General features: G+C 32.5%; 12 protein-coding genes and 1 long non-coding RNA gene across 17 annotated transcripts; 6 read left to right on the top strand and 7 right to left on the bottom strand.

Annotated features, from left to right (window-relative positions):
• Nucleotides 1-23,016: 23,016 nt before the first annotated feature.
• On the bottom strand, nt 23,017-45,466 carry LOC111424368 (protein big brother-like). Its single transcript, XM_023057872.2, has 4 exons — nt 45,074-45,466; nt 38,980-39,168; nt 23,270-23,500; nt 23,017-23,200 (listed from the first exon to the last, which is right to left on the bottom strand). Exons 1-4 carry the CDS (start codon nt 45,251-45,253, stop codon nt 23,171-23,173), a joined length of 630 nt encoding a protein of 209 aa, XP_022913640.1. The 5' UTR covers nt 45,254-45,466; the 3' UTR covers nt 23,017-23,170.
• Nucleotides 45,467-49,193: 3,727 nt separating this feature from the next.
• LOC111424358 (uncharacterized) lies at nt 49,194-50,617 on the bottom strand. The gene is made up of 2 exons (XM_023057864.2): nt 49,841-50,617; nt 49,194-49,783 (listed from the first exon to the last, which is right to left on the bottom strand). Exons 1-2 carry the CDS (start codon nt 50,010-50,012, stop codon nt 49,356-49,358), a joined length of 600 nt encoding a protein of 199 aa, XP_022913632.1. The 5' UTR covers nt 50,013-50,617; the 3' UTR covers nt 49,194-49,355.
• Nucleotides 50,482-52,279, top strand: LOC111424357 (Dihydrouridine synthase 2). Its single transcript, XM_023057861.2, has 5 exons — nt 50,482-50,732; nt 50,835-51,306; nt 51,363-51,650; nt 51,703-52,032; nt 52,083-52,279. The coding sequence occupies exons 1-5, from the start codon at nt 50,573-50,575 to the stop codon at nt 52,189-52,191; spliced, it is 1,359 nt and encodes a 452-aa protein (XP_022913629.2). The 5' UTR covers nt 50,482-50,572; the 3' UTR covers nt 52,192-52,279.
• A 941-nt stretch (nt 52,280-53,220) lies between these two features.
• Nucleotides 53,221-60,698, top strand: LOC111424279 (run domain Beclin-1-interacting and cysteine-rich domain-containing protein rubicon). 3 transcript variants are annotated; one of them, XM_023057775.2, is made up of 7 exons: nt 53,221-53,321; nt 53,440-53,817; nt 53,874-54,808; nt 54,866-55,432; nt 57,883-58,056; nt 58,114-58,633; nt 60,377-60,698. In XM_023057775.2, the coding sequence occupies exons 2-7, from the start codon at nt 53,632-53,634 to the stop codon at nt 60,566-60,568; spliced, it is 2,574 nt and encodes an 857-aa protein (XP_022913543.2). In that variant the 5' UTR covers nt 53,221-53,321; nt 53,440-53,631; the 3' UTR covers nt 60,569-60,698. The 3 variants fall into 3 exon arrangements, with proteins under 3 accessions (XP_022913543.2, XP_022913542.2, XP_022913541.2); XM_023057774.2 differs by having other exon boundaries at nt 53,221-53,386; XM_023057773.2 differs by having other exon boundaries at nt 53,221-53,817.
• Nucleotides 60,641-68,501, bottom strand: LOC111424280 (cyclin B3). Of its 2 annotated transcripts, XM_071197008.1 has the most exons (7): nt 68,379-68,501; nt 68,196-68,286; nt 62,354-62,899; nt 62,067-62,298; nt 61,625-62,011; nt 61,401-61,575; nt 60,641-61,344 (listed from the first exon to the last, which is right to left on the bottom strand). In XM_071197008.1, exons 3-7 carry the CDS (start codon nt 62,866-62,868, stop codon nt 61,181-61,183), a joined length of 1,473 nt encoding a protein of 490 aa, XP_071053109.1. In that variant the 5' UTR covers nt 62,869-62,899; nt 68,196-68,286; nt 68,379-68,501; the 3' UTR covers nt 60,641-61,180. The 2 variants fall into 2 exon arrangements, with proteins under 2 accessions (XP_071053109.1, XP_022913544.2); XM_023057776.2 differs by lacking the exon at nt 68,196-68,286 and having other exon boundaries at nt 68,379-68,500.
• An 82-nt stretch (nt 68,502-68,583) lies between these two features.
• Nucleotides 68,584-102,970, top strand: LOC111424340 (peroxin 1). Of its 2 annotated transcripts, XM_023057845.2 has the most exons (12): nt 68,584-68,789; nt 68,861-69,082; nt 69,229-69,343; nt 72,767-74,009; nt 74,066-74,382; nt 74,649-74,818; nt 74,876-75,075; nt 75,153-75,212; nt 77,546-77,732; nt 77,831-78,001; nt 102,647-102,759; nt 102,821-102,970. In XM_023057845.2, exons 1-12 carry the CDS (start codon nt 68,697-68,699, stop codon nt 102,891-102,893), a joined length of 2,964 nt encoding a protein of 987 aa, XP_022913613.2. In that variant the 5' UTR covers nt 68,584-68,696; the 3' UTR covers nt 102,894-102,970. The 2 variants fall into 2 exon arrangements, with proteins under 2 accessions (XP_022913613.2, XP_071053108.1); XM_071197007.1 differs by lacking the exons at nt 68,584-68,789; nt 68,861-69,082; nt 69,229-69,343 and adding an exon at nt 71,327-71,575.
• Nucleotides 78,013-81,093, top strand: LOC139430274 (protein starmaker-like). The gene is made up of 4 exons (XM_071197010.1): nt 78,013-79,823; nt 79,882-80,022; nt 80,077-80,193; nt 80,243-81,093. The coding sequence occupies exons 1-4, from the start codon at nt 79,730-79,732 to the stop codon at nt 81,037-81,039; spliced, it is 1,149 nt and encodes a 382-aa protein (XP_071053111.1). The 5' UTR covers nt 78,013-79,729; the 3' UTR covers nt 81,040-81,093.
• LOC139430030 (myb-like protein A) lies at nt 81,127-88,387 on the top strand. The gene is made up of 4 exons (XM_071196608.1): nt 81,127-81,462; nt 81,515-82,482; nt 82,541-82,609; nt 82,665-88,387. Exons 2-4 carry the CDS (start codon nt 82,287-82,289, stop codon nt 86,642-86,644), a joined length of 4,245 nt encoding a protein of 1,414 aa, XP_071052709.1. The 5' UTR covers nt 81,127-81,462; nt 81,515-82,286; the 3' UTR covers nt 86,645-88,387.
• On the top strand, nt 89,062-91,895 carry LOC111424346 (uncharacterized). The gene is made up of 3 exons (XR_011640599.1): nt 89,062-89,218; nt 89,272-91,516; nt 91,588-91,895. It is a non-coding gene; the product is annotated as an uncharacterized lncRNA (long non-coding RNA).
• LOC111424342 (protein suex-1-like) lies at nt 90,469-91,111 on the bottom strand. Its single transcript, XM_023057849.2, has 2 exons — nt 90,945-91,111; nt 90,469-90,883 (listed from the first exon to the last, which is right to left on the bottom strand). The coding sequence occupies exons 1-2, from the start codon at nt 91,045-91,047 to the stop codon at nt 90,570-90,572; spliced, it is 417 nt and encodes a 138-aa protein (XP_022913617.2). The 5' UTR covers nt 91,048-91,111; the 3' UTR covers nt 90,469-90,569.
• On the bottom strand, nt 92,344-92,852 carry LOC111424345 (uncharacterized). The gene is made up of 3 exons (XM_023057852.2): nt 92,759-92,852; nt 92,650-92,706; nt 92,344-92,592 (listed from the first exon to the last, which is right to left on the bottom strand). The coding sequence occupies exons 1-3, from the start codon at nt 92,811-92,813 to the stop codon at nt 92,396-92,398; spliced, it is 309 nt and encodes a 102-aa protein (XP_022913620.2). The 5' UTR covers nt 92,814-92,852; the 3' UTR covers nt 92,344-92,395.
• LOC111424341 (uncharacterized protein DDB_G0287625-like) lies at nt 97,612-101,874 on the bottom strand. The gene is made up of 9 exons (XM_023057846.2): nt 101,783-101,874; nt 101,660-101,725; nt 101,469-101,606; nt 100,275-100,439; nt 99,981-100,124; nt 99,796-99,930; nt 98,973-99,137; nt 97,925-98,074; nt 97,612-97,838 (listed from the first exon to the last, which is right to left on the bottom strand). Exons 1-9 carry the CDS (start codon nt 101,838-101,840, stop codon nt 97,735-97,737), a joined length of 1,125 nt encoding a protein of 374 aa, XP_022913614.2. The 5' UTR covers nt 101,841-101,874; the 3' UTR covers nt 97,612-97,734.
• Nucleotides 102,971-128,358: 25,388 nt separating the features above from the next.
• LOC111424415 (transcription factor Sox-14) lies at nt 128,359-136,871 on the bottom strand. Its single transcript, XM_023057934.2, has 2 exons — nt 135,785-136,871; nt 128,359-129,275 (listed from the first exon to the last, which is right to left on the bottom strand). Exons 1-2 carry the CDS (start codon nt 135,994-135,996, stop codon nt 128,786-128,788), a joined length of 702 nt encoding a protein of 233 aa, XP_022913702.1. The 5' UTR covers nt 135,997-136,871; the 3' UTR covers nt 128,359-128,785.
• Nucleotides 136,872-141,624: the final 4,753 nt, after the last annotated feature.

Genomic DNA, 141,624 nt, shown 5'->3' with positions numbered 1-141,624 from the left:
AATTTTGAAAATTATCGATGAAAATTGCAACATCGAAAATTTTATCAAAACTTCAAATATTGGTTTTTCAAAAACTAAAAGCTATTTTTGAAAACGGGTTGGTTCATTGAAAAGAAGACACTTTTATTAACACTTTGGGAAATTTTCATACTCATATTCCAAGAAATGGATTTTATACGAATTTTTAAAACTTAATCGGCGAAAATTGCAAGATTCAAAAAAAATTGTCGATTACTTTAAAAATTTATTTCTCAAGAACTAAAAGTGATTTTTCAAAACGGCTTTTTACATTAAAAAGAGGATACTTTAATTAGTAATCGGAAGTCATAACGGCGACAGTTCTGTTAGTAATGAATTTGATGATGAATTACAAGCGAAGAGAAGAAAACTAGACGAAACTGCAACAAGAGATTTTATATATATATCGTATTGGGATTGTTACAATGAGGTTGGTAACGATAAACCTGATATAAATAAAGTTGTATTCATTGAAAAAAGTCCTCTACAAGAGGGAACTCTACAAGAAACTTCTAAAGTTTCTCCGTTGGACGCTATGAGTTCCTCAATATCATTCAAGGTGTAACGCCCAGATCTGAAGGCGAATGTGAATTCAAATGTTGCATAACCACCAATATGTCATATAACATTCTGTTATTTTTAGCATGTATATGTTCCCTTATCAGCACCTTCAAGAGCTTACATTTGAACCTCCTACAGAAAATTGTCTTCATTTAAGCAGTTGTTAATAATATTTATAGAAAGGTCTCCTTGTTTCTCTCAACACTGGCTATCAATACCTACTTTGGAGTATAGTTCAATCCTACTCAGTACACACAATCTTGCACTACATCTAATTCACAACATGCAGGGTTTTCATACTTTTTGGTGTTAGTAATATCGTATCTGCTTCCTAACAGTCTCTTTGGAGATATGGATCAGATCGAGATAGGGACGGACTCACCAGAGAAGGTTTCAAATTCTTCCTGCATAATACTTGTATAACAGAAAATGATCCAGTTTCAAACAAACATCGGAGTTGTACGGGGATCATGGCATGAATAAATTTATAAAAGGAAAGTCTATAGGATGCGGTGTTTAACATATTATCAAAGTGGTGATAGTGGCTTTAGTATACGAGAAAAATTATGCTTAAACTATGTATCTAAATAATGCACTAAATATACGGATTTATTCTTCAATTCATAAAAACTGCAGCATATTGTATTGGCCCAATAGGTTAACGTGATGGATCAATACAAGGTTTAACGAATAATTGACAAAGCGATTGACATTGCATATTCTGCAGTATCATTATCTCCATTGGCAGTATCTTGAATATTCAATGCAAATATTAAATGAAATTAGAAGACAGCAAATTCAATAAATCAATAGATTTTTTTATAAAAAGAATAAAATTTAAAGGTGATGTATCAAAACGGTTACATAAAATATATTTATACAAAACACCACAATGCAAATCGAAAAATATTTTCTATTTATTTGCATGTTTACATATCGGCTCTTACCTGCCCCATTATCATCATTATAACTGAATGGCATATTCAAATTTGAAGAGTTCTTCTAACACGTCATCTACTCGTTGAAGTGTTTTGATGTGAGCAGTAACCCGACACTCGGTGTCTAGTCCGAGTGTGTCCCATACCGTGTTACATAATGAAGATGATGGGCGAACGTATGCTAAAGAGTTGAACTGGTTGAAAAAAGGGGGTTTAGTAGAGACCCAGCTGGCAACCCTATACCCTTTTTCAGTTCCATCCGAAGCTAATTACTGCAGAATAACGACAACGATGACGGCGCGGCGCGTTTATTCTCTTCGATACGTTCTATTTACGGTTTCTGTAAAGATATATTCTTATCTTGGTGTCTTCTAACGATTGCTTCCTGTTTCGTTGTGAAAATGATGATCTGGCAAGTTAGAAACGGTACTAGTGTTGACATAAGGGTGGCGCTAGACGGCGCCTCTGTAAATGTCTAAGGTTTATGGATCGTTTTAAAAAAGGCCGGTGTAACATTTCTTGGTTTTATGATCCAAGACGTTTGAACTTCATTGAACCGACGAAGATTAATGTTGGATATTAAGAACCACAAGATACTCTTTTTTTCGGTTACAAACATTTTCGTTAGTAAAAATTATTTTAAATATATGTAACAACTAACACGTTGTATTGAATTTCCTCGAGGTGTAGCGGTTTTTATTTTTTACGACTCGTTCAAGTTTACATTGTTGTGTGGTTTACAGTTGATTTCCACATTTTTGCGGTAAAATAAAATACGTAAAATTGGTTGCATATAAATAAACCTTTTATTTTTCACGCGAATTAATAATTTTTCTCGAAATATCTTTCGGCATTATGGAATAGCGGCGCACATAAATTTTATTACGGTGCACATCAATCGGAAAATTATTTGTTTTAATTGCTTGGAAGCAATTAGTTATCGTTAGATGTGCAGAAAATAAAACTGCTCTTCTACTAAATGAAGATATTACGTTGGATTGATGTTTTTAGATTTTAATAGAGACACCAAAATGAGGAAATTGCAAAGCTGTAAAAGCTGAGAAGACAGAATTCGAATTAAAAGCGGTTTCTTCGCGCATCCAAACCGAGTAATACTATATGACTTTAATCGTGAATAAATACATAATCGAGATACTTTCTTGAATCCTGAGAAATTTATGTGTGATGATACTTAAATAAGTATGCAGAAATAAGTAAAGTGTCAAATGACTTTCTAGTTAACACTTAAATCAAGGAGTAAATAACTTTTCTGTTTTATACGGAGAATTTATTAGTTTTTAGTAACACTAATTTATTAGTAACACTAATCCAGCGTTTATTAAAAAAAGGCGACGATGATGCGTCAATTTCATCGAATATAAAAAATGATCGATTGGGTACGCTCACTCGATTATCAAAAAGGATTATCGCTTGTAGTTTTTTTTACCCTTCCGTTCTTGTGTAAAAAAAGGGAAGTTTTGTTATGTTAAGCTGTTTTCCAGGGGCGTACGCCTACAACACCACGTGTCCTGATAACTTTTATCGGCCCAAAAAAAAAAGAAAGGAGGACCTTTATCTAATAGTGATTAATGTTCCCCTAAATCAAAAAAAAAACGGGTGTATCAAAATCATTACCAGCAAGATTTTTACTAAAATGATCTAATATGAAGTTAAAAATAAGATATATATCGGACAACGACATTACTTCACGTACTTCCAAGAGAAAATATAAACCCGATGTCGCGTTTCGAATCCGCAGATCAAAAACAGTAGCATTTCGTGACGGTTGTTAAAATTTTATGAGTAAAATTGTTCGGTGAACTGAGGGTTAAAAAAAGATAACCCAAAATTCATCGAAACACAATAACAACAATAATAAAGAAAATGATAATTTGAAATGTATCTCTTATTGCTCAAAAATTATTCAATTTGTAACGATACCGACACGAGCGATGATTTACAAGCGTGTCATTTAACATAATTTTTTAAAAAGGGCGCAACACGTCCGAAATGAAATACGGTCGTCTCGTAAACGTCCCGGAATAAGTTGCTTTTTGAATCGAGAGCGGGCGTCTCATCGGTCGACCCTCATTATGTATTCATTGGTGTGAAAACGGCCACGCGTTTTGGACCTTTCGGCCCCTCTCCTTCTTTTTTCGGTCGTCCGTCGTCCGTAGTACGCGGAATCGAAATATTCGCAATTCGACACGGGTAACCCTTTCGAATTACAGTGTGAGAAAGCTACCAGGTCACGTTTCGTGTTCTCATAAAATTCACAACAACGATTCAGTTCTTCAGATTTTCAATTCACTATAATACAGCTTGATAATAAGAAATTATTTCAATTGAAACTTTTTTTTTTAAACATTTTCAAAAGAATACATTTCACAAAAAGTTATTCAAAAGTTGTTGTCCATAATTATTGTAGCGCTTTATCCAAAAACTGCCTCAACTACAATTTCTCTCGGTTACCAAAGATAAAATATATAATAAATAACTTGGTAGAGATTTGAAATGGGATCACCACATACAGTATATATGTAGAAAAGCTCAAAAAGCTGTTCAAGCTATGCATAGGGTCATGGGATCGACATATGGATCCAAGATCGAGAAAAGAAAGGAGATTGGAGCGGTGATATGCTGCACAAATATGGTATGCTTGCAAAACGTGGCATAGGGCTTTGGAAAAAAAAGAAACTTAATAGGTACCTAACAAGAATACAGAGACAAATGCTAATACGCATAATCAGTACATACCGGTCCATTCACTGTCCATGGATTTTATGGTTAAGAAAAGGAAAGCTCGGAATGATGGAAGAAAGATACTGGAAAGGCGAGCTGGACTAAAAGATTGATGCCCGAAATAAAATCATAAAAGTTCTTGAGTCTACATGGGTGTTTTAAAGCCTATCAGCACCTACATAAAAGAGCAGAAAATGACCAGTGCCTGTATTTTGGGTAGAGGGACGATGTGGAGCATACATTTTATCACTGTCCAAGATGGATAAACATGACGAGGGAAATGAATTCCAAACTGAGGAGGGAATTAACTCCACAAAATACCATAGACGATATGCTCCAAAGCGAGGAAAAATGGGAAACTGTAGAGTTATATGTGAGAAGTGTAATTCAGACGAAGGAGTGTGAGGACAAAAAAGCGGGGGTGAAAAACGTCCGGAACAGTGAGAAGAGGAGACTGTTAATAGATTATGATGGCGGAAGAGAGGATGAATAAGACAAGACATCCTATGTCTTTTGTAGGAAAAAAAAAAGAAAGAAGGAAAAAAGCTCAAAAATGTTTTTTAGAGGGTGAGAGTCTCTCGCTCTGGTATTGAGCCAGGTCGGCTGCTGGAGCTTTTTCCTCCTGTATAAAGCAAAAAAAAAGGTTGGGTTCTGTTGGGATGGGTTGGGTTGGATTGGATTAGGTTGGGTTGCTTTTCGTATCTGGCAGACAGAAATATATAATATGCAGTGCGAAGTCCCGCAGGAATCGGTCATTTTCGGGACCCTATGGAATATCATCTATGATAAAATATTTGTATGGTTTTGTATGGTTATTGGTTACTTATGGACGACTTGGCGGTGGTGATCAAAAAAAGAGACGTTAACAAGATAGTAGACAAAACCCAGTTCTGCCTGAAGAAAATCTGGGAAAGGATAAAAGAAATTTATTTGCGGCTGTCAAAATTAAAAGAAATAGAAATAATGATGAGAAAACAAAAATTAAAAAGTTTCCTATTTGAATACATAAGAAGGGTAACAGAAAAGGGTTTTTTTAAGTATCATGCAGAAAAGCTTAGCTAGGACGTAACCACGTAAACTCAGAGTTTCCGTTATAAGATCTATAACGCTATATGCAGCAAACGAAAGCAATCGATGTGCTGTCGAGGTTCCGGCCGATGAATCTGCTAGCGAAAGAGAAAAGTAACAATTAGAGAAGTAGAGGCCAAGAAAAATGAAAAAATAGAGACATAATGTATGCAAGATGGCAGAAGAGATAAGATGCATACACAGTTTAACAATGAGGCATTTTATCTCCGTTAACATTTAACCATTTCCTGAAAACCTTCTCTATTTTCACCCTATAATGAAGGGATTACGAGACAACGTAGCTCCAATTGTGATGAATGGAGAAAGAAGTTGTAACCAATGCATCATACATACATTAACGTGATTATTCATGAGCAATTAGCATAGCGAAATATAGCATAAAGATATAGGCTTTTACTGGTGAAGTAAAGTAACAAAAGTAGACGAATAAGAAAGACAACCTAAGAGGATTCAAGGTTTGATTTAGGAAACGGTCATGCCAAAAAAAGATACCACATGGCCCGTCGGTAAGAATGGTAATTCTGGAGAAACACAAAAATGTTATTTTTATTTTTATGGCAAAATATAGTTTCAAACATATTTTCATATCTCTGTGAAACAGCGAATATCCAACACAATATGACATGACACGACTGATTATTACTCATGTTGTTTTTTCTTTCGGTTGTGTAGCGTATAATTAAGATGATAAATGTCAAAAATGTCCATAAAGAATAAATTCTTTCTTATTTGAATATGTTAATCATATATGCCAACTTTTTTTTTGTGTTTCTGATATTATAAAACATCTGGTGCAAAATCTATGTAGAAAACATTCTCAAAATGGTAACTGAGGAAGAGATAGACACTCCCGGATTATGAAAAATGTATATAAAGAAACTTGTAACTTAAGGAGTATTCTTGTGAAATTGTAAAGAGGAACCTTTTGAGAATCTTTAACTATCACTTGATATATCTAGTAAGTTGGGGTAATATGGCAACTTGTTTTTTGGTCGTTTATAACTTCATAGCCTGTACATGCTGTGATAAAACAATGTTTACAAGCCATTCTTTAGGCTGTTAGGCCAATGCAGTAGATCATCTCTCCAGGCTAAATTGACTGTAGATTCAATAGGAATGAAATTAACAGGAAAAGTCAAATTGCTATATTCCCCTTGCAGTTGGGTAATATGGCAACATATGTTGGGGAATAGGATTCTTGTTGAAATAAAACTATGTGTTTCAATATATTCTTTATATACTTTGGCATATCCCTATTCAAATTAGAACAAAAAGATTTAGAACTGCTTTCATCGTGCTTGCCACCTGACACTAACGTTTTGGTGCTAACACCAACATCTAGTGTCGATTTAGACGAAACTTATTCAACTGCGGCGTATTACCCAGCGCGGCATATTTCCCCACTTTACTCTACATATTACACCTGTCTTAGCTTGAAATTCGAAATTTCGCCGAGGGCGCTTGCGGGCGAGGCGCTAGATTTGATGTAGGTATCAACACTAAATCGTCTATAATCAACTATAATAAGCAACTCTTCCAATAAAACGTAGTAATCAATCAATGTTGCCCAAGAACAACTTTACTGTATACGATTTCTTCTTTGTGCAGATGGTTGTTCAGAACAGACATTAAGTCTTAAAGTACATAAGTTGTCCTAAATAACTCCTAACATAATAAAAACAGTCACCATTATGTATCCTGTAGTGGAATACTTTTGTACTCTTGTACAAAATACCATCAAATTTCTTACAAAAAGGTTAAACCACCAAGAATTTTAATACGATAAAGAAAATTTTGGCAAATAAAAAGTAGATCGCTACAAGAACGGCGCAAAACTTCAACACTTTTTGTGTTCAGTTGATTCTGTGTGTACTCATTACGAAAAAATTGCGTGTAATTGACCTTAATATTTACCATAACCTAATATTAACTACCACAATTTTTGTTATATTTTGCAATATTAGCTTTATTTATATTGGTACAAATTAAAATTGGTTAATTTTTATTATATTTAAATACTCGATAGAATAAGTAAAGTTTATAAACATCATAAAGATGAAGTAATAGAAGAATTATTTTATGATTTGCAATGATAGCTGGATCTGATGCGATTAGATTCGACCTTGCCGTCAGCAATTTTCTACCGAGAACCACTGCTGAGCGCGGTTTTTTCAGGTGCAGCAGCAAACATACCAAGACACGGTCCGTCGGGCATCCTTTGTTTAAAGGAAATGGATCGAAAGCCGTCTTATGCCGTTCCAGTATTCCACTTTATGACCACCACCGCCTCTCTTAGTACTTACTCTTTTTTTGACTAAACACTTTCCGCCGTTCTTGCCACAGTTGCATGCCGTTCACGGTCACCGCAACGACGAGGCGATTGTGTTTACTGTCTCGGACTTTGCCAGGCTATATCTTCGGGATTATTACCGAATTATGATATACTGTACGTTGACCGCAAGCCTATTTCACTTTCAATTTCGAGTTGCGGTTTTTGGAATAATTACGAGAACCATTCGGCACAACGTTGTACATCTGCTTAAAAACGTAACACAAAACGGAAATTTTCGTTTAACCGTATATAATTTAAAATCTAAATCATAATTTATTCATATTCAATAAATTACATCTTGTTAATACCTCCTATATGATAAAAATCAATTTGCGTCCTATGCAAATATCTGCTAACCGGAAGGGTTAAACGCGTATCCAAACAGCTCTTTGTCCCCTTTAGGTATTGATTCCACTCCCCGCATAACTAATCACATCTGCATAAATCCGAGCTAGCCCCGAGCTGCTGACGGCTTTATTTCAAAATCTGACTACGGGATCATGATTAACTACCGTTATCCGATATGGTTCATTTGAATTTATTGGGGATTATTTTTTTTTAGATACACCTGCTCAAATAAATTTCTATAAAATCTTTAAATATAAAAATTTTAACTTAATTTATATACAATTAAAACTATAAAAAATGTGTTATTATAGAATTTCGTTTATTCTACTTTAGATAGCGTAAAATAAACATAACTAAATGCAAATCGTTCGAAACGTATGCAAATCACGTAATCGGGATATAATTATCGTGTCATAAGGGGAGTTTTTTTCTATTCAATCCACACGAAGTCGCCAACAAGTGAAGTTTGCATATTAAAAAGCGTTCCGTATATACACGACTATTGACTGATTTAACTACTTTGGGACACTTGTTCGGGCGCGCGTGATCTAACACCCCAGCAGATGGTTGAGTCGAAGGATTAATTACCATTCACGAACGGCGTAGGTAGTTTATATCGGCGGCGGCATTCGTTACACATAAAGCATCGCCCCCGTTTATAAACTCTTTCTGTTCGGCGTTTTAATGCTACATAATTTTACTCTTCCGCCTTTTAAAAAAGTATATATAATAAAATAGGAGACCAGGCACCAATTATACAGAACATTACTTTAAATGCTCGGGTTATAAACTACACGGTTCGTGAGCATTTCTTGTTTATGAGATTAGCAATTTTAATTTATCTTCCAGAGTAATTTAAAAATTTAAAATTATAATAAATTTATTAACGTTGCAATGAAATTTATTGATACAGAGATATTACAAAAAGGTTTGACATAAATTATTGAGAATAGTAATAAAAATATTGGTCTAAAATTATTTTTATCAATTAAGAAATAGGGCGAAGGAAAAACGTTGCTTCATAAATTAGTTCCAAAAAATCTTTTTGTTTTTAAATGTTACATAATTATAGTTAGTGCAAAGTGATGGAACTTAATTCTCCTATTGAATTTATTTTCCTGACAATAGCTATGATATATAGAATGCATTGTACAAATGTCGACGATTTATTTTGGAAAAATTTTAAATTATATCTAAAGTGAGCAGGTCATTTCCATTCTACCGGAAGTGGTGTACAATTTACTTACATTACATGAAATACAAAGATAATACCTTGTATTTTCCTTTCAGGATTTAATTTAGTAGATAAGTATAACAAAACAAGTCTCACAATCTTATTGCAAATAGAGTTTCTCAACAACTATTCGTGTAAGTAATTTAGAAATAAACAAGATTATTTGTTTATTTTGATTAGGTATATCAGTATATGTTATTTAGAGTAGCGCAAAATTGCAAAGCACTTTTCTCATTTTTCATTCCAAAATTATTGAGAAATTTAAGCGCAGATACAAATTTAAGTAGTGTTGGCAGAAATTGCTATCTAAGAAATCACAAACGGAAGTAATCAAAAATGTTGGTTCCTAATTTCAGCAATTCAGCAAAATAATGCCTTTAAGAAAAAGATTTCTTATTACATAATAGATAACCAGTGAAAATAATGATTCTGTAACAAACATTTCTGTCAAGGTCTTATCTTGAAGTATTTGTGACACTTTTCAGCATACTAAGTTCATCGTTTCCCGTGGATCTGTCATTATTTGTATTGAGGAGTAGAATGTATGCTAGAATAATAGCTTTAGAATGCAGTAACATTTTATATTTTATTCGTTTCCTGTAAATACAATAAACTGTGAATACATCATACTGTAGTATATGAAAATAATAATCTGCACTATTTTCACAACATTTTTAAAAGATCTTCTGGTTATGTTGCCATCATTCATTTGCTTTATCACATTAACCAACAATCCTATCTGTTTTTTTTTAATCGGTGTTGTATAGAAGGTATTTTAATCTATGTAGGTATTTTAGCTTGAAAAGGGCAAACGCTTAAAGGATTCATAAGTGAAGAGACATTTTCGAAACGAGTAATATGGTGATCTTGTTGTACATACTTCCATCCACTATTATAAACATGAATTCGTGTTTACCTGACAACAATGTATAACTCAACAAGTTCTGATACAATAAAATTAACGATTCTATCAGATAACATTTTCAGAATGATCGATGGCTAATTACATCAAAAGCAGCGTGATACACAATGAATATTCATCGCTGTATTCTACGTTTTTCTGTTTTTGCTAGTATCGATACTGCGATTTGAAGAAAATAATATCATATTTGGCAAAAAGAGAATTTCAACTTATATTATACCTAGCTTTAAGCAAAATATCCATAGAAACTTTATTAAATGGTTTGGCACAAACTTTTCAGCAATTATAAGTATTCTATAATCAGGTATTTCCTTTCCACGATGTTGTTTGAAGGAATACCTATTGTGGTAACCAGTACTACGTCCTCAACAAACTCTATAATACTTCATATACCAATAATATATAATACTTTCATTGAGCCTGAGACATAATAATATTACCTGGAGATATACTAACCTTAATAAATATAACTGACCGTTCTTAATCTTCTTAGGCCCACTTTTACCACCTCTTGATAAATTTATCCGATAGATAATTACCATGGTTACAGCGGTTTTAAGCGCTCTCATTGGCTAAGAGTGTCAATTTATCTATCGGTTAAATTTATCAAGAGGTGGTAAAAGTGAGCCTTAGTAATGCACAAGAAATAACCATACTCAACAATTCGACCCGAAATTCATTAACTTTAGCAAACATAACCTACCTTTTCCTCTATTTAGTATTTCTGGAATCTAACATAAAAAATAAACATTTTTGGAACAAGACCTTAAAAACACTCCAAATTTATGAGAAAGAGGGAAATAAATACTTTTAAATACGCTAGGTGAGGCGAATATTTCAAAGTTAAAGGACACTCAAACCAAAATATTTGTTTGTATAAGATTGGTATTAGGAGAGAAATATTTTTTGTTGTTATGTTACTACATAGATGTGCAAAATAGCTGTGATATCCCCAAAAAATTTGGTATATCTATTGATCTAATAATTTTTAAGTGGTGTTGTTAAGCAATACATACTGATTTTTTGACCTCGATTTAAATTCCACCATTTTTAAGAAGAAAACTCAACGATTTGGCAACGTCGCTTGCTTTGCTTCTCTCAAGAGCTTTTCTCTTCTTAAATATGGCGTCGCCGCACACACACAGTTTTGGTGGGGTGCCCTCAGTGTCATTTCTTGTGATTTTGTGCTTCTGGTTCTTATTTTTGGGTTTGTTTAGAAGAAGAACAATGCAGCTCTCGGATTTTAGGTTGAAAGTGAGCTTTAGTTAATTTAAACAACAATCTTAATACGAAGCATTATCTGGCAAACATAAATTGTTTGCAAATATTTTCTAAAAAAAAACAGCAAATTTTCTTATACCACTTGATTTATAACACATCATATTGAAGAACACAATAGAATTTTTGAATTCATTTTCTGTACGATGTTTACTTTTTCCCGTATTTTTTAGTTCTGTGATAAAGTAACTTGATTCAACCTCTACCTTGGTTACAAGTATCTACTTTTCCATTGGTAGTATAGAATCTTCTGCCAGCTATTTTGTGCTCGCAAACAAAAAGTAACATAAATGTTGAATTAAAACTAGCACCATCACTAGATTAACAGTAGACCTCTAAAACTGGAAACTTTCGGGTTAAGCCATGTTGACGTTTCGGATGCCATGTTGCAATCATCTTCAGAAACAAGATTAAAGTAACTAAAAAGGAAGGATTTAGGTATCATGATATCGTCACACCTGAACTTACGGTGTTTTCTCTGTGCTTGCGTTGCTTGGTGGATATCCCTTACAGTGTAGCTACACTTCTAGAGAACATCTTCTAGAAATCCTTCTTTTTTTTTAATTCATTTCGTCGCATATCCTTTCTGCTCGCTGCAATTAGGATTTGGATCACCGACATCTTCTGTTGTAAATGGTACGAATCTGTAAATACCTATTTGTATGTGTGTTCTTCTAATACACGCCCAGTTCCATGCTCTCATCTATCTTCCTAGTCACTAAAACATCAGGTTTTTTATGTCTAACTATAACCTGAATGATACTACTCTTAAATCTATTTTGTGAATTTAATTTTTTTTGTCCAAAAATTATGAAGGACCACCAAAGTAAATTATTAATTTACTTTGGTGGTGAATTTTTTAATTTAACTTTTTTTTTAATGTAAATTGTGGTTCATTTGAATGATTTAAATCTTTTATACTATATTCGGATGGTATTGAGCTGTTTTATTGATACTTTGTCATTTTATTGAAATATTTCTAATAAAAAAGGAAGCGGATTAGATGCCGTTAACTGGATAATTTTTCTTGGACCGTGAAACTGTTACCCGATAGACCGCTTATTAACAGATCTGGATCGGATAAAAAATATAAAAAGAATGCAATAATTGCTTTAAATGACGGTCCTTCACACTTTCATATCAAAATAAAATTTTTAACTAAGTTAATCCATATCATGTGTTTATAAATCTTCATTTATTCCATCTTAATTTAATCCATATTTATTTACACCATCTTCATTTTTATTTTTCAGCTCGATATCTTAATGCTTCATATGTGATCGATTTAGACATCTTTAAGCATGATTGCTCACCCTCTCCCAGTATTCTTTTTATAATCGAAGGGATTATCCAGCGCTGGTGCCCAATTAACCCAGGATTAGATCGACGCGTGCACGTGCCACCGTGGGTGGTCACGTGTTTCAATACAAAGCACATCTCATTCAGTATTCATGGATATACGCGTATTTTTCACCCAAGTAAATGGGCACCTTCTGCAACTGATAAAGTGCGCGCTATAAATGCGGAAACGTTACCTCGATTTATTCGTCGTTGTAGGCGATATAACGTGATGGGACAAGTGAACGTGAGCCGCCGGTTCATATAGTTTAGAGTTTAGAATGTCAGGTGTGGTCGGTTTTCACGACCGAACGGATTGGATTTCACCTCAGACGATCATTGTTTCTTGGTTCAATGAGCAATAGGGAGATCATTTTTAGTGAGGTATTAAAAGCTTCCCTTTTAATTAGCATTTTTATTGATTTTTGAAACCAAAATAAAGAGTTGATCGAATTTAGATCTTTTAATTTCCCCATATTGAATTCCTTTATAACCCTTTAGGATTTATTTGAGCCTAACAGTAAAAAGGGAATAGTTTTCAATCCCTTTTAAAAATAAAATTCAAGTTTTTCCTTGACAATATGATACTGGATTTCGTTTCCTTTTCATATCATAACTGCAAAGAAGGCGACAAAGTGGTGTTTATATAACTCCAAACGCTACCGTATGACACTTGGTCGTTGGTGCTATTGTCACCCTATCTAGAGATCTATTCAAGTCCCATGTTGACAATAAGACAGGTAAGCTTTTTCGTAACATTACCCTGAAACCGGGCTAAGTAGTGACACGTTTATAAAGTAGAATAGACCTTTTTTTTTTCAAAAACGGAAGAGGGATTCTAAAGGTTGCACAATTCCGATTGACACTCCCTCGAGGTATTATATCAAAGGTTCGAAAAATCCTTGAAATTAATATGTTTAAAGGCCGTCTAAATAAATCTGTTAGAAAATAAAATGGAGAGACCCCTATTAAATTAAATGGTTTTTGTATTTTACCGACAAAAGAAATAACATTTTCAAGAGATAAATAAAATTAAAAACATCTATAATCTTAAGAATTAATTTGGTACTAAATTGAAAAGGCACAAACAACATCATTAGTAGTAATAAAAAAAGGAAGGAAGGGATGCACCCTTATTTATTTTCTTAACGCGGGGACAATCCCTGTAATCCTACAAAAATGCCGACGGGACGCACAAAAAAAGGAGCGGATTGTTTATGTAACCCCCATTAAAATGCGCCGACTGAACACTACTAAAAAGATCTCGAAAAGAAAACGATCCCGATAAAGCATTGAAAAAAGAAAGCCGAAAGAAAACGATTTTCAAGTTTATTTCGATACATTTTGTCATCCTCTTGGATTAGGATTTTTTGATGCGTGTAATAGGCAAATAGAGAAAAAATCTTAAGAAGTTTCCTTTAAAACTACAGTAAATACTCGATATAACGGATTAATACGTTTGAAGACGCACAGCAACCTGAAACTTTCTAGTTCTAGACCTAGAACTTTAGTTTTAATTCAATGAAAAATATACAATAATCTAACTGTCAGCTAAAACTAGAATTAACACTAGTATTAGAACTAACACTAGATAGAGAACTAGAAACATTCCGGTTTAGCCATGCGTCTCTTAAGACAGCTAAACCCCAATATTACTTGTTCTAGGTGTAGTGTTAGTTCTACTTTTAGTTCAATAAAAATATTCAACGACCTAAAGCTGAATAACAATTAAAACTAGAACTGTTACTATGTAGAACTAACACTATACCCAGAACTAGAATTACATATTTGGGTTTAGCTGCACGTCTCTAAAGATGGCTAACCCCGAATGTTTCTAGTTCTAGGTCTAGTGTTAGTTCTAGTTTTACACTAGCACTGTTACTATGTAGAACTAACACTATACCCAGAACTAGAATCATTTGGGCTAGTTTTACACTAGCACTGTTACTATGTAGAACTAACACTATACCCAGAACTAGAATCATTTGGGTTTAGCCGTCTTTAGAGACGTGCAGCTAAACCCAAATGATTCTAGTTCTTCGCCTAGCACTGCAGAGCAATTAAAACTAGAACTAACACTATACCTAGAACTAGAATCATTTGGGTTTAGCCGCACGTTTCTAAAGACGGCTAAACCTGAATGATTCTAGTTCTTGGTATAGTGTTAGTTCTAGTTTTACATTTGCACTGTCACTAAAACTACAATCATTCGTGTTTAGCCGTCTTTAGAGACGTGCTGCTAAATCCAAATGATTCTAGTTCTTCGCCAAGCGCTGCACAACAACTGACTTAAAAATATTTTCTATTCTAACAAGTTCTGTTTTATCGAGATTTTACTGTATTAAAATTCTTCGTTTCTCATTTCTCTTTTTATCTGTTCGTTCAATTGCAATTAAGTCTGAAGGCAAAGCTTTTTCCTTTTAACGAAAAAGGGGGCGCTAGGGTGGGCCTATGGAATTGGCGGAAGCTCTCGGCGCTCTCCCCATTATTGCGAGTTGCCCTTTAATTTGCAAGGGTCGCGCCCCTGCGCTCGCCCACCCTCGTCGCTTGTTAGTGATCGCTCACTGCTCTCTGTTGGACAACAAAAAACTGTCAGGAGTGTTTTATGCATACACCGTAGAAACCCATTGTTCGCGATCGCGGAGATATTCGTTCGTTCCTACTCTCTTTCTACCATCACATCTGACCTTATTTCTTTCCTTCCTTTCCCTTTATTATTACTTTTTTAACGCAAATAACAAATGTGGATAGAAAAAGAACTGCTGGTTGTCGACAACTTTTTGCCTTTTTGTGTAAATTTCTTTTGATATGTTGATTTTGCTGCCAAAGAGAAGTAGCTATTATGCATTTTCGAAAGGTTCGTTGAAGAGGGTTCCTTTGTGAACGGATGTTTGCACGAATGTTACGGTGAATTGTAGAATTCCCTGTTGGAGATGGATTTAATATCATAATGGTACACCAACGATTCTTGATGATTTATGGAAAAGCTTTTGTAACGTACTATTTAAACTCACCCTTATATCTATATCAATAAACAATATTTAGACGTTTAGATTATATTTACGACTCTGTGTTCAATGTAGTGTTAATAATATAATTACAATTAAAACAAGAAGTGAATTTTAAAATTTAACAAACCGATTTTTTTATACAATCTTCTTTCCTTCAAAGTGACTTCAATGAATACCTCGTTGATTTTAAATAGCATCGCTTTCAACATTACATGTAATTTGCGTCCATTACTGTAATAGTATAGTGATTCAAGAAATAATACGATGAAATAATACAAGAAGTGATAAGAAATTTATTAGTATTTCAACATCATTATTCTGGGCAAGACTTAATTTTTTCATATATAATAAATTCTTGAAAGAAAGGACCCAGATGAAAAAAGAATTTCGGTATAACGACTTAATTCATTATAATGAATGACAATGGGTAAGATAGCATAGATATAATACTTTTTTTAAACAATCACTTATCGTTCTTGTTCCTGAGTCATTTTATCCAAGGAATTTGTGTAACAAGGAGACGTTCTCTTCTGAATCATTAATACATTTACTGCTAGTGCTGCGTATAAGAGACATCTTACTTCATTTATTTAGTTTATAGCAATATCATGGATTCATTTTTTGCCGAAACGGTTGAAAAAGTCACAATCATGCCAGATATTTTCGTATCTGATCTAAGAATCGGAGAGAAACCAAAAGATTGAGAGTGTGTACAAAAGTAAAACGATATTATGTAAACTTATAGAAGAAGAGAAGGAAGGACACAGAGCTTTTGGAAAAAACAGCTGAAAATGAATCCCTGGGCACAATTATTCCTCATTTGATAATAGATGCAACTACTTTAACACTTAAAAAGGATAACATTTATGACGAGATAATAAAGAAATAATATGAAGAGTTACATCTTGAGTAATAACTGCATTCATTGTCTATTTAATGCAGGGTCGTTGTTGTTTTGCAAAAGAATGTAGACGCATTTGATAATTTATGCTGTTATGACTTGCTTTCAAAATAGGATGCTATCTCTCTCCAGTTGTTTCAAAAGTTACTTCCAATAACATCTAGCTTTCGATAATTCAGTATTATGTGAACTGGTATCTGGTGCTGTCTGAATGAGCAAAGCATAGCAGATCAAAGCACGATAAAGATTTAACAAGTGTCTAAGAGAGGTCACGTGTGCGTATCTAATAATGTCAGGCACCTCAAAGATGCTATTTTGTATATACTGTTATTTAATGTAATATGCGATGATGTACTTTCGCCATAATTTGAACGCACTTGAAGATTATTCGACAAATTAAAAGATACATTGTGTTAATTGAGTGGGGAATGGAATGAACTGAACCCCAGAAGTCCTCGATTTCTACCAGAACATGCCTGACCATCATAAACACCAGAAACACGCCTTCGCTTGGAAATGTAAGATAAATTTTATTAACAGTGACCAATAACAAATAAGATTCCAAATCACGGATCACAAGCTACTACTCAACACACACACTCAAGATATTCGTTATGTCTTTCGTTTGGGTCTCTGGCATGCTACCCGAGTTTCTCAAAAGAAAGTGAACTTAAAATATTCGGCCTATTTTGGTTCAAGGATTCTGTAGTTCTGAACAGTTCTGAAATTTTCTGCACATACATATTGCATATAACCGCGGGAAGGTTCAGAATTGTTCTATAATGTACTGGTGGACGCCATAAATCGAAGGAAACTGACTAAGATTAGAGGACGCAGCCGTCAAAATTTCAAGCTAAGTATTTTTTTTACAGCTTCGTTGTCAGCGGCGAGGGTTAAAAATCATAATTGTTAGGTTGGGTTGGGTTGGGTTTGTAGTTTCCCTAGTAACTTTTGACATCGAGACCACTTTAAACACGAGGTGGAAAGAAATTCTGCAAGTTTTGGAATGAGATCCTTATGAAAGTATCCTCATTTACAACATTAGAATACTAGTAGCAGGATGATGACGTAGAGTGCGATGCAGGAGTCTGTACATGGTTCCAAATATGGTAGGGCTGCTTCTATTTTAGTCCAAGATCTACCATTCGTTATAGTTAAATTAAATCGACAATTGTTGCAAATTCTGATGATGTTCACGTGACAAGTCATGAGTAGCTAAGTGGGCTAATTATTCTATATATATTATGATCAAAAAGAGCTGTATCATCAACAGAAAAACAAGTTAGTCTTTAGAGTTCCAAACATCGCATTTCGAAACGAAGAAAACTTTGGGATGAAATAATTCTTTATAGTTAATTATCTTGATTGAGATTCTTTTTCTTAAATTTCTATTTAAAACGATATCTCCTGTTTCACTTAACTTTGACACACAGGAAGAGATATCGTTAATAAATTATCAACTTCCGAAAACGTCACCATTAGGGTAAGATTTATTTCTGACACTTGTCCCCTGAGGGAAAGTGTCAAAGCGTGTAACGTTTACTACTAGATTTCCAGTTTTAAAAATAGATTTAGAGGGAAACAAATTCGTTCGATGAAAGATAAGCCGTCTTCGTGTTACGCGCACCCGCCGTTATTTCGTTATTGGTAAGCTTCCTTTCGGATTTCGTTGCATTTGCCCGACGGCGTTCCGCACCAATGGGTTCTCTCTCGGTTCCCTTTTTTTTTCTACACGTGCATTGACGGATCATTGACCATCGGTATCTTCGGTTACCGTAGACCGGTCAACAATATCCGATATGATTAACATCGTTCGTCACGTGATCCACTTCTTTGAATAACGAAAGCAACAAAGATTTAAGAGAGGGAAAAAAGTCTTACAACACTTTTGAAATATCTTTCGGAAACCTTACAATTTTTTCATTTATAAAAGTTTAAAACTTGAAAGAAAATATTGTTGTATGAAATTTTTGTCCAGTCACTAACAACGTATTAATAATAAATAAGCACAAGAAGGTTGTCGTATTGAGGGGCTGTATTTAAATCGTACGCCCTTATTAGACGCCCCGAGGGGGGTTTTCGAAAGTAAGAGAAAAAAAGGGGGATTCATAAAAAGGGGCAGTAGTAGCAGCCCCTGGTAGGATTGCGTCGACAATATTGAGCACGACGGGACGTGCATTGACGCTAGAAAAGGTGCCGAAGTGAAAAATCAAAGAGGGGCTTCGTATCTGTGTTTATGATGCCCCCCGGGGACTCGTCGAGTTTGGCTACGTTTTTGTTACAAAGTACATTTCATGACGGGCATATGCCTATATAGGCCTTCGAAGCATCATAATAAGCCTTCGGTTCTCGGCCTGTTACCTTTGTAATAGAATTTGACGGTCGGAGAATTTTTTTCGACAACAATCGAAATGTAAATAGGTAAAGAAACTCCGGGAGTCTAGTCCTCAACATCTATAAAAAAATTTAGATGACTGGCCTTGTTAGAGATAAAGAAATTCCTGGAATTGAAATTTTTTTTAGATTTATTTAAAGAAAATATGGTGCACGTACAGAATTTTTAGTTCTTTTTTTTTGATTATTTTACTTAAGGCAATTATCAATTTATATACAAATTAACCATCACTTATTTCCCACCGATTATACGTCGATATCGTTAAGTAGACGCTATAATTATACACTTTCTATCGTCATACGTAATTTACCTTTACGACCGTGTTCCTTTACGAACTTCGATTGCTACTGATGCCGCGATCTCGGCCGGGTTTAATGTTATTTTCTATTCATAAAGCCTTTCGCGGTGATCCAACTTTAACTTTGATGTATCTATTAGAATTAATATGACAGGGGAGCAAAATGTGTTATTAGAAAGGAAGAAAATTACCTAAAAAGATTTAATCGAGTTACTAAATTCAAAATTTTTGTAAAAGCATTTCGTAATTTATATCAAATTTAATACATTTTTATTAAAATTATCACGAAAATTCCTGCTGCTTACTTATGATCATAAAATTAAACATAAACAATGAAATAATCGTCTTCCCTCTTTCTTGACAAGTTCTTCAACAATGATAATCAACCTTTCTTTATCTATATCTTTGTCAATGATAAGTTTATAAATTTCAATTGATAAAATTCTTAACATACATCTTAAGGCTTGTTGTAAATGTTAAGTTAATGTAACATTACTTTTTGCCCAGTTGTGCAGAATATTTCCCGAATCGCTAACATCAGCAATCATTGAGCTGGCGAATACAAAACATGCAAATTTGTTATAAAGTATTATTTTTTCATAATCTTGTCCAAATATCTAATTCACTTTTTCTCAATCATCAAACATATCTTATCATACCTGATCATGTCTTCAAAAAGCAAATCCTGTAATGTTGTCCAAGGAAATCTGCTTACTTTTGAATGTATAGAAAATTATTAATGTATTGTATAGATGTCATCAGCTAATCTATAAGTGATAACATCATGATCCCAGTTTTGTGCATCAAAATACCTCACCGGAATATAATCACTTGTACCACCTTATTCCACCTACCTTATTACTCTGGCTATCGCAATTTTTGTATTCGAAATAGAGATACAATTTATTATGGGTGCAGTTTACAAATACACTTTACAAAATTCAATCTGTCGTCTTCGGTTCACAGGTGTTGTTATGTATTTTGTATGGTTTTATAGTTTAATCTATAATCTACATACTATTTCTGTGGTTTTCTGCATATAGCTATGGGTTGGAACTCTGTAATTGGCTGCTGTGCTTAAAATATGCTGTATGTAGGTATAGTTTTCAATGATTTCTATGATTTGTAGTTGCAGATTCAACATTGCAAAGTATATCTTCTTCTTCATCTAAATTATTACATTGTTGGGTTGGGTTGGGTTGGGTTGCGTTGCGTTGCGTTGAATAACAATTTAAAAACGTAACAAGTGAAATAGTTTTTAAAAACACTGAATGTTCATCAGAAAACTAGTTAAATATTTGCTGGGAACATATATAGAACAGATACAAAATCACGTTTGTGGATTTTTGGAAAACAACAAAGACTAGGATAAAGTGTCGTAATTTCGTCGTTGTTTACAACAGCCTTAAGTTTAGCCGTAACTTTAGCCTTAAATAATTGTTATTAAAAGTCAAAGTTAGATGATAGTTTATTAGAAAAGTATCCCAAAATTTGATGGCTTGTGATCAAAAAAATGGCTTGAGCCAAAAGTGTAGCACCGAAAATTCAAAACAAAAGTAACTCGACCCTCAGACACCTCACTCATACGTTTAATTCGACCTAGTGTATGCCAGACCTTAGATTCGACACATCTAGCATTCTTACTATCAAATGATTCCAACAACGTATGCACCTCTTTCAACTTATTCTCAACCACAGTACCATCTACTCGTTCTATCTGCAACAATCGTGTTAACCTCGTACTCATCTCATCTACGGTACTCGATTTAACACCTCTCAACTCTAACTCACACGATAACTCATCCTTGGATATATAACCTACAGCCACTCTCAACGCCATAACCAAAGAAAGATCCAATTACAAAAGTAAACAACCACAAAAGATATCTGAAACCAAGAAATCTCTGGCCTCCAACAGAATGGGCTTCCAACAAACGACCTCCAAGAGAATATGGCCTCCAACAGAATGGCCTCCAGCAAATGGGCCCCACATTGGGCGCCAAAAAAGTCACATTTCATTTCTAGCTTTACCAAATAGATATTTAGCAAGTCAGAAATCCGCAATGTCCTGATTTATCACTCAATAGTGTGTGCGAAATGAACCTCGAACGTTGCGGAAAAGCTTTATTTAATGGTGATGTAAACAAACTTATTACTAGAAGCAAACTGGAATGCTATTCTCTGGCATATTACAGACAGTGGGTATATTACAGAAAAGTTTACCAAACACTTGAAGTTCCTGAAATTCGAGAAAATATGAGTTTAAATTACTTGAAGAGAAACGGCAATAACTTGGTACTTCTCTTATTCAAGACTTGTTGGCTGATTTTGGAGTGACAACAGTATATGAATAGATTAAGCTTTAGGATGACGTGAAATGCGAAAGATGTATAAAATAAGTTTTGAAAGACGGATGAAATTGCATAATTTCAAGTCATTAACATAAGTAGTCATAGTAAGTTTGAATATAGCTAGATAGTTTAGTACATCACAAAATATTCTGTAGGAAGAACTATTTTGAATTGCTTTAGTTTTCACTTTAACGCTAAAAGTAATCTTTTGGGAAACTAATCGAAAATCTTCACTGTTCATCGGGAAATTTTCCCACGTTAATGTAGTATCTTGGAAGTTCACAGTGAGTTGTGTTGCATAGCTAGAACTTTTAATCTTCACTTTAGACAACAATTCCAAAAGTGCTAGATGTAACAAATACTTGATACGATTCATCTTGATACATATGTGCAATTAGAGCGACAAGTAGAGGTAGAAATTGAGTTAATAATATGATCTCCAAAATCTGCTGTAGGTACTCAAAAAATTTCATTTTGAAACGTTTCTGATGATTCTGATAGTCAATTTCCTTAGTTTTTCTGTATCAGAAACAAAGAACAAAAAACTTTGCAGTGGCATAAAATGATTTAACTAATCATTGCTAAATTTGAAATCTATATTCTGATGTATGAAATATACACAAATATAATCTTAATATATCCTTTGCGTAAGAGTGCAAGGTAGCGATATAGATGAGATACCAAGATTAATGCTGCCAGTTTATACATCAGAGTTCCAATTCTGAAAAACATGTTTTAAATTTGTAGTACTTTTTTGTGTGAAAAAAGAGTCCGATTTGTGATGTTACTTATCAATAAATAATGGTTGTTTATGTATCATAGCTTTTATCGCCAGTATTCGTGTTAATACGAGCATTCATTTAACTCTTATTGCCAGAGTAACAATACGTAGCAAATTATTTCTGAAATCGTTGTTAATAAATAATTATAAAAGATGTATCAAATCACGGTAAAGCACAAACTTTGATAAACGAACTTCATACTTCACTGGGATGTGTATTTATACTTCAATACACAATAGATAGTATAATAAATTAAATGCAGCACCAAATATTTCAAATCCTGTATGGGATACTTACATATAGGATGTGGTCCAGTATTAGTCAAGTTTATTTTTACCCTGAATGAAACACTTTTATATAAACGAAATGATTTATTTCATAATCAGTTGTTATATACACCAAAAAAATCATCAAAAAAAATTGAAAAAGGGTTCTGGAAAAGAAAAAACCGAAGGTACGAAAAATAAAACTAAACAAAGCGTTTCAAGTCTTTAAGATCTAATTTAAATAATAATTATGTACAAATAAAATAAAACTTTTTTGAACTAAACGGTAAAATCACTTATAATACAAAAATGTACACATTTACGACGACACACTTTGGTAGTAATTTGTTTCTAGCTCATTTTTTCTTAATAAACCCTTCTTCTATTCGACCACACCTATAACAACAACAACAACAACACACAAATAAAGTAATTTTATATAAATAAACGTCTTAAAATTCTTACATCTAAATCTTGATCGGCTCTTTCTTGTTGACTCCTATAAGATCTTTTATCTTCGAATTCACGCAGCCTCTGGTTGTACCTTTCAATTTGTTCTTTGAGAAGAGCGTCTTCAGCTTGAGCCCTTTCTTCGTTGTATTCTAAACATCCAAGACCATCAAGTCGTTCCAAATCTATCCAACCGCGCCATCTAACACAAACCCCATTCATGATAAACGACGATTTTAAATGAACCTGCAACAAATAATTTAAAAGAAATATGTGAATAAGTAATGAGATAAAATGTGTTTAATCTTTAATGATTTGAAATAAACTAAATAAACCGCCGATTATTTACACGGAGTAAAGACGAGTGTAATGACGCCGAATCGAGGCGCCTCGACGCCATAAACCGTCGTTTTAATAGTTATTTAGCCCGACTGCCACGGCTGAGTTACAATAAACACACGGTTTATGATGGAGAGAGTTCTACTTTGAAGAGCCCGCGTAGATTTTATTGGCCCCTGTTTAGTACCGAATGCACCACCACATGGCTTTGTATGCAACAGCGTGACGGCTGAAGAAGGAAGACAAGATGAAGAAAAATTGACTTCGCCGACAGATATTGTTATTTAGGGAGAACGTTTCGGGTGGGTTCCTTTTGTTCTTAATTGGTCTTCTATAGCTCTTTGGATGTGGCGGTGAAACGCCCACATCCATTTACCTGTTACGTGAGAAGATAATTTCGAAAGGAGATGAAGGTACAAAATTAGGCTATAATATATCGATCAAAAATTGAATTGATTCAGGTAATATTAGTGGGTGTGGTTTTGAAATGTCCAGCCTTACTGACCAAGGGGTAGTTTTTGTAACAGACATATGACTAATATAATTCAAAGGGGGTTTTGTGCAAAAGGGTGAAAATAAACACGCCCATTTCACTCCAATATCAGTACTTCTAACTTCAAAAATCATGTTTAATTACTGTGTTAATTATAAGAAAAATTCTTTTAAATCTGTTTAAACATGTTGAAAAATCCATTAAGTGAATTAACACTATTAAATTTGACGTATCGAACAAAAGCTCCAATAGAGACCAAGTCAAAACGTAGTAATATACCCAGCGGGATGTTAAAATAAAATCCGTCGGGAGCCTTCAACCCCAACAGCACACGTCTAGCCAGATGTTCTTCGTTCCCAACTAAAATACAAAAAAAAATCTGATGACATAATTTTTCGCACGCCTTTTTCTAAGCATACGATACAATGTCACCATACGAAGAAGGGGTTCCCCATACCCCCTTGTAACGTAAACTAATACAGCGTGACGCCAAACTAACTTTAATCATGACCTTCTTATGTAGACATTTCTTTTAAATCGCCGCAAGTTATTCATTTCACCTTTTAAATGTTTTAATAAATCAAATAAAACGACTGGGGTTTCCCTAACTATTTATTTTTTAATAGAACAACGCAGGGATTTTACTTTGTAAGAATAGTGGGAGCGTTTGCGTAATCATTTTCTAGGTAAAATCCGTCATTTGTATGGTGGCAAGGTCGCAAGAGTCAATATGAGCAAGTCACTCAGTCACAGCGTTAACCAGGACGACGCGACGGTTTACTCGAAAAAACGATGAGTAATCCGCTTCGGGCATTTGAAAGAGGAAATTGAATTAAATCGGAACGAAGTACAAATCCATAAAATAGACCCAGAGTGTGTTCTATTTTTATTTTAAACACAATTTTTTATGATGCCGGGACGTTCCTATCAATGAAGATTGGAAATTTTTTTTCTAATTTCCGTTTTTGTTGCGTTGGTATCGGTTTGTCAATGAAGAAAATTCGATTCTGGGAATTAAACGGTTTTTGAGCATGATTCAACAAATTTAAGCCTTTACGTTTAATTTTTAACGATTTATTTTACTTTAAAAGAAGAAGTTTTATTTTTATTATAAACGGAACTAAGAAGAAATTTCTTCAGTTACAAAAAGAAATACATCCAAGCAATTTTCATCGTAGTACTAACACAATAAATCTTCCAAAAGTAGTAAATTCTGTCAAATTCAATTTTACAATTTCAAAGAAGCTGCAAAATCGATGATAATTGTACACCAATATGGAAATGGAAAATACTACGTCCCGCATCAAGCAGTGTTATGACCATGAAGCACATAGTGTTTTGCTTTGAATATCCTGCAAAACATCAAGTTGAAAATATTTTGAACACCAGTTGAAAATATTTCTCCAAGAAACCTATCGAAGAGTTAAAACATCAAAATATCGCCAGATACAGTTTGGGAAAACTGCAAAAACCAATTTTGTAATTACTCAAACGTATTACACTTCAGATAGATAGAATCCTGTCAGACAAATTCAATGCATTTCACAAAATTCTTAATATTTATTAGTTTTTACATAATCTCGTCCGCTTGGACTTTGGCTAAATGAGGTGAAATCATGTAGTTTTGAATCTAAAAGTTGAAATAAATTTACAACATTGTAAGGAAAAATCGTAAATGCTGCCAGATAAAATTTGAAATTAATTAGTTTTGTGTCAAAATACTATCAATTGCAACACCTCGATCGCACGCAACCTCTGTTACATCTCACGAAATCGTATACAGGTGTCTCAGCGAGACCGGTCATTAGACATTTCTGTGGTTCTGGCCAAAATAAAAAATTGAGAATTCAGACTTAAGTATTATCAATTACGTTCTCTTCGTCTAAAATATTTTCAGATTTCTAGCACTTCCGGTTATACCGAAAGTCGCCACCTACTTTATTTATGCATCAAGTGAGGGAAACTAGTGAGTCTTTGACAAGAACTCATTGAGAAGGCTTGTTTTTCATGGCACACTAGGCTAAATACCCATGATATGGTGCATTTTTCAAAAAAACCCTAATTATCTCCTAAACTATTAATGTTAGGTATGGGACATATAGGATATAAGAGATGTAGAATGAGACGCCGAAGACGACTAAGTAATAAAATATGAAGGTGCCATTTAAAAAAATGAAGTTATGGTACTACCAAATTTTGAAAAGTTAACGTGCCATAGTAAAGTGACCAAACGTTCTAGACAGCCGTTCTCGGCACCAAAACATACTCCATCATGTTCTTTAAGCATATTCTGAATCCTAAATTGATATCCCAAAAATCGAGTGTTCTCTGATTTTTTGAACAAATGTCTGCTGAAGCAGATTTTTCTAGAAAAATTCGAATAACTCGAGAACGGCCGAATCAAATTGCAAAAAGCAAACTTATTTATAAACCCTGAAAATACCCTCTGAATTCTCAAATTTTTATTTTCGCCAGAACCCCAGAAACGTCTAATGACCGGTCTCGCTGAGACACCCTGTATTTTGAACCACTTTGAACGCAAACTAAAACATGGAATACTAAAATTGAATTATGCCTTTTTAGCATGCTCGTAGGTATTTAATTGTTGTGTTATTAAAATTATTTATTATTTGTAAGACTTCAATTTCGTACATTCGAATATTTAAGTGGTGACCAACATATTTTGACAAATCTTTATAAAATAGTCATTTATTTCCGTCAGAATATTTAAGAACTGCTCATTTGTAGCTTCAAAATCTGCTGGATTTATACCACTTGTGGTAGCTTTACCTTGAAGGCGGGTTATTAGTTGCCAAGACGCTCTTGTTTTATTATTAGAATTAATAATGTAGTCTGCATTCAACTGTTTTTTAATAGTTTCAATTTCACTTTTTAATAATTTACAAAAATTGTCGTACGTTGTTTCTTTATCCATTTTTTTATTCTTGTGGCTTTCGTACATTTGTCTCTTTATTGCTGATAGTGTTCTTATTTCTTGGGTAATCCACTTATTTTGGTTTTCACTAATATTTAGCTTTTTTACTTTCACAATCTGATGAATTATGGAATTAAGTTTCTCAATAAATAAATTGTGACATTTCGTGGAATCAACTAATCGATAGACTTCATGCTAATCTGTCACTTCCAGATGTTGACTTATTAAATCTAGCTTGTGTTTCGTAAATATTCTGTTTTTAATATATTCCGAATCATTTATTGCACTATCAGTTTCTATGATTACTCTTTGAGTGTTATGATCCGATAAGATTGAATGAATATGTCACTTCCACATGGAAGTACATTAGTAAAAATATTATCTATCAGTGTACAGGTGTCCAAATTTCGATGGGTTTGCAGGGTATCTCAGTTATTATGAAAGATAGAAAGTTGCGGCTTTCGCAAACCTGAGCTACATTTTTGTGAAACTTACAATGGTGCAAACCAAATTTTCATAGACCTCTTCGTTTTTGATATACAGGGAGTGTTTTAAAATTTACGATTTTTAGACACCTCCTGTATCTCGGCTATCCGGAAACGTAAAAACGGGTTCTAATAGATTTTTTCACGTAGAATCCAATGGTGCACGTAGAATTTTTCTAGTCAACACGGTTTTTGAGTTATAAAGAGTTAAGTATTTTAGAAGTTGAGTATTCAGTATTTGAGTTGTGTTTATAACTCAAAAACCGGGATGACTAGAAAAATTCTACGTGCACCATTGGATTCTACGTGAAAAAATCTATTAGAATCCGTTTTTACTTTTTTACTAAGTTTGCGGATAGCCGAGATACAGGAGGTGTCTGAAAATCGTAAATTTCAAACACTACCTGTATATCAAAAACGAAGGGGGCTATGAAAATTTAGTTTGCGCCATTGTAAGTTTCACAAAAAAGTAGCTCAGGTTCGCGAAAGCCGCAACTTTCTATCTTTCATAATAACTGAGATACCCTGCAAACCCATCGAAATTTGGACACCCTGTACTGGTCGTTTTAATAACTCTAGTAAGATCATTTACAGTGGCCTCAAGATTTGTAGTTCATTTTACCTCATCCAACATAGACTCCAGTAACTGAAAGAATAGATGCAACTCCGTTCTGGATTTGTTCGAAGGAGAATAAATTAAGTACATTGTTGTTCATTCTTGGTGCCCAGCAAAAAAAGTTTCGAAGCCGATATTTTTGCAACTTATCACAAGTTGCATCATCATTGATTCAGAATTCGATGGAAATAAGAGTAATTCCAAAAGTTGATCTATTCTTTTTCTACATTTATGCATTAACGTTATCTTATAACTTATTACATGAGGTTTGATTAATAATCAATTCTTTTTGTGTCGATATGATATTAATTGCAACGTTTTAGCAACAAGCGACCTCGTCTAAATCACGCATTTCCCACTCTGGAGTGTGAAGTAAACGCACAATATTTTAATGAAAAATCGTATCTATTAGAATGCTGTAAAACAAAATGTTTCACTTCATAACTTTATCGTTTATATCTATATTTTCTTTAACTTACGATTTAAATTAATTAATATAAACAAATCCATAAAAATTCTTTAGAATCCCGATCAAACTAATAACCTACTTATAATGCATTAATTTTCTTATAATACGACTTATAAACATAAGTAATGAGTTTAACGTTAAAAAAATAGATTATAAACATCAAATGGACATAATATCCTTAATGAAAATCTGGAATTCCGCATAAGTAGGATACTCTTGGACGTAAACAGCAATTTCTTTGCTTCCTGGTGAATCTAATCAATTTCAAATAAATGCAAATGGTAAAATAGTAACGGTCAACGCAAACGTTGCTTCTAATCAATCCCTTCAGATTTACATTCGAAATTATAGACGAACACCAAAATCTCCGCTCCAGGTGAAACTTACGTGAAATAAATAGTGCGGTTATTATTTATTACCCAAGATTGATTTGAGTGATAAGATTTAAGTAATCATGTTAAATCAGATTAAATTAGTTTAAACATCTACATAAAACAAGATTATTATAGTAATGATATATAGGGTACAATTTGCAATTTCAAGTTGACGTTGAAGAGTATAATATAAATATCATAGAGATATCATAGAGTCTTTGTGAGAAAGAGATGTGAAATCTGTAAGAAACGATTACGGCTCAATCAACGACGTGTTACCTACGATACTTCGTCGTCATGACTTTCATTCAACCTTATTTGCATTGGATTGTCGAGAAACGACGCGAGGCGCCGCATCATCGCATTGTGTGCAAAACGCGGACCCGGAGTTTGACGCTCGTATTGTAAGCCGAATGACGAATGCTCGGGCACGTTGCCTATTTTATGTCGTCGACTCGAAAACAATGATATTTGTCACACCTTTTATTGTTTAATTGCTACCCGCCGACGGCGGCGAACTGTTTATTAGTTTCTTTATCGGCTGACGAGATCTCATTCGGACCTGGGGGCAATGGAACTTGTATGCTGTTGAACCTATATCACATAAAGCCTATATTGCTATCTGATATATCTAGGTTTTTCTATGTCGGAATTGAAATAAAAAAATCTTTATATCTGTATTTGACATTGTTGTTGTGTAACAGTTTTGGAAGGAAGTATTTTTAGTTTTATCTAATGAATAAAAAATGCTAAAAAGCTAAAGTATCGTAAAAATTACGAGTTTAATAAAGATATACAACAATCTGGCGCTGAATAACAAATAAAATTAGAATGAACACTAGACCTAGAACTGGAATCATTCGGCTTTAGCCGTTCGTCTCTCAAGACGGCTAAACCCGAATGTTTCTAGTTCCAGGTCTAGTGCTAGTTCTACTTCTAGTAATAAACTAGGGAACTTTAAAGATGTCCAAAAGTGTCCAGAAGCTTTCTAATGATCTCCATAGTTATCAAATAGTGTTTAAACGCTTTCTAGACCGTTATAAAGATGTCCAGAAGTGTCCAGAAACTTTTTAATCATTTTTCGCTAGTCTCTCAAAACGGCTAATCTCGAAGGTTTCTAGTTCTAAGTTTAGTGTGTCAGTTCAAAAAAGATATACAATAATTTGGCGCTGAATAGCAAATAAAACTATAACTAACACTAGGTGTCTTCAGACGCACGGCTAAACCCGAATATTTATAGTTCTAAGTCTAGTGTTAGTTCTAGTTTTACACTAGCACTGTTACTATGTAGAGCTAACACTATACCCAGAACTAGAAATATTTGGGATTAGCCGTCTTTACAGACGTGCAGCTAAACCCGAATGATTCTAGTTCTTGGTATAGTGTCAGTTTTAGTTTTAGATATGCACTGTCACTAGAACTAGAATCATTCGGGTTTAGCCGTCTTTAGAGACGTGCGGCTAAACCCAAATGATTCTAGTTCTTCGTCTAGCGCTGCAGAACAATTAAAACTAGAACTAACACTATACCTAGAACTAGAATCATTTGGGTTTAGCCGCACGTCTCTAAAGACGGCTAAACCCGAATGATTCTAGTTCTTGGTATAGTGATAGTTCTAGTTTTACACTTGCACTCTCACTAGAACTAGAATCATTCGGGTTTAGCCGTCTTTAGAGACGTGTGGCTAAACCCAAATGATTCTAGTTCTTGGTCTAGCGCTGCAGAACAATTAAAACTAGAACTAACACTATACCTAGAACTAGAATCATTTGGGTTTAGCCGCACGTCTCTAAAGACGGCTAAACCCGAATGTTTCTAGTTCTAGGTCTAGTGTTAATTCTAGTTTTAGTTCAATAACAACATACAATCTAGCACCATCTAGTGCTTACTAGCACTACTTAACACTATCACTAGAACTAACACTCGAAATAGAACTAAAATCATTCGGCTTTAGTCGTTCGCAAGACTAAACGGTGGCCTTTGTGCGTATTGTATGGCATTCTGAACATTGTACTTGTAAATGTATGTGTTATTTACGTCACTAATGTTGTGAAAAGTCAGAAATCGGTTTCCAGAAGAAAATTTGTGCTGTGTCGATTACGTTGAGGACTTGTAATTTCCAAATTTGACCTAAACATGTTTTTAATGATACGTTTTGACTAATTTTATTATATTCATTAACGTCAAAATTTTTACCTATAAGTATTTTTTTTCCAGTCGTAAATTTTACGATAGTTTAGCTTTAACGTCACTTTTGAACAGTTTAGCTTTCTAGGGTTAAGTGAATTTTTTTGCAAAAATGAAATATTACACGTGTAGTCGAAATTTTTTTTCTTTCATTATTGAATATTCTCTCTAGGTGGTTCATTTCAAAGAGAATTTTTTTTGTTTTATAAGATAAAAGCTCGTTGTTGGTATTCTCAGACGCGAAAGCGTGATATGTTTAAAACAAAGGGATCACGTGGAGAGTGTCACGTGCCACCCCACGAACAAACGGTACCGAATAATAGCCGCCTCCTTAACACAAAAGCGACTAATTGACGTGAAAATAAGGCGCTAGCTGTGCTAACTAGCGCACGTTCGTTTATTGTGGGTGTATTTTGATGAAATAAAACGGAACTGTCAGCTCTCGTTATTAATCATATAATAGACTTTTTATTTTAGCTATTAAGGTCGTTAAAAAAGATTTTTTATTAGGATCATTAAGATTTTTTTTTGTTGTTATTGTGTTGTATTTCGATTGAGTTTTGACCAGTGGGCAGTAAAAACTTAGCCAATTTTGTCCGACCGGAAAGAGGACCGTATAGACGGGGGTTTGATTCGCTAACGACCGGTTTTGCTAATTGTGTTGTCAACGGACCCAGAAAGGAGGGTACCTGGGGCGCATAATCATGAGTTGATTACCTGAAATTTAGAGTGATTTAGCAGGACCACCCCAAAATCCGAAAATACACAACAAATTACCTCCAACAAAACAAAAAAAACCTTTTTTTTTTAACAAAATCCACTTCTTTTTTTTAAATAACCTCGATATAACGGACTAATACGGCGAAGAGATAAAAAAAATCAATTTGCATTTCAAACTATTCAATGATTACGTTTAATGCACATAAATTCGGCTATTTGGCTTTATTTTTATACCAAGAATCTAAGAGTATTGCTACATCCCGGAGGCAGCTAAAATGACCGTTCGTGATGTCACGCATAAGTAAGCATCTACTATTTCACACTATAAATTAGCAAATTCAAAGTCTTATTCGTGTTTTGTAATGTTGTTAAGACGGCTAAAATATTTCTAGTACCACCTTCTAGATTCTGTTTGACCATGTTACACATCTTGTTGATGTACCTATTGAATACATTGATGAATTGGGACGATCTTTCGATTAGGAATATGATAATTTTGAAATCACCTAATTCTGACAAGATCCTATTGCACGGCAATCATTATTTGTGGCGCAGCACATTTTGGAGAACTTTAAAGACTTTGAAGACATTAGTTGAAATTTCAACCCAACCTATGAGATGCGATGAATTTTAAGATCAGGAAGCGTTAAGGAAGGACACGTTCGTGATCTGGCAACATGGCAAAGAGCGACTCCAGGAATTTCTAGATCACCTAAATTCATCTCCATGATTACATTTACCATGGAAACGGAAACTGCAAAACACTTGCCTTTCTTGGATGTTCTGATCACTAGAAAGACAGATGAGGGCTTTATCTCATCACTACCCACAACAGAAGAAGTCCGTGATTAAAGCCTTATTCCTAAGTAGAGAGTAGAGAGAATATGTATGTGGCAAAAAAAAGTTAAAGAAAGAAGAGAGATTCCTACAAGATGTACTGCAGAAGAACGGCAATACGATTAGGGATATACAATGAACCACCAAAACACGGAAACAGAAGGAAGACTTGGTAAGTACCACATCAGCCAGATTTATCTACCTTATGTTTCAGGTGTGACGGAGCGAATTGCGAGATGCCTAAAAAAGAATGATATCGTGGTACGATACGGCACGGTCAGCAAAATACAGTACGATTGTCCGATAACTAAAGACATCTAATCCCATTAAAGGGAGCGGTACTCTACTTGTGGGAAGTATTAAGTTGGCCAAACCGGATGTAACATCAAATGCCGCATCAAGGAACACGAGAGGGATGTTCGAGTAAACAAAATCCAATAATCAGCAGTCGTCTCAAGCATCACGAGATTATTTCTTATATCTAACCATCAGCCATAAGTATAGCTTTTGATACTTCGGACAGCCGACGTCTTGGAAATTGGCTGCCATGAGTATTGTTTATGATACTTAGGTTCGGTGAGATTGATAGCTGGATATAAAAAATAATCTTGTGATACTTCAGCCGGCCGACGTTTGCGATGTCGGCTGAGATTATTTCTCTGCTATAAATCCAACCCAACCTAAGTATCACAAACAATACTTATGGCTGATGGCTAGATATAAGAAATGATTTCGATCGATTTCGAAGACTACTGGAGATAGTTGGAGATACTAAGTACCACACCAGCCGGATTTTATCTGCCTTCCTTATGTTTTAGGTGTGATGGAGCGAATTGCGAGATGCCTGAAAAACAATGATATCGTGAAAATCCAACAATCTGCAGTCGCAGAACTTTTCCAGAAAAGAGGACACACCATAGAGTTCGACAATACCAAAGTATTAGTTAGAACCGGACATTATTTTCAAAGAATGGTGAGATAGGCGATAGAGATTCATCAGCATGGGAATTACATGAATACAGAAGACGGCTAGGAATTTAATCGCACAACAAAACCCTCTCCACCCTGCTCCACAGCTAAAACTAGAGCTAACACTAGCACTGGAACTAACAATAGACGTAGAACTAGAAACATTCGGGTTTAGCCGTCTTAATAGACGCTCGGCAGAAACCCAAATGTTTTTAGTACTAGGTCTAGTGTTAGTTCTGCTTTTCGTTCAATAAAAATATACAACAATCTAGCACTAAATACCCTCCTTGATTTATACATCATATAGACAACTCGGGGAATACCCCGAGTTGAAACAGAGTTGAGACATGGACTACAGTGACAAGGACTACTAATGACATTATCATTAATTTTTTAACTAATCAAAATGACTGCAATAAATTTTTTTAATAAAACTTTGATTAGAAAAGTTAAAATTTTTCTTTTGTTTACATCAATGTTATTTCTACCTGAAGAAATAACCAAGAATTTTTTATTTCTTTTTGCGGTTTTTCTTTACTCCACCGCAAGTAAACTAATTTCGTATAATTGTTAGGAAATAGCATTTATACGCTCGACATACCAAGACGAAGGGCAATTAACTAATTATTACGAACACGTGCTGGCTCGTGCAAAAGAAAAAGAAAGTTTGAAGGTAAAAAACGGGAGCCTAACCAAAATGAACTTCCAGATGGCGCAAAAACCGAACTCATTACCTGCACGCGTTATTAATAAAATTAAATTTTATTTACTAAGAAACATTTTTTATCTTAAATACCTAAGCATGACGGTTCCGGCAAATTAACCAAAGTATTTTAAATGCTTCAATATGACGCGTGCTATTATCCATCTTGAACCACTTCCCCAGCTGTTATCCTCTTCAGTCGAAAAATTTACAAAAAGGGCTTCTTTTTCCACGCGATGTTTATTTCCGTAAGCCTAGTAAACAAGCTGACCTTACACGAAATGATCTTTTTGAGACCCTTCTTGGAGGTCTCCGTTGACAAATTGCTCTCTTCCCCATGCAAAAGATACGTCAAAATATAACACAACATGTGTGCGCGGGAATTTTTACAAAATTTATGTTTCTTTCTATGTGGAAGAGGAGATGGGGAAGACGGTCCGAGACGGTCCAATTTTAAAAGCGCCGTAAATCTTGAGGGCCTCATTGTTTCTAAGACAAGGGCAGAAACCCTCCAGCGTGCCTACAAAGAAATCTTGGAGATTAACCGTTTTAAATGAGCATGTTAATAACGTTGTAAACCGTTTTTAGACAAAGATGAAAGAAGATGTCACATTTTCTCTTTTTTATTTAAGGATTGAGAAATTGTATGCTGTTATGAATAGTGGTGAAGGTTTATAGTTTCGGGTTTTATTTCCCGGTCATTCGTGATTGGAATAATGAGTCCTTTCGGGGAAGAGTAGTTATTGAATCATTCGTACGGATTTTCCAAACAAACCTTGTCCTTTGTTTTTTAAATCAGCATTTTTCTCTTTTTGTCATGCGTTAACAAATGTCGCGACCTTGTTGTTTAAACTAGAATAGATAGTAAACAGTTTTAATTTTATTTCTTTTATTGTGCGATCTTTTTTTTGTGAACTGTTACAAAACAAATGGAAATATCCACAGTTTGATGACGTTAATCGGATCGTTTCTGTAGATGAATTTTAGTGTTGAACGTTTTCTTCTTGTCACGTATTCTTGAAACATTATGATTAATGCTAAGGATTCCATTGAATTAATAAATATTTAGTTATATATATTATATGTTATATTATTAGATTCCGTTTCTTAAAAATTATTGAAAATTATAATTTATGAAATATTATATGTACGATATTGCCACGATATTGTATTATTTGAGAAATTTCTCAAAATGTCTATTAACTAGTGGTGGAACTATTTATGGACAATATTTACGAATTTTGCAATTTTCGCTTAAGTTTTAAAAATTCGTATAAAATCCATTTCCTGGAATATGAGTATGAAAATTTCCCAAAGTGTTAATAAAAGTGTCCTCTTTCCAATGAACCAACCCGTTTTGAAAAATAACTTTTAGTTTTTGAGAAAACAATATTTGAAGTTTTGATAAAATTTTCGATGTTGCAATTTTCATCGATAACGTTCAAAATTCGCTATAAAATCCATTTCTTGAAGGATCCTTGTGGAAATATCACCAATTATTAATTAAAGTATCCTCTTTTTAATGCAAAAAGCCGTTTTGAAAAATTACTTTTAGTTCTTGAAAAATAAATTTTTGAAATGATCGACAATTTTTTCGAATTTTGCAATTTTCGCTTAAGTTTTAAAAATTCGTATAAAATCCATTTCCTGGAATATGAGTATGAAAATTTCCCAAAGTGTTAATAAAAGTGGCCTCTTTCCAATGAATCAACCCGTTTTGAAAAATAACTTTTAGTTTTTGAGAAAACAATATTTGAAGTTTTGATAAAATTTTCGATGTTGCAATCTTCATCGATAATTTTCAAAATTCGCTATAAAATTAATTTCTTGAAGGATCCTTGTGGAAATATCACCAATTATTAATTAAAGTATCCTCTTTTTAATGCAAAAGGCGGTTTTGGAAAATCACTTTTAGTTCTTGAGAAATAAATTTTTGAAATGATCGACAATTTTTTCGAATTTTGCAATTTCCTCCGATTAAGTTTTAAAATTCGTATAAAATCCATTTCTTGGAATATGAGTTTGAAAATTTCCCAAAGTGTTAATAAGAGTGTCCTCTTTCCAATGAATCAACACGATTTGAAAAATAACTTTTAGTTTTTGAAAAAACAATATTTGAAGTTTTGATAAAATTTTCGATGTTGCAATTTTTATCGATAACTTTCAAAATTCGCTATAAAATTCATTTCTTGAAAGATCCTTGTGGAAATATCAGCAATTATTAATTAAAGTATCCTCTTTTTAATGCAACAAACCGTTTTAAAAAATCACTTTTAGTTGTTGAGAAATAAATTTTTGAAAAGATCGACAATTTTTTCGAATTTAGCAATTTTCGCCGATTAAATTTTAATAATTCGTATAAAATCCATTTCTTGAAATATGAGTATGAAAATTTCCCAAAGTGTTAATAAAAGTGTCTTCTTTCCAATGAACCAATCCATTTTGAAAAATACCTTTTAGTTTTTGAGAAAACAATATTTGAAGTTTTAATAAAATTTTCGATGTTGCAATTTTCACTGATAACATTCAAAATTCGCTATAAAATTTATTTCTTGAAGGATCCTTGTGGAAATATCACCAATTATTAATTAAAGTATTCCCTTTTTAATGCAAAAGGCCGTTTTGAAAAATTACTTTTAGTTCTTGAGAAATAAATTTTTGAAGTGATCGACAATTTTTTCGAATTTTGCAATTTCCTCCGATTAAGTTTTAAAAAGTCGTATAAAATCCATTTCTCCGAATATGAGTTTGAAAATTTCCTAAAGTGTTAATAAGAGTGTCCTCTTTCCAATGAATCAACACGATTTGAAAAATAACTTTTAGTTTTTGAGAAAACAATATTTGAAGTTTTGATAAAATTTTCGATGTTGCAATTTTCATCGATAACTTTCAAAATTCGCTATAAAATTCATTTCTTGAAGAACCCTTGTGGAAATATCACCAATTATTAATTAAAGTATCCTCTTTTTAATGCAACAAACCGTTTTGGAAAATCACTTTTAGTTCTTGAGAAATAAATTTTTGAAATGATCGACAATTTTTACGAATTTTGCAATTTTCTCCGATTAAGTTTTAAAAATTCGTATAAAATCCATTTCTTGGTATATGAGTTTGAAAATGTCCCAACGTGTTAGTAAGAGTGTCCTCTTTCCAATGAACCAACGATTTGAAAAATAACCTTTAGTTTTTGAGAAAACAATATTTGAAGTTTCGATAAAATTTTCGATGTTGCAATTTTCATCGATAACTTTCAAAATTTGCTACAAAATTAATTTCTAGAAGGATCCTTGTGAAAATATCATCAATTATTAATTAAAGTATCCTCTTTTTAATGCAAAAAGCCGTTTTGGAAAATCACTTTTAGTTTTTGAGAAATAAATTTTTGAAATAATCGATAATGGCAATATAGGGTATCACTTCACAAATTATAATGGCCAGATAGATATGTCGGATAACCGGATATCCGGCCGAAGGGGATGGCGAATATCCAGCTTTTCGCATTCTTCAAGTTATCTCCAAGCATCATCTCTTTGATATTGTATTGTATCTTGCATCTTCATCCCTAATATGTTCCAATATTGTCTTTGGCCTTCCTCAACATTATTGGTCCATCTCTCAGTCGTCCGTAACATCTCTCCATACATCTTAACAGATTTCTCTCAACATCTCATCATCATCTGTTAATATCGTTCTTGATATGGTATCCAGCATCCAATATCGGCCCTGCTATTCTTCAATATAGTCATCGTTTTTCCAACTCGATTCCTAATTATAGCTAAGCCAAATTTAAAAATATGATAATAAATGCTAAAAAATGGATGTTGATATGGCAGAAATAGAGTTAAATTGATCATATCATTATCATAATTAAAAAATTCTGAATGAAATTTATAAATTCAACCTTTTTATTTTATTAATGATTCACATAAACTCGTAAAAGCAAAATGCGTCATCATAAGTACATAAATAAAACATTTTTAAAGCTTTTAAGAAAATCCAATACAACTTCTTTTCAATTTATTGTCGGTTCATCATCAAGTAAAAATACTTATCTCCTTTCAGTTGAGATGAAAAAGACTAACGTATTTATGTTGTACAAATAGCATTTAACGTTGTAATACATTTGAATGCGAATTGTTTTCACGCAAGAACGGACACATTAGGATCCCGTTCGCTAGCGTGGGGCTCGTGTGTCGGAAACCCTTCAGGTAACAATTTCTGAAGGGGATCCGATCCCGATCGGACTCAGGGTGGTCCATGAACATGGTGTAACGTTCAGAAGCGATGTGTCAATTTCATTTACTAACACATGAATGGTCACAATGCGTAAAAAAAGTCGTAGAAAAATGTTTTCTTTTTAAGTTGATTTCTAAAAATGTATTACACCCTAACAAAAAATAATTCACCACTAAAAATGGCGTCTAAAGAACGATCAATAACCGACGCCGGTTAGCTATTGGTTGGTTTAAAAGCGTCGGCGTCACCGGGCGCCATTTTGGACGCGGAGGCGTCGTTTTTAGAAATACCCAGGGAGAAGGGAACAAGAAAATAGAAAAAAATCAATAAAGTGTTTTGTCTCTATTTGGAAGTGGACCTACCTTTCCCGGTTCTTTGTCGAAATCGCATTCCTTCTCGGGCATGTAACTGTTGGTTGGAGGCGAAAAAACGAGTTGTAAATTTGTCCCTGTCGTCGAAAATGCTATTTCTGTGTGTCCTTCTCGACAGGCATTCAAGAACCTTCCTTGTCGTTCCTCTTGAGGTCGATCCCTGTAGCCGGTGTATCTTACCTGGAACAAAAAAGTTATGAGTTTTCGTCTTTTCTTAATAAAGACATGAAGATGTCAACGTTTTAAGTTAAAGCTTTTTAAGTCCAAGTGATTTAAATAACCACACAACTTTAATTAATCCAGTTTCTTCGTGTATCCAACATTAATCATGATCTTCGCTGTTTTCTAGGTTACTTCAAATTGACATGTGAAAGTATTTCTATTGCTGTAAATATTTGTCAAATTGGTTTCTCACGTTTGCAAGGAAACTAAAATAGTTTACCACAACATTTATTTTATAAAGTTATAATCAATCCAATTGTGTACAAAAATTGAAACAAGATGTTACATAACAATTCAATTCAATATTAAATTATAATAAGTGAGTAAGGAATAAAAGTTCTTCTAAAGACGATTTTACACAACAATTTTTGTTGTTAATTTTAATGTTATTGTAAAATTCTTGTGGTTTATATAATAATTGTAGTATAATATGTAAGAAATAAAAGTAAACAACATTATTAATTTTGTTTATTATTTTTTTATCCAATTAAAATTTCCTCAATGTTGTTAATTAACTTTTATAGTTAAAATCATTCTGTAATAAACATATTCGATTACGTTGCGATGGAAAAATTTACTAATGGAACTCGTTAGTGTGGAAACGATGATGATTTTAAACTTTAATAACCGAAACGAATAAAACGATATAATTAGAAAGAATTTATTTTAAATTTATTTTAATTATTTAAAATTTTTTACAGTTTAAATTCGATTTGAAAGTAGAATTGGATAAGATAAATTGGTTAACGTGACTTCCTGGTTTTTGTTGGGAGTCGATTTTCTGTTCGATCTAGTTTAATAACAGAATTACAGAAAATCACAAGTTAAGTGCAAAGCACGCGTGCTATAATTCATAAGGTTATTGCTGCTGGCAAACTCCAGAAACCTGTGTTTATGTGGAACGGTTATTTTTGAGCGTTTACGAGCTTCAAGCAAAAGCTTCGTTTCATAGTTAGTAGAAAGTTAAAGAAACAGAAATTGATATCGGCGAGTTTATGAATTGAGTAATAGGTTTCTTGGAAATTGAGAGAAACCCGAGATGTGATGACTTTTTTAATTAATTCCGGACATTCCTTAAATCCTTTTTTACTAACTCACCAAAAAACGAAATAATAATAACGTATTTACTTAAATAGAAACTGAAAATTTACATAACCGCAATATTACCCAAATAAAATAATACAAATTCAATTTGCGGTTATAATTAGAATAATTTTTTGTATTTATTTTATTCTTTAAAACCAAAACTAAGTTAATCTTGAATTTTATTGAATAAACCACATGAACTTATTAAATAACTTAAATAATTTTAATGTATATGTAATGATTGAGGAGCCACCTGTTATAAACTTTTCATTTTGCTAAATACTCAAGTGTCGATTATTACGAACACATTAACAGTGCGTGACTGCAACTACCGATGATTGTAAAGTAAAACGAGTCGATTAAAAATAAACGAACGTTCCGGTAATAGAAGCACATTAGCACGAACAGCATGTAATTTCCATTCCGCTTACGTAAAATAAACGAAATGAATTAATATGTTTGAGGAAGGAGCAGTTCTTCGAAATTTTAGATATTATGCGTCAGCCTACGATATTTATGTTATTAAATAATTCAACGACTATTTTTTCTTCTATCTACTTAATAAAGAAGAAAGATCTCAAAAATGATTTTTTATGTGCGATTTGAGATTTGTAATGTGAGGAATTTTAAACGGTTGTTGTTATCTATTATTTCTAGGTTGTTGTTGATAGGAATTTGTGGTTATGACTCACAAAGATAATTTTGTAATTTTTCTGTGAAGTTATGGTTTTTCTTTGTTTTGGGTATAAAATCTCTGTTATATAAATTCATCAAGTTTGGTATCTTTATTAAACAATTTAAATCTGAAATCTGGAAATTAAAGGGCATTAAAGTGTAATTAGCTGTTTTTGAAATGTTTTTGGCATATAAATGGTTGAATTAGGTAAATTTGTTGCGCATGCAGCTTTACTGCTGAGGCAGTAGTAAGAATATAAGCAGTAAAGTTTTTATATCAATACTATATTGTTGGAGAGTAACCGAGGCAGTGGCACAGATACTAAAATTACAAACAGTAAACTTTTCATTTCAATACTATCTTGGAGCAGAATAGTCGAGGCAGTAGCAGAAGTACTAAGAATATAAACAGTAAAGTTTTTATTTCAACACTATCCTGTTGGAAAGTAACCGAGGCAGCTTCACTGCCGAGGCAATACTAAAACTACAAACAGTAAACTTTTCATTTCAATACTATCTTGTTGAATAGCAGCCGAGGCAGCTATGCTGCTGAGACAGAAGCGTTTTTTTAGAAGTAATTGAGTGAGTATTATTATAAAACATCCATTCACACAAGTACGAGTAAAGACAAATCAAGTTTCTCAATGTCTTAATGACCGCGAGGCGAATAACATCGAGCAACTAAATTATTTCTAGTCCCTACGTAACAATCTAGATCTATTTTGTGCAAGATAGCCGAGACAACCATGTTATCGAAGCATTAAGGTGTAATTAAGTGTCATATTGTATATGTTTGATTGTGTAAACTTCTTGTCGAGGCAGCTTTTCTGCTGAGGCAGTAGAGTATTAAGGATATAAAGCTCTAAAGTATGTAAAGGTTTAAAGCTCCTCTATCATTACTCACAACCTATTAAAAAAACTTGGGATCTAACCAGAATAACTAAGATGATATCTCATGAAGTAATGGAAATATCGAAAAACAATATATATCATAAAATTTGTTATTCGATTCTGAACGAAAAAATGAAACCATAAAAAAGTTAGCAATATTAATCCATAACGAGAATTTTGTTAAGACGAACTTAAAAAAATTATATCTCCTAAACTATTTGACCCATTGCATAATGGCTTGCTATTCAAGTTGGTATAAACTCAACAAGTTTGATATCTCTATACTAATTATACATAACTTAGAGAAAAAAATTGTCAACCTAAAAACATTTTTTTTTTCATAAGGTGAAATTGAAAAGATGATATCTTCTAATCTAATCAAAGCATTGCAAAATGATTTATACCAATAAATTTGTTTTTCAAGTCTGTTTAAACTCACCCAGGTTGGTATTTATATCATTATAGATACATAACCTAGTAAAAAATAATTAAATTTAGTATTCGTTCAATATAATAAATTCCGCATAAACCGTAAAAATGATATCTTATAAATATAGATATTGAAAAATGGCTTATATTATTAAATTAGTTATTCAATTGTAAACAAATTCACCAAATTTGGTTTTTTAATTTTAGCAAATTTAATTTTAGGAAAAAAATTTGCAATTTAAAGCGTGACATTTCTAAAGCTATATTTTATAGATTGATATTATGCGGATGATAAGAGTTATTAAAAAATGGTGTGCAGAGTGAACTTTGTAATTTAATTCTAAATAAAGCCATCAAATTATTTACAATTTGAACTACCATACAAAATGTAGTTTACAAATTATATGTCAGGTATAATAGCTGATATCACAATAATTGTGATGATGCGAAACATGTTAAACTAGTAAAGGAAAATTCTTATAGACTTATTTACGAGGTTAAAAGAGACTCAGATTTGGAAATAAAACGAGGTTCATCAATAAAAAGGTGTTGTAATAAAGATTAAACTCTCTCAATTAACAAACAAAAATCGGGTTACGCCATGCGACTTTTGAAAAAAATTTTGACGTTTCAGATTATGTTGCAACTTTCGCCAGAAATAAGTTTGAACTTGTGGCAGCTTGGAACGCACACCTACCAAGCTCACATCAAGAAATGCACAAATGTATGCCTGGCATAAATAATAACTTTCATGAGGACGTCAGAAAATTACATTCTGCTTGATGAAGTTTTTAATTTCAGACTATTCTAATTATATCCAAGCATGAAATAATTCATTTACTTGCAGAAATATTTGATTTGAATAAAATGCCTATTGTTGTGTCTGATGGAGTTTTTGATGGATAAATATCAACACAAGAGATCTCGCAGTCTGCCAGATTAACTCATAATACTAGACTTTTTTGTGACATATCATTTTAAAAAACTAGTTGATTATGTTCATTATCTGGCGGTGTAATTGTTTCGTACTATGGCAAAAATGATGTTTATCTCATAGGAAATGGTAATACACATGCGATTGTGTCCATATCAAATTGGATAAGATGTCGTTTAATCCATACTTCATCTTCTCCATATTATCAAAAATATAAAAACTTCGATTTAGAAACAAGCATGATTATCTTATTATTACCCTAATTCAAAGAAACAGAAAAAGAACCTTTACAATAAAGTACCTCATACACGATGCGGTTCGTGGTATTGCAGACAGTTTAAACTTGGTTTGAAACGACGGTTGCGATGATGGTTGGATTGCATGTGGTGTTGTAATATAGCACGTAGTAAGACGTACATAAAGGTTGGTAAAGGAGTTGTAAGTTGAAGGAGCGGTAAGTAGCGATGTGTATGGTGGAAGTACTCGTTGCAGAAGTGATCAGTATTCATTGTCAGTGGTAAGGAGGTTTTTTATGTTATTAGGTATTTACGATAGACGTGAAATAAGGTATTTTGAGAGAAATTTAAAGAAATGCAATCATAGGCAATCAAATGGGCCGATTTAGTCCATTTCTCAAAGAAACGGGTAAAGAAGTAAAAGATGCCGAATAATGAGTCATAATCATTTTTGTGAGCAATTTTTAATGTTCTGTACTTAGTCATGTTTCAGAGATAATTTAGCCCAGATTTATGTACCAGAAGACAGTATTGCCCAGTACCATACATAGGTACTAAATTTCTAGTGTTTTGAAATACATTTTGCCATAAAATGATAAATTAGTCCATTCTTTTTGCCCTACTTAGATATGGAAATCCAAAACTGGTGGCAGGTCTTCAAACTATATAAGAAGCAAGCATAGAAATCTACACAAGTACTGCAGATTTGAAATTCTGGATCACTTGGTTGCATTTAAGATCAACAAACACCATTAGTGAGCCCATAATGATTACTAATAAAAACATTATTTCTGTAATGATCTTATAATGCATAATACTGACATAATAATTTAGTTAAAATTAGAAATTACTGAAAAAATCTATTTTAACACAACTAAAAGAGCTTTAAATTAAGATATTTTTTATAATAAACTTATGAGTTTACGAATAACCATTATTGTTTATAGATACATGTAGCTAGCCAACTAAAGTGTTTATCCATGTGGTCCAAAAGTTATGACTACCAGATGGCATGGATATATTTGAGCCTTGGCGTCAATGAAAATACAGCAAAATAATATATATCATGTAGAGGTCATATAAAGTAGGTTTAAGTGTTAAATTTCAATTAAACAAGACATATAAGTAAATGTAGTTGAATTGTCCAACAAATATTAATATAGTTCTTTGAGTCACTTTTCTCTCAAAAATACATTATAATAATGTTTTAAAAAGCTTATGTCAATAGATGGGGAAAATGGTAAGTGTGGAAAAAACTAAAGCAAAACGAAACCACAAGAAACTTAACTTCTTATCACGATAAATAAATTTAAATTTGAAACCTCAAAATAACAAATATTAAATATTAAACTGTACCGGTTTCGTTATAACATCATCAGGAGGTTATTACCTAACTCCTATTATAAAGAAGATTAAAGAAAAGTATTTAAATTAAAAGAATTTCAGCAAAACAATAAAAAAAGATAAGACTTCAAAAACCTAATCCAACATAATTCTGAACACTCTTGAATCTAATATAATAATTCTAAGCAATCCTTCAGATAATGTTATCAAAATAAAATGTTTGTGAAAAAATACAAAATCATTTTTGATATTTTGATAAATATCTTACCTCAGTCTCTCGACTCAACCGTCGAAACAACTCATCAGATTCAAACTTGGATTTCTGATCGGGTACAACCCTTGGCATCTTGAAGATGAATCTCGGTTTGGGTTGTTCGTACAACCCGATGGAATCGAAGGGTAGCATCCCGGCAAGGGCTGCCGAAGGATCATTCATTGCATGCATCATCAAAACTTATTTTTGAAAAAGTCCGCCACCGAAAATAATGATCAAGATGATCGGAAGATATTGATGGAGAAGAATCCGATACACAAACAACAAATCAAAAAAAGAACCCACTACGCAGGGTTCAACACTTCTCGTAGATTTAAAAGGATCTGAATACCGTCTCTCGCAAATCCGGAGTTGAGGCTCAACTGTTGAGCAACGGAGCCGCACTGATCTGGAAAATTGATCGCGGACAAACGCGGGGCTCCGGAGTCTGGGAGGAGCGCTCGTTCTCTGGAGGCGTGCCTGGCTCGATAAAACGCTGCCAATCGGAGGGTTATGGGATCTGTTTGGGGGCTTCAGAAACGGCCTATGGGAGTCCTCCGGACTTGTTTCTGGGGGGGTTTTATCGTTTTAAATCACGTTGCCCATTAAGGGACGGTCTGGATAGGATATTCCGGGGCGTTCGTTGACGGTCTTTTGTTGGAGGACAAGAACCAAAAAAGAAAAATAATAAAAAGGGGATGAATACGTTTGATGTAAAAGATACCGGGTTAAGTATCTGTTACGAATCGAAAAGGTTTCATGAATGACGATGAGATTATGTTGTTTGATTGGCAGATGGATTTCTTTTTTAAATGAATATAACCCTAAAAGAAGAAAAAAAAAGTTTATACAGCATGATGCCTAATTCCATGAATCATTTACATAAAAAAGAAAATCTATCAATATTGACAATATTATATGCGGGGTGATTCTCAACCTATACGCATAAACTTGTGAAAAAAAAATAACAAAAGTTTTTTAGTTTCCTAGATATGCGATACATCTAGATAAGGTGCTTTCCGGGAGATGGGCAGGTCGAGACCTGGTCATCTCGACCGCCCGAACTCAATCCTCTTGATTTTTATTTTTGGGATCACTTAAAAAGCATAGTGTACGTCACCGAAGTTAATACTGAGCAAAGATTGCGAAAACAGTTACAAACTGCTGCGGAGACAACCTGTTGGCGGATTGTCTCTGTTTTGGTCTTTGTTTCCAGAAATCATCAGATACCACCATACTTATATCATCTTCTGCAATAAAATGTTTACATATAGTGTGTCGTTTGCTCATGTCCTTCTGATTGCAAGAGTTGCACAAATGATGTATGGCGAAATTTAGTAACGAGATGAAGAATGACATATACGGATCACAGAATGTTGAGAGCATTAAAAAGAAACAGATAGAACTCTGGCGAAAAAACGTTAGGCAGCCTTCCTCTGTTTCGTTGATCGAACCAAAACGTTCGACAAAGTAAGGATAAAAGAATTAGAACAGGGTGATTACTATGGTGATTACAAAATCAAGATTGAGTGCTATGCGGATGATGCCGTCCTCTTGGCTGATATTGAGATGATGGCATACAGGGTTAATACAGGCATTTAACTTTGCAGGGATTGAGTAAGGATTGCGAAATCAGATACAAACTGCTGCCATATGTACTCTTGATTTGAAAGTAAATTTCATGGATATCTAGGAAACTAAAAAACTTTTGCTACAATTTTCTTCACCTATTACTCATTATTTGTCACGAGGAATAAATCCCCAAGTTTATGCGTATAGAATGAGAATCACCCTGTACATATAAAGTAAATCTATGTTGTATCTTCCACGATAAGTAAAAAAGAAATGCATTGCATAACATTTTTCATCACACAATCAATCACACTTAATTTGCTTCCTCCAATCTTATAGACCTAGGCAAGTTATGATTGCCTTTTATTTGTCAAATCTAACGTTTTCTATATTATATCACAATTTTGGGATAAAATGTAGTTGAACATCATAATAATTGTATTTGTGTTGTACCAACCCATTTATATTGGTACAACTCTCATTATCTTGAAATATTATTGTAACAATTTTCTATTTTTTTTATATTAAAATTATCACAAATTTGATCTTGCTTTTAAATATTTTGTAGGTAACTAATTTTAAGTTATAGGCCACCAAATTTACAGAAAATCCTCTGATTTCCTGATTGAGAATACTACAAAAGCCCACACAACCTCAACTTGTATTTCAGAGCAAAGTCATAGCAAAGAAATGAGGTATGGTATTTAATGTTTATGGCAACAAATTTTCTTCTTGATGGCATTTCCAGAGTTGTTGCAGATAGTTTTCTTCCTTCTGATCAAAACTTTATAATTCAATTTTTGAGATTGATTGGCGTCATAAAAAAACTGAACAGAACCAGTTATTTTGCCAAAAGTAAACAATTCGAGAGAACATAAAGATCTCCATACAAGTAGCATTTTGCCAACATTATCAAAAAGTTTCAGGAAAATATTATAAAGCAGCTAATAACCCAACAAAGCTAGCAAGAGATTAATACGAAATTCGGGAGGGGTGGTGATGTTTCAAGTGCCATTTTGAAGCTCTTAGACGATGTCCTGTTGTTACAAATAATGGGTTATATATGCGTGATTTTTACGGATTTCAAAGAAGTTTCTGACAAAATTGATCAAATTGACACTACAAAGATATTTGAGGATGTTGCTTGTTGCAGTGATGCGCTTATTTTGATAAGTTTTTTTCTTAGCAGTACAATACAGAGAAATGACTTTTATATTTTAATTAAACATGTTTGTAGCTACTGCCACCTTTCGGCACACATCAGCAATGTTGTTTCAACGCAAATCGACCTATTTAGAACTGGTGAAGTATGGGGTTTAGTCTGAAAGCACTTGACAAAGGAATTATTTTGACTTTTTGCATATACGGGTTTTTGAGTAATTTTGATTACATTTAGTGAAATGGCGGATAATAACGCAGGAGGATGTCAGGTGGATATAACGATTATAAGTTTTGAAAGTTATGATCCACCTAAAAATGAAAAGATTAATGGATGGGGTTGATTAGTGATGAAGAATCAAAACAAGAGGATCAAGTATACCTTGAGGATGTAGAAGGATAACAAGAGAATGTGAGCGATGCGCCAATGTAATTGTTAAACTCTTATTGATTTTGAGTCTTTTCGAGAACTAAAAAGGTTTTTCTGATGATTTTCTTCAGAAAGTTCTGAAAACACCCATCTAAAATATAATTGGTATTCTATATTCTCCGAAATATATTACTTCTATGTTTCTTCAATGAAAGATTACTAATTGTATTTGAAAATGATATGGTTAAATTTGGGTTGCAACGCAGTACATACACATACATCGTTACAACTTGGCGCAATGACTTAGTGTCAGATCAACTAACCATCATCTCTCCAACCTCACGGTTGTGCAACCTGGGCAATGCAACCCACATCGTGAGGCGCGGCAAATTGAGAAAGGTGGGGCTATACAAAACAGCCTGAAGAACTGGTGAAGCCAGGCACCATAAGTATAGTTCTTATATTATCCGTCAAAACGATAAGTATTTTCGGTGGCAAAAGAAGCCGAGTCAAAGTTATTAAAGCACTTTTGCCACCCATTGAATGACAAGATTAGGAGCTTTGTAAAAGAGAAGCAAATGCTAATGCTAAAATATAAAGGGAAACTCAAGGCCAGTCATCATCGTCTCATATTACTGTAAGAAGAAGAGGATGCAGAAGGTTATAGAGAGATTATTTTCCACAAGTAGTACCAAGCAAAAACACTTGGTGTACTTTCAAATAAGTGACACTAATCTTGCTTTTCGCTAAATGTGCATTGATTGCTTTTGTTGTGTTTTTAGGCATGACTTGTTATGACGCTTCGTCATCCCTGGTTCTGATTCTCCTGTAATACTGAGGTCCAGCTGTCTTTCCATAGCTTTGATGGTATTCCTATCGATCTATTTGTGTATGCTTTGCCATCTCTTGTACATTTTGTCAGGCACAACTGATCCGTATTTGAATTATCAGAAATTAATCTATTGTAGATATGCAACCAAATATACACCATTTTTTTAAAAGCAAATTTTAGTTATTTTTCTGAGACAACTAAAATTATCAATTAAAAACCTTTTATTTACAAGAACAATAAAGAATACAATACATATATATAAAATGTTGAATAAATACATATTGTAATATAAGTCATGGCCCACAGTCTTATGATATGCATAAATCTCATCTAAAATCGTTGTTTTCTTAAAGAAAATAAATTATTTATAAAACTTTGGCCGTAATTTCTCCACAAGCTCGGTATGCAAAGTACGAAAAAAAGCATAGCGCGAAATTTGACAAGTCTTCATCTGGAATGTCCCGTTCGGCGTATCTACCAAATCTGGCAAACATGTATGATATCGCTGCCGCAATGCCCCACATATTTTCATTGTCTAAATATGAAAACCAGCCACAGAAAATTACGTTAATAGCAGTTAGCAAATCCACAAAATCTTCGTTTACAGCACAACCTTCAGTAAATGACATCACCAAAGGAATTGAGGAAACTACAGGAATGGTTATACCAAAAAATTTATCTTGTCTAGCTTTTATAATCATATTTCCTGTCATACAAGATAATGCTAAAGCGTTTCGAACATGTGATGTTATATCAAAGAATTTTGAAATTTTTCCACCATAATCTGGGTTACCTAAAAACAAGTTATAAGATATATTAAGAACTTAGTAATTTATTGATATGTTCTTACCCCATCTCCATACACCAAGTAATGAATGAAACGCAATTACTCCAAAAGTAATTAATGGTAAATCTAAATTATCAGTGACATCATATTTTGTATATTTTACGATACAATAAATCCCTGTTCCAGCAAGTAAAACATAAGACGTTGCTGTAGAATATCTATGATGAGATGACATCGTAAAAATGGAAGTTTAAAGAAAATGTTAATTTTCTTTTTGGAAGTAGATAACCTAAATTTTTCTTATATACTTTTCCCAAATCTTCTATGACTACTCTAATTATCGGCTGTTATTTTATGTGATGTTCCAGCCTTGGCACTGACTCTCGAACTGATGAAAGCCTGTTAATTTTCATCACACCCAAGGAATGTTGTAATTTAAAACGTCAACAAACAACAATACTATATACGGAAACGGAAATGTGGGAGGAATTGGAGGTTATCTCCAGCTATTTTCGGTTTGACATTCGATCATACGATTTTTTCTTCACAATTTTTAACACGATATAAAAGAAAAACCATTAAATAAACAATTAAAGTCAATTAAACCGCACAATTTCATATTTTTTATTTAATTTTTAAGTGGATTTTAAATCTTCTCATTTATACCAAAAGATGTCGTATCAAAAACCTGACAGATGTCATATGTCATATTTACATAACCTAACTTTTTTGTAACAAGATTTGTGGTTAGAATTAAAATTTTGGTGTTATTTTATTAAACTTAACTTTTTTGAAATGCCAATATTAAATTATCAAAATAAATTAATTTTAGCACCTATGGTACGCGTTGGTTCATTACCCATGCGTTTATTAGCCTTACATTATGGTGCTGAAATAGTTTATTCGGAAGAAATAATCGACTGGAAACTCTTAAATTCAGTTAGGCAAGTAAACGGTAAGATAACGAATCTAATTATAACTCAAAAACATGTTTATTTACTCAAATTTATTTAAACAAATATTTACAACACTTTTAATTTACAACTTTATTTTCTAGATGTATTAGGCACAATTGATTTTTTGGATAAAACAGATGGAACGGTTATCTTTAGAACCTCAAAAGAAGAACATGATTGTGTTGTCCTTCAATTAGGAACTTGCGACCCAAATAGGGCTTTAAAGGTTGCTAAAATGGTTGAGGAAGATGTAGCAGGGATTGACATTAATATGGGTTGTCCCAAGGAGTTTTCTATTAAAGGTGGAATGGGGGCAGCTTTATTAACAAACCTTCCTAAAGCTAAAGAAATTTTAAAAACACTCGTGGAAAGTGTAAAAATTCCAATAACATGTAAAATAAGAGTTTTTGAAAACGAAAATGATACTTTAAACTTGGTGAAAGAATTGGTTTCAACAGGAATTGCAGCAATTGGGATTCATGGTAGAACTAGGGCTGAAAGACCTCAACATCCTAATAGAAATGGTTTAATTAAGTTTATTGCTGAAAATATTAATATTCCGGTTATTGCAAAGTAATTTGAATCAATATTTGTTTATGATTGTGTTGATAAATTAGAGATTTTTTTAGTGGGGGTTCTAGAGAAATAGAAAAATATTCTGACATAGAAAAATTTAAAAAGGAATGTGGAGTTTCTTCTGTGATGTTAGCGAGAGCTGCTCAAGGAAATTGTTCAATTTTTAGGAAACAAGGAATTTTGGATCTTGATACTGTTATATGTAAATATCTTGAATATGCTGTTAATTTTGATAATAGCCCTAACACTACCAAATATGTCATACAGAATATACTTAAGGAATTGCAAGAAACTCCAAGGGGAAAAAAATTTTTAGAATGTCAAACTTTACAACAAATTTGGTTCGTTTTAATTTACTTAAAAAGAAATTAAATTTATTTTATGTCTTTACAGTGAAATATGGGATTTAGGCGATTATTGTCGAAAAAAAGAATTAGAATTTTTCGAACGTGGCATGACTTGTAGAAGAATGATCACCCCCGATATGTTTGAGCCAGCTAAAAAAAGGACGAAATTCGAACAATTCGACGATTGCAAAGAATTAAGATGTGCATTTATCAGAGTTAATTATGTTAAAGATACCGAATTACCCAAAAGTATTTTACTTTCTTGGTGCTTAAAGAATAAAATTGATGACAAACCTAAATATGAAATTATTCACCAAGGAAAACTATTTAGAGCCATTTTATCATTAAATGGGGAGAAATATACTTCATCTTATTGGTAAAATAATTTTAATTTCCTTAATTATGCCTAAAATCGTTTTTTTGTAGGGAGAAGAATAAAAAATATGCCGAGCAAGGAGCCGCTCTTTCATGTATTTATCATTTAGGATTAATTAGTAAAGAAAAACTTATTGAAAGTGGAAGTGTTATTAAATAAGATATAAGTTTATTATTTTTTTAATTTATATGATGTATGCAACCCAAATGACAAAACAACTTTATTACTAAATCAAATTTAAATTTAATTTCTAATATTAATTATTTCCATAATACAACTAATTCCGATAAGTGATTAATAATAAAAATAACTTTAATTCATTTAAAAATAACGTTTAATTTTAAATTTGAAGTTGACGTTTAACATAACCTAAATTTTTCAATTTAACTGAATTCAACAATAACATCAGTTTTATTGTTACTAATTTCGAAATTGTCGTACAATAATTGCTATTAAGATATGCATTTATCAGCGTTAATTATGCTAAAGATACCGAAATTTAAAAAATAATATTTAATTTGAAATTGACATTTCGTTGACGTTTAACATAACCTAACTTTTTCAATTTAACAATAATCCAACAATAACATTAGTTTTATTGTTACTAATTTCGAAATTATCGTACAATAATTGCTATAAAGATATATAAAATTAGCTCAATATTTCCGGAAAACACCAACCACACCATTCCCAAAAGTATTTTATTTGCTTGGTGCTTAACAATAAAATTGATGACAAACCTAAATATGAAATTATTCACCAAGGAAAATTATTTAGAGCCATTTTATCATTGAACGGGGAAAAATATACTTCATTTTATTGGTAAAATAATTTTGATTTAATTAATTATGCCTAAAATCTTTTTTTGTAGGGAAAATAATAAAAAATATGCCGAGCAAGGAGCCGCTCTTTCATGTATTTATTATTTAGGCTTAATTAGTAAAGAAAAGCTTAATGAAAGTGGGAGTGTTATTAAATAAGTTATAACTTTATTAATAACTTTTTTAATTTATATGACGTATGCAACCCAACTGACAAAACAACTTAATTACTAAAACAAATTTAAATTTAGTTTCTAATATTAATTATTTCCATAATACAACCAATTCCGATAAGTGATTAACAAAATTAATGTATAAAAGTAACTTTAATTAATTTAAAAATGATGTTTAATTTTAAATTTGAAGTTGACGTTTCATTGACGTTTAATATAACCTAACTTTTTCAATTTAACAATAATCCAACAATAACACCAGTTTTATTGTTACTAATTTCGAAATTATCGTACAGTAAGTGCTATAAAGATATATTAGCTCAACTTATCAATATTTCCGGAAAACCCAATCACACCATTGTACTCGTATCATTAAATTTATGTATGTTATGACACATCAGCTGTTCTTGTAGGCGTGTATTGAAAGTGGGAAGTAAAAATTGAGTCGAAATATAAATAATGATTGGGAAGGAATCGCGTGTGAGTGACGAAGATGATGTAACTGTTAAACTTTCCAGTCGAAATCGAATTATTTGTTTGTTGTACTACTTTCAAAACGTTTTGACAATGTGAAACAGCTTTATTATAAAAGAAAAGCTTCAAGAATGAGTAATGATAACGGCAGGTTTGTCATCAAATACCAACAGCTCCTTCGCGATTTGAAGACTACCATCGAGGGACTTCTTGTTAGTCAAGTGCCAAACTTATGGTCTATTTATGGTGGTTTAAACAGGTTACACGTTGATGTAGAAAAAATATTTAAACATGGATGTAAAACGAGTACAGAAAATGTATGTTAATTGTAATAAAATAAATTAAAATCTTAATTATATATTTTTTTTTACAGCAAATTTCTGGATATTATCATTTTGTACAAGGATTAGAATGGCTGTATCCTGATAGTTCAAAATCAACTTTAGTTGTAGATTGTGAATATAAATCTCATTTCCCCCAACATATAAAAAACGACAAAGCTTCAATCTGGTTGTATCGTTCATTAGAAAATCATTCACTTTCCCAAAAATTATCATGGTTATTATCAGATAAAACTCACTTATTAGCTTGTTATCAATCTTCAGCATTCCTTTGTCAACCAAAGTATTCTGAGGCAATATTAATTTGTTTAAGAGCTGTTGAAAGAAATGAACTTACTTTATTATCAGAAATAGATCCATGTTTATTCCTTCATAAAGAAACTGTACAGGTTTATGAGAGGCGACATCGAAGATGTTCTTCTTTACCTGATACGCGTTTTAAAAATATTTTAATAAAACCGTCCAAAACATTGAAAGAAGAAAATCCAGTTCATAAAAAATTTCAAATTAGTATTTTTAAAGCTTGGAGTAGCACTCCGAATTTAGGCCCAACGAAAACGAATGTTATTGAAGCAAAAAGTCACACTAATCCATCTACTCCTGTTAATCACAGCAGAAAAATATCGATAAGTTCATTAAAATCCCCAGTTTTATTAGAAAACGATCGATTAAGTATTCGAAGTGTTGAAATTGATCAATTAACATCAATAAAAAAGGAAAGTAATCTTAAATTACGACCCGTTATTATAAATAACGAAGATATAATCGAACATACCCCTCCTTCAACAAGTCAGCAACAAAACATAAATGGTGTACAAGATTTAAAATCCCCTTTAAAAGGTCGATTTGCGAAATCGCCAGATTTAGGGTTCTTAAATGCTTTAGCTGGCGAAAAAGATTTTAAACATAAACCCAAAAAAACTTTTATTGAAGATGGGGGAATGAGTATCTTACCAACAGCGACGGGGTAAAAAAAATTTAAATCTAAAAATAATTTTATTTTTATATAGGTATTTATTTATAGATATTTTCCACGTCCTAAAAAAGGTCAAACTTTAACTTCATTCTTAACGTCTAGTCAATTTAGTCGCGCAAATGCTGAATTAGATCGCGAAAACGCCCACTTTAGTATTTCCGAAGCGATGATAGCGGTGATCGAGCAAATTCGATGCGGAAGAAGTCTTAAATTAATCGACGAAGCAGACGAAAGCGACGAAGAAATCAACAATCTCAAACAACGAATTCGGTTACGAAGGAAAGAAAAACAAGAAGAAAAGCAAAAACGGCTTCTTTTGAATAGCTTAGTTAGCGAAAAATCCGATTTAAATCCGACGGAAACGAGTCCATATTCTTCTTCGCCTGCAACGAATTCTTTGAGTTCTGGTGGGGGAGTTGAGGATATGGATATTGATGAAGTTAATGATTGGTTATTGGAAAAGGAAGGGTTATCTATGTCAATGGCTTCTTTATATTCTGAAGCAGATGTTTTAAAGAAGCCTAGAGGCGCACCAGATGGAGCTTCTGATATTATGTCCGCGGAAGGGGTCGCTTTATCTCTTATCAGCCGATTTAATGAGAAACAATTACCAAGGTAAATATTAGACTTAGATGTCTTATTTGTAAATAATGAAATTTTTTCTGCGTTTTAATCGCTTTATATTTGTAATTAGTTTTAAATGATATTAAAATGATTACACTATGTCACACTGTTAGGAACCCTCAAGAATTGGGCTGTAGCGCCACAGATGATGATGAATTTAAGACATTTCAAAGTTAATTCATTTTCCAAGACAATATATGAACAAAATTCGCCGAGATCGCTTGCGGGCGAGGCCCTAGATTTGATATATCAATACAAAATCGTCAAAAATTGTTCAAAATGTGATTTAGAATCGATTATTTTAATAAAAATTTTCGATAAATCAACTAGGTGGCGCTGTACTCTAATATCTAAAACGAGTTTTTTTAGATTATCCCAATAATAAGTGATAAAATCGAAATTTTTTATAAACAAAATTGATTTAGAATTAAATTTCAAACAACCTTTGTTAATAACATTTTTTGAAATAACGCAATTTTAATTTCCCTCTGAACAGTACGGTACTTTAAATGTCAATGCAATTTGACATTTCAAAGTTATTATTGTTTTAATCGAAAAATGTTTCGAATAATATTTGTTCAAAATGCGATTTAGAATCGATTATTTTAATGACAAATTTTGATAAATCAACCAGGTGGCGCTGTACACTAATATCCAAAACGAGTTTTTTGAGATTATCCCAATAATAAGTGATAAAATCGAAATTTTTTATAAACAAAGTTGATTTAGAATTAAATTTTAAACAACTTTTGTTAATAACATTTTTCAAAATAACGCAATTTTAATTTCCCTCTGAACAGTACGGTACTTAAATGTCAATACATTTTAAGACATTTCAAAGTTATTATTGGTTTTATCGAAAAATGTTTCCAATAATATTTGTTCAAAATGCGATTTAGAATCGATTATTTTAATAACAAATTTTGATAAATCAACCCGGTGGCGCTGTACACTAATATCCAAAATTGTTTTTTTGAGATTATCGCAATAATAAGTGATGAAATCAAAATTTTTTATAAACAAAGTTGATTTAGAATTAAATTTGAAACAACTTTTGTTAATAACATTTTTCAAAATAACGTAATTTTAATTTCCCTCTGAACAGTACGGTACTTAAATGTCAATACATTTTAAGACATTTCAAAGTTATTATTGGCTTTATCGAAAAATGTTTCGAATAATATTTGTTCAAAATGCGATTTAGAATCGATTATTTTAATAAAAAATTTTAATTAATCAACTAGGTGGCGCTGTACTCTAATATCCAAAACGAGTTTTTTGAGATTATCCCAATAATGAGTGATAAAATCGAAATTTTTTATAAACAAAGTTGGTTTAGAATTAAATTTTAAACAACTTTTGTTAATAACTTTTTTCAAAATATCACAATTTAAATTTCCCTCTGAACAGTATGGGTTTCAAAGATATTAGGAAATAGAAAAAGTTGATTCATGTTTGTCAAAATGGTTCAAATTTTTTTAGTTTAATCAAATAAAAGATGTTCAAATCGGTTTGAACCATTTTGACACGCACCATTTACCTTTTCTTATCTCCTTGTATTTTTGGAGCAGTTTTGGAACATCAAAATCTATTTCTTTTTAATTTTTTCATCCTGGTTAAGTATCGTAGAGATATTGTTAGTGGATTAGAACCATTTTGATTTACACTAACAAACTTTTCAAAAAAAAAAAAATGTTTGAAGCTTATGGATGTTGTCCATATAATGTTTTTTAATTCCTTTTGTCTTTATCAAGCAACCTATAAACGTTTTTAATCGATTTAAGTCATTTTTACAAACACCAATTAACTTTTTTTAATTCTTTGTATCTTTTGGACAATTTTGAATCAATTTTGAAGCTTACAGAAAAGTCCTTATGATTACTTTTTTAATTTCTTTTTATTTTTCATTGAATTTGAAATGATTCTATAAATATTTCCTTTTGTTTATGTATTATTTCTCTATTTAACTTATTTAAAAATCAACTAATTAACAAATCGACGTTAGATAAAACGATATCATAATTAATCTTATCGAAAACCTTAATCCTCTTTTTCCAAACTAAATTCACCAAAATTTACGTTTTATTATTTCTCGCAGAAAACAAGTTTGTCTTATGTTAATAGTGTTCTTAAACCAATTGGAAAGTTTCTTCTTGCGTAGCCTTTTTTAGTGTCACCACACCACAGCGTGACGTCATGAAGCTGAGTAATCAGTTCTTATCAAATTAGGTTTCACATTCTCTCCCATATTTTATTGCTTACTGTAGTTTTATTTTTCGTGATCGTATCGTTTGAGTAGGAAATGAACTACCTTCCATTGTTTGTATATAAAACATTAAAAAAAATTAATCGTGAAGTGCAGGAAGAAGAATGGTAATTTATTTTAATAAAAAAAGATTAAATTCAAACAAAAAATTATTTTTTTTAATTATTTTTTTAAGGGCTTCGGAATTGGAGTGGATAGTTTCCGAAGAAGATGCACCCCAAGCACTTTTACCTCTACCAAAAACATGGTTGGATGATTCACAAGATGTTAGTACAATTTCGTTACGGGGTACTCAAGACTGGGCGCCCCCCAGACCACAAATTATTTTTACTTTACATCCAGCACCAATGTAAGAACTGATTTAAATAAATAGCTTTGAAAAAAATAATTAATTTTTACATTTTAGTCGAAAACAATTAATGGCGAAACAAGATTATAGATGTGCTGGATGTGGAATGCGAGTAGCCCCACAATACGCATCAAAATTCCGTTATTGCCACTATCTAGGTAGATATTTCTGTACTGGATGTCACACAAATCAAGTATCTATTATACCAGCAAGAATAATACAAAAATGGGATTTTGCACGATACCCAGTTTCGAACTTTTCTTATAGATTAATCGAACAAATGTACGTCGATCCTTTATTTAGAGTGTTTGAATACAACAAAAACATCGCAAAAAGGAGCGCGAATCTCGCTACGTGTAGAACTTACAGGATAGGATTGCATTATATGAGAGATTTCATTCTTAATTGTCGTTTCGCGGAGACAATTCAAGATTATTTAAATTGTGAACGAACGTTTTTATTTAACGACCCCGAATTATTTTCGTTGGAAGATTTATTAAGTGTTAGAAGTGGTGAAATGAAGAGTCATTTGAGGTGTGTTATTGAGATGTGTTGGAGGCATATTTTAGAATGTCAGGTAAATATGATTAAGGTGGAAATTTTAATATACAGTAAAATCTCGATAAACCTCAACCAAACATCGCCGAGATTCACTAGATGTGATATATCAATACGAAATCGTTAGTTTTGAAAGATTTTACCGTTTAGTTCACTTTCCAAGACATTAAATGGACGATATCATTTAACATCGCCGAGGTTGCTTGCGGGCGAGGCGCTACATTTGATATATCAATACGAAAACGTCGGTTTTGAAAAATTCTAGCTCCTCGCCCACAAGCGACCTTGGCGAAATGATTGCTTATGCAAGTATTGTACGTTTAGTTCACTTTGCAAGACATTAAATGAACGATATCATTTAACAACGCCGAGGTCGCTTGCGGGCGAGGCGCTACATTTGATATATCAATACGAAAACGTCAGTTTTGAAAAATTCTATCTCCTCGCCCACAAGCGACCTTGGCGAAATGATTGCTTATGCAAGTATTGTACATTTAGTTCACTTTGCAAGACATTAAATGAACGATATCATTTAACAACGCCGAGGTCGCTTGCGGGCGAGGCGCTAGATTTGATATATCAATACGAAATCGGCAGTTTTGAAAGATTATAGCTCCTCGCCCGCACGCGACCTTGGCGAAATGATTGCTTATGCAAGTATTGTACGTTTAGTTCACTTTTCAAGACATTAAATGAACGATATCATCTAACATCGCCGAGGCCGCTTGCGGGCGAGGCGCTAGATTTGATATATCAATACGAAATCGGCAGTTTTGAAAGATTCTAGCTCCTCGCCCACAAGCGACCTTGGCGAAATGATTGCTTATGCAAGTATTGTATGTTTAGTTCACTTTGCAAGACATTAAATGAACGATATCATTTAACAACGCCGAGGTCGCTTGCGGGCGAGGCGCTACATTTGATATATCAATACGAAAACGTCAGTTTTGAAAAATTCTAGCTCCTCGCCCACAAGCGACCTTGGCGAAATGATTGCTTATGGAAGTATTGTACGTTTAGTTCACTTTGCAAGACATTAAATGAACGATATCATTTAACAACGCCGAGGTCGCTTGCGGGCGAGGCGCTACATTTGATATATCAATACGAAAACGTCAGTTTTGAAAAATTCTAGCTCCTCGCCCACAAGCGACCTTGGCGAAATGATTGCTTATGCAAGTATTGTACGTTTAGTTCACTTTGCAAGACATTAAATGAACGATATTATTTAACAACGCCGAGGTCGCTTGCGGGCGAGGTGCTATATTTGATATATCAATACGAAAACGTCAGTTTTGAAAAATTCTAGCTCCTCGCCCACAAGTGACCTTGGCGAAATGATTGCTTATGCAAGTACTGTACGTTTAGTTCACTTTGCAAGACATTAAATGAACGATATCATTTAACAACGCCGAGGTCGCTTGCAGGCGAGGCGCTACATTTGATATATCAATACGAAAACGTCAGTTTTGAAAAATTCTAGCTCCTCGCCCACAAGCGACCTTGGCGAAATGATTGCTTATGCAAGTATTGTATATTTAGTTCACTTTGCAAGACATTAAATGAACGATATCATTTAACAACGCCGAGGTCGCTTGCGGGCGAGCCGCTAGATTTGATATATCAATTTGAGGAATATTTTGTCCATGATATCGAGGTTTTACTGTAATAAGATATAAAAACGATTTTATTGTTAAATCTTTATATCATTTAATAAGAAAATAATAAAATAGTGTGAATTAATTTATAAAATTAATTTCAGTTGTGTTCAGCACGTGGATTTATATGTGAAATCTGTAAAGATCCTAAAGTAATTTTTCCATGGCAACAACGCACAGTTTCTAGGTGTGGAAAATGCGGGACATGTTTTCACTCAATTTGTTGGACGATAGATACGCCTTGTGTGAGGTGTGCCCGAATAAATAAACGCAAAACTAGCTTGCAAGATAACTAATTTGAGAATTAATGAGTTTTTAGAAATAATATAAATCAATGTATTTTATGTAATATAGAAAAAAATACTCAATTATATTTATACAGTTTTTATTTTATGATAATAAGAAATAAATTTGTTGAACACTGTATATATGTTTATTATTGTTTATAATTCTCAACATAATCTTTGTTATAGATAAATACATATAAAACTGGGAGATTTATTACTATTTCCTAAATATGTAAATACGAGAGGTATATAGTCAAATAATTCAGATTACAAGCGATAGGAGAATTCATTTTTCCTTTTTTTTTTTTGTTTTTTGATATCCTATTATTCGAAATATTGTTTAGAGATACATACACACTAAAAGTTAATATAGCACAAACGTATCAACAAATAACTAGACTACTAGGACATTAAAATTAATGAACAAAAAATATTATATAAAATATACAGGTTCGCCTAAGGCTTGCAGTTTTTTTTTCTTTCTGAACACATGTATATTATAATGTATATCACCTAATAAAAATATTCAGTACATTTACACGGCCGAAAATAAAATTAAAACTAAGAAATAAACTTAGAAAAAAATAATAATAGAATACATTGTAAAAATTACTTTATAAGTTACGATTTTAAAACCTCGTTTTTTATCAATGGGACTTTTGCTACTTCATAAAATATTTCGTGAGAATATTTATTTCGAACTGTCATCGTTTGTTCTTTAGGTTTCCTGTGTAAACCTTCATTTAAAATATGTACAATTGGCATTATATCTTCCAAGGTGTAGCCTAAACATTTAAAAAAAATTAATTTAAATTCAATTGATATAACCAATTTTTTTAACCTGTATAAAATTCTAAAGTTGGCGTCCACCCACTAATTTTCTTCATTTGTAATGCCAAATATAAACAAGCAGCAGCTAATTTCGAATCGGATAATGTTACAGTATCATAATCCATCAGGGAATATTCCAAAATGTATCTTGCCAAAGTCAAAACAGGCATCGTTACTTTACAACACTAAAAGAAAACACTTTATATTATTTCAACAAATCGTTTTTAACATTACTCTGGCATATCTTCTTAAGAAGCGATAACTTAATGGAATTCCCAAATCAAAATCACACACTCTAAGTAAATTAATCTCCATTCGAATGAGTTCTCTGCGCGTATAAGCTCCATCACAAATATAAAGGAAATCTTCGACGAGTGGTGGAATGCGTTCGTCATATTTGCTAGCGATAAACATTGCAGCCGCCCCGACTAATTGCAGCGTTTCCTTGCCTACGGTCATTTTGCTTAAATAGCAATCGACTAGTTTCACACCTAAGTAAAGAGTTTCATGGTTTAATTCAAAACTTTCTTGAATTTCAACCATCCAATCCACTAATAAAGATCGCATCCATTTTGACAGAGCTGGTTGTGAAGTCATGTAATCTTTTATTACAAACATAGCCTAGACAAAAAAAATTAAATAAATAAAAAAATAATTTAAAATTATTTTAAGTAACCTCTCTAGTTTTTAAATAATTAAAAATATCCATGGCATAATGTGATACTTGGAAAACATCATCCCAATTTTCTTTATCAAAGTCTTTAACGTCTTTAGGTACAACAACCTGATCAAGTTTCAAATTTTTTTCCAATCGATCAGCCATCAATGTAATATTTGAGGATGATTTTTCGGTGGAAGATTGAGCTGAGAAGAATTTACTAGAAGCTGTACTTTTTTCTGCAGTGTTTCTAAATTGCATCATAAATTAAAAAAAAAACAAACAAATAAAATAAATTAACTTACACGTCTTCTAAAGCTGAACAATACAAAGATTCACTAGTTTTTTCAAATTCATTACTCAATCGTGTTTTCACCTTAGTTGGAACGACGATATCTTTTGGATTTTCCTTTGGTTTTTGTACAGTTTGAGTCGGTGCCGGGGCAACATGTCGAAGCGAAGCCCTCGTTTGTACTTTATTAGCAGGTGCGGCAGGCGGAGGAAGATTCTCATTTTGCCTAGATTTAACAATTGTTCTAACCGATGGTAAAACCTTCTCTTTTACCGTAACTTTCTTAGCCAAAACGTTAGTTTTCGATAAAACTTTGTTTTTAATACCAAGAACTTTATTCTTATTAGCTGCATTGGAAATATCTCCCAAGGCTGAACGTTTAACTGCGTTTTCTTTTGCAGGAGATCCGTCGGCTTTACGTTTTGATCCGACATCTTTATGGATTGTGGAGTGTGTTTTACTGCGAGTTGTAACGCCACGAAGACTTACACTAGGTATTAAAGTTCTTGTCGTTTTAGTTGGTGCCATTATTCTTAGAAGTATTTACTACTTAAATAAGCTGTAAAAAATTAGATTTTTAATTTACTTAAAAACAAAGTTTTTTTGGTTAAAGTCTCATATTGAGTTAATATATTATTGGAAGTGCGGGAATAATAGATATGGAGGTTAAGGAAACTATTTTTGTAATTGATGGATACAAGGTAAGACGAGGAATTGAGTTGATAAGTTTAATTCATCAGTTCAACATTAACAATAATTATTTAATTATTTAATCTTATGCGATCCAAATAATATCTCTCCTTCTCTTCATTGGGTCTATAAACCATTATAGGTTCTTGACTTCCATCTTCCAATTTCTGAACCTAGACATATCCCAAACATACTTCGTCCTCCCATCTTGTTCTTGGCCTTCCCCTAGATCTCGCTCCTGTGTATCAGTTGCTTCACTATTCTTCATCCTGACCATATCTTCCCTTGCCATTGCAATCTCTGAATCTTGATACACTACTACTGAGAACATTGGCTCCTTGTAAGAGCTATATGGTTCATGATCACATCTTGTTCAATCAGTTTCTGAATTATCCTATCAGGCACCAATACAACTCTTCTGACAATAAGGAGTTAAATTTATCCTAACCAATGTGAACTCGATTGGGAAGTACTCAAGAATTGTTTATTAAATTTCGGAGGCCGCTGTGGCCAGACCACCGAATGCGCATCTGCCAGTACATACTCTTGCTGCTGCCAGTACATTGCAACATAATCACCATTATGTTCAGGTTTACAAGCTTGAAAGTAAGCTATTCCAGTTTTAAATACAAACATATTTTAGGCCATTGGTGATAATGTAATGGCTTGGAATTACATCTTTAGTATAGCTAAAGTTGTTACTGATTGCGATTACTATGCGTTCGATTACTCCTCTTTAGATCAAATAACAATAAATAAAACATAAGTGATTTGTTAACATGAGTGACTGCCAATTAAACCTATGGTACATTTCCTGAGATGGAACTAGCTCACACTTCCAAGAATTTCGCAGTCAACTCCAATATTTTCAAGTCATCAATTGGAAAAAAATTAACGAACAGTGGCCTAAGTCTAATCCATTATTAATAATGTCAGAAACAGCAGATTTTCAAATGGCCAAAGATAATGATGAAAATAAGTAGTTATCAGACTTCCCACTTTAGCGTGGTGTAAAGAATAAAAAAAGCCAAACAAATATTTGAAATATACAAGGACATATCGAACTGTTTGTGGAGGTTCTATGCTCCAGATATGGAGTTAGAGGATTTAATAAAAAATTATATTAAATGAGGGAGTGAGAAATATATTTCAAATAATGGATCGTCGAGTGTACTGCTGCAGTGTAAAGTGTACTCAAAGACTTTACACGTTTTTTTGGAAACAGAATTTTCAAAATTTATACATATACAAGGGGTGTCCGTAAAATAAGTACCGTTTTGTGACAAGCTCATGCAAGACAGTGGATCAAAACGGTACTTATTTTCCGAACACGCCTCGTATTATAGAAATATCTTCGCAACTACTGGCCCGATCGTAATCAAGTTTTGCACAGTTATGCTTCACACAATAATTTACTACTTATGGAGCAGTTTTTCTATATCTGTTAGAGTCAAGCCTAAACGGACAAGTATCCAAAGAATTCCATATGGATAAAGGAATAAAACAAGGCGATAGTCTGAGTCTCAATTTATTTATAGTCTGCATGAACCAAATGAGCATCAAATGGTTACCCTAACATATCGTACGGATCGTAGGGAGAATGAAACGTGGTGAAACAGAAGTATCATAACAGAACTAAAGCAGGATCCCATAGCAGAAATAATAGAGAAACATAAGTTCAAGTGGTACAGATACCCAAACAGAATATTGGAGATAAAGATAGGAGAAAGAAAATTTTGAGATAGACCTCGTAAAACCTGGAAGGACATCATAGAGAAAGCAACAAAAAAGAAAGAAAAAACGATGGGACAAATAAAGAACCTAGCCAACAACAGGCAAGAATACAGGGAATGACTCAACACTCCGACAGCGTAAGGTAATTGGGAGAAGACAAAGTAAGTCCTTTCACTTTAGCATCTTTGGAATAGAGTATTTTTGCATCATCATATAATTCGGTTAATAACGAGTCGATTATAATATGTTATAACCGGTTAGAATGTATTTAGTAACTAAAAACTGTCCATGGAATCCAATCCAGTTGGGAGACTTGATTGACTCAAGTGTATGATAAAAATTAAGAACAATGGGAAGTTGTAAACAGAACGCCAAAAACAAGTATGGACATATTTAGGTTAGAAGTAGGCAGAGATAATGTAACGTAACCTAGTTAAAGCTGAAACAATTTTTGTTCCTTAAAAATTGAAGAAATTATTACGTCTTTATTTCAACCAGATATGTAAAAACTTTGCACAAAATACCCAAGATGCAGCAAACTAGAAATTTGTTTCATGCCTGTCTTTGTGATGCAGGATGAAAAAAAATTAAATTACAGCAATTTCACGTTCTAGATGTCGCATCAAGTTAAAATTAACAAAATTATTTTTATTTTTCAAATACATTTAGCAAAAAATTCACTCCAAGTTGTTGTAACAGCATCAAATGTACTTGTTCTTGTAGCTGTAGTATTATATCTAACAAAAAACCAAAAATTATACATACAAATAGGAATCATATTGTTTTACCCGATGGAGATTTTAATCTTTATGATTCATGGTTGACAAAGCACTAAATAATCGATTACAGGTGGCACTTGTCACTTTTGATTAACCCACTAATTCTGATTTTACAGAGTTGTGCAGGTTATTAACTAAATTACAAACTTTCTTGAATCATCCACGGTTACAAACGGCTACTAACTTATCCAAATTAGTTTATGAAATTAATCCGTCTCCGACCAACATGCTGGACTAAACTTCCAAAAATGTAAAGATTTCAATTTAGCTAACATTATAATAGATTTGAAATATTTCTCGTTACTTAAAGGCAAGACTAAACAGGCAGATTTCCACATGGATAAAGGAGTAAAATAATGTCAGAAATGAAGTATCTAAGAATAAGACGTGATAGGGTGGGAAACAGAAGTATCAGAGCAGAACTAAAGCAAAATCCCATAGTACAAATAATAGAGAAAAAAACTTCAGTGGTATGAACACCTGGGAAGGATGAGAATGACAGATATCCAAACAGAATCATAGAGATCATAGAAAGCGTAGAGGAAAACGACAAAATACGACAACGCATTTTGCTATATTAATTTAATCAATTCCATTCTGTACTGACCAAGAACTGATAATGTTCAGATTGCGCTGTAAGATAACACAGTCTTCAGGGGATGTTATACGAGCGAATATCTTTAAGTCATCGGCGTAAGCAAGCACATTACAAACAATTCGTCGTAATAGATCATTCAGATAAACATTGAATAGAAGGGGACCCAGGTTGGAACCCTGTAGAACACCAGAGCCAGCAGTGAACGTATCAAATTTAAAACCGTTGTAGTTCACATAGCAAAGTCTATTGGATAGGTAAGATGAAATTAAATCCACGAAATCATTGGTAAATCCAAGATTGCAGTTTAGAAAGAAGTATTCCATGATCTAATCTATCAAATACCTGTGTAAAATCTGTGTAAATTATATCAACTTGTTGCCGTTTATCCATTAATTAGTCATAGTTGAACGACCTGTCATAAATCCGTACTTATGATCAGATATTTGAGATCAGACCTTTGAACAATTGTTCAAAATGCTAATAGGTCGGTAATTTTCAATACTAAATCTGTCTCCCTTTTTAAAAACCGGCGTTATCCGAGTACTTTTTTTCATATTGCAGGAAAAGTTGTAGTTTTTAAGCATAAATTAAATATAAAGGTTAAAGGTCTGCTGAGGAAGGTTGCACAATCTTTAATAATAAAACTTGGGAGACCGTCGTTGCCAGCGGTAAAGTCTTCTTTAATCGTTTACAGATTTCTACCTCCTCGACAGAAAATGGAGTAATGTAGAAGGATCCAGGACAGTTGACTTGTTGGTTACAGTTATTGATAGTTGCAAGTCCAGGATTGAAGGCTTCAGAAAACAAGATGTGAAGGCCTGTACTACTTCCAGGGGATCAGAGATCTCAGAGCCAACAAAGGTCATACAGCCTGGAATACGCGAACTTCCATGGAAATACAGCAAAAATATACAATTATTTTAGAACTCAAACTGACTCAAGAGAATGATAAAAATTAATAAAAATGGGAAGTTATAAGTAGAACGCCAAAAATATGAAAACAAGTATAGATTTAGGGTAGAAGACATAATAATTTCAACCAGATATGTTAAAATATAGACATGGAGATATAGGATGAAAAAAATTAGGTTGCTATTTTTTCACATTATAGGTGTAGCATCAAGTTATAAAATAAAGCATTTTTTTTATATTTCAAATGCATTTAGCAAAAAAATTCACTCCAAGTTGTTGTAACAGCATCAGATGTACTTGTTCTTGTAGTTGCAGTATTATATCTAATAAAAACCAAAAATTATACATACAACTAGGAATCATATTGTTTTACTGGATGAAGGTTGAAAAAGCACTAAATAATCGATTACAGGTGGCACTTGTCACTTTTGATTCTGATTTTACAGAGTTGTGCAAGATATTAACTAAATTACAAAGTTCTTTGAATGATCCATGGTTCCAAACAGCTACTAACTTGTCCCAGTTAGGTAATGAATGCTACCCGAATCCGAATATGACCCAATATGTTGGTCTAAGTTTCCAGAAATGTAAAGATTTCAATTTAGCTAACATTATAATAGATTTGGAATATTTCTTGTTAGTTGAGAAACAAGGATTCGTTTGGGTGCTTACTAAAAGCAGATGGTAATTTCTAACCTGGCATCTAAGAATAAATTATCATTAGTTGTTCGGATCAAAATGTATTTAGATACACAATTGTATCAGCAATTATTAGGATTAAATAGAAAATATAAAAGATCACATCTCTCTTACATTAAATAATTTCAATAAATGCACAAAATAGATTAGATAGGAAAAATAAAGTGAGTTTTCGTCACCTTATTAGATGTAAATCAAAGTATTTGTAAGGGTTGTATTAATAAAACTTTTCATCTTAAAATTAAATAGAGAATACTATACAGATTAGCATCCTATACATTAAATTTCTGCAATATAGGCGAATAACGTGTTCGATGAGAAAAACCAGTCTTACCCGCCTTTTTTTCTAACTTAACCAAAATGGACGTAAAACGAATAAAATTCTTATGTAGAATCCTTCAAAATATGCTTAAAAATTAAAATTAAGTCTATTATATACTTACACTAACCCCCCGGACACAACACAACACCAAAACGCTTAACTCTACGTGGTTTATTAACCCCTATGCTTCTTGGCCGTTATCAGGCAGCATGCTAACGGAAACGTTACATCAAATGAAATTTATTTTTTCCTTTTTATTTCACGAAAAATCGTAACGAAAATGATTAGGAAATCCAACACTCACCTATTAGAATTTCACTACGTTGATATACTCGTTTCCGTTTAAATGTAAAATGAATCTACTTGTAAAACGGCAGATCCGTTACCTTCCGCTCTTTAAAGTAAAGTTGTTTTGAAACTGGGAGACAGTTAGAAAATGCTTTCAATTTGATTGGTGGAGAGGTTATCTACCGACGCGACCTCTAACGTTAAAAAGTCGAACGTTTTCAACATGTGCTTTTGACAGGTCAATTTTGTCATCCTAACCCAACTTTTTATGCAATATCAAAACAAGAATATTTTGTGATGTTTTAATTGTTACGTTAAATTAATATTTCTTAAAATGTTTGAAAGAACATTTACCGTTAAATATTTAACGTTAAAAAAATGTTTTTGTTATATATCCGATAAACAAACTAGGGCAATTGACCAAGGAGTAAGTTTAATTTTATCTTATTTATTTACTTTAATCAAAGATTCTTAAAAAATGAAATAACATTCTTTTAGAGTGCTGTTAAATTAAGTAGTGGAACAAGCACGTTTTATTTTACAGTAGGAAGCTTTTTAGGTAATTTAAAGGAAACCGAGATTGGAATCAATGGGATTTATGCCAAAGCTTTGGGTCTTAAAGAAAAAGATCCTGTCATATTTAGTTTATGTAGCAAACCCATTCCTGGTGTTAAAACACTGGATATAACACCCCCTAATAAAGATGATTACGAAATTTTGGTAATTTTACATGAATTTGATTGAAATTCCAAGTAAAAACATTGATACTTATCAGATTAAAAAGTGCTTCATCATTGTAATTATTTGGAGTTTTTAAAATGTAATCATTTCATTTAATTTTTGCGTTTTAAAAATGATTTTTTAAGGAATTAATGGCTAATGATGTACAATCAACTTTATTAAATCAATTAAGGATTGTTCAAAATAATCAAAAAGTTGTGATTTGGATATCAAATTCTTTAAATGTCATAGTTAATGTTGGTAAGATATTTTTAAGCTTAAAAAGGCTTTGATCATATGCTTTGTTTTAAAATGTTAATATCTAATTTCAAAATTGCTAATAATAATAATACTGTGGCTTTGATTAATTAATGCATAATGCTAGTGTTTTCTTAAGGGAGAAGCTCATGTGTATGATATAATTATTTGACACTTCAAGTACTTATTGTAAAATAAAACTTACTTATTACATAAATTATACAGGTGTTTCTAAATTGATGCGAAAGACTTCAAGGAGTGATTTTTCTGCAAAAATTAAGCACTCTAAAGTTAGGGGAAACAAATGTTTTTATTTAACAAAATCCACTATGGAGGAATTTTATTCTATGGAAAATTTGGCAGATAACTGTTGCTAATAAAATGACACTTTTTGATGATTTTTATAACTCGAAAATGTTGTTACAAGGGGCTGAAAAAATCAACTCCTATAATACTTTTCATCAGAACTTTTGACTGCGTCTACATTTTTCTATTTGAAACGCAACTTTTTTGTCTCTTGACATTTTCTCCTAAAATTGTTAGTTTGATCACAAAAAAATAAAATAATACACTGGCTCAAGTGAATTAATTCAGAGATTGGTTATTATTAACTTAGCGTGTCTGATTTCAGGAAAACTGATTCACAGTAAGCAAAGTTTCTCATCAGCCCACAGTTCAATCCTATAGTTGACACACCAACTGTTGGCTCTGGCCCCACAAATGCTTTAGCGCTGCTCTCTCGTGCTAGCTCATCTGCCGCTTCATTGCCAGCAACCTCAGAGTGACCTGGGAACCAGATCAGAGAAACCCTGTTATCACAACTCAGTGTGGTTTAAGTTCTTTTACAGTCATTAACCAGTCCCGACACCGTTTTCACGGCCTGCAACGCCTAGAGAGCGGCTTGACTGTCTGAGAAAAGTGGTGCTATCATGTTCTTCACTCCTTTCTCTAGAAGGTTTTTCAGCACCCATGTCAGTAGCAAATACTTCCGTCTGGAATACAGTACAGTACGTACCCTACAGCCTAGGTAGCTTGCTTAATCCGAAGTGTCTGACAGTATACTCCTGCCTCGACCCCTTCCGTCGTTTTTGATCCATCTGTAATGCAAATATCTACCTGAACCAGAGAATTTTCGTTTTTGATCGAGGACAATCTGGTATCGAGCATTAATTACTGGTAGTGATCCCGTCAAATCTGACGGCATTGATAGCACAATATCAATGCTTATAGTGTCTTCCCCACCCCATTGGTAGGATATGTCAGAGCAGTTTTGAGCATATTGCTTAAACCTGTAAATGGTAATTTTAGCCACTTTCTCTACATGCAAATGCTAAGGAGATAGTCCAAGCATAACATCCATTGCTAGAGTTGTCGTTGTGCTTATCGCACAATAAAACATCAAATCGACATGCTAAAACAAAAATTATTCAAATTGTATAAAAACGCTTTGCAAACAATTATTGCTTTCAAACGTAACCCAAAAGTAATTTGGGTTTAGCCATCTTAAGAGACGCATGGCTAAACCCGAATGTTTAGAAATGTCATAGTCAAAGTTGAAACATCATTTGACAAGCATAAAATGTTACTTATAATGTTTAAGTAACATATTTCAAGTTGAAAATGTTATTTTTAAGGTAGAAATGTCATTTTTACAGTTTAAATGTCAATTTAGAAGTGTCATATTGCTAACTATAAATGTCATTCTTAAGATTTACATGTCATATGTCAAGTGGAAATGCCTCTTTTTATCCTTAAAGTTGCATATGTTAGTTATAAATATTACCTTTAGAATAGAAACATCACTTTTATATCAAAACGTCACAAAAGTCGGATATTTTAAAATTCATGGAAGGGTTATTTATGGAAATTAAGAGGTGATTCTGCTATCGAATTGAAGCTGAAATCTTCCTCTTTAAAATGATATATGAAACATGGTAGGTTAAATTATAATAGTTATAGTTATATGAATTAAGTTTATGAATATTAAGAAATGGTTTTGGTATCAAATCAAAGCTGAAATGCCCCTCTTTAAAATGATATATGAAACATGATAGGTTGAATAATAAAAATTCTTTGATAAAAGGCTCGCAATTTTATGTTATCGACTTAACCTCAAAACGTCAAAAAAGTAGAATTTTAAAAAATCATGGAAGGGTTATTTATGAAAATTAAGAAGTGATTCTGATATCAAATTGAAGCTGAAATCTTGTTCTTTAAAATGATATATGAAACATGGTAGGTTAAATTATAAATTTTTTGATAAAAAATTGCATTTATGTTACGATTTCAAGTTAATCTAAAAATGTCAAAATACAACCGAAATTTAAAAAAATTGTGGAAGGGTTATTTATGAATATTAAGAAATGGTTTTGGTATCAAATTAAAGCTGAAATGTCCTTCTTTAAAATGATGTATGAAACGGGATAGGTTGAATAATAAAAATTCTTTGATAAAGGGCTTACAATTTTATGTTATCAACTTAACCTCAAAACCTCAAAAAAGTCAGATTTTTAAAAATTCATTGAAGGGTTATTTATGGAAATTAAGAAGTGATCGTTCTACAACCAAAATTAAAATCAACTTACGTCAGAAAACCTTTACAAGAGGTAAACATAATTACATTGATTTTAATTTTGGTTGTAGAACGATTTTGAAATGTATGTGTATTGTAGGATTTCTACTGATGACGGGCAGGGCCCCAAAACCTGGTATAGAAAAATAAATTAAACGTATACATCATCTCAGTATAATTTTATTCAAAACCTACTGACTAATTACACCAGATGAAAACGGATATAAAACATTTTTATAAATGTTAAGATTCTGTTCAGGCTAATTCCAGCCATTTTCTTGTAGTGTATGTAATTCCTGCCTTTTCTAGTAATCTGTACTCTGGGGAGTGTAATTCTAGATATCTTCTCTGAATTCTCAGAACCTATAATCTATGCAGTGTGATACCAGACCACTTCTTATATCTGAAATTTATGTAGTGTATTTCTGCTTTCACAATTTGTTGTGTAGACTTCTTGTTGAAGTCTGGAGTCTGGCCGATGCAATTTCAGACTTATTCTTCCCATTTTGACACTTCCAATGTAATTCCAAACATTTTCTTGTAGTTAGAGTTGGCTAGTATCAGACATTTCTCTTGGAGCTATTTTGTCAACGTTGTGATGTGAGGCTTTTCTGCATCAAATTCGTGTGATTCTGATGTTGGTTGAGAGATCCAGAACATTGCATACTTTAAATAGTTTTATTTAGTCATACTTTTTTCATGAAAAGCGTTGCACAATCATTGTTGCAATTTTGTTACTCTGTTTAAAACGGTATGATTAAAACGTTTTGTTCATTTACGTTTTACATTTGTCACAAATACAATTTTTTTGCTGTAAGTAACTAAATATATTCCCATAAATACCATTCTTGTAGATGGTGTAAAGCCAGTATCTCCAGGGCGTCTCGACCAGTTAACCGAAGTGGTCATTAAACCACCAGTTGTTCACACCAACCCCAAGAAAGTCGATGCAAAAGAGAACGGCGGTGGCATATGGAGCATAAATGGTTTCCTCAAATATTTCGCGCCTAACAAACCCGTCCAAGAAGAGAGTATTCTCGACATTTACAAAGCGATCGGTGTTCCCTTTGTGTTTCGTCTCCACCCCTTGGCGGACGTCCTTCGTTGTCCTAGTCCTAATCTGGCAAACAATACCAGTAAGAACGTTTTTAATGTTTACGCGTCGAAAAACGTGTTACCTCGATGTGTGGAAAAACGGGAGGATTTAGTTTTTTCCTTCCGCCCGATTTTGCCACCAAGAGATTTTAAATACACCGATGATAATGATGCGGTTAATGATATTTTGGTCCGGTTGTGTTTATTGGATGATACTAAAAATGTTATTGGTGATGGAAATGAATATTTTAAACCGTTATTTGTTGATGAAGGAATTTTTAAACATTATGATGTTGAGGTTGGATCGAAGGTTCTATTGAGACATATTGATAAAGTTGAGGAAGTGAATAAAATTGAGATATGCACTAGTAAAGGATTTGTGAAAGAGATTAAAGAAAAATTTAAATTTTATATCGGGGAAAATTGTAAAGATGGGAAATTGATTCTTAATTCGAATTTTGTTATAAATATTTCTGATGAGCATCAAGTTTTGCTAAAATTTACACCGAATGATTTAAAATCGTGTTTTGTTGATAGCGATTTTATAAGAAATGGTCAATTAACTGTTGGTGAATTACAATTACCTGATTTTTCACCAAAAGTAATTGATAAAATCGAAAAATTTGATGAGATTTGTTTGGATTTTTCAAATTTTAAAGAAATTTTGGATGGGTGTTATACTTGTTGGAATATAGGATGTAAAGATATTAATAATTTGGAAAATATTCTTATAACTGGTAAACCTGGTTGTGGAAAATCAACTTTGGCACAAGAATTTTCTAAAAAAATATCAACATCACCTATTTATATTCATGTCGAAACCATATCTTGTAAAGAAATTAAAGGAAAAACTGTAGATTCTTTACACAAATTTTTTGAGGGGAAATTTATGAAACTGGTTTATTACCAACCAAGTTTATTAATTTTGGACGATTTACATGTTATTTGTGAGAACGTTATTGACGGAGCAGAACCGACACAACAAAGTTTATTATTTAATAGGTTAGTTTACATCAAATATTTATAATTAATAAAATTAACTCAAATTTTTTTTAAAGAACGAGCGAAATCTTGGCATCTTTATTCAACGATCTTCTAAAAAAACATTTCATTCAAATTATCGCAACGGCAGAGTCAACTTTAAAATTAAATAAAAACATTTTCGATTCAAGAGGAGTACATTTCTTCAAAAATATATTCACAATTAAAGAACTGAACAAATTAGATCGAATAAATTTATTAAAATTTGCCTTTGAAAAAGATACAAACATCGAGGATGTTGATCTCGAAAATTTAAGCTTAAAAACTGAAGGATATGTTGCTCAAGATTTAGTTGATCTAGTTAATAAATGCATTTTCGAATCATACAAAGATGGTAAGTTAAATTTTTTTGTTTTCATTGAAATAAATTGAAATAAACGAAAAGAAAATCTTGTAATTTTGAACCAATTCACTTTTCCGCCCCCTGATTCTATATTAGAACTATTGATGAGCACATTGGGATAAAGAGGGGGATGAATGTCCTAATTAAGGGGACCTAAGGGGTCCGTAAGTTGGGAAACCTTTCCTTAAATAGTTCACATTGTAAACTAACTTGCTCGAATTTCTAAAGGGAGAACTTTTTTTCACATACTTTTGCAGAACTCGCCACCGTCAATAATGACCACTGTTTAAAAGCTTTAGAAGCATCATCTTCGTTATCTTTAAGAAACGTTCAATTACATACTCCTGGCAATCGAGATTTTTCTGATATCGGTGGATTAGAAGACGTTAAAAAAATTTTAATTGAAAGCATGTTATGGCCCGCACAGGTATGGTAATTATTTTTTTTAAATGTATTTGTAAGTGTTTTTTTTTGTTTAATTTAGTACGCAAATATATTTGCAAACGCCCCTTTGCGGTTACAATCGGGATTACTGTTGTATGGTCCGCCTGGTACGGGGAAGACGATTTTGGCAGGTGCTGCAGCTAAACAATGTAATCTCAGGCTAATTTCCATAAAAGGTCCTGAACTACTGTCGAAGTACATTGGGGCGAGTGAGCAAGCTGTGAGGGATGTCTTTGAGAAGTAGGTATCCCACTGAGCAACAGTCATTTCTAATCGTTTGATCTCCTTTTTTTGATTTATTTTTCTTTTTTCAACAGAGCCCAAAGTGCGAAACCTTGCATTTTATTTTTCGATGAATTTGACAGTTTAGCACCTAGGTAAGTAGTTTATTTTATTATTGTTTTTGTTCATCTACATCATAGGAATCAATTTATTAAGTAAAGTCAATACCTGAAAATGTCTTTTTGCAACTAAAGTCATTCACACCTGAAAACACGAATCTTATCCAACTAATTTTGCAAGTCAAAACTAAACTTGCTGAACTACAATTTCTTAAGAAGTAATCTGACTACTTCTGCCCTGTCAATAAGTAAGAAATTCTTCATAAAGTTACCATTTAAACATGGTTTACAAGCGCAGGTAGACGACAAGGCAAAAACCAGTTAAACGCAAGGTATTCTAATTTAAAGCCAAAAACTGCATTATATCATCCATAAATTAAGTGGAGATTTTACGTATGATGCAATTATCAATTTGCATGTCAATTTCCACACCCCGTACGGGACTCTTATTGTTTGCCTTATTCAGTGTCTTGTTGTGTAAAATTAACAATTTAAATTCTCGAGTTAGGATAAACCGGCTTGGAATGGAACCCTGCCATAAATCGAAGGCTACCTGCACACGCACTCATCTCCATTAAGAAAATAATATAGCGTAAAAAAAATTATGCTAGCTTTAGAAAGAGAAAAACGACTATGACAGAAAAATGTTAATAAAAGGTTCCTCTTTCCAATGAACCAACACGTTTTGAAAAATTACTTTTAGTTTTTGAGAAAATAATATTTGAAGTTTTGATAAAATTTTCGATGTTGCAATTTTCATCAATAATTTTCAAAATTCGCTATAAAATTTATTTCTTGAAGGATCCTTGTGGAAATATCACCAATTATTAATTAAAGTATCCTCTTTCTAATGCAAAAAGCCGTTTTGAAAAATCACTTTCAGTTCTTGAGAATTAAATTTTTGAAATGATCGACAATTTTTTCGAATTGAGTAATTTTCGCCGATTAAGTTTTAAAAATTCGTATAAAATCCATTTCTTGGAATATGAGTATGAAAATTTCTCAAAATGTTAATAAATGTGTCCTCTTTTCAATGAACCAACCCGTTTTGAAAAATAACTTTTAGTTTTTGAGAAAACAATATTTGAAGTTTTGATAAAATTTTCAATGTTGCAATTTTCATTGATAACTTTCAAAATTCGCTATAAAATTAATTTCTTGAAGGATCCTTGTGGAAATAGCACCAATTATTAATTAAAGTATCCTCTTTCTAATGCAAAAAGCCGCTTTGAAAAATCACTTTCAGTTCTTGAGAAATACATTTTTGAAATGATCCACAATTTTCTCGAATTTTGCAATTTTCGCCGATTAAGTTTTAAAAATTCATATAAAATCCATTTCTTGGAATATGAGTATGAAAATTTCCCAAAATGTTAATAAAAGTGTCCTCTTTCCAATGAACCAACACGTTTTGAAAAATAACTTTTAGTTTTTGAGAAAACAATATTTGAAGTTTTGATAAAATTTTCAATGTTGCAATTTTCATTGATAACTTTCAAAATTCGCTATAACATTAATTATTAATTATAGTATCTATATAGTATAATTAATAATTATAGTATCAGAAAACATATCTGGCTTAGATATTACCTAGGAGATAAATTATCTTAGATATTAGCTGTGCCAGAAATTACAAAATAAGCAAGCTGCAGATCATGATCATCTTTACAAAAATGAAGGTTTACAAGAATGATCAACATCTGTTATTCATGAGGTACTTATCCATGAGTTATTCGTGAAATAAGACTTGTTAAAATCGGTAGGATGATTTGGGAAATTCCTCTTGGCAACAATTTTATATATTTAATTTTTTAATGTTCATCCACTTGAAAGTTTATTAATATTAATGGTTTTTTAAAAAAATTTAAAATCATTTGACTTTTATTCTGGTTACGGTTTTTATACTTCCTCCATTTTTTGGATGACTAAAAGATTTTTGTTGTGAATCGATTAGTAATGGATCTAATCGTGCAACTTTATGGTACAATTTGGATATGTTTACGAGAAATTCGCAGATGTACTTAATCGAAACTCAACGTTTCGCAATTTATGAATGACGCACCCCAGAGTATGAAAAGCCCGAATTCCCGTAACGTATTTGTCTACGAACGAAAATTTCGTTAGGAGAGGCTGTTTCACCTGCGCCCGGGTACCACATCCTCAGATTTGATTTTACCTGAATTCGACCCTTCTTTTTCTAACCGAAACTTTGTGCGCCACTTTTACCCTTCTTAAAACTTTCGTTATTTCTATTACATGTCATCTTTTTCAGTTTATTATAAAGTTATGTTTATATATTTTTTTTTGAGAAGATTTTTGTTTTAAAATTATAAATAAGATTGCAAATATTAAAGACGTTTACTTTGCAGACGTGGCCACGACAATACCGGTGTAACGGATAGGGTAGTGAATCAATTCCTGACACAATTAGACGGGGTTGAATCCTTGACGGGCGTCTGTGTCCTCGCGGCGACTTCCAGGCCTGACCTTCTCGATCCAGCCCTTCTTAGGCCGGGCCGACTTGACAAGCAGATCTTGTGCCCCCTTCCCGATCAGGTAATTCAATACAGAAGTGAACAATTCTTCTCCGCTTTTTTTTTCATTCTCTTGTTCGCCTTCATTTTTTTTCTTTTACATTGAAACTTCTATTTCAGCCGGCGAGGTTAGCAATTTTAAAATCATTATCGAAAACGCTTAACTTTTCAAATGATGTCGATTTGGGGGAGATTGCTTCTACGACTCATGGATTTTCTGGAGCTGATCTTCAAGCAGTTTTATATACCGCCCAGATGAGCGCTGTAGAACATTTATTAGATGATCCAGTGGTAAGTTAATGTTGCTTTTAGATTAAATTTTGTGAAAGAAACTATAATTTTTTGTGTAATTTTAATGTGTTGAGTTCATGATTATTTTTGTGATGGAGTTTGGTAATTGAAGGTGAGTATAATTATTGTATTTATGATTTATGTGTAAGTACTAGGAAACTATTTTTTTAAATTATTATTGAATTTACATATTTCACGATGATTTATGATTTCTATTCATTCGTTTTTTTATGTATTTGTTCCATAAATAAGAAAACGGGCATACATCAAGACAGGCAGTAATCTTTATGGTCGAAAATTCCCTAAAATGAGTCGCTTGTGGTAGCTATGAGACTCCAGGTTAACTTACCTGCAAGTTACTTATACTAATGTCGGAAGAATAGTGCAAGGTGGCTTAATATTTAATGTTCACTAAAAATGATTGAGCTGCTTCGATTATTGCCCTAGATATATTTTATTTGTAAGGATCTATTTTAAAATCGTTCTTTATTTGATTTCATCCCCATCTGTTGACGAGAAGGGCGAACATCATATTATACTAATTCTGTAAATGTGTTCATCTCTGTAAATGTTGTTTCGAGTATATTAAGAAAAAATACAAAGATTTTTTAAAAACCTGATCATATTCCAAAGCAAATTTATTTCCTAAATGTTCATAAATTATGAATTTTCAAGATAAAATATAATAATAACTTTTATTATATTATATCTGTGGTGAATCATCATTGTATTTTTAATTCTGATCATTTTCATTTCTCAAAATTTCTAAAGAGTGCTTGGTATAACGGTAGATTACTGTGAACTTTTGGTTTAAACTCCCCACCTCTTAAGTCGGCTATTAGGGGCGCTAATGCCAAAGACTTGAATCTCGTTATAAAGTAATCAAGATAGCGGCTCGCCTCTCCTGTACATAATCCGAATGATATTGTTATCAAGCAATGCGCCCTCGAGTAGTTAGGGCGCGGCGACTATCTTGCCAAGGTTAATAAAGCAAAACGGGCAGGAGAGCGTCTTGAAATTGCCTGGAAGGTGTCGTCGTAACAACGTCGCGACGACGACGTCTTCTCCTTCTCACTATCTTCATCATAGACCAAGGGTGTTAATTTCACGCGATATCATCAACACTATAATGATGCATGAATGTGAAATAAGTATTAATAAATTAAGTAAAGCATTTTTTTATTAATTTAAATTGAAACTTTAATTATGTAAAGAAATGTTGAAAGGTCTTGTTAAATTATTCCTAGGGTAAAATCCAATTTCCAAGTCGACTTCATCTACGATTTCATAAACATCGGGGTAAAATAATGCAAAAAATAAACTCCCGTTTAATGGTGATCCATATTGTCGCGTTGAATGCAGACCTTAAATTATATAATTTTTAATGATTATGTTAAACAATAAGAGGATAATTTACCAGATTTTTTATGGAGCGTAGTTTTCTTTAAATTGGTTCTTCCTCCGATAACAACAATAACCCCCAAAATTAATACAAAACTAAAGAAGAATGTCTTCATTGTTACGATTCTTTAATAAAACTATATAAGTGATAAAATTTGTCATTTAAATATAGTTTTTAATCAAATAATTTAAAAAATGTTTATGTATTAAAAAAATATTTGATTAATAGTATTGCGTATAACCAAAGTTCATTAATCATTAATTAATTACCATTGTGCGTTGTAAAAATAATAAATACCACACGTTATTGAGATTTGCACACTAACCATGATCAAGTTTTTGTTTGGGTTTTCGATTATTTATTTTTTAAATTTATCATTTTATGAGACAACGCATATAAAAAATGGAGATGTTGATAAATGTAAGATGTCTGAATATTTAAATTATTGATTTCTATTAAATCAATTAAATTAATTTAGTTAAACACCGTGATGAGACGTTTTGGAAAAGCTTTTGGGGCACAATGTTTACTTGTAAGGAAAACTGTGTAATCGATTTATCCTCAGAAAATAACACCAACACATCAATAAAACTTGATGATCAAGATTCTCCTGATTTAGGTATTTCAACCCAACCCAATTGTATGTTGGACGTTATGTTGCTTTGATTTATAGATAATTTAGGACTTGATAGTTCGAAAGAACCCAAAAAAATGAAAAAGAAGAAACGAAATAAATCTAAAAATAGTAAAAAAAAACAAAGACGCAAGAAGAAAGGCCAAGATAACCAAGGTGATTGATTTTATAAAAATAAGAATAAATAAATGATGTTTCTTTTTAGATAATAAATTGGATGATGAATCTGAAAAAAGCGAAAATAAAAAAGCTAATAAAAAACGTAAATCTAAAAGGGGTCGATCAAAATCAGCAAAAAAAGGAAGGAGGAGACGCAAAAAAATTGATTCTAATAATTCACAAAATTCAACAGTTCAAGGAGATCAATTGACTCAAGTTGATCAGAAAGGGAATCTAGATGACATCAATAATAATTCAACAGTTCAAGGAGATCAATTGACTCAAGTTGATCAGAAAGGGAATCTAGATGACATCAATAATAATTCAACACAAGAAGAATCTAATTCGATTATTGATAAATTTAATGATAAATCTAATGATACACTTGATGGGAAAGTAGATGATAAATCTAATCAAGAAATGAATGTTGAGGGTGAATCAAAAGATCAAAACGAAAATGATGGAAAAATAACTGAGGAACCATACAATCAGGAACAAAGAGAATTGACAGAATTAAATAACCACGAAGTTGTTTCTGATTTACCACAGATGAACAATACTCAAGAACACGTGAATTCAACATCCCATGAGTACGAGGGTGCTGAATCACTAAATGATTCTGATGATGCTAGTAGATATGACGAGAAAATAACCGAGGAGCCATACAATCAGGAACAACGAGAATTGGCAGAATTAAATAACCACGAAGTTGTTTCTGATTTTCCACAGATAAACAACACTCAAGAACAAGTGAAATCAACATCCCATAAGCAGGAGGGTGCTGAAACACGAAATGATTCTGATGATGCTAGTAGATTAATTGAAGAAAAAGTAGAACAATAATTGAAAATGTTTCAATATAACAAATTGTCAACAAATAAAAAAAATATCTATACATGTTTTCTTTTTTTTTCATTGTTTGATTTTTACTTAAACATAAAATAAAAAATTTAATTAATAAGAGCATTAATTAAATAAAATACTTAGTAACTAATCCATCAAATTAAATTAGGTGTATCATAATATGATAAATTAAATTTGCTCCCACATTTCATGATTCATTTCCTTTCATATTGCTTTAACTTTTTATTGATAAATTAATTTCTATTTCTGATCGAAATCAATATTTTCTTAACGTATTACGTTAACGTACAATGTTTCGATCACAAACAAGGTCAAATATGGTTCAAATTTTATTCACATTAACAATTATTTTCGTAACATTTCTTCCGGTACTAGAAGCGTTTCCTACAGAGGAATTAGAAAGTAAGTTACGTTAAATATCATTTTCTTCATATAATTATTATTAATTAATTAGCCGAAAATGATGAGATAAGTGTGGATGATGATACGCCAGTGCAACGAATGTCTTCGCATAGACAATATTGGAATAATTTTTGGGGTGATTTGTTTAGTTGTAAATTTAATTGCTCCGAACCGCCACGTCTCAGATCAATAGGACCAAGTCCGTTTGGTCAACCGGACATTTCACCTGTTAATAATAAGAAGAATAAATCTCAACCCCCAACTAATATAGATACTAGTAAAAATGAAAAGGAGGAAGAAGAAAAAAATGACGATGAAGTTAAGGATAATGATGATGAGGATGAAGAAAATAATGAAGATGATAATGTAGATGGGGATGAAGAAAATGATGAAACTGATAATGATAACGATAACAATGACGAAAATACGGAAAATAATGATAATGAAGATAAAAACATAAATAAAAATGATGAGGAGGATGAGAGAGAGGCTTATCCTTTGCAGCCAATTCAACAAAAATTTAATTTTTAATAAATTGTTATTTGGATATTAAAACCTAATAAATGTATCATTAAAATCATATATTGTAAGAAATTATTTAATCCTTTTTTTAATTTTCTTTCATGGAAACTTTAAATTAGCGCTATTATTATTATGGGTATGCTTTTTTAATCGCTTTACCCATAAATGTCACACGGTTGAGTTGTTAAACGTTTTACGACTTATTCTAATTAAATGATTAATGTAACTGTTTGTATTTAACTTTTAATAGATGTTGGCTTTTTTTTTAATCCGTTATTGCGTTATTAGTTCGTCTACTTAAAATGTATCCAAATTTGCCCCCCATTCTTTTATACATTTCTCTTGCCCAGCCACCTGACGTAAATTATCCTTTTGGCGTTCCATTTCAACATGGACCTCCAATGGTGGGTTTCCCACAAATACCATATGGGTATAATTCTGCTTATTATCCTTTTAATTTGGGCGTTTCATCCCCTATTAAAGGGAATTGCGATCAAGGTAGGAATCATATAATTAAAGTATCCTCTAGTTAAATTAAATGATTTTAATATGAAAGTGGGTTCGGCTTCTTCAGGATTGACGCCTAACATGGAAGCAATTCGTAAGGATTTTAGGGGGCCAAAAGGTATCAAAGAAAATTAGATTGTAATTTTAGTATAATAGAACTAAACTATTTGTAGAGAGGAGCTCAAATCAGGGAGCTAGATCAATGAGAATAGAAGTACAAAACACGGAAAATTCGCAACCTGTTGTGAAAATGAAGCTTGATAATAATGGCAAAGAAATGGCACAAACGTTTCAGCTTCCATTTGGATATCAACCTCAAAACTACCAAACATTTGGGCCAAATCAAAACAACAACCAACAATATATTCCTTTGGTAAATGTCGCGGATAAACATGCACCTCTTCCTGGAGCTAGATCAATGAACCTTGCTGTTCAATATCCAGGAAATTCTCAACCTATAGTGGAAATGAAACTTGATAGTAATGGCAAAGAAATGGTGCAATCGTTTCAGATTCCTTCATTAGATCCAAACAATAATCAATTTAGACCGTTTGACTATCAACGTCAATACTACCAAACGTTTTGGCCGAACCAATATATTCCTGTGTTAAATGTTGCGAATAAAAACACTCCTTTCCCTGGAGCTAGATCGATGAGTCTTGCAGTTCAAAAGCAACTAAATTCTCAACCTGTAGTGGAGATGAAACTTGATAATAATGGCAAAGAAATGGCACAAACGTTACAGATTCCTTCAATACATTTAATCAATAATCAATTTAGACCGTTAGGGTATCAACCCCAATACTACCAAACATATAGTGCAAATCAAAACTATAATCAACAAAATGTTCCTTTGTTAAATGTCGCAGATAAACTTGCACCGTTTCCTGGAGCTAGATCAATGAGCCTTGCAGTTCAAAACCAAGGAAATTCCCCACCTGTAGTGGAGATGAAACTTGATAGTAATGGCAAAGAAATGGCACAAACGTTTCAGCTTCCTTCAATAGATTTAATCAATAATCAACTTAGACCATTAGGGTATCAACCCCAATATTACCAAACATATGGCGCAAATCAAAACTTTAATCAACAAAATGTTCCTTTGTTAAATCCAATCAATAATCAAGTTAGACCATTTGAGTATCAACGTCAATACTACCAAAAGTTTTGGCCGAACGAAAACATCAATCAACAAAATGTTCCTGTGTTAAATGTTGCGAATAAAAACACTCCTTTCCCTGGAGCGAGATCGATGAATTTTGCAGTTCAAAACCAACTAAATTCTCAACCTGTAGTGGAAATGAAACTTGATAACAATGGCAAAGAAATGGCACAAACTTTACAGCTTCCTTCAATAGATATAATCAATAATCAATTTAGACCGTTTGACTATCAACGTCAATACTACCAAACATATTGGCCGAATCATAACACCAACCAACAAAATGTTCCTTTGTTAAATGTTGCGGATAAAAATACTCCTCTCCCTGGAGTTCAGGAAGAGCATCATCAACATCATACTCCAAATAAAAATATCAGCCAACAAAATGTTACTTCATTCCACATCAACTTACCCGCCTTTGGAGCTAGAGCGATGACTCTCACAGTTCAAAACTCGAGTGATTCTCGGCCTTCGTTAACAATGAAGCTTGATAATGATAGTAAGGAAATGATTCTAAATCTTAAGTATCCCTCAACAGATTTACTTAATCAATTTGGTCACAATATATCTCAAAATCCAGAAAGAAATCAACAACAACCTCAAAGTCAAGAACATCAAAATCTTTCTTCATCAGATGTTGCGAATAACTTACCTGTATCTGGAGCTAAATTTATAAATCGTGCAATAAATGGTAGTTATGAACCGGTTCAAAATAGCCAACAACAACCTCAGGAAGAAATCTTGGACCAGCAAGGTGATTCGCCGTTGGATGTTGTAGATAAAGCTTCACCTATTTCCGGAGCTAGATCTATAAGTCATGAACAAAAAGCTCCAAAAAATTCTGGCCCTGAAGCGGAAAAGGATCTAGATCAAAACAATCAACAAAATCAAAATCATGAATCTACCCATCAAAAACCTCCTCAATTTGACAAACAAAATATTTCAGATATTCCGGACAAAAACTCACCTTCATCCGGAGCAAGATCAAAGAGTCTCGATATAAAAAATCCAAATTCTCCACCTCATTTACAAATACCAGTTGATAATACTACAAATGGTAATCACGGACTGGTGCAAAATAATCAACAACAACCTCAGGAAGGAATCTTGGACCAACAAGGTGATTCGCCATTGGATGTTGCAGATAAAGCTTCACCTCTTTCCGGAGCTAGATCTATAAGTCATGAACAAAAAACTCCAGAAAATTCTGAACCTGAGGCGAAAAAGGATCTAGATCACAACAATCAACAAAATCAACATCATGAATCCACCCAGCAAGAACCTCCTCAGTTTGACAAACAAAATATTTTCGATATTCCGGACAAAAACTCACCTTCATCCGGAGCAAGATCAAAGAGTCTCGATATAAAAAATCTAAAATCTCCACCTCATTTACAAATACCACTTGATAATACTACAAATGGTAGCCACGAACGAGTGCAAAATGACCAACAACAACCTCAGGAAGGAATCTTGGACCAGCAAGGTGATTCGCCATTGGATGTTGCAGATAAAGCTTCACCTATTTCCGGAGGTAGATCTATAAGTCATGAACAAAAAACTCCAGAAAATTTTGGACCTGAGGCGAAAAAGGATCCAGATCAAAACAATCAACAAAATCAAAATAATGAATCCTCTCAGCAAAAACCTCCTCAATTTGACAAACAAAATATTTCAGATATTCCGGATACAAACTCAACTTCATCCGGAGCAAAATCAAAGAGTCCCGATATAAAAAATCCAAATTCTCCACCTCATTTACAAATACCAGTTGATAATACTACAAATGGTAATCACGGACTGGTGCAAAATAATCAACAACATCCTCAGGAAGGAATCTTGGACCAGCAAGGTGATTCGCCATTGGATGTTGCAGATAAAGCTTCACCTATTTCCGGAGCTAGATCTATAAGTCATGAACAAAAAACTCCAGATAATTCTGAATCTGAGGCGAAAAAGGATCTAGATCAAAACAATCAACAAAATCAAAATCATGAATCGACCCAGCAAGAACCTCCTGAATTCAACAAGCATAATATTTCAGATATTCCGGATAAAAAGTCACCTTCATCCGGAGCAAGATCGATGAGTCTAGATATAAAAAATCCAAATTCTGGACCTGAGGTAGAAATGAAGCTGGATCACAATGGCAATAACATGACACAGAATTTTAAACTTCCTCCAACAAATCCGTTTTACCAACAACTGCCGCGGTCTAAAGAAGCTAATGAAACAGATCCAAATCATGATCCAAATTATTCTGAAATATATAAAGAAAAAAATCCAGAAGTTAATAACGAAGGTAAATTGCAAGTAATGAATCCTACAGATAAACCTGAACTCTTAAATTCGTTAAATAACACAAACACAACTAGAGCTGGATCGGGATATAGAAATCGCACAGCAACAATTCAATTTGCAAATCAATTACATGTATATAGTTATAATACAAGTGTTTTCCCAACAATACAAAGATTCAATATATATAACCAAACTATTATGAACAAGCGTAGACCAGATCAGAATAAAGGAAATTATCCAATAAAGCAGTACGCAGCGAATGCTAGGCGTCAAGACACAAGAGGTTCATCAAAACAGAAATCATCACCGAATAATGTTAAACCTAAAGAGTTGGGCACGGTAGATGATAAAGTTGATTCTTTTCAATTAGCTCTCATAACGATTTTGGATAGAGGTCCAAAACGGCAGAGTAATAATAAAGAAACAGAATCAAATTCAGGTCAAGTTGGAAAAGATTGTAGACCTTGTAGAGCGCCAGTTGCGAAACAACAAAACAAAGCTGTTGGAACAAAACCCAAAGAGGCAATTCCAGTCGAGGATAAAGTTGATGGTTTTAAAATAGCCCTTATGACAATTTTGCAACAAAAAGAAGTGGAAAAAAAGGTGACACCGCCACCAAGTTTAAAACTTCTTCGGAGGCAAGATCCAGAGAAATTTAAATATGCCCTTTTTCACTTATTAAATAATTAGAATAGAAATTTATTTGTGATCAACTCTGTTTTATTATTCTTTTTGGTTTACAATAAAAAAAAATGTCTAAATCCAGTAACTATCCGAGTTGTTGTCTTACAACATGAATCTAGCCGAAATGAAAGGAAGTCTTGCCCGGAAAATGAGGTCCAACATTTTCGACATCATTTAGGTGGTCTTGTTCGTTATTTTCTTCCTACCGGGTTATTCAATTTTGCGTTTTTAAGAAGTCTCGTCTTCCATTCTTTTTATATGTTTGTCCAAGAATCTTCGTCTTTGCCTGAGCCATCTCTTCTTATGTCCTTTATATTGTTGTCTGGTATCTTCTTTCTGTATTTTGTTGTGTAAAGTTTTGTCTTGTATGTTTTTTAGTGTTTTCATCTCGACTCTTCTCATGACTTGTAGAGTTCTGCTTGTAACCTGTCATGTAGTAACCTTTGGAGGTTGCCCACAAAATCTGCAATAAGGACAACATCATCAACGTAACATACGGCTTGGAAGAGTGTCTCCCATTTTGAATCCAGCTGTTCTGGAAAGGTTTTCTAGTTTTTATATCTAATCCCTGCGTTTACATCTATATCTTCCTAAAAAGTATAAACGTTTTCACAATAATTATCTTTAATTAATTTATGGCAAATAAGTTTCAACTAAAATATATAATAACAATAAATTAAAGTTGTGAAGAAATAACTTTATTATTATTTAACTGTAATGAAATACATTCTGAATTTATATTGTTATAAATTTTAAAACTGTGTAGATGATGAATTGGTGGATGATGGAGTTGTAAAATTTCCAAAAAACCAACTAGACGTAGAGTTATATTGTCCCGTAGTATTTGTAGATATCGTTGTAGATGTCGTTGTAGATGGCGTTGTAGATATCGTTGTAGATGTGTTCCCATTTCGATTCACTATTAAACAAAAAATTAAAATGTCCATAAATTTCAGTACAAAACCTGATATCTTACGGTGGTGCTTTCTGCTGCCATCGTAACTTTTTTTGGTAAACCAACTAATAACCGCTGAAATCGGATTTACTTCTTGTTTATCGGTGTTAACTTGATTAATCACTGGTACAATTGGTTCGTATACGCTTGGAACCCCATCTGTATTATTTCCACTCGAATCACGTTTTAAGTGATATTTCTTGTGATGAACAACATGCTTTTTATTTGATTCTAAAAAAGATTTCGAATCCAATTTTAGTTTTTTATGATGACATAATTTTTTATTTTATTTATACCTGCTACAACAACAAATAATAACGCGATAGCTAAAAGTGCTAATTTCATTATAACGAAATGCTTATTGAAGTGTTATCTGAAAGAGTTCGATAAGCTTAATGATTCGTGCCTAATTATCCAACCAAATTTATAGTAATTATAATAAATTATTAAAAAATTCTTAAAATTTTTATTGTTAACATCATTTATCTCTTTCACTTTGGTGCGCTTAAATATTTTAATTTTAAATTAATTTTTAAAGAGGAGAATTTTAATTGATCCACGTGATAAATAACTTTCAATAGTGCTGCGTAATGTTGACGAACTCAACTATTTAGGTGGAATTACAATTATTCAATGGAAAAATAACTAAAAATGACAGTTTTTAAATGGCAGTTATAAATTATTTGAAACATTTTTACGCATTTTTTTAGAATGCTGGTTTATGTCAACATGTTTATTTCGGTATATTATTTAATTATTATATGTATTATTTAATCTTACTTTATGATTTGGAGAAAGAATCAATACAAAAAGATTAACTCAAGAAAATAACTTTATTTTAAATCATTATTTAATTCCTCTTTATGATGTGATGATTCTTAGCACGTTTTTTATTAAAGAAATCGATGTCATTAAAGAGAGGATTAATTTCATCGCTTCCAGAATCTATATCAGTAGCCACCACCAAAGTAGGTTGATAAATTATGATGCACGATTCATTTCCAGTAATATTCCTGAAATCTGTATAGTTGAATACATTGTCAGGGTAATTCCATGAGTTATTGTTGGGATAATTATTTTCAGTGGATGTGTTATTAAAATTCGGTCCATCACGTTTTAAATGACTTTTCTTTGGATGTTTTTTATTTGGAGCTAAAATTAATTAAAATGAATAAATTATTTCAAATTAAGAATATATAATTTTACCTGCATAAATTATTACTAAAATAGTAATAATAAAGGTGAAAAATAATACAAATTTCATAATAATAGATTAAGTTCGATCTATTTCTTAAATTGAAGTTAAATAATGGTGTGAAGGCGATTTTTTTTGCTTTTATACTTAGTAATTGGAATTTTTGAAAATCATTATTTTGTTTATTTACTTCCTTTATACAAAAAAAAATTGATTATTTTTTCCAACAATAATTATTTTCAAATCGTTTCGATATAATCCTTCATCGCTACGACATTTACATTCCTATCATTTTTACCTGACTATGCAAAATGTTCATTCGTATTAAATAACCTTGCCGCAATGAAAAACACCCTAGTTGTAGTTGCGACGATGAAGACTACACTTTACTTTTTTATGTTCTGCCTACTTTTTGCGATTACTTTGACTGGTAAGATTTATAGATTTAAAATAATTTTTACGTATAACCAATTATTATTGTAGCACCGCAAACAAAAAATCATAAACACCATACAACACATCATCATAAACGCGATGGATTTGGGGGTCCAGATGAAACTGTCACAGGGATAGGAACTACTACCCCTTCGATAAACTCCAGTATTGTTAACGAAATTTATTTAGATGCATTTTCAAACATTCTCAAGAATACTGATGAATGGAGAATTCCTATTACAAATGATAGCGTTCAATTACAAGATTTACTATAATGTTCAAAACTAAAAAATTAAACTGTTTCTTTTTGTAAATGCTTCTTTAGTTATTAATAGTAACCATAAAGTCAATTTTCCATTTTAGACTATTATACTATTTGTCTATATGGCTCCAAATCCTCCATATAATTCAACTGACCCATCATATCCTTCAAATCTCACCATTTCGTGAAACCTTCCTACAACATACGATATAACAACTTTGTATTTAAATAAAACGCAGAATAGTTGAGATATTAGGCTGAAATTTATTCCAGGTGTAGTACACATCTTACATTTAACTATGGAATTCGATATCGTTCATATGAACCTCATAAAAAGGAATCTAACGGCGTTAAATGATATAATCGAGATGTTTGGCCAGCTGTGTGGCAAGCGACACCATCTTGTTAGAACCACATAACTCTGATGTCAAGCCCATCATTTTGGCCAAAAATAGTCTTCCAACTTAGCATGATTGGCAATTCATCGTAATGGAGAAAAAATGTGGTCCACATACACTGGAATTTCGGGATGCCCATTTGTTTCCGCGATCTGCTTAAGTCGTGACTTTGCAAAAATCAGTGCATTAGAACTTATTCAACAAATTAGTACTTTTTCAATGCTCTTATACCATAAACTTCTTATTTTCAATACAGATGAGGTACTGATCTGTTTATATTTGTACTTATGTACAAAACTGTTGAAACTGGAAGACATAATATCTTGTATTTATAAAGGATCACAAAAATTATCTCACTAACTAGTACCTGCTTGGCTAAAACTATAATCAGGAAATATTCACAGATGCAACTTCACAAGAAGATGTTTTATGCTATATTATAGAACATTGAAATTGATAGATTTGAATTAACTTGACTTTGTGGATTTTCAAAGTGTATACATTTGGCAAAATCTCAAAGTGAAGCAAGAAGCTGAAGAGCTAAAAATTAGCTCTATTCATAGAATAACAATAAAATAATTAAACTATTTTTTTATAATGCTTTTTTATTTAACATTGGATATTGTAGAATATAAGACGTCTTTAGTGATTATTAATAACCCAGAGCACAAGGTTAATTTTTCTTTTTAGAATGCTGTGTTGTTAGTGTTGGTGTTATTGCAAGGGCAACAATACGGCGGTCTTCCTCCAGGTCCTCCCCAATATGGTGGTCTTCCTCCCCCATAAGGTGGTCTTCCTCCCCCATAAGGTGGTCTTCCTCCCCCATATGGTGGTCTACCATATCCGCCATATCCACCATACCCGCCATAACCACCATATCCATCATGTCCACCATATCCTCCATGTCTTTTACCATATCCTTCTAATTCTTCTAGATTTTCATCAGGTTGTTCAACTACAAAACCGGCATCATCGTTATCAACAGCTACCTGGTCAAAGTCTGGTATATAAATTAAAATATATTAATTTGTTAGCATTTTAATATGTTTAAAATAACAAACCTTCATGTCTTTTATGATGCTTTTTCTTGTTATGGGAGTGGGAGGACCCAGCAACAAGAAGAAGGGAGAGATAAACCAACCCGATAACTATAAGAATTCTCATGGTTTCTCAGAAAATTAACTGATACCTTAGGGTCTGTAAAATGACTCTTATATAGTCAGTTTGGAAATAAAATTGATGGTTGCAAATTCTTTTTTTAATAAGAACACTAGCAAAGAAAAAAATTCTTTTAGAATAAATACACGAATATTATTACTCAAAGTAGACAAGCATATAATATAAACCGATAAATCAATCATACATACAATTAATATTTCTAAAATATTCACATTTTAGAAAAATTTACTAAACACATGTATAATTTAAACAATAAAAAAGAATTTACAACCATCAATTTTAATTTCTAACCAACTATATAAAAGTCAATTTTATTCCCTAAATTATCAGTTGATTTTCATTTTGGAAAATATGAGAACTCTTATAGTTATTGGGTTGGTTTACCTTTTCGTTCTACTTGTTACTGGGACATCTCATTCCCATAACAAGAAAAAGCAGCATAAACGAAGCGAAGGTTTGTTATTTTAAAAGTCTTAAAATATTAAGTAATAAATTAGTTTAAAACATTTAAATTAAAATTTAAAGTTGATAATGATGTAAATGGGGAACTTGATGAAACCCCAGAAGGATTTGAAGAACATATTAAAAGACATGGAGCATATGGTGGGTATGGTGGACCTGGAGGTCGACCACCATATGGAGGAGGAAGGCCACCATATTGGGGAGGACCTGGAGGGAGACCACCGTATTGTTGCCCTTGCAATAATACCAACACTAATAATAACACAGTATTCTAAATTGGAAAATTAACCTTGTGTACTGGGATGGTATTAATAACTTAAGACGTCTTATATTCTGTAAAATCATTAATTAAAAAGCATTTAAAAATCTAACGAATGGTTTAATTATTTTAAATCCAATTTTCACTCAATAAAGTATCAAGCAAAATTTTAAAAATTTAATGTCTGCAGTAAGAAAATTAATTTGATAAGATTGAGCAAGAACAAAGCTCCATTACTAAGGATGTCTGCTATGTATGTTAAGCACAACAGGATTTTTTGTAGAAACTATTAAATGAATGTCAGAATCGCAAAATAGCATGTTTTGGCAGATAACTTCTTAATTTTTTATCCAAAACCCAACACAGATATGAATGAGAACTCTCTTGTTATCCTATTGCTCTGCAACTCTCGGTGCGGCAGTCAATGTTACCTCCAGTTTGACCAGTCTAATAGTTCCCACAATTGCATGATAGATCCGATAGATGAGGAGTTCAAGAAATTCCTTGAAACGTCTTTTACATTTAAATTTTTAATATGCAATCTATAAAAACAAATTAAATTATGCAGCATAAACTTTATTTTATATGTCTGTACATTTGTATAATAACATTTTATATAGTTGGAGTTGCTTCTGAAGTGGTTGAAGAAGTTGATTCATCTGTTATAGGTGGGGTTATTTCACTTGTAGATGTAGATTCCGTACTAGTACTACCAGTAGTTGGTGGTTGGCAAGGGCAACATACTGGAGGTCTTAACCACCATGGTTTTCTCAAACCAAATAGACGTTTAGATTCATTTAATTCGTCATCTAAATGAATAACTTATCGAAGTAATAAAATTCTTCTAAATATTGAAATTAAATTACCTTTAGCATCGTCGTGAAGTTTATGTTTCTTTTCGTGATGTTTCTTAAAATGATGTTCTAAATAGGAATGCTTTTAGAAAAAGAATATAATAATCTAAAAGATAATTACCTCCTAAAGCTAGAGACACAATAAGGCACAAGAAAACAACAATTAAGAACTTCATGTTGTATAAAATTTGTTATGACTTGAAAAGCAAATGACTCGATATTTATACACATTAGAAGAATCTAAATCATGTATAATACGTAAAAACAGTACTTTAAAAATTCTTTCAAAAAAGTCTTTTACTGTAAAGTTTTGTCATAGTTGGATGGGTTTTAAATGTTGTTATGCATAATTTGAAAACTAAAGCGAAAGATATGTTTGAAATAGAATATTTATTTTAATATATGCACATAACATTAGCATATGTCAGCTTATTTTAGCTTCTTTATTAAGTTGAAGCGGTGGTTGAGCTTGAAGTACTACTCCCTGTTGTAGATGTAGTACTTGGGGTTGTAGATGTGGTGCTTGGAGTTGTTGTAGATGTAGTACTTATTGTAGTTGTGGGGCGTGCACAAGGGCAACAACCCCACCATTTGAAAAATCTTTTATTTCCATGTGAAGAAATTTCATGATGTTTTTCAGCAAAATGATCTTGATGTGCTATTAATAAATAATACATAAATAAATCTAGCCCAGATCTAAAAAATTTGACCATATTTACCTGTTACAATCACAGCCAATAATAAAACAATATAACAAATTATTAAAGTTTGCTTCATAGTGAACATTAAGTTGCTTGAAACTATCTATTTCTTCGACGAACATGAAACCCTATTTATATCAAAAAGTAAGGTGTTATTTCAATTTTTTGCATAATTCTAATAAAGATAATAAAATAGGCCCAACGTATTTCATGTCATTTCGTTTTTAATATAAATCAGATTTTATGGCTACTTTGTTCAATTTGAACGGATACTATGTGTTGAATGTATATTAAAAGGAGGTCATATAAGTTATTAAAAAAGTAATTTAAAGTTTATAATTTAAGATAATACGTGAATACTTTGTGTTACTAAGTATTTTTTTAATTTTTATTTTGAAAAAGTTTCCATAACAAATAATACAAATAACAATCGCATGAATAACTCTTTAATAACCCGTTTAGTTTTAGAAAAAAACAAAGTTGTTACATTTTATTTTTTTACAACCACTATCTTGCTGTCATGCGGAGGTTCTTCAGTTGGAATTTCAACAGTTGATTCCTGATTTGGAACGTTATCAATAGATGGAGTTTCTGTGTTAATCACTTCAGTGATTGGAACTGGATCGGCTGAAATAATCTGTTTGATTCTACTATAATTTTTTTATTATATTACATACCTCCGTCTTTTTTCAAATGATGGCCTTTTACGTGGTGATGATTACGATGATGTTTTTCAACATGGCCTAGTATAAAATACCTTAATAATAAAAGTAGTTAAAAAATTAAACATTCTTACGTCCATATGTCATTGAAACCACAAAGCACACAAAAACGATAGTAATAAACTTCATCTTAACATATGTTGAAATGATGTTTTGAAATGGTTAACTGTGTTTTATACCTGATGTAAAATATTTAAACATTTTCAAAAATATGTTGTACGTCATAAGTCTTTGTAATCTGAGAATACTGTGACTCAACTTGAAATTCTTAGAGATAATATTACTATGTTAATGATAAGTTTTTTGTTTTAATGTGTTTACGCATTTTCTATTTTAATAATATAACCAATGAAAATGGAAATATAATTGGAAATTTATTTTTGAGGAACTCTAAAACAAACTAGCTTTTGTATATATAATGCAATTTCGCTTTCTTAATATGAATAATTTAATAGATTTAATAAACAAAAATAAATTAACAATAAAATCGTTATTTTCAAATCTTAATATATCATTTACATGATTAACATACACTATATTTTTTATTTATTAATGTAGAATTTCTGGACTATTAGTAGTTGATGTTGAAGTACCATTACCATTTTCAATTATACTCTCCGTTGCAGTCTCATTTGTAAAAGGTGTTGTGGTAGAAATACAAGGACAACAAATGCGATGTGGCTTAAACGTTTTGTTATGATGCCAATGTATTCCATGATGAATTTTATGTTTATCATAATCAAAATGTGCTACAAATTTAAAAATAAAAAATTGATTTATACACGCACCTAAAGATCTTACTCACCTGTTGTAAGCACAACAACAATAAAAATTGCTAAACACGCTACCAAAAACGTCTTCATTTTCAGCTTAATCTTTACAGGAAATACTTTGCAATGTGTGATTTTTAAAAATTCACTGCGTTACTTAAATACATCGAAAAGTAGGGTATTTATTTAGATTTTTTACATATTGGGTTGAATTTGATTTACACATTAGCGCGCTCTCTATTTTATAGGCTACCTATAGTACAAAATTAATTACATTTTTGTTTGATTTGACGTTCAATTTGTTAAGTTTGTTTTATCAATTTTTATCAATTCAGGTCATATTCTTGTTTTATTGCCATAAAACATTTAGAAAATAAAAGAAAATTAATCATAATACTTATAACCCATTTATTTGAAAAATTAACACACATTTTAGAAGGGTTTTGTTGTTGAGTGGTTATTTCTACACTTGGAAAATCATTAAACGTGGGCTGTTCTGTTGAAGGCAATCCTGTATATGGATTAGGCTCAGCTATAAAAATATTGTTGTGTTCAAATTTGTTTACAACATTTTGATAACCTTAGAAACCTTTTGGTGCATTTATTATTGATTCTTCGTCAATTTTTGTCAATTTGTATTATTTTATATACCACCGTCTCTCTTTACATGATGGTTCTTTTGGCGTTGATGGGTTTTATGCCGGGTGGGCTACCAGAAGTATTGTTGTCAAGTTCTGTAATTGGAGTAATTGGATCTTCTGTCCCTGGTGTTAAGTCACCTACAATAATAATAATAAATTTTTGTTGGCTACAGAAAACAGAAATATTAAATAAAAAGCCAACATAATATAAGTTAACTCAAGTGGTCGTTACTTGCAATTTTTTTATTGCACTTATACAATAACAACATTTACAAAACGTATTTAAGTGGCGCTGGAATGGGCAAGAGAGAGTGAAAAAGTAGACCGTTCAATCCACTCATTGGAATGAGTGCCTTTTTGTCAGAACTGTTCGTGATAATTTGAATTAAAAGAAAGAAACGTGTCAGAAAAGAACTGGTTACTTCGATTTTACGGCGTGTCTCTATAAGTGTGAGTGAGAGAAATGCACTTCATTTCCTTAATGACATGATATTCTAGAAGCTGCTAATCGTAATCCTATACAGTATGTGATTAGCAGAATAAGAGAAAATCTGCACATAAATAACAGAATACAATTCGTCATAATATTACAATTTACTAAAAGCATTCACTATTGATGACAGTTAATTGCTTAATAACTTGAAAATAATTTCGTTTCCTACTTTCTATCATTGGTATGGAAGCAAAGTCTGCAATAATTAGATTAACTCAATACTGAACCTGAACCATACCTCAAGGAACCTTGGTGCAATGCAATATTCATCAATTATGTGTTGTTTAGTTCTAATCTTAGCTCACTTTAATAGAAGACTATATACTAGAGATATTGCCAGCAATTAGCACTTCATAGTGCTGTTATAAGTCTAAAGTGTTTTGGTGGTGATATTAATATCGCAAAACTCTTCCTACTAGTGCCAAGTGTAGTTCTGCTGACATTGAGGTTGCCCATTTAAGCGTCGCACCATGTACTTTAAGTACACAGCATCTGAGTTGGCTATTGACGGATTACACATCATTCATCCATAAAATTGCAACTACATATTTCAATTCCATTTTAAGCAGGCAAAGGACGATGCTCAAAGACTTTTGTAGAAGTAATTCCTGTACGATAATAGATTCAAGCATTGAATGCTTGACCTCCTAGTACCCCTGCTGCTTTGCAACGAAATAATCCCAGATTAGGAGTTAAAAAGATACCCAGGATTTTAGTAATATACTCAAAAGCACATACAAAAATTTGAAAATAAGAAAAATTATTCAGCTAACGTGTTGCAAAAATGTAAATCAAACAAAATGCTAGTTTTAATATGTAATATCTCAAAAAAAAAACTAGCTTTTGTATATGTAATGCAATTTCGCTTTCTTATCTGCGCAATTTCTATCTGAAGCCATCCACAAAATTATTATTGTCAACCAGTATGAATAATTTAATAGATTTAAAAAACAATAATAAACTAACAATAGAATCTTTATTTTCTAATCTTAATACAGCATTTACATGTTTAATATACACTATATTTTTATTTATTAATCTAAAGGTCTCCTTGTAGTAGTTGATGTTGAAGTAGTATCATCAGTTGAACTGTCAATTATACTCTCCGTTATAATCTCGGTTGTAGTGGATGTTGTAGTAGAAGTACAAGGACAACAAATGCGATGTGGCTTAAACGTTTTGTTATGATGCCAATGTATTCCATGATGAATTTTATGTTTATCATAATCAAGATGTGCTACAAATTTAAAAATAAAAAATTGATTTATGTACGCACTTAAAAATCTTACTCACCTGTTGTAAGCACAACAACAATAAAAATTGCTAAACACGCTACCAGAAACGTCTTCATTTTCAGCTTAATCTTTACAGGAAATACTATACGATGTGTGATTTTTAAAAATTCAATGCGTTACTTAAATACATCGAAAAGTAGGGCACTTATTTAGATTTTTTACATATTGGATAGAATTTGATTTACACATTAGCGCACTCTCTATTTTATAGGCTGTAGTACAAAATTTATTACATTTTTGTTTGATTTGACGTTCAATTTGTTAAGTTTGTTTTATCAATTTTTATCAATTCAGGTTAAATTCTTGTTTTATTGCCATAAAACATTTAGAAAATAGAAGAAAATTAATCATAATACTTATAACCCATTTATTTGAATAATTACCACAATTTTTCTAATTTAATTTCGTAATAATATTGAACCCAATTGATTAATGTATATAATTAATTACATTTTACTAATAGATATAATAACACTTATACAATCACTATACTTGATTCTGTAGTTGGATTGCTATTTTCTGGAGAAAAATATGATGAAGTTTCTGGATCACTGACTTCTATAATTGAACTGCCATCACCTTAACAAACATAATAAATAAATCATTATGTTTTATTAATCCCTTAAATTCTTAATTTATTTATAAAAAAACTCAAAATTAGATACCTCCGTCTCTTTTGAAGTGATGTTTCTTTTGGTGATGGTTTCTATGACGTTTAGAAGGATTTTGTTGTTGAGTGGTTGTTTCTACACTTGGAAAATCATTAAACGTGGGTTGTTCTGTTGAAGGCAATCCAGTATATGGATTAGGATCAGCTATAAAAAAAATCTCAAATAAAATTTACGATTGCACTGAAGCTTTTTTAGTGTTCAAATATTTAGTTAAAGGAAATTCTTAGAAAATTCTGAAGATCTTTGGACATCATTCGCAAACCGTTGAAAATGTTTATATGTCTTCAGAAAAGAAGAAAGAAAACATGCACGTTGTTTTCGTTGAAAACCCTTAGAAATGCCTTACTTGAAAAACTCTTATGATCTAGGTATACCCAGGAAACTTTTAGAAATCACTAGATGTTTTTGAAAACCGAAGAAATCGTTAAAATGATTTAAAAAGAATCTTAGAATCTATGTAAACTTTTTGACAATTCTTAGAAAGTTTTAGATGGTTCTGGAAATATGGAAGAGAATTAATCTTCAAGTAACCATTTTCTGTTTAATAATTTATGAGAAAATATGTCCGTATTTTCCAAACAAAATTTAAAGTGTGGTGATTTTTCTAAATATATTTGTCCAAATAGAAAACATGAAAACGTATTTATTTAATTAAAACCTATTCATTGGCATAATATCGGATTCTAAATACACTGAAATATAGGCAACCACTTATACACCAATCAGTTCTGCTATATTATAGTGTGGAGTTTTGTGCAAATAGTTCTTAAAAAAATAAATTTAAGAAATAACTGTAAGTGAATTTTATCATGTTATTATCTTTATAAAATAAATAACTTCGAAGTGACAAGAATTAAGTGCAATCTTAAAATTCAAGAAGATACTTATTAAAAGATAACTACAATCACACTGATTTCTTATAAAAGTTATTTGTGTAGTAAAGATATAATTGTGGGGTTTAAGAAATTGTATATGCAATGAAGTAATTCTCTTCTTCCTCAAGTTTAGACTAATTTTTGTCAATTTGTGTTATTTTACATACCACCGTCTCTCTTTGCATGATGGTTCTTTTGGCGTTGATGGGTTCCATGACGCTTAAAAGGTTGGCTTGATGTGCTTGAATCTGAACTGGGTGGACTACCAGAAGGATTGTTGTCAAGTTCTGTAATTGGAGTAATTGGATTTTCTGTCCCTGATGTGAAGTCACCTACAATAATAATAATAACTCTCATCGTAGATGAACTTAAAAAACGACTAAAAACAGAAAAACGAATTTGGGTGAGAAATTGGATGAGCGAAAGAAATACAGAAGATCCCTCGGCATACAAGTTGGCAATGAAAATGATTAGATGAGCATTGATGAGATGTCCCACAAACACACCAAGAGTTTTGTTTTCAAAAAGTAGATCGTTCCATCCAGTCTGCAAAATTCTTTTCTACTGGTGCCAAGTGAAGTACTGCTGATATTTGAGCGTCCTACCATGTACTTTAATTAGATGATACAGTATCCGAGTTGGTCATTGACGGATTATACATTATTAATCCATAAAACTGCAACTATTACAATTCCATTTTAAGCAGGCAAAGGACGATGCTCTGTATGAACAGTAAAGACTTTTGTAGAAGTGTTTCCTGTATGATAATGGATTCCAGTGTAGAATGGTCAATATGGGGAATATGAGGCGTGCTTTATGCGTCGAGAAGATACTCAGTTGATTTTGAGTAGTAAAATAAAGAAAACGTTGGACATCTTACGACTAACACATTTTTTCTAATACTACTTATTCTTATTAAATATTTTTTTCTTTAAAACACAGTTTGTTGTTAATCTATTGCACGACTTAAATTAAAATTTTGACACTTACCATCTCTTTTTAAGTGATTTTTCTTGAAATTTCGATGTTTTGCGTGGCGTTTAGAATTGTATGAAGTAGTTGATTCCACATTAATATTTGAAAAGCCATCGGAATTAGGATTAGTATTATCAGTTGTCAGATCACCTAAATATATAAATAAATAATTGTTTTTAAATTTTGAATCATATTCATACCTCCGTCTCTTTTTAAGTGATGTTTCTTTTGGTGATGGTTTCTATGGCGTTTAGAAGGGTTTTGTTGTTGAGTGGTTATTTCTACACTTGGAAAATCATTAGACGTGGGCTGTTCTGTTGAAGACAATTCTGTATATGGCTCAGCTATAAAAAAATTAAAATAAAATTTATGATTGCACTGACGTTTCTTTAGTGTTCAAACATTTATTTAAAAATCGTCTTTAATTTCTTTAATCAATGAAGTAATTTTCTTGTTCGTCAAGTTTAGATAAATTTATGTGTTATTTTACATACCACCGTCTCTCTTTGCATGATGGTTCTTTTGGCGTTGATGGGTTCCATGACGCTTAAAAGGTTGGCTTGATGTGCTTGAATCTGAACCGGGTGGACTACCAGAAGGATTGTTGTCAAGTTCTGTAATTGGAGTAATTGGATCTTCTGTCCCTGGTGTTAAGTCACCTACAATAATAATAGGAGTAATAAATTTTTGTTGACTACAGAAATATTAAATATAAGTTAACTCAAGTAGTCTATAATCGTTGCTTGCAAATTTTATATTGCACTTATACAGTACATAATAACATTTTCAAAACGTCCATAGAGAGATGATGGAATATTAAATTAAGGAAAAATGCAGTTGTTTCAATATAGCGCTTAATTCCAGGATTACGCAATTTGAAATTTGGTAAGAAATTCGTCATAATGATGGGCGGTAATTGACACATATATAAACTGTCAGCATAGATAAATTAAAAAAGAAAGACAGATTTGGTTGAAAAATTGGATGAGTGAAAGTAATACAAAGGGAGGTTCGATGCTTTTGTGACAGCTGAAGACATAAAATCCCTCTGAATACAGGTTGGCAATGAGAATGATTAGATGAGATATCCCACAAATACAATAGTTCTTTGTATAAAGAAACAAACTGAAGAGTTTGGTTTTCAGTTAACTTCATTATGGAATTATGGAACCAGAGCAATGCGTGTTCACTGTTCAACGTATCCAGCACTAGATTGACGGTCCATTTTCTTAATGCCTTTCTAGAAGCTGCTAATCGTAATCCTATACAGTATGTGTTTAGCAGAATAATAGAAAATCTGCACATAAAGAACACAATACAATTCGTCTAATATTCGCATAATATTGCAATAATTATCAATGAGATAGTTATAGTGAAGTATAAGTCTAAAGTGTTTTGGTGGTAATATTAATATCGAAAAATTGGTGGTAATAGCAAAACTTTTTCTACTGGTGCTAAGTGCAGTTCTACTGGCATGGAGGTAGATGATACAGTGTCTGAGTTGACTATTGGCGGATTACATATCATTAATCCATAAAACTGCAACTATTACAATTCCTTTCAAGCAGACAAAGGACGATGCTCTGTATGGGCGGTAAAGACTTTTGTAGAAGTGCTTCCTGCACAGTAATAAATTCCAGTGTAGAATGCTCAATATGAATAATAAAAATTAAAATTTTGACACTTACCATCTCTCTTTAAATGATTTTTCTTGAAATTGAGATGTTTTGCGTGGCGTTTAGAATTGTATGAAGTAGTTGATTCCACATTAATATTTGAAAAGCCATCGGAGTTAGGGTTGGTATTATCAGTAGTTGTCAGATCACCTAAATATATTATAAATAAATAATTGTTTTTAAATTTTGAATCATATTCATACCGCCATCTCGCTTTAAGTGATGTTTGTTTCGATCATCATGAGTTTTATGGTGTTTGGTAATATGGCCTGTAAATAAAATTAAAAAAATCAAATAATTATGCTACATAATGTAAAAATTCTTACGTCCATAAACCGTAGAAAAACAAACGAGTGTTGTAAAAGCGGTTATTGTAAACTTCATGTTGATTGTTTAATACTGCTTTTTGAAATATCTTTATTGGCTTTTATAGTAATTGAAATAATGTTATACATTTTAAATACGCTGATATTGTTTTTTTTTTATTTGTTTCTAAAAATTATTCCAACATTTTGTTTGTCATATAAATATGACAAGCAAAGTTTAAAAAAAGGCTAAAAGGAAATTCTATAAATTTTAATTTTAAAAAATTTTTGAAATTTTATTAAGGTGACTAATCAAAGCATTCGTTTTATAATTCTTGAACGGAAAACATACTAAAACGTTAACTCGTGTGGGTTACGTAGTATATCCCTCAATCATACACACCACGAAAATCAACGTGCAAACCATGTTAATTCAAAACTAAATTAAACCAGAAAGGAATTAATTACCTCTAATAATCGCGTTTTGAGCGTAATATTTACCGCGCAGTCGTGCGCCTGTGGTGTTATTACAACATACAATGCACAAGCCACCAATACAAGCGTACGATTTCTCGTTTGTTACAGGTTTGAACCGGTTGGCCCGCCCGCACAAAACGGTTAATACACATGGGTTTTAATCAAGTGCGGCCGCAAAAGTGCGTTTGCGGCGCATTATGCACAAATTACACAATTACCACACTGTTGCCCCGTTAATTCGTTCCGATTGTTTTTCCTGTCGACGTTCGCTTTACAGGATAATGGGAACCGACTGTTTCGTTTAATTTGATTTCAGGAGCAAAAGCCAAAAACGAGAGAAAACTTGGTTGGGATTTGAAATTCATATTGACTTTTAAAACGTGATAACGGATGTTTTATTTTTTGCAGGATGATGAGGACGTCGATGACGAAACGGAAATAAACCAGGGACATTTAAAGGAAGCCCTCAAGACAACCAGGCCATCTTTAACATTGGAAGATAGGCGTAAATATGATAGAATGTAAATGACGTTCTTTTAGTTTGATTCTTAATAAAAATTATTCTTTTTTTGTTCTTTTTAGATACGCCAAGTTTCAAGCAAATGAAGATCTTTTAGAGTTACAAGGGGGTAAACAACGAGCTACTTTAGCTTAATGATATATATTATATAAAAATGGGGTTGAAAATTTAATGGATTTTTTATTGTGGTTACATTAAATTTGTTTCTTGTTGATGTACAGTTTCTATTCGTTATGTTCCTTTATTGTATTGATTTGGTCCACTCGTAAGAGTCCAATTTCGCCAATCCAATTATATCGTAACAGTTTGCTTTCTTTCCATTACAAAGCGGTATTTGGGGTAAAAACACTCGGTGTCTATTCAATTGTGGGAACGAATTATGTCTTTACATAACAATAATATAGAATTTTGTTACTAAGTTGTTAATAAATGATTAGTCATTTCGTTCAATCGAAAAATATTTGTCATATTCGTTATCGTTTAAAACATTTTAAATTCTTTTACCATTACCTGTCGCATTGGTTTTCTTTACAACGTGGAAATTTTAATATTAATAAGACGCAAAAGTTTAAGGAGGATTACCGTTTATTTTAGAAAAGCTCGATGCTGAAAGCGAGAAGAGACACCGAGGGTAAGAGAAGAGATAAATTATGAACGGTCGCGAAGAGTGAGGAGGATTTAATTTCATAAATCCCCGCATAACTCAAATTGCGTTATGTATTTACATTTTCCAGGACGCGGTTTCGAATGGATCCGTAAACTAAAATATAAAAGGATCGCGAATACCCCTCTCCACGTTCGTACGCGTGAGCAACCGCCAAAGAAGAAATAACCTCCGGCTCTATTTCAAAACCCGGAACCCGCCCTTCGAAGTGTAGAGCGGCGTCTCACAAACATTTATCCAATTCCAAGAAATATTGGGTATCCCTTTCTTTTCTATTGTTGCAATTTTTAATTTATTATTTACGTTTTGTTCATAAAAGTTAAAATGATGATATTGAAAACTGAATGTCATGCGGAAATAACCGGTAATCTGATTTTGAGCGGGCGACGAGCCCACTCAACTGCGAAGAATTACAATCATACCGGAAAAATAGAAAAACGTGCCACAACGCCATCAAAATTAGTGAATATTGGCGGAAAATATGAAGCAGCGTTACTCTCATTTGCAATATACATTATCCTTCGCGCAAATTTTTTTATCACCTCGTTTCTATTTGAAATTAAATTCCCATTTAAAAATATACAATTCGAACGTAATCTCAACTTTAACGTACTAAAAATGTCAGTAATTAACAAATTAAGAACGAACAATTTGCTAGATGAGATGGAATATGCCCAATGACGCATGGGATTGAGCAAAGAGCAACAGTGTTCGGCCAACAATCCCTAATTTAAATCACACAGTACCAACTGATCGATAATCCATCCGACCAAATTAGTAATCATTCAACCATTATACATCACTTGGGGCATATTGTTAAGCCGAATGGGAGGTGATGGTCCTAGCATCATTTCCCAAAATGCATTAAAAGTAATCCCCTCGATATAACGGACTTAACGTATTTTTAAGTCTAATATAAATGTTAGCGCTTATCGATAGAATCTAGTTCGGGTTATTCCTCAAGTTGCTGGAAAATTGGCAGTATTGATAAACTTCGCTAGTGTTGACTCTGTGTTCATCGTGTAAATGTTGAATTCAGGTATGAATGTTTTATAAAAAAAACTACACAATTTGAAACGATGAAAGTGATATATTAATTTATTTCTGTGCTACGATCGTTTCGACCAATAAGTCGTGGTGTTACAAATGGAGAATTGAAAAAACGCGTAACATCATAAAGCAGCAATGGTGACAGCAAATTGTTAATTCCGAATATTAAGCTGATGATCTCACGAGATGCAATCGATCGGAGCAACATGTACTAAATAACCCTCTGGGTAGCAGTATAAAGATGTAGTCATGTAAAAACAGTCAGGTAGGGAAAAAGAACAGACAAAAACAAACAGGAAAGTCAATAAATTCCAAAGGTTAAAATGTATCATAACTAACAAACTTTGTACAACCGTTTTAGAAGTGCCTGATGAAGACCAACATATTGGTCGAATCGATCGTAGCACAGAAATAAATTAATATATCACTTGCATCGTTTCAAATTATATAGTCTTTTATAAAACATTCACACCTAAATTATGGCACTTCCCTAGTGTTACTTGTAAGTCAATAAAATTTTCCTTGACCTCCATATCCATATAATCTTTGATAATAAACGGATTGCGAATCCATGCCTTACTTCTATCAGGAAGTGGAAAATATTCTCTGAAGGTGCTTCATAGATTTACCAAATTTTGAAATGATTCCACAAATGATTGAAATGATTTCCGCTTTTGAGTCGATTCTCCCATAATTCCAGTTTCAAAATAGTTGCTTCAATCTTGTCTTCTACCTGGAAACAATTTACATTTACACCTTGTAATTTTACATTCAAATCATTGAGATGAGTAAAGATGTCGGATAAGTGCGCCAGTTTGATAAAAACTGTAGAATTATTTAAATTTTGTGGGGAAAATTTATCAGGGCGATGGGATTGGAAACGTTGTTCTTCCATTAAGAATACATTGACTTCTTTATGTAATTCCCAAAGACGAACCAGTGCTTTTCCCTTCGAAAGCCACCTTACATTTGTATGCATTAGCAGTGCATAGTGATCGCTTCCCATTTCTTTGTATAATTGTGAAAAAAGCCGCGTGTTCAGCGCTCTACGTTTAATAAAATTTATTATTCTGATACACTCATGTAAGACCACTTTTAATTCTGCAGGAATTCTTTTTGTAACCAACGCTTCTTGATGTATACCACAATGGTACCACTCTGCAGATGAAGATACTTACTTGATACCTGTTATTCTTCCGGATATAGCTTTGGCACCGTCTGTGCTTAGACCAACACATTTCGCCAATCGATTTTATTTTTATTGAAAAACGTATTTAATTTTTGAAAAAATTCTTTTGCGGTGGTATTAATTAAGAACGGCATCTTCATGCTTGTACCTCATACAGCACAATAAAACTGCCTGACTAGATACGTCCGTTGTTTCATCCAACTGTACCAGTATAGCAAACCAAGGTGATACACGAACTCGTTGTATTAATTGATCTTTTATGTTTTCTGCCATACTTTGAGTTCTTCTTTGCACTGTATTTTTGACAACGGAATTTGTGTAATTTCTTTGGCAGCTTTATTATTGCAGACACCATAATTTTTGCTTCTGGTAATGTGAGATCTCCAGCAATAGTATGAGCTTTACCTTTTTGAGCTATTAGTTGAAATTAGGTCATTATGGCTGAATGGTTTGATGCTGGTATGGCAATGTGGGACACGCTTCTTCGAAAGTTCTTTATTTGTTATTCTGTCTTCTTAAAAAAATCCGTTTTTTTTTTGCTGAAACTCTTGGTGCTTTGTTTCAAAATGGTGTCTTAACTTAGCTGATTTTATGGAATCATTTGCTAGAACCTGGCTGGAAATAACTCACTGCGGTCGTGTTTTTCCAGATTCCGAGGACAGAAATTCTGTAAAACCAAAGGATAAATATTCTGCGCTGTATTGACTTACTTTCTTCTTGATAAGAAGTTTTACAAAGAAAGTTACAAACAAAACGGCATCTAAATAACAGTATTCTTTCATTTCGAGTTAAAACTGATTTTGCTACGTGGAATTTGAGTAACATTATCTGTTGTAAAATAAAGAATTACACTTTTTTTAATGGATAATTGTTATATTTATGTTCTACCGGTTTCGACTCAACATAGAGTCATCTTCAGGAACGCGTCATAATTTGAAAAAAAGCCAATTATGGGCGGATGCGATGAGTGATGAATCGTCAGAAGATTCATCGCTCATCATTCGCATTTATTAAATTTTTGATTTCCTTAATTTTTAATCACGAACAAATGTTTAATAGTGATACCAGGGCTTTTTTTCAAATTATGACGCGTTCCTGAAGATGACTCTATGTTGAGTCGAAACCGGTAGAACATAAATATAACAATTATCCATTAAAAAAAGTGCAATTCTTTATTTTATTTTAATACGAATGATGGAAACAAATAATAATTACACCAAAATTATCTGTTGTTCCATTACACTGTATAATAAAAAAGTAGAAATGTATTCGCCTTTGTATCATCTACTCACCAAATATTACTTGAAAAAATGTCAGTATTGAGGTTTTTCTTCTTTAAACGATTTTTGCGAACCTAAGAACACGAACACTTATAGATTTAAAAGAAGAAATAGAAAGAAGAGTTAACTTTTAACAACAAAGTAATCGCTAAGAAACAAAATAGGAAAATTAAAAAATTCCCAAAATAAGTAATACTACCAACCAATTAGTTAATTTCGTATGTTGTAGTTTCAATTTTTACTTTTTTGTGATTTATTTGTCTACATTATTTTTCACAAATGCGCCGTGGACCCCTAGTATTGTGGCAGTGGACCCCTAGGGGCCCAGGCACCCCTTATTGGGAATTGCTGCCTTAAAATGAAAATTAAACGAGAATTATACACAAAAAAGTTTTTTTTTCGTTATTTGCAGATGACTAGCTACAGAAGATAAAAATTTGGAATTACTGACAGAGAATTACCATGCTCATATGCTGCTAATGTAAGATTAGGTATTGCTAACAGAAGCCTAAATGCTGTTTAGAGGAGACTAAGTTCTGCTAGCTGAAGACTATATACAGTGTGCAAATGACTGGTTATTTCTGGCGGACGACTAGATGCTACTTATAGATACTAGAGAAACAAATGCTACTAATGGTAGACTAGACACTGCTATTGATATTAGTACGTTATATCGAGGTGTTATTGTTTTAATCACAGAGTATACAAAACAAAGTATACTTGGTTGCCTAATAAAATAAAATTCTTTTGAATATTTCATCAACAAAATTGTTCAATAAAAAAAAATTAAATTTTTAATGATTTATTAGTAAAATTTTCCACAGGTAATTCGTTGGCGTCAATTTTAATGTAGGGTTTGAGGACGATGACGACGCCCGCGGGATTGTATTTCGACGAAGGGAGGCGTGAAACAACGTGGGCGGTGGTGAAATTGTCTCGCCGCTCCTTAAATTGTTTCATGCAGACGATTAGAACTCGGCCAGCCGTAAGATAACAATGTTATCGTGAAAATTGTGCTTGATGGAAATTCGCAGCTCCACCGACATCCCCTTTTCCCGGCACCTCCACACCTTTTTCCATCGTTCTCGTCCCTCAACTTCCCGGACAGAACCCGACGCGATATTCTCAATTTCTTTTTCGAAAAGGCGGTTAATGATATCTGTGGGCAATCTGTATAATTAGAAAAAGAAAGGGGTGAGAAAAATCTTTGTACATTTTTCTTTTTATTTTGATGCTTGAAGAGTTGATTTGTTTTAAACATAAATTAAACAAAATTTAGTACCTAAAACTTTTATCGTTGAGAAAAAAAATTAGAATTTCAATAACTTGCTGAATGAGCCAGTCAAGTTGATGTTGAATTCCGATTTGCAATGTAAATATCCGGGCATCTAGTTACGGCTTATTCAGAGTTGGATCCGAAAGGCGTTTAAAAACTTAAGTCATAAAAAGATTTTTCCAGTAAATTTCAATAAAAACGCTCGCCGAATTAGAAGGCATTCAACGGGCGTCCGAAGAATGGGCCAATCGCGTCTCACAATTAGATTTTTTCCGAAAAAGGGACGTTTGACGGCTAATTGTGCTAAAGACGAGCGAGCGGGCGACGACTTCCAAAGATTCTCATTCCCATTTCGTCTGCCTCAGCGTCGAAGAAAATATTTGCGCAGACAGTGTGTATATGAATCGCGACAATTTACATTAACCATTTTTTTTTTGGCGTTTATGTATTAGTATTTGCTCGCAAATAAAGAAAGCGGGCGTGTTTATGTTGAAATAGTGAAAGATAAAACGTGCCAAATTCGTGGCGCCAATTTTGGCGTATATTTAATTCGATTTTGACTAACTCAGATAAAGCAAACAAAATTGAATGAAGTGTCAATATTTGGGTGTATAGATATTATATGGAATAGAGATTTAATCGATTTAAATTTTATTGATCTATTTAGAGAAAAGGAAGAATATGTTAAAAGTTTTATAATTCAATGTTTAAAATTAATTAATGGAAAAATAATTAATGGGCAACTTATATGTAATGAAATGGCAAAATGATAGAATCTAGAAACCAATCATAAGTTCTAGGACTCATAGGAACAATTCTTACTTAATCATACCACAACAGAAGAGTTTCATCAAACTGGATTTTTGAGTAAATTCAAATTAATTCAGAAACCTAAGTCTAATATTAAATGATTCCAGAACTTGCAACAATAACTGTAGATGTGTTATGGCAATAATAACCATCGCATCAAATTATAAAGGAGTTAAGATCCAAAATTTCAAGTTTATGCTAGCAATATTGCTCAATTTAGTACTCAAAATTTTGAATTCTGGTACAAACCAAAGTTTAAGTGTCCAAGCTTGTGATACATAAGATTTTTAGCAAACTTATTACTTGATTAAGTTGTTTACCCAAGTAATAAACATCTAAGGGGTATTGGAATAGGAATGAAGCATTCTTCTTCCTATACAATACCAACTGATTGCACCACAGAAAATGGTCTATGGTGTAGAATCTTTTTGTATGCCTAATCGATTCTCACATATATTAGAAGATTTGTTGCATATCCTTGTAGATATTTTTGAAGTTCAATTGGAGCAAATTTTGGAACTACTGATTCTAGTTTTAACGGTATAACAGAAAAAGGAATGATTGCACACCACGTCTGCTCTTAAACGAAGTCGATACCAAACTGAGAAAACATAAAAAAAGGTAGTAAAGCAAAAACGATGATTGACCTCAGTTCATCTAAGGTATTTTTAGATCAGCATTAATTTTAGTGACGGTTATTTGACGTGAACGTTTATGATACAAATCCTCAATTCTGTGTTATTCCAAATATTATTTCAATACTTTTTTTCTAATTGTAAGATTCTGCCTTAGAAGAAGGTATGAGATTATCTGAGAATTTTTTTGCCAATGCAGGAATTGAAATACTAAAAAGTCTTGCTTGCGTTCTTATAAAAATTAATTCGACACTTGCGACAACCACTACCAGGAAATAAAAAATTATAGAACAATTTCAAACTTTCAAGATAAAACTCTAAATTGCAAGATTTTCCAGAAATTTTTTTGTTAGCTAAAAGAATCTGAAACTGTATACTAGTGTACTAATATACATTATATTTATTTTATTAAGCAACAAGAAACAAATCTAGTAAAATGACAAAATATGCAGAAATATGCAGTAAAAGACCAATTTATGCAACAACCAAAAAAAATGTAAAAATATGCAAAATATGCAATTTTTTTATTGTACTCTGCCTTATTTTTATGTAACCAATTTTCAAAAAAATATTCCATAAAATTAATAAGATGCATTTTGCATAAAATCCGAGCCCTACTAATGACAAACCTAATGTAAATAAAGTTGTATTCAATGAAAAAAGTCCTATTGGGGTTTAACCCACTGCTTTATTATCTGCAGTGTCCAACACCTAAAAGAGATACTAATTCCTGTGAATGGTGGAGCACTAAGTAATAGATTTTTATTATCCGGCCAAAGCCAGATATCCGTTCTACCACTACTGTATACACATCATTTGTAAATATTCGTTATTATACTAATTCTTCTGAAAAATGCATTTAACTATAATATAGGTAATTGATAGGTTGCAGTCTCAAGTTAATATCTCATCCATTAATTTGTTAGTAAATTTTTTTTGGTTAAAAAACAGTAAATATATTGTTCCTTTTGATGTAAAATGAAATTTCCATTGAAAACTTTGTATACCATTTTCATAAAGCTAACTTTCAAACGAACCGTATAAGTTTGATGGGCAGACATAAACCGGTAAATTCGTTCGCATTATAATGTTTATGCGTTTCTCTCGTCTGCAGAGGCTCCACAGCGTTGGAATAGCTGTGGCAAAACGCCCCTATCGCTTTTGTGGGCGCTAATTTCGCCCAGTGTCTGCGCGCTATCTCGAGAAAGGAGCGCAAAGAGCCTGCAATTTATGGCACGGGCCGCGCACGTGCGAGAGATAGTGATAAAGGGCTCGAAACCTCCACTCCGTGCCACCACCTCCACCACCGACAACGACGACGACGACTACGACGACGACCGTTCCTTTCGTTGTTGTTACCGCCCCGCCTCGATAACGGCGCCCCGTATAATAGGATTTACTATACGTAACATAATGGTCCATTATGCGCCGTTTTCTTATTCTTTCACCAAAGATAAAATGCCGAAATACTCGGTCCATATCGGAGTTATCAGTGTTGCGGCAGCGCGTTCAGGCCGGAAATGAACGCGCCTCCGCGATAACCGAACTCGGGGGGGCTCAGCGCCCAACCCCCGAGACGACGACGCCCTACCTACAATGCGCCCCGTAATGTTATCTGAACGGTTTTTACGCCTTTTGTGTTTTTGAGAGCGGCCCTTTCTGTACGCGATTGTCTACCCGACAATCGCCGTTGATTGTTAATTGAGTTTCGCGGATGGCGCTACTGTCCGGGATTCAACATCGCGTGCGCCCCCCCTTTTGTATATCCCCAGTTGGATCCAGAAACTTACTTAACACTTATCAACTTTCAACGATCAAAATCTCTGTTTTATTATTATTAAAAATTTTTATCTACGACTGCTTGGATAAGTCATCATTACCACACTCATTTGAGTTACGTAATGAAGTTCATTACCGCACTGGTTTCATTACGTAACGCATTTTTAGCCCAACCAGAACAGACTTAATTTATTGAAACGAGCAACAATATAAAAGAAAAAGACTTAACTCGTGTGGTTACACGACTCAGTCTACGACCTCGTCGTGCAATTCTCCACACTCGTACAGTAATTATGTTTTTAGCCCACTTGTAATATAAATAACTATTATTACATTTTCTTATATTATAGAGTCAAAGTTCTTAATCCTAGAAAGCTAAACTGTTCAAAAGTGATGTTAAAGCTAAACTATCGTAAAATTTACCACTGGAAAAATAATTTAATAAAAAAATACTTCTAGATACAAATTTTGACATTAATGAATACAATCAGTCAAAATATATCATTGAAAACATGTTTAGGTCAAATTTGGAAATTACAAGTCCTCAACGCAATCGACACAGCACTTTCCGCGATGTTGTCACAAATTCTTTGTCTTTGTCTCAAACCATGGCTCGATAAGGCTGCGGTGCAAATTTTCTTCAAAATTAGTGACGTAAATGTCATATTCATTCACAAGCACAATGTTCAGAAGTCCATACAATACGCACAAAAGCCGTCGTTTAGTCTTGCGAACTACTAAAGCCTGATCATTTTAGTTCTAGATAGAGTGTTAGTTTTAGTGACAGCGCTAGTAAGCAGTAGATAGTCCTAGATTGTAGAGTGTTTTTTTAAGCCAGATAGAACTTACGAAAGGGTTAACTGTTAAACGAACTGTCATACTGCGCTCACTTTTTGATATTTATGATCAGTATACTCTGGCAAATCATCATAAATAGATTGACGCTTGAACAACGCTACCAAATTAACCAGATTTACTTTGAAAATCAATAATCAATTCGCACAACTTATAGACGACTTCGTAATCTGTATAGCGCACATAATCGTCCATCTGAGCAAGCCATCCGTCGAACTGTGGATAGATTTCATACCACATACTCTCTAAATGATGCAAAAACACCAACACGTCGAAAGAATGTGTGTACTGAAGAAAATCTCGCCGCTGTAAACGAAAATGTGGTAGAAGATCCAAGTTCATCGATTTGTGTTCAGCGATGAGGTTCATTTTTGGCTTAATGGGTTTGTTAATAAACAAAATTACCGCATATGGAGTGAAACCAATCCACAACAGACCCTACAGACTCCATTACATGCAGAAAAATGCACCGTTTGGTGTGGTTTGCACGCTGGTGACATCATTGGACCCAAAATTGAACGTCCAGAATGCGCTTCGTCAAGAACAGCCGTGGTGCTCCTATTACTATTGATCTTTCGAACAAAAACATTTTTTAGATTAAAATTTAATTTTTTGTATTATTTTTTTCAATTTAAAGTTCTATCGAGTATGTTGTTATTGAACTAAAACTAGAACTAACACTAGACCTAGAACTAGAAAGTTTCTAGTTCTAGGTCTAGTGTTAGTTCTAGTTTTATTTGTTACACAGCGCCAGATTGTTGTATAATATATCTTTATTGAACTGACACACTAGATTTAGAACTAGAAACATTCGGGTTTAGCCGTCTTGAGAGACGAACGAAAAATCATTAAAAAGTTTTTGGACGCTTCTGGACATCTTTAAAAATCTTCTGGAAATCTTTATCACTCAGACCAGACCCAAAATTGAACGTCCAGAATGCGCTTCGTCAAGAACAGCCGCAGTGCTCCTATGCCCGAAATAATTTTTAAATGTTAATGCCATGTATTGATCTTTCGAACAAAAACATTTTTTAGATTAAAATTTAATTTTTTGTATTATTTTTTTCAATTTAAAGTTCTATCGAGCTTAAAACAACACCCAGTATGTTGTTATTGAACTAAAACTAGAACTAACACTAGACCTAGAACTAGAAAGTTTCTAGTTCTAGGTCTAGTGTTAGTTCTAGTTTTATTTGTTACACAGCGCCAGATTGTTGTATAATATATCTTCATTGTACTAACACACTAGACTTAGAACTAGAAACATTCGGGTTTAGCCGTCTTGAGAGACGAACGAAAAATCATTAAAAAGTTTTTGGACGCTTCTGGACATCTTTAAAAATCTTCTGGAAATCTTTATCACTGCCTAGAAAGCGTTTAAACACTATTTGATAATTATAGAAACCATTTTGGACACTTTTGGACATCTTTAAAGTCCCCTAGTTTATTATTAGAAGTAGAACTAGAACTAGAAACATTCGGGTTTAGCCGTCTTAAAAGACGAACGGCTAAACCCGAAATTTTCTAGTTCTAGGTCTAGTGTTAGTTCTATCGCCAATTTGCTGTATATCTTTATTGAATTCGTAATTTTTACGATAGTTTAGCTTTCTAGGGTTAATTTCATACTTGGTATTTTACATATTAAACAAATATCTTGATTAAATCAAATTTGTACAATTTAAAGAAAATCAATTAAGTAAACAAATTGATTACGTAATAAAAGGGTGTACAATAAAGTATTTTCAGAACGTTAATTTTCCTTGAATAAAATTAATTCATTCGATACGCAATCGTTCCGAGTCGTTTCTATTTTTCTACCCAAATTAAAATAACCCAAATATTTATTCCCAAACAAATTAAAAATCTCATCTAGCGACAATGCTGGTCGAAATTAAAACCGTGCCAAATTACTTTTCGTCTAGCGATTGTCAAAAATGTGATTAAAATCAAACCGCGCCCGGCTCTCATCAGCTAACTCTCCCGTTCGTTTGTCACGCTTAATCCGTGTTTACCAAACTCAACCCCGTTCATAATCAACGAACACAATGGGATGAGAACGGAATCCATTTGTCACAGATGTACAAGTACACTTATAGGTCCAATTTATATAGATACACAAAAAAAAATAAGATGTTAAAGTGCGCAATGAGTCAAAAAAAATGCAATCTTTTATTTAATGACAAATATAACTCGATATAGTACCGTGTGAAATAAATTTTAGTTCCGCATACTAAAATCGACACAATTCCTACAACTATTTTATTGATAAGACATTATTTATTTTTCGGTACATGTAGATTTCTTGAATAGGTCCTTGTTCAAAATCAATCCACCTATTGAAACGTAAAACGCGTTCAACGCATACACAATTTATAAAGATTGCGATAGGTTATGGAAAAATAATTCCTCCTTTAAAATTTCTTAACGTTTTCTCTTCATCTCAAGTTCCAATTCAGATATATCCAAAACAGGTCACGTTCGGTCGAATCAAGGGGGCAGAAAGGAGAGAGAATTTGCACTTGACGTGGTTGAAATACACTGAAGTAAATCGCGTTACGCGTAGAAACGACCCCGGGGGTGAAAGAAAGGGTACGAAGAAGAAATGCGACTCCCTTTTGGGGTTTCGCAAATCATAACGAATAAAGACAACTATTATGGTAATGGAAGCGTCACCCCCTTTCACGCGTGTTGTGCACGCTAATTGAAAGTATCCACTCATAAAAATCAATTCGTAGGGGATAATCTTTTCTGATAGGAAGGGCGGAGTTGCTTTTAAAGGGGAGATTTTAGATTATAACTTTGAGCCTTTTAAAATTTTACATTTAACGTAAGATTTATATAGTTTTCGTTTATTATATTGCTTATCTAGACGTGTGAGCTTTTATATTAGATAGTGGGAGATCTTTTTTTATTTCGATGAAAGGAAGGGTCTCGCTCTTCAACTCATAAAAGCCCTTCTCAGAGAACCAACAATACTTTGTGTACACATTCGCGGTGCGTTCACAAACCGCTTTATGTGAAAGTGTATTCTTTGAATACGGTCATTGTGCGCGAGGAAAATGCAGCGAAGAAAATAAAACCCTAACGTTGATAAGACGACACGTGGAATGAACAGTGTGGCAATACATGCGTCGAGATAAAATTCTAAAACCAGACGGTTAAACCATTATCACATACACATTCTATCCTTTTTCTGAAAACAAATAAACCATACTCGCTTTGCAATGGGCGTCTCAGCAGAACGTATGTAAATTTTATCACCGTTTTATATTTTTGATAAGAATGCGCATATTTACGTATTTATTTATTTACTTGTGTACTTTGGTTGTTTGTTGTTTAGATGTAAACAACGCGCGCGCGAGAAATCTTCTGGACAAACGGTTTGGGAACTTTCGTAATTTACGCGGGTCGATGATATCCTTTCTTTTGTCGAAAACCACGACGCGTGTATATACGATACAAACTTTTGTGCGAGGGTGGTGAATCGTTAATAAATAGAATGGGATTATTCTCACATGTTTTGTACGCAAAATTTTCAAACCACACAACGTATCTAAACAGTATTGGATATTAAATAAGAAAAAAATCCAAGAAATATTGATCAAATTATGAATAATAATCGGAATTAATTATTCTTTACATTTTCTAGACCACTTCAATTAACGCTGCAACATGAAATCTGAGTGTTAGAGAATTGAACTGGCGATGAACAGAAATTAATTCATAACGCCTTTTTGGACTGTTTTTACAATAGCAACATTTCAAAACATTTTTTATTATTTATTGACAACTACATAAGTAAGTTATCATTAACCCTTTGTGTCCCAAGAAGTCAAAAATTTTGAAAGTTTGTGAAAAAAATATTGATATAAAACTTACATTTTCGTATATCCTAAAAGTGTTAAGAAAGATGCTACATTAAAAATTCCTGGAAGCCGTATTTATTGAAATTAAGGAATGAGACTTATTCTAAATTAAAGCTCAAAGCTTTCTCTTTAAAATGATGTATAATAATTGTTGGGTTGGATTGGAAAAATATTGAGAAAAAAAATGTTGAAATTAAACTTACATTTTGATATAACCTAAAAATATCAAAAAAGATGCTAATTTAAAAATTCCTGGAAGTCGTATTTATTGAAATTAAGGAATGAGACTTACTCTAAATTAAAGCTCAAAGCTTTCTCTTTAAAATGATGTATAATAATTGTTGGGTTGGATTGGAAAAATATTAAGAAAAGAAATGTTGAAATAAAACTTACATTTTCGTATAACCTAAAAGTCTCAAAAAATATGCTAATTTAAAAATTCCTGGAAGTCGTATTTATTGCAATTAATTAATGAGACTTATTCTAAATTAAAGCTCAAAGCTTTCTCTTTAAAATGATGTATAATAATTGTTGGGTTGGATTGGAAAAATATTGAGAAAAAAAATGTTGAAACAAAACTTACATTTTCGTATAAACTAAAAGTGTCAAAAAAGATGCTAATTTAAAAATTCCTGGAAGTCGTATTTATTGAAATTAAGGAATGAGACTTGTTCTAAATTAAAGCTCAAAGCTTTCTCTTTAAAATGATGTATAATAATTGTTGGGTTGGATTGGAAAAATATTGAGAAAAAAAAGGTTGCAATAAAACTTATATTTTCGTATAAACGAATAGATGACTACAGTTTAAAATGAGTGTTTAAAACTTTAAAGTACCGCCGGGATACAAAGGGTTAATATGAAACATATATTTAGACATTTGGAATATTTTCGTTTTATTTCTAAAAAATGTTAACAGCTAGGAGAAAACTTTGTTATAATTTATTCTTTATTAATTTAATATCAACAATTTTCATGCAAAGCATTTTCTTTTATCAATTATAGCCTTTGAGTTATGATCAATTTTCATAATATGAATCATATATTTTGGCAATTTGAAGATTATAGCTTTGTTTCTAACAAATGTTAACAGCTAGGGGAAAACTTTGTTATAATTTATTCTTTATTAATTTAATATCAACAATTTTCATGTAAAACATTTTCTGATATCAATTATGGTCTTTGAGTTATGATCAATTTTCATAATATGAATGATATATTTTGACATTTTCAAGATTTTCGCTGTATTTATAAAAAATTTTAACAGCTAGGAGAAAACTTTGTTATAAATTATTCTTTATTAGCTTAATATCAACAATTTTCATGCAAAACATTTTCTTCTATCGATTACAGTCTTTGAGTTATTACCAATTTTCATAATATGAATCATATATTTTGACATTTTGAAGATTCTCGTTTTAATTCTAAAAAATTTTAAAAGCTAGGAGAAAACTTTGTTATAAATTATTCTTTATTAGCTTAATATCAACAATTTTCATGCAAAACATTTTCTTCTATCGATTATAGTCTTTGAGTTATTACCAATTTTCATAATATGAATCATATATTTTGACATTTTGAAGATTTTCGTTTTAATTCTAAAAAATTTTAACAGCTAGGAGAAAACTTTGTTATAAATTATTCTTTATTAGCTTAATATCAACAATTTTCATGCAAAACATTTTCTTCTATCGATTACAGTCTTTGAGTTATTATCAATTTTCATAATATGAATCATATATTTTGACAATTTGAAGATTTTCGTTTTAATTCTAAAAAATTTTAACAGCTACGAGAAAACTTTGTTATAAATTATTCTTTATTAGCTTAATATCAACAATTTTCATGCAAAACATTTTCTTCTGTCGATTATAGTCTTTGAGTTATTATCAATTTTCATCATGTATAGTATTTTGATTAAGTATAACAAGAGAACCACTCAACCGATTTCGATAATCAATATCTCATTCGAAAGCCTAATCCTTGGCCAATACGAATGTGGAAATGCCCGATTCGAAATCTCTTTCGAATCCCACTAAAACACCAAAATATTGTGAAGATACACGAAAATAACACAAAAATGACTTTCTTTAAGTGGTCATAACTCGTAAACCATGTACTGAGCATATTTAATAAAAGCAAGTTTTGAAGTTAAATTTTCGTTTCAATTATTCTATACTTGCAACATGGACCTCCTGGAATCTAATCATAATAAAGTATGTAAACAAACGAACAAAGTAATAGACTGATTTAAAATGTAATTGTACTAAAACAGAAAATGCAGCTGTATCATAACAACGATGTTTATAGAAAATAAGAAATTATATATAGCGCATTAAATCTTCATTAAATTTGCTTTAAAATGTTCTTTATTTCATGATGATATCTCAATTCGTTCTTGAGATATGATTATTTTTAAATTTATATTTCATGACACAAAAAATAAGGGATGAAGCGTAATCTAACGTCTTGGGTGCTTCGTTTTAATTATTTGTCGGGGACCTCATTCTTTTGCAGAAAGTGTTAATCATTGAAATTCGATTAGTTTTATTTTAGTAAAATGACGTAAGTTTTATTTGAAATGTTTCGAGAAAACGAGTAATTTTTTATTGAAAGGTTGAGTTTTAAAACCAAACAAAAAACGATTTAAAACCGCTTCGGCCCGTCGTTTTTACATTTTTTGTTTATTCACCTCCAGTACTCCTTCTTCACACAATAAATTAAGGAGGGGATGTTTGGAAGTTGATTTGCTAATAACGCATTTTAGTTGATATGCGGGCATTTAAGGGTGATGAAGTAGTTTAGAAAAATAAAACTTATTACTTGAATTAAGTGATAAATACGTGCTATATTTATGCTAAGTGTTAGGTGATATTAGTGATGTGATATAGTTGAGATCATCGGATTGCTATTTTATGGATGTTAAAAGGTATCGTATTAATTCATTTTTTTGTCACAATAAATTAATTTATCTTTTCTTTCCAGCTGAATTTTGAAGTAAAATCCAACGGAAACAACATCCAATCGGTGAGTCGTTTTCAATTTTATTAGGAGATAATTGACTTATTTGACTAAGTAGTTATTATGTTTTAATCAAAATTCTTAAATATTTCGAAAGGGCATAATTATCGACATAATTATTCAGGCAGAGGCAAGCTTTCGTTTAAGATGAGAGCGAATTTAATCAAAATTAATTTTTTCTTATTGGGGGCTAGACTTCCAGCGTAAACCCGTCTAACCGTTTTCTAGTTATAATCAATTTAATACAAATTATTTTTTTGTTATTTGCCGAACACGGTGTCATTCCGAGGGTTGTACAAGGTTAACGTGAGAGAATTTAAATCGGGCATTATGTGATTTCGATAGAAGAAACTATGACGAACCGAATGACGTATAGATCTTGATAATTGAGTATATCATTTACGAGGTATGACTCCTTAAAGAAGGTCGTTTTTGTGTTATTTTCGTGTACCTTCGCAATATTTTGGCGTTTTAGCGGAATTCGAAAGAGATTTCGAATCGGGCATTTCCACTTTCGTATTGGCTAAGGATTCAGCTTTCGAATGAGACATTGTTTATCAAAATCGGTTCAGTAGTTCTCTTGTTATAATCAAAATACTAGACATATCCTATCTAAATGGGGGTTAAAAATGGGGGCTAACTTCGCATAGGTGTTTTGCTCACGTTCAATTGTATTGGTAAAACTTTGATGAGATCAATTAAATTGTTAGTAAATAGCACCTGTTGAGGAATTGATGACCATTTCTGTCATTTGGGTTAACCAATTGAACAAGGTGCTTCAAAGATTTGCTAAAATTAGTAACTACAACGTATTTTCGTTAATGGCTGTTAAAATTACTGCAATGAGACATTCAATTATCCTTAATAGTTGATTTTACCAAATGACCTGAAGATGCAGTGAGATCAAAGCTAGAAGAAGAGACTAGAGAGACCACGTCGGAAAGTCAAAATCGTCAAAACGTGGTCGAAACTGAAGAACAGGACCATGTCTTAAATAAAAACGAAGAAGAAGATGAAGAAGAAGATCTTAAGCAGTATATGAAATATTACTAAGGTCTGAACTAAAATGGCATGATGCTAGATTACTCCAGAACATTATTAATGGCATCTTCAGCTGACAAAGTTTGCAGACATTTCTGATATATAGATTTGAATTAATTAATGTTAGACATGTTTGGAACTACTTTGTAACAAAGAGCAAAAAGCAGTGTAATAATGTCAGCTAGCATTCCAATAATCCAAGGAGTTCTGCGTTTTACAGCTATACCGAGTAAACACACAATAAATCTTAAGAATCAAATGCGAGTGTGGATACAGCAAGTTGTAAGTCACATTTTGATTTTGTAATCCGTTTTTTCAGGAAGATAACAACTGCCAAATAAGTTCAATAGTGTATGCAGTTAACTTAATCGTGATTTTGGATTATCTCTGGATTGTCAGAAATAGTCCAATCAATTAGTCTGCACCAAAATCAGATCTTACTTATCTGGCGAAGTATTTTTCTCTGTGGGATACTTAATGGGATTACTAATTTTTAAGAATTTTTAGATGTAAACTTTGAATCCACAATAAAAACTGTTGTTCTGATTCATGATTTCAAAACTGTCTCTGCTCCTCTTTTATAATCTGTGACAGAAAACATATTTTCCAACTTTTTCAATCGCTTTTTTTTAACATTTTCATCTTTTCATTTATATTAATATAAAATACATATTATATTAGATATAAAATAATAATATATGAAACTAAAACTAGAACTAACACTATACCTAGAACTAAAAATATTCGGGTTTAGCTGTTTTAAGAGTATTATTCCGTTATATCGAGGTTTTACTATATTAAGTAAATAAGTTTTTGATATTAAATTATCACGTACATCTAATAATATTTCATGTCTTTATCATGTAACACATATTTTCAGGCCCCCCTTCTATTTAGATAAATGTCCACCCGATGGAAGAATATATGAGAGTCTTTTGGTCAGCAAGAGGAAATACAAGATGGCTATCAAGTGACGTAGTGGCCACTCGCTTCCTTTCAAGCGACGATTTTGAGGTTGTTCTGCTTTCTATTCGTTGCTCCGGCGAAGTGGGGTTCATAAAAATGGGAAACTATCAAGGGTGTTGAGAAAGCTTAATAAAAGTTAAAGATAAATTCACGGTTTATTAAAAAAAAAACTTTTCATAAAAAAAAATCGATAAAAGTATATATAGATAAATAAAGAACAATCGTTCAAGGCATCACATCACGGAGTAAATCAAATTTCTTTCCTCCCGATGAAGCAGACTCGGACCGAATCCGGTATGATTCTGTTCATTGTGCGGGAATTGGCCGGCATTTTCACTGAATGCACTCTAAAGACCACTCAGCTATTGCGTTAGTCTATTCTACAGAATCCCCCCTTTGACGGACTTTTTCTCCGTTTTCCTCCACCTCCTTTTTTACTCTGTAACCCTTTCGCTGTCACCCGACCGTCTCATTGTCTCTTTGTGACTTCGATAACGTCGATTTCGAGCAATAATAGAATTTTTCCAACAACCCTTCCAACTCGGAGATCCTCTTTCCATTTACAATCACCCGAAATGACAGGAAAGATTTTTATTTTATTTCAATCAAAGATTTTAATTAAAAAAATAAATAACAAATATTTTACCTATTTATTTACATAAAACATACTTTTAGATATCAATAAAGTCAATGTAAGAAACGAATAAATTTACATACGAATATTTTAACATTTAAAAAAAAATAAAACTGCATCGTACAAAGATTGAAGTGTGGTGTCCTATTGGCCGAGTTTCTATTCGTGTTCATTTGCATGTTCTTTATCGCAATGTAAACATTGCAGTCCTTCTGTACGTTCCATACCAACATTGTGCTGTGTGAAAATAACATAATCTGGGGTGACTGCGTTATTTGCACAATTGAACTGTGAACACGTTGTTCGAAAGTACACACATCCAAGAACGTTCCGTCACAATCCAGATTTTAACATCTGCAAATATCGATAAGTCCGCCCTCCGCTAGGTAATAGCGGTGTATTTCGTTAGAGAGAAGATATCGAAGCCATAATTAAACGCTGCAAGATCATCCGCCAGAAGTAACATTTCATCCGAGATAAGGGTCGCTCTTGCCTCCGCGCAGAAAAGCTAATTACACAGTTATTTAACTTGGGCAATTTGTAACAATTAAAAAGTTTTCTCGTCTTCAGGCATCCGTCGTTTCGAGTGTACCAAGTTTACATATGTTAATTAGAAGTTTGGTCTGTTACCAGTTTCGGAGCTTCTCGGTGTCTTAATTACACCAGTCCAAAATGGTACATAAATCATCAAAGAGCTGAAATGTATAACTGTACTGTAATCATTATGAAATTCTACTTCCTTTATCACTTAGTAAAATTGTTGAATTTATTCAAGTAATCATTAATTTTAACAATCACTAATATATTTTATATTAAAATAAGTGAAAAGATGAAAATGTTTTAAAAAAACAAATTTAAAGCTTATAAAAGTTATTTGGCGATTTTTAGCTAAAAATTTATAATCTTTAGAAAGTTTGAAAAAATGTTTACCATCTTAGATTGTAAGAGAAAAGCAGAGACAGTTACATATAAAATTAAGTATCAAACAAAGAAAAATACTTTTCCAAATAACCAAGATCTGATGATGGTGCAGACCAATTGATTGGACTATTTCTGTCACTCCAGAGATTAATATCACGATGAAGTTAATTGCATATAGGTACTACTGACCTTATTTGGCAGTTTCATGATGTAGGGCCAATGAGATGTTCACTCAACAAACGTTGACACCAAATGGTTATCTTGATGAAGTCACTTTGAGGTTACTACACTCCATCAGCATGTTAATCGATTAACAATACCTGACATAGAGGGAGCGTTTGACAAAACCACCTTTAGTAGCATTAACCTGGCACTGGAATCTCGAAGAGTGCCATCGGTCATCGCGGGCTGGATTAAAACAATGCTAGCAAGCAGAGTTGTTCAGACTAAGGCGAAAGGACACATAGTACAGAGAGCTGTGGTTAAGGGTTGCCCACAAGGTGGGGTACTCTCACCGCTTCTCTGGTGCTTAATAGTTGATGATCTCATTCGTGAGTTAAATAATAAATATCTCTTCACAGTTGGTTACGCAGACGACGTGGCTATCTTGTTAAGAGGTAAACCTGACAATTTTCTTTGTTACAGAATGCAGCAGGCACTTAAACTCGTTGAACAATGGTGTGAAGAACATACCCTCTCTGTCAATCCTAAAAAGACAGAGACTGTTCTCTTCACTAAACAGAAGAAACTGGGACACTTAACGTCACCCAATTTCTGCAATAATCCATTAACCTTTGCTCCAGAGGTGAAATATCTGGGTGTTATCTTGGACAAAGGACTAACTTGGACATCACACATTAGTTGCAAAATCAAAAAAGCAACGATTGTACTGACCCAGTGCCGAAGGGCTATTGGGAATACTTGGGGATTAAATCCGAAAGTTACAATGTGAATCTACACTTCTGTGATAAGACCCATGGTAGCTCACGGAGCCATATTCTGGTGCTCAGCACTAAAACATGCATATAAAGCTACATTGCTGCATCAATTGCAACGACTGGCCTGCCTGTTAATCACAGGCGCTATGAGATCTACACCTACGATTGCAATGGAGACTATGTTAAACGTGCTGCCCCTAGATATTTTTATCAGGGAGGTGGCCGTGATGGCATTGCTTCGGTTGCGATCAGTAAATGAAAAGCAGGTTGTTAAAATGGGAATAGTCCGGAGCAAGCTCTGGAGTGAGGCTGTTAGTAAACAACCCCTCCTTAAAGCTCGCACAGACTACATTACACCTACTTTCTTAGGCAAGCCACACTTTGGCACTGAAACGATACCCCAGAGCAACTCAAGCTCGGGCAAAACGCTGACCATCTACACTGATGGATCAAAGAAGGCTGAAGGTTCCGGAGCGGGAATCTTCTCGCACGATCTCCAGCTGCACCTTTCCACTTCGTTAGGATCGTATTGCACGGCTGCTCAAGCCGAATTAATTGCTATAAACATAGCAGCCGATGCGATTATCGACTCCAAAAAAGTCGGCAGAAACGTTGTAATCTGTACTGATAGCAGACAGGCTATGCTGGCGGTTGGCAGGCATTATACTGCATCATCGTTGGTGAAGTCCTGTCGGCAATCACTCGAAGAGGCAAACGTATACAACAACGCCACGATAAAATGGCGAAAAGGACACATCGGAATTAAAGGACATGATCATGCGGACAGGTTGGCGAAACGGGCGGCTATCAAGTCACCGATCTCTCCTGAACCGTTTGTACCACTAGCTGTTAATACAGCATCAAAACTGATAAACTCCATCTCCCACCGAGCTTTTTGCGATAGATGGGATGGGACTGCAGTAGGTGCCTTTGCTAAGAAAACTCTGCTCTACCCTGACCGGAAGACATCCACTCAGTTTCTGGGAAAATCGAAAAGTGACTTGAGGCTTCTCACCCACTTCCTGACCGGACACTGCAGGTTACGTAAGCACATGTTTTACATGAAGCTGGCGAATACACCCCTCTGTAGAGGGTGTGAAATGGAAGACGAGACGGTAAGTCATATTGTTTGTGACTGTCCAAACCTCGTGTACTTAAGGGAATCTATTTTCGGAGTACCATGGCTCCAAATTTCGGATATAAGGAACATACCTTTCTGTTCTATATTAACGTTCATGAAAAGATTGGGCTGGTTTTCTGACCCTTGAATGAACAGTAAATTGTGGGGACGTACAAAGGGTCCGCTGGGGCCTAAGTGCTTTGAGTAACTCACCCCCACGTGAAACTACATACAACTACATACATACCTGACTAAAGAAGTTCTGATTTTTTCTATTTATTTAAATGAATTGGATCTGCTCAGATCAATTGGATACAATTAGCTGTTTCAGAATTTGCGTCAACCTCGATGAACGATAAAAAGTGTTTTTTTCTGTAAGCGAAAATTTTTATTGCGAAAAATCAAAACGTAACATGTAACGTGGTTATCTCCCTGGAAAAGGTGATTACAAAATCAAAATATGTCACATTTTGAGTCAAATTACTTGCAACTTGCTGTATTTTAATGTTTTCCACCTCAGATTATAAGAGAGGAGAAGAGACAGTTGTGAAATCATAAAGCAGAACAACAGCTTTTATTGTAGATTCAAAGTTTACATCTAAAAATACTTAAAAATTAGTAATCCCATTAAGTATCCCACAGAGAAAAATACTTCGCCACATAAACAAGATATGATGATGGTGCAGACCAATTGATTGGACTATTTCTGACAATCCAGAGATTAATATCACGATTAAGTTAACTGCATACACTATTGAACTTATTTGGCAGTTTCATGATGTAGGCCCAATGAGATGTTCATTAATTATTCCTCACCAAATATTTGTCTGGATGAAGTCATTTTGAGGTTACTACACTCCATCAGTGCATGTTAATCGATTAACAATACCTGATTAAAGAAGTTCTGATTTTTTTCTATTTGTCCACATGACCAATGAAAAATTAAACGATTATTGAAATAAGCGCCATCAAGAACTTGTTGTAAAAACACAGCACGATTTATTTAGCTTGAACAATTTCTGCGGCGTTAACTCTTTGAAGGTACAATAAAACAAATGCATGATCGCATCTTCCCCAGAACACATTGCACGTATAGTTTACGAGCATCATCAACGTTTCTGCCAGATTCTACATAAAATAGTGCAATTCAATACTTCATTTTTAACATGAGAAAACGAAACCAGATCAATTGGATACAAGTTGTTTCAGAACTTGAGACAACCTCGATGAACGATAAAAAGTGTTTTATTTTGTAAGTAAAAAATCAAAATGTAACATATAGCGTGGTTATCTTCCTGGAAAAAGTGATTACAAAACCAAAATGTGACTTACAACTTGTTGTATCCACACTTGCATTTGATTCTTAAGATTTATTGTGTGTTTACTCGGTATAGTTGTAAAACGCGGAATTCCTTGGATTATTGCAATGCTAGCTGGCATTATTGCACTGCTTTTTGCTCTTTGTTACAAAGCAATATAACGTTTCAAAGATGTCTAAATTTAATTCACTCAAATCTATATACCAGAAATGTCTGCAAACTTTGTCAACTGATGATGCCATTAATAATGTTCTGGAGTAACCTAGCATCATGCCATTTTAGTTCAGACCTTAGTAATATTTCATATACTGCTTAAGATCTTCTTCTTCATCTTCTTCTTCGTTTTTATTTAAGGCATGGTCCTGTTCTTCAGTTCAGACTACGCCTCATTCTTGGGATGCTGACGACCAATTTTCTCTCTACTCTCTTCTTCTAGCTCTGATCCAACTCACTGCATCTTCAGGTCATTTGGTAAAATCAACTATTAAGAATAATTTAATGTCTCATTGCAGTAATTTTAACAGCCATTAAAGAAAATAGGTTGTAATTACTAGTTTAGCAAATCTGTGAACTACCTTGTTCAATTGGTTAACCCAAATGACAGAAATGGTCATCAATTCCTCAACAGGTGCTATTTACTAACAATTTAATTGATCTCATCAAAGTTTTACCAATACAATTGAACGGGAGGAAAACACCTATGCGAAGTTAGCCCCCTTTTTTAGCCCCCATTTAGATATAATATGTATAGTAATTTGATTATAACAAGAGAACCACTGAACCGATTTTGATAAACAATGTCTCATTCGAAAGCTGAATCCTTAGCCAATACGAAAGTGGAAATGCCCGATTCGAAATCTCTTTCGCATTCCGCTAAAACGCCAAAATATTGCTAAGGTACACGAAAATAACACAAAAACGACCTTCTTTAAGGAGTCATACCTCGTAAACGATATACTCAATTATCAAGATCTATATGTCATTCGGTTCGTCATAGTTTCTTCTATCGAAATCACATAATGCAATGCTAGTTGGCATTATTGCACTGCTTTTTGTTCTTTGTTACAAAGTAATATAACGTTTCAAAGATGTCTAAATTTAATTCACTCAAATCTATATACCAGAAATGTCTGCAAACTTTGTCAGCTGAAGATGCCATTAATAATGGTCTGGAGTAATCTAGCATCATGCCATTTTAGTTCAAACCTTAGTAATATTTCATATACTGCTTAAGATCTTCTTCTTCATCTTCTTCTTCATTTTTATTTAAGACTTGGTCCAATTTTCATATCATCTCCTGGGAGGCCTTTCTTTGTATGATCTGGATTTTGTAACGATTTTGACTTTCCGATGGGTAGTCATTCTATCCACATGGTCTCTCTTATCTCTTCTTTTAGCTCTGATCCAACTCTCTGCATCTTCAGGTCATTTTATAACTATAAATATTCAGGTTGGAAAACTTTCTAGTTCTAGTGTTATTCTAGTTTTAGTTCAATGAAAAATATATAACAATCAATTGGATTCTATCGCAAATATTTATATTTAAATATACTGATGTTTTACTGTAATGTTTTTAGAAATCGAAAAATCACTTAGATTTATAACACCAACCATACGGTGGGTAGTAGCACTTACACTTAAATAAATAATAACTACATTAAATTAGATATACTTTTGAATATTGAGGGTAATAAATAATGTTTGTATTTTATTTATCAGTGGAGATATTGCGCCATGATCCTATGCACTTAATGCACAAAAATCATAAATTTATCTTTCGCCTGGTTAAAACGAATAAACCAGAGGGAGCAAAAATTAATATGCCTCCTAACCCCGGGCGCGGACCCCAAACCTAATAAAGGCATAAGATAATTAGAAGCAATTACGCCCGGATTATGGCACGAGAGGCCACTTAATTCGTTATTAGAGATTATTTTTTAATTTTTAGCTCGTTCTCAAAGCTCAATATACGAGCTTTATTACGTTCGCTGAGGCCTAATAACCCTTCAAAACTAAACGGAACGGAAATGTAACAAATAAGCGAATCATCAATTACTGCACGCAGTATTGTTGTATTGATAAAAAGGGAAAAGTACGGGACATAAATTGCTTTTCAGTTTTGCCAATTATTAATTAATTTTTGAATTCTCAATTTGTTTATGAAATGAAATTGTTTTCATTAAATCAAAAATTATTTATTTGGGTAATTAAAAAAAAATAAATTAAATAAAAAAAATCGTTTTATATTAAAAAAATCTTTAATAAGTAACTTTAACTATTTACAATCTATACAATTAAAAATAAATCGATACAAAATGATAACAGTATATCACATCTACAAACATATTTTAGTCAACATCGTAACGTATAAGAACGAAAACATCGATTGCACAATACTTGTATTTATACTTTTTCTTCACCATCTCCTAAATTCTCCTATTCTCCTACGTAAATACGAATTCATCTATGTACAAGATTTTTATAATTTTTTATGTAATAGTAATTTACATATCATCATTACTCGCTCTTTCTCTGTCTCTAACATCTCTTACAGGACTTTCTCTACTCGCATCATCTTTCACGATGGTTGAAGAGGTAGCCAATGTGGCTATGTCGTTCCACCACGTGCCTAGGTTCAACCTTTCAGGTAGAACCGGAAGTGGTTTTCATATAACATGACCTGGAAGAGCTTCGTTTCGGAATTCTTCGTTTTTCATTAAAACGCAAACGGGTCTTTTCATAGCTTCCGGGCTTGGTGTTCGTCTTGGGAAAGCGGGTGGGCAAATGTTGCAAGCACTATTAGCTAAGTTACTAATTGGCCAATTTAAACTTGGCGGGTAAAGATGATTGTTACTATAGAACAAAGCCAATTCAGCTGCAAATTTTGATTCTTCTGGGTGTCTAAACGGATACAAATAAGGTAAAGGAGGGAATAAAGTTCGAGGGATTTTAAGATCGTCTTGAAGAAGTGGGGGGATTGATGAAGAAGTTGATATTGGCGGCATCATACTTCTCGCCATCGTTTGCGAATCTAAACTGGTCGGCGAAATTAATGGAGATATTGAAAATCCAAATTTTGGTTCTTTTTTCATTAAAGGTTTCGGCTTCCTTCTTGGGCGATATTTGTAATCGGGATGTTCTTTCATGTGGAGAGCTCTGTAAAGAAGGAGAATAAAAATATGATTAGAAGGTTATTTTCATGGTTACGATTAGATCTATTAATGGTAAATAATAAATTGCATCGGTTATCTTGTTTGCTTTAATTTGATATAAATCGTGTTTACAAATTTTAAAAAGAAATAATAACTTCTTGGTTAAATATTATATAAACCTTCGCGACAACATTTTTTAAGTCAATATTTTGTATAATATGAATCATTATTTTTTTGATTACACTTTTTTATGTATAACGATTATTGATTTTGAATCGAATTGGAGGGGTTGTAAGTAGTGAGAGAGTACATCGGGAGCAGTCCGATTGTAAACAAATTGATTCAAATTTAATAGCTGTGTACGAAGAGTGTACAATGCTATCTATCCAACATATTCAGTTGGCGACAAAAGATAATGCCCCCATTGTGAGGGCGTGCTGAACGCCTCCTGTGATCCCATTCAGCAGGAGATTGTCTAGGGGCCCGTGTCTCGTCTCCAATCCTGCGAGACGACAATGCATCCTTTCACGCGCCACCTCCCATTGTTCTAACCGTCGAAGCAATTGGAGTATTCAGAATGGGGGATCCCGTGCACCCGGAACAATTATAGAATGTACATGTGGCTAAATTACAATTGGGAAACGGAAAACTTTTATACAATTCCATCAACAAACAGTAAAAAAAATGTTGTGGAAAAAATTCTTTTTTTTTAAGCGATTTCATAACCCCATTTATTATTTACACCATTCTTATATAACGTTGTATTTAAATTATGATTAGATCTCCTGGGTGAATAATTGTTTAAAGTCTACTCTTGAATCGGCGCCGTTTCTCAACTCAACAAAAAATGAAACGTGGATGATAAAATAAGAAGAAATCCTAATCTTATTTACCATCAACACGGTAACATTTTCATTCATTTCTAGAGTACTCAACGAATTCCATGAAATTTTTCCGATTTAAATATTTCAAAGAAAAAATCGTTCGATACCTGAATTTTTAAAATCATTTTAAAAAGCTAATATTTGTTGAATTACACATACTATCATACTACACATTTTTCTGTCATAAGATAAAATTTTGAAATTCAACACCAAGATCAGACCTTAATAAAATTCATAAAACAAGATGATGTTTTTACAAAACAGACAATATTAGCAAAATATCTACCACCTATTTTCAAAATTAGATTTTATCATGATAAAATAGAAAAACAACTCCACCCTCAAAATATACTAAAACAATATTCAAACAAATGAATTGAGATAAGACGATGAAATAAAATGCACGTTAAAGGAAATTTAACGAAGATTAGATGAATCAATAATGTTTTATTTTTCATATAGATCGATGTTATGATTAAACAATCATTTTTTAAAATCAAAAATTTCGAAAATAGTAATTTAAAACATTATATCTTAACAACAAATCGAGATATCATCACAGTAAACAGTAAAACAGTAAATAAGTAACATTTTAATGTAGATTTAATTCAGATTTAGTGTGCCATAAATAATATCTTATTTTCCATGAACCTCATTGTTATGATTTTTTAAAGTCAACTCTACCTTTATTTAATTGTTAAGAATAAAAATTTACAAAAAGATGTGTTTCAAGAATGAATTGAGATATCATGATGAAATAACAAACATTTTAAAGAAAAATTAATTGAGATTAAGTGTGCCATAAATAATTTTTTATCTTCCATATACTTCATTGTTATGATTTTTCAAACCCAAATCTGCATGTTTCATTATTATAGATTTTAAGAACAGAAACTAAAAGAATTGTAAGTCAAGAACCAACTGAGATATAATGATGAAATAAAAAACATTTTGAAGCATATTTAATACAGATTTAGTGTGCCATAAATAATTTCTTATTTTCCATAAACCTCGTTGTTTTGATTTTTTAAACTCAACTCTGTACCTTTCTTTAATTGTTAAAAATGGAAATGTAAAAAGTTGTATCTCAAGAACGAATTGAGATATCATGATGAAATAACTAACATTTTAAAGCGAAATTAATAGAGATTCAGTGTGCCATAAATAATTCTTTATCTTCCATAATCTTCATTATTATGATTTTTTAAACCAAATCTGCACATTACATTATTACAGATTTTAAGAGCAGAAACTAAAAGAATCGTAACTCAAGAACCAACTGAGATATAATGATGAAATAAAGCACATTTTGAAGCATATTTAATACAGATTTAGTGTATCATAAATAATTTCTTATTTTCCATAAACCTCGTTGTTATGATTTTTTAGACTCAACTCTGCACCTTTATATAATTGTTAAAAACAGAACTTTAAAAAGTTGTATCTCAAGAACGAATTGAGATATCATGATGAAATAGCAATCATTTTATAGCAAAATTAATAGAGATTTAGTGTTCCATAAATAATTCTTTATCTTCCACAATCTTCATTGTTATGATTTTTCAAACCCAAATTTGCACATTGAATTATAATAGATTTTAAGAGCAAAAACTAAAAGAATCGTAACTCAAGAACCAACTGAGATATAATGCCGAAATAAAGCACATTTTGAAGCATATTTAATACAGATTTAGTGTACCATAAATAATATCTTATTTTCCATAAACCTCGCTGCTATGATTTTTTTAATTCGAATCTGTATTTTTATTTAATTGTTAAAAATGGAAATTTAAAACGTTGTATCTCACGAACGAATTAAGATATCATGATGAAATAGCAAACATTTTAAAGCAAAATTAGTAGAGATTTAGTGTGCCATAAATAAACCCAACTCTGCACATTTAATCATTACAGATTTTAAGAACGTAAATTTAAACCGTCGTATCTCAAGAAGTAGTAGAGATATAATGATGAAATAAAGAACATTTTAAAGCAAATTTAATGTATCATAGTTATGATTTTTTAATGTGAATTCTGCGAATTAATTCAGTTTTTTTATAAATCTGTCTCTTACTTACAGCTATACTGTATCGCAATAAATGTTCGAGGGAACCGAAAATCGGGGAACCCCTGCAATTAGTTTAGATAAATTAAATATACTTATAAGTAATATAAGTACATAAGTACAAAATATAAGTTATAAATCACCTAGTATAATTCAACAAATATAACTCTTTGAAAGTTGAATATATTTTTTTTGTAACACTCTGAGTACGATGTGTGGTCCACACAAAAGTAATAAAAGTGTCATATCGCGAGCAAATAAAGGTCGAAAGGCGAGACCACAATAGCCGTAGGCATTCGATAGAATAGTAGCAGGAAGGGCAGGCACAAAAGTCAACCCTGTGCTGCTGAAAACGTTGGAAAGCTATTGGACGTCGAGTATCGGCATTCAAAGGATGAAAAGCCGATATGGCTGACGTTTCGCCGGACACAAACGTTTCTCTAAAAATCATTTTTAAACCCTATCATTTTTTTTCTTACTTTTCCTCTACAATTTCAAACAAAGTAAAAACAAACAAAACTTTTTTTATATTGTTAACTATTTAAGGTACATCTCGGACAGAGACCGATAACCTATGTACATATACAACCCCGTAAAGTACGACGACGATTAGGTAAACCTGAGTAAATAAAAACATTGTTATCGCGGAGGTACAATGGCGATAATACGTTTCCGTGTTAGCGTTTGAATTGTGTGGAGTCCACAAGAGGAGCCTTCAGAGTTATCCCGTCATGTTGTCTTTGCGATATAAGATCCATTCTAATTTGATCAGGGTGTTTGTGAACTGTTGAAGGTGTGTGTGCCGTATACCGTGACGGTTTCTTTCTTCTATTTATTGTCGCCGCGCGTTATCTAATTGTGAACAAACTTTTTTTTGTGAGAGGTAAAAGAGTCTGGCGCCATTCGTTTTCTCAATTGACTCCTTAACGTCTTAAATTTATCTTCTCAAAATTAATACAAAAATCAAAACAAATAAATTAATTATCATTCTATTATTATTAGATAATAATCTCTCCCTTATAACACAGCGGGCATTGTTCAAACATAATCCTGACAAAGTGCAGTCCTTAATACGCCGTTATGACTTTATTAATATGCCTCGGGTAATCCTTGGGCGTAGGCGAAGGGCGAAAGTGGCGTCGTCGTCGGTTCGCGGTGGGAGCTTTTTAATAGCACCCCGCCGTTTAAGCGCCAACCCTCCTCGCCTACCCTGTTATCTTTTGTAAAACAGACGACCTGCTTTGTAACTGAATCACTCTAAATCTGTGTTTATTGAGATGAGTGGTACTTTTTTTTTGCTTTTTGCAATGTGGTGACGAGGATAATGTTTGTGGAAAATATAAACAATAAGGAATGTTTATTATTTATATAGAAATTGTTTAATAAGATAATAAGAACTACATTTATACAGTAAAAGCTTCATATAACAGGTGCACAGCTCGAAGGACCGTTCGTGACGTCACGTATAAGTAAGCAACTACTATACCACACTTTGAATTAGCTAATGCTTAAGTTATTCTATTCGTGTTTTGTAATGTTGTTAGTTTGAGACTTAAGGTTCATAATATAAAATAAACATCTCGATCAAGTTTAGCTATGCGTCTCTTAAGACGGCTAAATCCGAATGTTTCTAATTATAGGTCTTGTGTTAGGTCTATTATAGAAAATAAGATATTATTTATAGCACACTAAATATTTATTAATTTTGCATTAAAATGTTAGTTATTTCATCATGATATCTCAATTCGTTCTTGAGATACAACTGTTTAAATTTCTGTTTTTAACAATTAAATAAACGTACAGAGTTGAGTTTAAAAAGTCATAACAACGAAGTTTATGGAAAATAAGAAATTATTTATGGTACACTAAATCTGTATTAAATGTGCTTCAAAATGTTCTTTATTTCATCATTATATCTCAATTGGTGCTTGAGGTATGATTCTTTTAGTTTCTGTTCTTAAAATCAATAATAATTTAATGTGCAGATTTGGGTTTGAAAAATCATAACAATGAAGATTATGGAAGATAAAGAATTGTTTATGGCACACGAAATCTCTATTAATTTTGCTTTAAAATGATTGTTATTTCATCATGATATCTCAATTCGTTCTTGAGATACAACTGTTTAAATTTCTGCTTTTAACAATTAAATAAAGGTACAGAGTTGAGTTTAAAAAATCATAACAACGAGGTTCGTGGAAATTAAGACATTATTTATGGTACACTAAATCTGTATTAAATGTGCTTCAAAATGTTCTTTATTTCATCATTATATCTCAGGTGGTTCTTGAGGTACAATTATTTTAGGTTTTGCTCTTAAAATCTATAATAATTAAACGTGCAGATTTGGGTTTGAAAAATCATAACAATGAAGTTTATGGAAGATAAAGAATTGTTTATGGCACACGAAATCTCTATTAATTTTGCTTTAAAGTGATTGTTATTTCATCATGATATCTTAATTCGTTTTTGAGATACAACTGTTTAAATTTCTGCTTTTAACAATTAAATAAAGGTACAGAGTTGAGTTTAAAAAATCATAACAACGAGGTTCGTGGAAAATAAGACATTATTTATGGTACACTAAATCTGTATTAAAGGTGCTTTAAAATGTTCTTTATTTCATCATTATATCTCAGTTGGTTCTTGAGTTACGATTCTTTTAGTTTCTGTTCTTAAAATCTATAATAATTAAACGTGCAGATTTAGATTTGAAAAATCATAAACCCGAATGTTTTTAGTCCTAGGTCTAGTGTTAGTTCTAGTTTTACACTAGCACCAGAACTACCACGAGACCTAGAACTAGAATTATTCTGGTTTGGAGGTCTTGAAAGACGTGCGGCTAAATCCGAATGTTTCTAATTCTAGGTCTTGTGTTAGTTCTAGTTTTAGTTCAAGGAAAGAAAACTAACAACCAATACAAGAAGTAACACTAGCATTAGAACTAACACTTCTACTTTTAGGGCAACAAAAATAGGCAACAATCTAACGCAGAATAACAACTAAAACAAGAACTAACACTAACATTGGAACTAACACTAGACCTAGAACTAGAAACATTCGAGTTTAGCCGAACGTCTCGTAAGACGGCTAAACTCGCATGTTTCTAATTCTAGGTATAGTGTTAGTTCTAATGCTAGTGTTACCTTCTAACGAGGTTCGTTATATCGAGGTTTTACTATAATTTGCTTTAATATATTCATTTATAGAACCGTGTCATAATAAGTTTATATAAATTTTCTTATCAATTGTATTTACAATTATAATAATTAAATAAATAACATAATCATTGACTTAGATTGTTTAAGTTTTTAAACAAAAAGCTTTTTGGTAAAGTAAAATATTATTAATCATACTGTTTTAAACAATTATTCATTATTACTTCCTTTTAAAATCAACAAAAGCCAGCTTTGTACGTTCAATTCTATTATTTGTTCCTGTTATTGACTCAATTTTTTTAATGGAATTGTTATGAACAATCGAAAACATTATTCGCATTATATAAAATTAAAAAAGAAAAATTATTTTACTTTTTTAATAATAAAAAAAAAATAAATTACATACCTTAATCTTTTTGCTTCATCAATAAATGGTCTTTTTTCAGATTCACTCAAAAGTTTCCACTCGGCACCAAGACGTTTTGAAATTTCTGAATTGTGCATTTTCGGATTTTCTTGTGCCATCTTCCTCCGTTGACCTCTTGACCACACCATAAAAGCGTTCATGGGCCTCTTAATGTGCTCATGGCTACTGCCCATTGGTTTCGGTGAAGACATCGCTTCACGATCCAGGTTGGTGATGAAAAAAATTCCTTTTTCGTACAAAATCAATGACAAAAAATCTCACTGATGGTGTTCATTCAAAGTTAATTATGCAACAAAAAACACGTATGTTTCAAAATATTATGTTCTTTGATTTGAATTGGGAACTTGTTAATAACTGTTATAATAACAACTATAACAACACTCAATGATGATGATGATGTTGGGTTAATTTTTGAATACCGGTGAATAATAATAATAAATATGAAAGCGTGCGTTGTGTGTGTGTCGTTCTAGTTCGAAGTTGCGATTGAGATGAACTGGCGTCGTGCCGCGGGATATTGGGCTCTTCTTCCTTGCGTGATTTAGGGTTCCCACCACCATAAAGGGCGGGAGAAATGCGCGGCTGTTACAGTTATGAACAAATCGGAAAGCGGTACGCCGAGAGGTACCCGGCATTCTTGTACCCATTTAATTCTCTTCTCTCTCTTCCTCTTTCATTACTTTGCGTTACTTTGCACTCTTATGGAATTTACTTAAAAAAAAAATAATACTTTATTTATGGAAACCATAATTTTAATTTTGCCAATAAATAAAATTGATTACAAAAACTTTAATTATCAAAATTTTTCAATAATTAGATATCATTTTTATTTTTGAATTTAATTATTTGGTATTAAAAGAAAAAAATTATTTTTTGTGAAGAAAAAAAATTGTGTCTTAAGCTCGCCTAAGAAAAGCTCTTCTCCTGGACTTCTTGCCACTTGTTGCTGGCGCCATGAGCTCCCCACTCGTTCTCCATCGATTGTTTAAACTCCGCCTATGAGCCCTCCATTGGTCTAGATATATCCTGACAATATCCTGGCTGCAGGATACTCCAGACTTGTGGTATCTAATTATGTATCATTAATTTTTTTTATTTTGTTAAATACTCACATGTCGTTAAGCTGAGTTACAATATTGCTAAAAAATCAAAATAAGGAATCAAATCAATCCATTCAATTCAATTATTTTATCTTAATAACTGATAATGATGATCTTGATCAAATGTAAGAAAATATGTTTTTTTGAAATCTTATTCTGATCAATAGTGTTTAAATATAAATAATTACCGAAAGGTCAAAATATAACCTAACCAGAACCAACATACAAAAAGTAAATGAAAACTTGACAACCTTTATAAACAAATGCAGAACAACACAAATGAACGAGAACTTAATACAAGATTTTCACAAAAAGAAGATACTCTTTATATACATACTCGAAATAATTCACAACATGAGAGGAATATACAGAGAATATAAACGAACAAACAACAGAATACTAAAAAATTAACTAAAATTAATCCAAAACTACCAACTGGATCGTTGGTTAGAAACATGCAAAAAAATAGAAACGGATCGCGGCAGAACATATTGGCAGAAAATAAAAAAAGTGACAAACTACAAGAAAACCAGCGACATTCCGAGAATAACGTATAACAAGATAGAATATAGGACAGATCAACAGAAATGCGATATACTTGCCCAACACTTTCAAAGTGCGTTTACCCCCAAACCAAACCACGATTACGACAATCATCACCAAGAATATATTAACGAATGGTACACAAGATTTCTAACTATGCCAACCCACGAGCATAGCAGAATACTTAACTCAAGAAGAATAACCAAAAAACTACTGAGACAACTAAACCTATAAGTACATAACTTAATGCATAAAATTTTCAATTTCTGCATGCAAAACCTTATATTCCCATCAACATGGAAAAAAGCTACAATTATAACAATTCCCAAACCTGGAGCAAACCATTCTCTTCCACAAAGCTACCGCCCTATCACCCTACTGTCTGTAATTGGAAAAATCTACAAAAGTATCCTTAACTCCAGAATTCTTCACCTTATCATAGACAAAATCCCTATATACCAATTCGGCTTCATACAGAAACAATCAAGAATTCATCCACTCATTATTCTCACAAACAAATAACATATCAAGTAACGAACCTACATCACCGAAAAACTGCTATCTTATTTCTTGACATAAATAAAATCTGCACAGTCTGGCACCAGGGCCTTCTATACAATATGAACAAGTTAGGAATACCTACACCCTGCCTGAAAATTATAGATGAATATCTTCGCGACAGGACACTAAGCATCAAAATTAATAATGCGTGAAAATTAATAATAATTTCTTCCCTCTCCAAGGAGTACCTCAAGGATCCCCAATCTCACCTACCTTGACATGAAGAGTCACCCCCAATCCGGAAAAATTCCAACTATTGATGCCACACTACAGAATCACCGATCAATACCAACACATCACGACAGGCACATCAATTACAAAACCTACAAACTTGGTCAAATATCTGGGCATAACCCTGGTCGGCAAGTTGAAATCAAAGCACACTACAAAAAAATACAAACAGAGATAACAAGACGAGCAAAACAGTTTAGATCATTGACCTACAAAGACAGGGGTATTTCTGTAAAATCAGCGACACAGATTTATAAAAGTAAATGCTGACCACTCCTCGATCATGGACATCTCACAACTATATGTTCCCCGGAGTGAACAAAGGAAGTAACAGAATAATAACAGAACATGAATCCAATAACTAATTCTGATTCTCCATTGACGTTTTATTAAGTTCAAAAGCTGCGTAAAATTCAAACACCACGATCTTCTTATTTTCGCTTATTTAGGCTTACTCATCAATAATAGGACCTATCCGAACGATTTTTTTGGATTCAGTCCATTAATAATGTCGATCGCAAGTATCTGTAATGCTTCTTTCAGATGTCGAAAAAGAAGGAAAGTTATGGCCATAGGAAAATTGAGGAAAATTTACAGAATAACAAAACCGGAAAGTTAACTCAGCATGAAAAATAGAGTAAAGTTATTGAGGACAATCTTTACTCCTATGTGTTCGTACGGAGAAGAGGCGAAAGCAAAAGCGAAAGATAATATCATCAAAACACAAAATATAATGATTAGAAGAGTGATGATTAGAATAGCGACTTGAGAAGAGATGTTGAAGCAGTAGATTTAGTGGAAAAAGCAAACAACAGAAGAAAGAAAATGATCGAAAGACTCAAAATGATCGTATAGCGCAAATTGGTCGAGAACTAGAAGGGACTGGCTTCTAACATTCAATCTTGTTTGTCCAAAATATACAAGAACAAAAAGCAAATATATCATAGGCTAACCATCTGAAATAGCTTACAGTAGGAAGAAAAGGTGTCATGAAGTCCTATTTAACTTGGTTTTATGATTTGCTAAATTTTACTTAGTTTTCTCTCTTTAAACATATTGAGTATTACGTTGCTATTATTGCCAGAACGTATTTAACGTATTAAAAAAGTTTGGGGCCGAGGACATATTTCATGTGTGGACAAAATTTTCAGTTTTTGGCGCATTATGCGCAAAGGTAGACACATCACGACCAATGAAGCCCTGTGACAACAATTTTCAAATATTTATCGTCCCTGTAAAGATATTTGTGGAAATGTTTTTCGGTTATTGCTTACGAATTACTTAAAAAGGCTGACGTGCCTCTTTTTACCAACCTAAGTTTTTGGCTACTATCTTCAAAATATTCGGGAAACCGCACATTCAATGATTCAAAAATGTAATAAACGAAAACATTACATCTTTTAAGAACACCTGAAATAGGTTCCCAATGCTGAATGGAATCCCTCTTCTAGTTAAGACTAACTCGAATCTATTATTTCACTTCCAGCTATTTGCCACATGCCCCCTAGAATCTAAGAGTTCCATAACATGCTTACGTTTCTTGGATGATATGGTACATTTGCGTAATAGATTTGGCATTTAGATTCATTAATATCTTAATATACAGTGTTAGAGAACCTTTTTCTTTATTGATTAGAAGTTTTGACTCATTCTATAAAATAGACATTGAGACTTATTGTTTAAATTATTAAGAAAGTAGTCATAATTTACCTTCTGTGCTCGGTAATACAAAAATATAGCACAGCAATTTATTTCTGAAGTTATTTTACAAAATAAAATAATTTTGCTTTTTACACAATTTGAGAGAGGTTACTTTATTCTGTGTTCATCTAGATAACGCAGGGATTGTTTCTAGATGTAGCACAAGCGTTTGTATGTACTAGATTACTAAATCATTTATTGCATTCTCTTTGCCTGTATACAGGTTAAATTTGAACCAATAATCTTTATTGTTACAAAGAACTCAAAACATATAACTAAATCTAACCGGTTAGCTACGGCCTAGCTTTGAATTATTGAAGTAATGATTTAGTACATCCCTAAGTCTTTCTGTTCACTCCAACAAAGTTTTTCCAATGAAATCTTATGGTACATAGATATCAAAATACAAACGAATGATTTGTTGAATTTGTCAAGAAAACGCTTGGAAGAGTTTTTGATCGCAAAAACTGTAGACTACGATGGGGTTTATTATTTTATTAGGCAAAATTTTTCTTTGCAATATTTCGAAACTTTAATGTTTCTTCGACAGGCAAAAAGCTGTTAACAAAAATGTTCAAAGTTACCATGAGGTCAACTATCAACGGCCATTAAACAACAAAAACATTACTAAAATTACTTACAGTTTAGTTATAAGATACACTTGAGAAACATGACAAAAGTTGTTATATCTGGATTTCTTTTTTTGGCATTAACATCAAACATGTTATATGATTTCTACATACACATTTTGAGATGACTCAAAATCAATGGATTGTTATAGTGGTATCTCGTATAAATATGAAACTCGAAAAAAAGTTTTAAAAATTGCTATATTATTAAATAATCAAAATAATAATGAAACCATGTTTCCCATTTTAATTCATGATAAATATGACAAATTTGTGACAAATGTGAGATTTAAAAATCATCAATATAAATATTTAAAGATTTTTAGCTGTTTACATTTTGCATATTATTCGACCAAAGGATTAAAATACTTAAACTGCTACACGAGTAGTTTTATACACATTGAGACATAATATTTATTTTGATAAGATACAAGAAATAGCATAAATAAGAAGAGAATATTATAAAAAAGAAGAAATTCGTAACATTTTCTAATAATTTTAAATTGTCTTATTTTAAATTAATATGAGGAATTTCTATAATTACATAAAATAATCACAAATAATATCATAAAAACGTTTTTGAGTTGATTATAGGCTCGGATTCTATGATAAGGAAGCAACGAGTCGGATTTCTTTATAGGCGACAATAAAAAAATATAAATATAAACGATAGTATGGGAAAAGTTAACGATCAATATTTATTCAATTTCGGTTTATTAAATTTATAAAATACAGTTTGCTGTGAGTAATCTTCATTCATAAGTAAATAATAAACAAATTTTGCACGTGTCTTATTTGTTACGTAACCGGCAATTAATCGAAATAAATGCCGTTAGTTACCCAGAAACGATACTCGTCTCTTCTGTCGACACCAACATTAACGCTCAATAAATCAAATTATTATCGAAAATATTGTTCTACGCGACAATAGCGACATTACGAACACACGCGCCGGTTCCTCAATAGATATCATCGGAACGTGGCGGTCTCCGATAGACGCGGACATTGATATATCAAACAAACCAATTTCCGATTGTTCTTTGCACGATGGAGC

Source organism: Onthophagus taurus, chromosome 6, assembly GCF_036711975.1.
Source record: "Onthophagus taurus isolate NC chromosome 6, IU_Otau_3.0, whole genome shotgun sequence".
Lineage (NCBI taxonomy): Eukaryota > Metazoa > Arthropoda > Insecta > Coleoptera > Scarabaeidae > Onthophagus > Onthophagus taurus.
This window is presented reverse-complemented; position numbering and strand designations above follow the sequence as displayed.

Bases quoted from the DNA above. Each gene is read 5' to 3' on its own strand.
- LOC111424368 (XM_023057872.2), bottom strand. From the start codon at position 45,253: ATGATGCATGCAATGAATGATCCTTCGGCAGCCCTTGCCGGGATGCTA. The intron at 23,501-38,979 runs GTAGGTCCACTT...TATTTGTTGCAG, and splicing joins TCGACAAAGAACCGGGAAAG to GTTCATTTAAAATCGTCGTT. The intron at 23,201-23,269 runs GTAAGAATTTTA...TTGTTGTTATAG, and splicing joins GAGCCGATCAAGATTTAGAT to GTGTGGTCGAATAGAAGAAG.
- LOC139430274 (XM_071197010.1), top strand. From the start codon at position 79,730: ATGATCAAGTTTTTGTTTGGGTTTTCGATTATTTATTTTTTAAATTTA. The intron at 79,824-79,881 runs GTAAGATGTCTG...AAATTAATTTAG, and splicing joins AAATGGAGATGTTGATAAAT to TTAAACACCGTGATGAGACG. The intron at 80,194-80,242 runs GTGATTGATTTT...GTTTCTTTTTAG, and splicing joins GAAAGGCCAAGATAACCAAG to ATAATAAATTGGATGATGAA.
- LOC111424415 (XM_023057934.2), bottom strand. From the start codon at position 135,996: ATGTCTTCACCGAAACCAATGGGCAGTAGCCATGAGCACATTAAGAGG. The intron at 129,276-135,784 runs GTATGTAATTTA...CCTTCTTTACAG, and splicing joins GATGAAGCAAAAAGATTAAG to AGCTCTCCACATGAAAGAAC.
- LOC111424345 (XM_023057852.2), bottom strand. From the start codon at position 92,813: ATGAAGTTCTTAATTGTTGTTTTCTTGTGCCTTATTGTGTCTCTAGCT. The intron at 92,707-92,758 runs GTAATTATCTTT...ATTCCTATTTAG, and splicing joins TGTGTCTCTAGCTTTAGGAG to AACATCATTTTAAGAAACAT. The intron at 92,593-92,649 runs GTAATTTAATTT...TTATTCATTTAG, and splicing joins ACTTCACGACGATGCTAAAG to ATGACGAATTAAATGAATCT.
- LOC111424341 (XM_023057846.2), bottom strand. From the start codon at position 101,840: ATGAAGTTTACAATAACCGCTTTTACAACACTCGTTTGTTTTTCTACG. The intron at 101,726-101,782 runs GTAAGAATTTTT...TTTTATTTACAG, and splicing joins TTTTTCTACGGTTTATGGAC to GCCATATTACCAAACACCAT. The intron at 97,839-97,924 runs GTATCTAATTTT...ATGTTTGTTAAG, and splicing joins TCACTTCAAAAGAGACGGAG to GTGATGGCAGTTCAATTATA.
- LOC111424279 (XM_023057775.2), top strand. From the start codon at position 53,632: ATGAGTAATGATAACGGCAGGTTTGTCATCAAATACCAACAGCTCCTT. The intron at 53,818-53,873 runs GTATGTTAATTG...TTTTTTTTACAG, and splicing joins GTAAAACGAGTACAGAAAAT to CAAATTTCTGGATATTATCA. The intron at 58,634-60,376 runs GTAAATATGATT...AATTAATTTCAG, and splicing joins GGCATATTTTAGAATGTCAG to TTGTGTTCAGCACGTGGATT.
- LOC111424340 (XM_023057845.2), top strand. From the start codon at position 68,697: ATGTTTGAAAGAACATTTACCGTTAAATATTTAACGTTAAAAAAATGT. The intron at 69,344-72,766 runs GTAAGATATTTT...CCATTCTTGTAG, and splicing joins AAATGTCATAGTTAATGTTG to ATGGTGTAAAGCCAGTATCT. The intron at 74,010-74,065 runs GTTAGTTTACAT...TTTTTTTTAAAG, and splicing joins CAAAGTTTATTATTTAATAG to AACGAGCGAAATCTTGGCAT.
- LOC111424280 (XM_071197008.1), bottom strand. From the start codon at position 62,868: ATGGCACCAACTAAAACGACAAGAACTTTAATACCTAGTGTAAGTCTT. The intron at 61,576-61,624 runs GTAATGTTAAAA...GTTTTCTTTTAG, and splicing joins TCTTAAGAAGATATGCCAGA to TGTTGTAAAGTAACGATGCC. The intron at 61,345-61,400 runs GTTAAAAAAATT...TTAAATGTTTAG, and splicing joins AACTTTAGAATTTTATACAG to GCTACACCTTGGAAGATATA.
- LOC111424358 (XM_023057864.2), bottom strand. From the start codon at position 50,012: ATGTCATCTCATCATAGATATTCTACAGCAACGTCTTATGTTTTACTT. The intron at 49,784-49,840 runs GTAAGAACATAT...ACTTGTTTTTAG, and splicing joins ACTTGGTGTATGGAGATGGG to GTAACCCAGATTATGGTGGA.
- LOC139430030 (XM_071196608.1), top strand. From the start codon at position 82,287: ATGTATCCAAATTTGCCCCCCATTCTTTTATACATTTCTCTTGCCCAG. The intron at 82,483-82,540 runs GTAGGAATCATA...TTAATATGAAAG, and splicing joins TAAAGGGAATTGCGATCAAG to TGGGTTCGGCTTCTTCAGGA. The intron at 82,610-82,664 runs GTATCAAAGAAA...AACTATTTGTAG, and splicing joins GGATTTTAGGGGGCCAAAAG to AGAGGAGCTCAAATCAGGGA.
- LOC111424342 (XM_023057849.2), bottom strand. From the start codon at position 91,047: ATGAGAATTCTTATAGTTATCGGGTTGGTTTATCTCTCCCTTCTTCTT. The intron at 90,884-90,944 runs GTTTGTTATTTT...TTTATATACCAG, and splicing joins GCATCATAAAAGACATGAAG to ACTTTGACCAGGTAGCTGTT.
- LOC111424357 (XM_023057861.2), top strand. From the start codon at position 50,573: ATGCCAATATTAAATTATCAAAATAAATTAATTTTAGCACCTATGGTA. The intron at 51,651-51,702 runs GTTCGTTTTAAT...ATGTCTTTACAG, and splicing joins CAAACTTTACAACAAATTTG to TGAAATATGGGATTTAGGCG. The intron at 52,033-52,082 runs GTAAAATAATTT...GTTTTTTTGTAG, and splicing joins AAATATACTTCATCTTATTG to GGAGAAGAATAAAAAATATG.